Raw genomic sequence first — 126,351 nt, forward strand, 5'->3', positions numbered from 1 at the left:
ATCATGATTGGGTGGACAAACAAAGTAACAAACAAATAACGTAACAAACAAACAACGTAACAAACAAACAAAGTAACACTTACCATGTATTATAATATTTAGCTTCAGCTAAAAATGTCGAACCTGTACCTATAAAGTATGGTAAATGCAACACTTCAGCAAGTGGTCACGGATCTTTACAGCGGATCTTACATGGATGGTCATGTAATGCTGAATCTATAAGTTCAATAACTTGATAACCAAAGTCACAATAGTGTTATAACACATAACACATATATCTGATGTCTATCACTTTGTCGTATGGTAAAACTGACCAGTCATGTGATAAGCTCCTGTCTTATTTTTCAGATTTGACCTCACATCGACGACAATTTTAGACGATCAAAGTTTGGCAACTTACCCTACAACATCCTAAAGTTAATTCCAAGATGTCACTCAAGTCCTGCTCTGTTCTCCTGGTGATAGCGATTCAGCTGTGTTCCGCGAATCTCGTCATCACAGCAGACGAACAGAAAACAAGCGGTAAGATGATGATGATGATGATGATGATGATAATAGGGCTTAGATGATGATGATGATGATGATGATGATGATGATGATGATAATGATGATGATGATAATGATGATGATGATGATGATAATAGGGCTATGATGATGATGATGATGATGATGATGATGATGATGATAATAGGGCTATGATGATGATGATGATGATGATGATGATGATAATAGGGCTTAGATGATGATGATGATGATGATGATGATGATAATAGGGCTTAGATGATGATGATGATGATGATGTTGATGATAATAGGGCTTAGATGATGATGATGATGATGATGATGATGATGATGATGATGATGATGATGATGATAATAGGGCTTAGATGATGATGATGATGATGATGATGATGATGATGATGATGATGATGATGATGATAATAGGGCTTAGATGATGATGATGATGATGTGATGATGATGATGATGATGATGGCTTAGATGATGATGATGATGATGATGATGATGATGATGATGATGATGATGATGATGATGATGATGATGATGATGATAATAGATGATTATGATTGATGATGATGATGATGATGATGATGTTGATGATAATAGGGCTTAGATGATGATGATGATGATGATGATGATGATGATGATGATGATGATGATGATGATGATGATGATGATGAAGTCAGTGCTATAAAGATGTCTTTTTATTAGAGATATATGACTCGCTCCACCAAAACCGCATGCGCAATCGAAACATCGCAAAAATATAAATAGTTACAAGAAAAATTCACATTTACTAAAATATTGGGGTTTACTTTCGTTTTTTTATTACCAGAATCCAGGGCCCCTTGCCAGGAGTCTACTCACGCGGTATAAGTTATGGAACTCAAAGTTATTTTAAACTAACCACGTGACGAAATAACTTAAAGATTCAAGTACACGCTTTATTTATTTACTCACACAATTATAATCATTTTCTTACAGATATCACGTGCTGGACTTGTCCTATCAAGAAGAACAACGACGCGTGCAACGATTGGGCCCCGGATGTGAGATGTCCTATAAGTAAGTATTAACGACGTAGATATCAATATCTGAGTGTACAGAATATTTCTTTAATCAGTTAAAGGTGACATACCTCGCGTCCATATGCACTTGTGCTTCATACTGCTGCACGTCTGTTAAATTATTTGAATTCTATCTTTTATGTAAATTCGATTATTTTTCAGACAACACCGTTTGTAAGACGACCCACGTACTGGACAAGACCACAGGACAAAGTGTGTCCGTAGTCAAGCAGTGTGCCCCTCCCTCCGAATGTGACCCGGAAACAGTCGGCTGTAACACTGTCCCAGATACTGACCTCATTGTAAGTAGACCATTTTCCTCCTTAAGCAATTCCTACCTGTGGCGGTTTGAATTTCTTTGGAAGTTAAGACACGTTGTGTCCTTGTGGAAGTCTCTTTACCCTTATTGCTCTGAATGTCATGTGGTGGGCCTTCCGTATAATGTTCAGTGAGGTGGTCATCAACTACTGCCTCGCCTGAAAATGCCCCGAGCTGTGGATGCAGAGATAATTTGTTTACAAACAAACAAAACACTGAAAGACAAACTGTCCTTGATATCGCTTTCATCGTATGAAAATATCGAGTGAAAATTACTAAATTTACATTGTATGTGACATTTACCAAGGAGATATCATTACATCTTTCTACTGTTATGATAAGTCCCCGATTAAGTTAATTTTGTTCATATGGAGTAAAGAAAAATGTTCACATCAGATAACCAATTACACGTGATTTCACGTGTAATCGTCGTGTTATAATACCTTCTGTACCTTGGTTTGTTTCACGTGATCTTTCCTATGTTGCTTCGTATTGTGACCTACGTTATCCCGATTTTTAATGGTGGAACTATCTGTACCTTGTATGTACATGCACTGCATGGTATTTTCTTGTTATTGTGTAACCTACTTTATTGTTTATATTACACAATATGACCGACTTTGTCAATTATATGTATTTCAATGCCTCCCCTTGGATTCGAACCCGGGACCCCGGACTTACTAGTCTAATGTCGAAGCAATATATCGAGGTAAAGATGTGTCCTACTTTACCGTAAATATTTTCATTGTGTGACCTACTTGTACAATATGACATACTTTAACATGTATCGGCCATGATATGACCTACTTTCTATATTACAGGAGTGCGTCTCGTGCTGTGACCAACCCTACTGTAATGTTGCCGTTCCTGTCAACACAACCACTGCCATCAAGTTGTCATCCTATTTTAACGGCGCGACCAGCCTACATTTCGGCCTGCACGTGCTGACCTCCATCATCGTCATTGGTTACCTCTTCACAAGTGTTCTGAACGGCCAGGGTTGATCATGGTCGGATTCGTATGCATGACATATTAAAGTATGTAGAAGCGCTGGGCCATTTCTAAATGACTATGAAATAGGCGTCTCCGAAAGAGATTGCTGTCCAAAAGGAACAATTCTAAGGAGTCCGCGTAGTTGATATACCAACTCAAGTTGCAGTTCCCATGGGAACACAGTCACACGTGAATTCGATTGTAAAGCATCGCGTTCGCACTTGCAGAAGTTCCTTCCGTTTGTGAACTTCACTTCAGTGGTAAATTACTCACTATTCAGACAGGAAAGACGGCAGTGTCACAAAAAGTGGACCAGTCTTATGTGTAGATCATACGTTTCAATAGTTTGTCACTGGAACTGAAAGTAAGTTTCTTCAAACTATGCTCAGCTCTTCCACAGAGTTTCTGTGCAATGCGACATTTGAGGGACAGAATGACTAGGTGTTTAGTGTTAATTCCTCAGAATAGACAATGGAATAAATCCGGATATTGCCAAAGATTTCCGAACGCTGTCAATTTGAGATGTTGATGGTGCTGATCAGTGAGCAACTTGTCAAATCGTTCAGAATGGTGTTCGAGTGTGTACCCCAAGTTACAATAGATGATTTGATTCGTTACCTTGGCTGCTGACATCTAATGTGTTCGGTTTACAGTATCTGGTCATAATTCTCTAAGACTTGATGATTACACGCCAAAACATTTTTTCAAATCGTCGATCTTGCTTTCTAGTTTAAACACCAACAGGACTCGGAATCCTGTTACAGATTCTGGTCACAATTTATTTTCTCCAAACCTTGGGAAAATAATATAAAATGAGTTATAATGAGAGTCTCGAGACAGTTTCTGATTCAGCTTTGTGAAGACATTAACGATGTGTATTGGTACGATAATGGATTCCCGTAGTAACACTCGCCTTAAATCCGTTTTGGACAACTGCTACCAGACGATAATAGTGCCAAGTGTCATGTACTGTATAATGGTGGTAATACCTGGTATCGATACACGTCATAATCATTCATTGATTTGATTGATTTTGTTGTAAATAACATATTTTATGTACATATTTGTATATACACGATAATTTATAATTAACTCCTGCTGCTAACATTAATCAAAATCATTTACCAGTGAATTATAATACTCGTTAATCATGACGTCACATTTTTAAATACTCAGTTCTCTCTAACGAGGAAGTACGTTCACAGAATTTATCGAGGTTGTCTTTATTACTGAGACAAACACGTGCAATAAATATTTAAAATAAAAACCATGTTGTCGTTTCTACAGCGTTAATGATGATAATCGATATGAGACAATATTGTTATTTTAAGAAGTAACAGGGCATTGGGGAAAAGAACATCAAAACGATGACAGGACAAGTAGACATGAGATGTACATAACGTCACTTGCGTAACATTTAAAGTCTCTGGGCCAGGGAGAATTCATTTCAAGTCATGGGATCGGGGAGAATTCATTTCAAGTCATGGGATCGGGGACAATTCATTTCAAGTCACGAGGCCGGGAACAATTAAATTCAAGTCACGGGGCCAGGGGCAATTCATTTCAAGTCACGAGGCCGGGGGCATAAATTTCATGTCACGAGGTCGTGGATAAATCATCTGAAGTCACGGGATCGGGGATCATTCATTTCAGGTCACGAGGCCGGGGGCATTCATTTCAAGTCACGAGGCCGGGGGCATTCATTTCAAGTCACGAGGGAGGCCGAGAACAATTAAATTCAAGCCACGGGGCCGTGAACAATTCATCTCAAGTCACGGGACCGGGGAATATTAATTTCATGTCACAGAGCGGGGACATTCTTTTCATGTTACGGGTCCGGGAACAATTCAAGCCACAGTTTCCGAGCTGGGAATATATTAGATTCGACATATAAGAACAATCCTCGTCATCATCATATATGATTTACCTCTTTGATGCATTGCAGCCATCTATTTAAGAGTTGTAACAGTATGACAAACATTGGCCGTGGTGAAATGTACAACAAATAAACGACGAAACACTCATTACCAGCGATGAAGCAACAACCTTTCTATGTAACAAAATACACGCCTTTTCATCAGAATTTTATAAGTACCGTTGTCATCCTATAAGCTATTGGTCAGGTTTGAACCAGTCAATGGCTAAGAAACAGCCTTCATTTTGTCATAGTTCAAGATGGCCGACAAAGATATGATCAGGGGAATCTTATTGAAAAGCAAAGATGAAAATATTATGATACTATTCATCCAGGTACAATGTTCAAGCGTATAAGCGGATGCTTGTTAAACGTAAGCTGTCACCCATGTCAGATAGATATACTTAAATATCTGTTCTTAGATCAAATAAACTTGATTTCAATCAAAATGTTATCTCACAAAGTTTTTGATACTGTTAAATAAATTATTTATACACAACCAGTTTTTTGTTTTTTATTCACGCCAAATGAAGTCAATCGTGATACCATAACCAACAATAGTCAGGTAATAATGGCGGCTGTGGACGGCCACGTGATTCCGAATGAAACTTCGAAACAATTAAAAAAAGTTAAAACTGTAATGCTTACAATGCATTTACAGAACATCGGATAAACTTGTCAACCTGAAACATAGAACGACAGAAAATTTGTATGAACTACAGATAACTTAATGTGTATTTATCTAGATCTGTATGGACTTACTGTGTATTTATCTAGATCTGTATGGACAACAGATAACTTACTGTGTATTTATCTAGATCTGTATGAACTACAGAGAACTTAATATGTATTTATCTAGATCAGTATGGACTAGAGAATTTAATATGTATTTATCTAGATCTGTATGGACAACAGATAACTTAATATGTATTTATCTAGATCTGTATGAACTACAGAGAACTTAATGTGTATTTATCTAGATCTGTATGGACTATAGAGAACTTACTGTGTATTTATCTAGATCTGTATGGACAACAGAGAACTTAATATGTATTTATCTAGATCTGTATGGACTACAGAGAACTTACTGTGTATTTATCTAGATCTGTATGGACTACAGATAACTTAATATGTATTTATCTAGATCTGTATGGACAACAGATAACTTAATATGTATTTATCTAGATCTGTATGGACAACAGAGAACTTACTGTGTATTTATCTAGATCTGTATGGACAACAGAGAACTTACTGTGTATTTATCTAGATCTGTATGGACTAGAGAATTTAATATGTATTTATCTAGATCTGTATGGACAACAGAGAACTTAATATGTATTTATCTAGATCTGTATGGACAACAGATAACTTAATATGTATTTATCTAGATCAGTATGGACTAGAGAATTTAATATGTATTTATCTAGATCTGTATGGACAACAGAGAACTTAATATGTATTTATCTAGATCTGTATGGACAACAGATAACTTAATATGTATTTATCTAGATCTGTATGGACAACAGAGAACTTACTGTGTATTTATCTAGATCTGTATGGACTAGAGAATTTAATATGTATTTATCTAGATCTGTATGGACAACAGAGAACTTAATATGTATTTATCTAGATCTGTATGGACTACAGAGAACTTACTGTGTATTTATCTAGATCTGTATGGACAACAGAGAACTTACTGTGTATTTATCTAGATCTGTATGGACTATAGAGAACTTACTGTGTATTTATCTAGATCTGTATGGACAACAGAGAACTTACTGTGTATTTATCTAGATCTGTATGGACAACAGAGAACTTACTGTGTATTTATCTAGATCTGTATGGACTATAGAGAACTTAATGTGTATTTATCTAGATCTGTATGGACAACAGAGAACTTACTGTGTATTTATCTAGATCTGTATGGACAACAGAGAACTTACTGTGTATTTATCTAGATCTGTATGGACTATAGAGAACTTAATGTGTATTTATCTAGATCTGTATGGACTATAGAGAACTTACTGTGTATTTATCTAGATCTGTATGGACAACAGAGAACTTACTGTGTATTTATCTAGATCTGTATGGACTACAGAGAACTTACTGTGTATTTATCTAGATCTGCATGGACTAGAGAATTTAATGTGTATTTATCTAGATCTGTATGGACTACAGAGAACTTAATATGTATTTATCTAGATCTGTATGGACTAGAGAATTTAATATGTATTTATCTAGATCTGTATGGACTACAGATAACTTAATATGTATTTATCTAGATCTGCATGGACTAGAGAATTTAATGTGTATTTATCTAGATCTGTATGGACTACAGATAACTTACTGTGTATTTATCTAGATCTGCATGGACAACAGATAACTTACTGTGTATTTATCTAGATCAGCATGGACTAGAGAATTTAATGTGTATTTATCTAGATCTGCATGGACTAGAGAATTTAATGTGTATTTATCTAGATCTGTATGGACTACAGACAACTTACTGTGTATTTATCTAGATCAGTATGGACAACAGATAACTTACTGTGTATTTATCTAGATCTGCATGGACAACAGAGAACTTACTGTGTATTTATCTAGATCTGTATGGACTACAGATAACTTAATGTGTATTTATCTAGATCTGTATGGACTACAGAGAACTTACCGTGTATTTATCTAGATCTGTATGGACTACAGATAACTTACTGTGTATTTATCTAGATCTGTATGGACAACAGAGAACTTACTGTGTATTTATCTAGATCTGCATGGACAACAGATAACTTACTGTGTATTTATCTAGATCTGCATGGACAACAGATGACTTACTGTGTATTTATCTAGATCTGTATGGACAACAGAGAACTTACTGTGTATTTATCTAGATCTGTATGGACTACAGATAACTTAATGTGTATTTATCTAGATCTGTATGGACTACAGAGAACTTACTGTGTATTTATCTAGATCTGTATGGACAACAGAGAACTTAATGTGTATTTATCTAGATCTGCATGGACTAGAGAATTTAATGTGTATTTATCTAGATCTGCATGGACTAGAGAATTTAATGTGAATTTATCTAGATCTGTATGGACTACAGAGAACTTAATATGTATTTATCTAGATCTGCATGGACTAGAGAATTTAATATGTATTTATCTAGATCTGTATGGACTACAGAGAACTTACTGTGTATTTATCTAGATCTGCATGGACAACAGAGAATTTAATGTGTATTTATCTAGATCTGCATGGACTAGAGAATTTAATGTGTATTTATCTAGATCTGCATGGACTAGAGAATTTAATGTGTATTTATCTAGATCTGCATGGACTAGAGAATTTAATGTGTATTTATCTAGATCTGTATGGACTACAGAGAACTTACTGTGTATTTATCTAGATCTGTATGGACAACAGAGAACTTAATGTGTATTTATCTAGATCTGTATGGACAACAGATAACTTACTGTGTATTTATCTAGATCTGTATGGACAACAGATAACTTACTGTGTATTTATCTAGATCAGCATGGACAACAGAGAACTTACTGTGTATTTATCTAGATCTGTATGGACTACAGATAACTTAATGTGTATTTATCTAGATCTGCATGGACAACAGATAACTTACTGTGTTTTTATCTAGATCTGCATGGACAACAGATAACTTACTGTGTATTTATCTAGATCAGCATGGACTAGAGAATTTAATGTGTATTTATCTAGATCTGCATGGACAACAGAGAACTTAATGTGTATTTATCTAGATCTGTATGGACTATATAGAACTTACTGTGTATTTATCTAGATCTGTATGGACAACAGAGAACTTACTGTGTATTTATCTAGATCTGTATGGACTAGAGAATTTAATGTGTATTTATCTAGATCTGTATGGACAACAGAGAACTTACTGTGTATTTATCTAGATCTGTATGGACAACAGAGAACTTACTGTGTATTTATCTAGATCTGTATGGACTATACTTACTGTGTATTTATCTAGATCTGTATGGACAACAGAGAACTTACTGTGTATTTATCTAGATCTGTATGGACAACAGAGAACTTACTGTGTATTTATCTAGATCTGTATGGACTACAGAGAACTTACTGTGTATTTATCTAGATCTGTATGGACTACAGAGAACTTAATATGTATTTATCTAGATCTGTATGGACTACAGAGAACTTACTGTGTATTTATCTAGATCAGCATGGACTAGAGAATTTAATGTGTATTTATCTAGATCTGCATGGACAACAGAGAACTTAATGTGTATTTATCTAGATCTGTATGGACTACAGAAAACTTACTGTGTATTTATCTAGATCTGTATGGACTACAGATAACTTAATATGTATTTATCTAGATCTGTATGGACTAGAGAATTTAATGTGAATTTATCTAGATCAGCATGGACTAGAGAATTTAATGTGAATTTATCTAGATCAGCATGGACTAGAGAATTTAATGTGTATTTATCTAGATCTGCATGGACTAGAGAATTTAATGTGTATTTATCTAGATCTGTATGGACTACAGAGAACTTACTGTGTATTTATCTAGATCTGTATGGACTACAGATAACTTAATGTGTATTTATCTAGATCTGTATGGACTACAGAGAACTTAATATGTATTTATCTAGATCTGCATGGACTAGAGAATTTAATGTGTATTTATCTAGATCTGCATGGACTAGAGAATTTAATGTGTATTTATCTAGATCTGTATGGACTAGAGAATTTAATGTGTATTTATCTAGATCTGTATGGACTACAGAGAACTTACTGTGTATTTATCTAGATCTGTATGGACAACAGATAACTTACTGTGTATTTATCTAGATCAGCATGGACAACAGAGAACTTACTGTGTATTTATCTAGATCTGCATGGACAACAGATAACTTACTGTGTATTTATCTAGATCAGCATGGACTAGAGAATTTAATGTGTATTTATCTAGATCTGCATGGACTAGAGAATTTAATGTGTATTTATCTAGATCTGTATGGACTACAGAGAACTTACTGTGTATTTATCTAGATCTGCATGGACTAGAGAATTTAATGTGTATTTATCTAGATCTGCATGGACTAGAGAATTTAATGTGTATTTATCTAGATCTGCATGGACTAGAGAATTTAATGTGTATTTATCTAGATCTGTATGGACAACAGAGAACTTAATATGTATTTATCTAGATCTGTATGGACAACAGAGAACTTAATACAATACCAGGAAAGGCGAACGCACCTCCTCCATAGATTCTGAATGATTGTATCTCCAGAATGAATAGGTTGGTTCTAAAGGCTTGTTTTAATTTTGTTTAAAGAGAAAACTGGATATATGTGATCAGTATTATGTATTTTGGGTTTTTGGCATAATGCTTAAACTGGAAGGGGTATTTTATACATAAACGACGAAACACTAAACTAGTTCTGTTAAAATTTATTCGCTGACAGTTCCGTATACTCGGCTTAAATACAGGATAAGGTAAATTTTCGTTTTGTACCCTCCTTGTAAAAATGTCAAACTTGCCATAAAGAAATTTTACCTTATGTATGTTTATTCCAAATGTGTAAGCAGCTTTTACTAATACGCCCTGAACATATTGCTTTTCAGGAACACGCAACTTATATAAATCTGGGTGGGGGAGGGGGTCAAAAGGAATTCTATCCCAGGAGAAATTATATATATTTCTTGGAATCTAAGACCAGGAAATAAAGGGACGGTACTAATACCTACAGCTGATGAAATCACAGCTAACATTTATTTGTTTACTGACCTCACGGTGTTTCTATAACATAAGATTAGGATCCCACACAAATAAGCTGAGTGTCTTCACGTTTAAACATTATAAGATATATAAGATATTTTTCATCAGGCAGGGCATACAATGTTGTATAACAAATATAACACTGCTACAATATGGGAAGCATACGAACATCACATACAAGTCATGTGTTCCATCAAAGAAATATTCAAAGGTAGATAACTCTCAGTGACAAAAATACAGTATATGTTAATATATATACACATACGTAGTTAATAGTTAACAATTGGAGTGGTATACTTAATCAAGGAAGATTTACTATCACAGTACCACATATACATCAAACTGTAGAGTTTTTTTGTGCCCAGTTAATCACACGTGATCATCTTATATCCAGCCCCTTAACTATAACAGCTATCATTCTTCTACATCATCCGCTTTTTCACATATGAATTTACATACAGAGTTATGTTAAGACTTATGTATAATTCAGCAAAGGGATACAGCTTGCGATATCAGACATAAAGTCAAGCTTTTCACAAATACAGGGGCCTGGGACATCAGAAATTATGTCTGGCTCTATACAAACACAGGGGCCTGGGACATCAGAAATTATGTCTGGCTCTATACAAACACAGGGGCCTGGGACATCAGAAATTATGTCTGGCTCTATACAAACACAGGGGCCTGGGACATCAGAAATTATGTCTGGCTCTATACAAACACAGGGGCTTGGGACATCAGAAATTATGTCTGGCTCTATACAAACACAGGGGCCTGGGACATCAGAAATTATGTCTGGCTCTATACAAACACAGGGGCCTGGGACATCAGAAATTATGTCTGGCTCTATACAAACACAGGGGCTTGGGACATCAGAAATAATGTCTGGCTTTACACAAACACACGGCTTGTGATTAATTTATTAATGATGATGGGGCACCACAGACATTTATAAACAGCATCATGTACCATCAGCTTGTAACTAAGGATCTACAAACAACAGAAAACATAAACAATATCAAACTGACCTAATACAAAAATATAACTTTCCATAACATTAAACACAAAAGGTTTATGAAATCAAACTATAAACAAGTAAACACCAGCAGGATATTTTTTCAATTTGGAGTAATAAACAATTAATTAAGCACCAGATTATATAATTGATAAGTTATAGATGTTACAGGTGTATTTGGACCTTCCCTGACATGTTTATATATCAATTTAGATTTTTTTTGGTGGGGTGAGTCATGCCATCAATATTTGATAAAACTGATACCCCTCTAAGGCGTATACAGAACATGATAAATGTCACACACATATCAAGGTAGGTCTGAATACACTAGTAACATGTTTTCAAATCAATGTGGATGAACACAGAAAACATTTATGCATATATACTAACGTAAGGAACAAAAATAACAAACATTTTTATATGACTGAGAAAATCTATGATTGGCCAAGAGGTCTCCAACAGGTTTCACCAAAATGTAGATCTGAAACTGGTGAATGATCACAAACCTAGACTATAAATAGCAACAGGGATTTCCATGAAACAAGGTTAGCATCATACATAGGTAACCATGGCTAAGAATAGTAACACAGAATAAATTCTAACTTATTTTTAGTTATAAACTGTTATCAGTTATAATACAAACAATCTTAAATGCTGTTTCATATAACAAAAAAAGTTAGCACAAGGATTTGTCAACCTTCAAAATGTGTTAATGCCTTTGGCTAATTTCTCCTTTCTCAGGTTAAAAAATTCGCAAAATTCACCTCAACGAATTGCATTATTGTAATACATTAGATCTGTAATCCATGGTTATAATACACACACAACATCATCACTGTATTACTGTAGAATCAGAATACCACCTTTCAGGATATTTTCTTTTGATTGTCAAAAATTACAACATATGTTACTGAACTGGTATATTCACATTGGGGATGCATGACAGGGTTTTTCATTCGCTTTTTGTGCGTGGATTCTGCCCGTTTGTTGTAACATAACAATAAATTAAGACCTATAAATAATGTTTTGAGCAATCAGCATGTAGGATAAATGACAGTGATGATAATTTTTATATTACAGGGACGCAAACTTAACAAGTGAAAAAAAATGAAATATATAATCAATGGAGGCAGCTCAGTATTTTTTTTTAAATCATTAGGTACATTTTTAAGTTGAAATATATTTGTATTCTGTAATAACATTATAAACATGTAGATGATATATCTATTCTGCCAGAAGGAAATTAATTAACCATACTTTACTGTCTACTTTAGCATATATAAGTAAACTATACTACAAAATCATAGATTTTTTGTGAAGCTCAAATTTCGTGGTTTTCTGAAAATATCTATTTTCATGGGTACTTGATTATACTCCTACTACTGTCCGCCTAATTTTATCTGTTGAAACTTATATGCTCAGATTTAAATGTAGAGCACCCAAGAATGCAAGGAAGATAAATCCCTCACAAAAATAACTGTTTTCCTTCAATAAGCCAAACATCCTGGATATGACCTGGGCTTATTGACAGACAACATCACAACAGATAGTTTGATAAGGCATAGCTCATTTGTTTTGCACCAATAAGCTGATGTTTAAATGACATCCTAACACATCAACAAGTTTAATTAACCTGACTGGACCAAGCTAGTTATTTGGCTAATACATTGACGCTCTGACAGTGACATTAAATCTAACAATGGGAAGGCTTATTGAGATGGAAAATTAGGTTAGCCGACAGACACTAGTTTATCGAACGCATGTCATGCATAATATTCTGGTACATGGGAATATATTGCACATTTTGTTTTATCATTTAATTTATAAAACATAACACATTACTTTGCTTGAATTGTAAAATATAACAGAATGACCTAGATTACTCTTGGCTACGTATTAATATCATAATTGAAGTATACACGAAATATACATGTATATATATATAGGTAAAATACAAACAAGGGAAAGAATAATGGCATCAACATCAGTTACATTTCAATTTATAAGTGAGATTCATATATCATGAAAGTAAACACATTCAAAACCAAGGGAGATAATTCATAAGTTTCTAGTAATGAGTGCTGGTTATGGTTGATTTCATGTAAGCAGTTGAAAGTGTTGGACAGGTTGAAATCGCAAAAAAATCACCCGGTACAGATCAGTACCGAGGTTTGACTGCGAAATATGCGAAATATACACATAGAGATTGAGGGATCAAGCCATACTTGCTGAATATCAGCATTAAGTAGGGGCAGTGCAAGTATATAACTCAAGCAGCATTATTCTTTTAATGTTGAGATAAAGTGGCAGCATTATTCTATTAATGTTGAGATAAAGTGGATGGCATTTTTTTTTGGGACTTCGTTTTATGGTTAACAGGAAATTCTATAACTGCATTTTGAGCTTTATATTTATCAGTTTCAACATCTGGAACATGTATGATGGTGTATCCTGGAATAATTTCAGACTCTATGAATTGTTTAAACCAGGTTACATCAAAACTAATATTAGTACACCATCCAAACAAAGGGAGATAATGCATTAGTTTCTAGTGATGACTACAGATTATGTAATCCATCACAACAAAGGGAGATAATTCATTAGTTTCAAGTTATGAATACAGAATATTTTAAACATCCAACAAAGGCAGATAATTCATTAGTTTCTGGTAATAAATACAGAATATGTCAACTATCCAAACAAAGGGAGATAATTCATTAGTTTCTGGTAATTAATACAGAATATGTCAACTACCCAAACAAAGGGAGATAATTCACCACTTTCTAGTTTTAACAACCAAGTGACAGTAAAGATCATGCAATATCACATGGCAAGAGTAAAACAAAATAAAATGTGATTTCAGGATTACTTTTTAGTAAAGAGGTGATAATTAAAATAAAATATATCAGTGAAAGCAGTTGTACATGAATTTATGTTGATTTAGCAAGTAGCTAACTCAGGATATGTGTAAAACCCACTGTTTTCTAAGCTTTATAGACCATTAAGTGAATGTGTTACAAACAGAATACTTTGATACAGTTATCACAAACTTTATAGTATACTTCTGATAATATCAAGACAAAATAATAACTCATATCCTCATATTATCACCATCCTACAGACATAACCAAACATAATATGTCAGATTACAAAACTCACAAAGAAATATCACATCAAAGTCAACATATAGATATGATTCAATGTTGTTATTTGGTCCCTTTGTCTAATCTGATTCATTAGATCTGTGAACAACAGTCACTCTGATTTAACCTCAGCCTCACGATAAATAAGAAATATTCGGAATAAATCTCTGATGATCCGAGTTCACTCCCTTGACAATCTGTGACAATCTAAAAAATACATTGTTCATGTACATAAAATATTTTCACAAAGAACAAAACTCAGGAAGTCCTGGTATGATACTCATTTTGTTGAACATTACAGGTGTATATTCTACACTAATGGAGAGAAGATCTCTCACAAAAACACTGTCAATCTTGGTTGATTAAAAATATACCCAAATCTGTCACAGATTAGTCTAAATAATTGAAAAATCTCTGTTACATCAGACTTTTTTATTTTCATGTTTAAAGATTGTGATTATTGCTTTTTAAATCTGAATATGGTTTTTATGTTGTACATTTTCCAGAGTAGTGCCACTAACTTTCATAGACCTTGACCTAGGACTCTTGAAATCTTATCTAATCTTATGTATTATCAAAGTTGAACTTGGAAGAAATTAGAATAAAATCCATTAAGATATGTAGGGGTTAGAGTGACAAAGTAGATTGAAATTGGATGCAATGCTACAGGACACAACATAATGGATATGTCAGAACATCTTCTCATCAAATGTTTAGATATAAATTTTGATTGAAAGCAATTTCAGAAATAAGATACATTTATTATTTGTTCATTTCACAACCTCTTGAAAGTAAATCATTTCCATGGAAACCAACTGTCGTTCGATTTGTCTTGTGTCTCAGACAAGTCTGGCATGGAGTTGGACTTTTTACCACTCAGATTCTGGAGTTCAGTATCTGCAATTTTCCTTTGTCTTCTCTCAAATATTTTGGCTCCAGAAAAACCTTAAACAATAGAGAAGAAGATGTGAGGATGTGAACCTAAGTCTGAATATGTGCATTTCATTTAACAGATATAATTTATCATGATAATAAAACGAGAGGCCCACTGGCCTTAATGGTCATCTGACCTATAAACACCTACCTTGATACATATGAAAGAGGCCATATAGGCCTTAATTGCCCAACTACTCTACAACTTACAAAGAAGACATTGCTTGTTCATAAAAAACATTTTCCACAAACTTGAAATCCTATTTCCCATACATACTGCTACATAAATACCATGATGTTGACCCAACTGCTTGTTGAAAAATAAATTTTGAAATCTCAACTCATTGAGAAACTGAAAGTAGGTCAAGGTCAATCATTTAAAGAAGTTTGGTAGCCTTCCATCCAATTACGTTAAAGAACCAATATCAACAGTCTAGACCTTTGTATTATTGAGGAGAAGTCATCTGAAGATTTTAGCTCATTTGACGCCTGTCAGTTTTTAAAGAGACAAGGTAAATCACAAACAAAATAGACAGGTTTTACAGCTGTTATAAACAGGTGGTCTTTAATACAGGTTTTACAGCTGTTATAGACAGGTGGTCTTTAATACAGGTTTTACAGCTGTTATAGACAGGTGGTCTTTAATACAGGTTTTACAGCTGTTATAAACAGGTGGTCTTTAATACAGGTTTTACAGCTGTTATAGACAGGTGGTCTTTAATACAGGTTTTACAGCTGTTATAGACAGGTGGTCTTTAATACAGGTTTTACAGCTGTTATAGACAGGTGGTCTATAATACAGGTTTTACAGCTGTTATAGACAGGTGGTCTTTAATACAGGTTTTACAGCTGTTATAGACAGGTGGTCTTTAATACAGGTTTTACAGCTGTTATAGACAGGTGGTCTATAAGACAGGTTTTACAGCTGTTATAGACAGGTGGTCTTTAATACAGGTTTTACAGCTGTTATAGACAGGTGGTCTATAAGACAGGTTTGACAGCTGTTATAGACAGGTGGTCTTTAATACAGGTTTTACAGCTGTTATAAACAGGTGGTCTATAAGACAGGTTTTACAGCTGTTATAGACAGGTGGTCTATAAGACAGGTTTTACAGCTGTTATAGACAGGTGGTCTATAAGACAGGTTTTACAGCTGTTATAAACAGGTGGTCTATAAGACAGGTTTGACAGCTGTTATAAACAGGTGGTCTATAAGACAGGTTTGACAGCTGTTATAAACAGGTGGTCTATAAGACAGGTTTGACAGCTGTTATAAACAGGTGGTCTATAAGACAGGTTTGACAGCTGTTATAAACAGACAGCTGTTATAGACAGGTGGTCTATACAAAATGTTTTACAGCTGTTATAGACAGGTAGTCTTTAAGACAGGTTTGACAGCTGTTATAGACAGGTGGTCTATAAGACGGTCTATAAGACAGGCTTGACAGCTGTTATAAACAGGTGGTCTATAAGACAGGTTTGACAGCTGTTATAAACAGGTGGTCTATAAGACAGGCTTGACAGCTGTTATAAACAGGTGGTCTATAAGACAGGCTTGACAGCTGTTATAGACAGGTGGTCTATACAAAATGTTTTACAGCTGTTATAGACAGGTGGTCTTTACAAAATGTTGTACAGCTGTTATAAACAGGTAGTCTATACAAAATGTTTTACAGCTGTTATAGACAGGTGGTCTATACAAAATGTTTTACAGCTGTTATAGACAGGTGGTCTTTAAGACAGATTTGACAGCTGTTATAGACAGGTGGTCTATACAAAATGTTTTACAGCTGTTATAAACAGGTAGTCTATAAGACGGGCTTGACAGCTGCTATAAACAGGTAGTCTATTAGACAGATTTGACAGCTGTTATAGACAAGTGGTCTATACAAAATGTTTTACAGCTGTTATAAACAGGTAGTCTATAAGACAGGCTTGACAGCTGTTATAAACAGGTAGTCTATAAGACAGGTTTGACAGCTGTTATAAACAGGTAGTCTATAAGACAGGCTTGACAGCTGTTATAAACAGGTAGTCTATAAGACAGGCTTGACAGCTGTTATAGACAGGTGGTCTATACAAAATGTTTTACAGCTGTTATAAACAGGTAGTCTATAAGACAGGCTTGACAGCTGTTATAAACAGGTGGTCTATACAAAATGTTTTACAGCTGTTATAAACAGGTGGTCTATAAGACAGGCTTGACAGCTGTTATAAACAGGTGGTCTATAAGACAGATTTGACAGCTGTTATAAACAGGTAGTCTATAAGACAGGTTTGACAGCTGTTATAAACAGGTGGTCTATAAGACAGATTTGACAGCTGTTATAAACAGGTAGTCTATAAGACAGGTTTGACAGCTGTTATAAACAGGTGGTCTATAAGACGGGCTTGACAGCTGCTATAAACAGGTAGTCTATAAGACAGATTTGACAGCTGTTATAAACAGGTAGTCTATAAGACAGGTTTGACAGCTGTTATAAACAGGTGGTCTATAAGACGGGCTTGACAGCTGCTATAAACAGGTGGTCTATAAGACAGGTTTGACAGCTGCTATAAACAGGTGGTCTATAAGACAGGTTTGACAGCTGTTATAAACAGGTAGTCTATAAGACAGGTTTGACAGCTGTTATAAACAGGTGGTCTATAAGACGGGCTTGACAGCTGCTATAAACAGGTGGTCTATAAGACAGGTTTGACAGCTGCTATAAACAGGTGGTCTATAAGACAGGTTTGACAGCTGTTATAAACAGGTGGTCTATAAGACAGGCTTGACAGCTGTTATAAACAGGTGGTCTATACAAAATGTTTTACAGCTGTTATAGACAGGTGGTCTTTAATACAGGTTTGACAGCTGTTAAAGACAGGTGGACAGTAAGACAGGTTTTACAGTAGTTATAGATAGGTGTTCTACTGAAGGTTTATGACTGATTTCATAAGTATACATAAGATATTATATACAAGAGTTACCTACCTACAAGTCCCCCAGCAACTCCTGCAAATCCTCCGATTTTGAATCCTGCCATTAATCCTACAGGTCCAGCTACAACACCACCTATCACTGCTCCAGCTATCGGCAAAACAGCACTCTTCAGCTTACTGGCCTGTAAAATCAATAAAATTAAAAACATCCCACCAAAGCAAAACAAAATTACAAACAAATCGTGAAAAAAAATTGTTTTAATGTTGATGTCCCATTTAGTTTTTAACAGGTTTTACTTCCACTATTATGGTCTTTCTACCAAGCAGGTTTATGTACTAAGTATATCCTCTCAGTTCAGCCAAGCAGGTTTCTGTTCTAGGTGAAACCTCTCAGTTCAACCGAGCAGGTTTATGTACTAAGTATATCCTCTCAGTTCAGCCAAGCAGGTTTCTGTTCTAGGTGAAACTTCTCAGTTAAATCAAGCAGGTTTCTGTTCTAAGTATATCTTCTCAGTTCAGCCAAGCAGGTTTCTGTTCTAGGTAATATGATACCACAAGATTGAGTCATCAAAGTTTAATTCATAGAAGTTTGACTGTATCTCTAAACTAAGAACTGAACAAATAAATGTGCACTGAAGCACAATGTAAAAAATACATGTAGAAGTAAAATGTTTGTTGAGTAATCAGCTGAAAAGTTAATTTATCAAAACTTATAATAGATAAGAAGAATGTTATCTTGAATGTGAATTCTTGAAATGATTGCCGACAAAACCTGGACAGAAATTGGTGCAATACTTTCTGCTGATATGCAGACATACTGGTATGAAACATCTACTATGTTTATTATAATGTTTTAAAACTAACAGAGAAAACAAAAATTAGCAAATATGAGAATACATACTGTGTATTTGAGGTTTCTTCAAAATTGGAAAATGTAACATTTCTACAACCATGTGAATATGTAGGAGATGTTTGTGACTATAATTAGATTCTAGATTAATGACATTGCCAAGGATAGTTGTTACAAGGGAACCAATGAGAAAATAGAACATTGTATAAAGTATCAAATCATAAATAAGGCCTCAGTCCTGGTACACCGAATCTCACTCCTATCCATTAGGCCTCTCACCACAATATATATATATATGTTGTGGCAATATTTGTTTGCATAAAAAAAATCTTGGAAGAACAATTATTGGTGAGACTAATAACAGGAGTCGATGATGAAAATCTGGAGATAAGATAATTAATGATATTTTAATAAAGTCAAAATAAGCATTGGATGTCAGACAAGAGGCAGAGCGGCCTTGTAGGTCACCTGAGATCAGCAACATATTGAACATAAAGGTTAAAGGGTAGTTATCAAGTGTCATGAAACAGAAATTGTGACATTGATGATAGTAAGCCAGTGTCAATACATGCATACCATCAAACCTGTCATCCTATACTAACAATTCTTATAAAGTTGTTTCATGTGAGAAATAACAAATGTTATACTAAAAAAACGCATTTTTTTTTTAGAAAAATTACAGTAAAGTCTAAAAACAAAATTCCTACCCAGGAAGAAATGTGAGACCCATTTTGGTAATCATAGCACCCCAAGATACTTCCATTTATACAGAGTATTTGATTCTACCATATATGGGTGTTAAGAAGATTTAAGTCAATTTAACCCTTTTTGGCCCCACCTATCAACCCCTGGGGTCAGTCAGGATCAATATGGGCATACTGTCAAGCTGTCATCCTTCACTCATACATCTAAGTTTGAAACATTTTCAATAGAAATAAAACAAATTATGCTCAAAAATCTAGTTTTCCTATATAAATTATAGTAAACTTTACTCCCTCCCCAAGGGGAAATGTGAGACCCTGTGGCTATGAAATTCACAAATTTTGGTAAAGAACCTTAAGATGCTTCCGTTCATGAAGAGTATTTGATTCTACCATATCTGGGTGTTGAGAACAAGATTGTTTGAAATCTTAGTCAATTTGACCTGTTTGGCCCTGCCCCTCTGGCCCCTGTGGGGGATAGGGACTGTTTAATTCACAACTTTGGTTCATATTAGCCAAGGAAAGAACTCTGCAAAATTTCATTGAAATCAGATCTTGAGTGAATAAGTAAGCTGTTAACAGATGCTCGTTGCTGGATGAAGGTAATCGCAATAGGTCAAAATGAGATTTTGTTTCAAGTGACCTGATAAAAAGTGTTGGATTAATGTACCCAGTAGAATGGACCAGGAGACAACCTACCTTTCCTATCTGTTGTGTTCCTTGTCTGTACCCAGCAGAATGGACCAGGAGACAACCTACCTTTCCTATCTGTTGTGTTCCTTGGTACCCAGCAGAATGGACCAGGAGACAACCTACCTTTCCTATCTGTTGTGTTCCTTGTCTGTACCCAGCAGAATGGACCAGGAGACAACCTACCTTTCCTATCTGTTGTGTTCCTTGTCTGTACCCAGCAGAATGGACCAGGAGACAACCTATATCTGTTGTGTTCCTTGTCTGTACCCAGCAGAATGGCAGAATGGACCAGGAGACAACCTACCTTTCCTATCTGTTGTGTTCCTTGTCTGTACCCAGCAGAATGGACCAGGAGACAACCTACCTTTCCTATCTGTTGTGTTCCTTGTCTATACCCAGCAGAATGGACCAGGAGACAACCTACCTTTCCTATCTGTTGTGTTCCTTGTCTGTACCCAGCAGAATGGACCAGGAGACAACCTACCTTTCCTATCTGTTGTGTTCCTTGTCTGTACCCAGCAGAATGGACCAGGAGACAACCTACCTTTCCTATCTGTTGTGTTCCTTGTCTGTACCCAGCAGAATGGACCAGGAGACAACCTACCTTTCCTATCTGTTGTGTTCCTTGTACCAGGAGACAACCTACCTTTCCTATCTGTTGTGTTCCTTGTCTGTACCCAGCAGAATGGACCAGGAGACAACCTACCTTTCCTATCTGTTGTGTTCCTTGTCTCACATTTTCGTGGGTAGTTTCTATATTGTCCTGTATATTGTCTAGCTTCTCCTGCTGACTCTGAAACAAAATTAAGTTGTGACTTCACAGAAAGCATGATTGTGTCATTTTTTGTATAATATTATCAAGTTGATTGAATTCTGGGGCCAACTCTTGAATGAAGAAAGTATACAGTACGGAATATCTTCTATTTGTACACCATCTCAGCAATATTTGATTTTCAGTTTGTCTGACATCTGTTTTATCGAGTCAATTTTAAAGTTCATGTGCTTTAACAAATGTTGTTGGAAACAAGTTTCTTTATGATAACTTATAATGGTAAAATTTTTCAACCACGTAAATAAATTATCAAAACTTAGAAAAATCTTGTTTACGATTGGGATTCCAAAATAATTAGATTTTGTTTTGATTTGAATAAAGAAATAGCCTGTAAGAGAGATATTTTCATAAATACACACAATCCACTCAAAGCATTCACATGTCATGTTTACATTTGGTTTCCATTTTCCTCTGAGCATAATTACTTGCATGCTGGATGATGTTTCATGAAGAGAAGGAATTGACATAGCCGGATTTCATCATTTCCAGTATAAAAAATGCTGGTAACTTAAGTCCTAATGGCTTCCTTAGTGACACAAGTGATGAAGGATTTATTCAAAACTTCATACATTAAAGGTACGTCAATTGTCATTGGTCGGAAATTTGAATGTTTCTCTGTTATATAAAGATGTTTTATCTTACAGCTGTTTGATCACATGATAAGGATCAGGAAGTACAGACATTCAAAATGGTGTCCAGAAAAGCTTGCATGGAGACTGTGTGTGAGTGGTCAGTGTTGCTAGAAACACTTTCATGTTGCAGGAGGTAAAGCTGTCCAACAGCACTAACAAAGGTCAAATGGTTAGCTACAAATTTATGTAATGCTAGTTACCATGATCATGTAGATCTGAAATATGTAAACAGTAGTGATGTTGTCATATCTGTACCTGTTATCTGTTAACACAAAATGTTTAATGATAAATTACATGTAATATGGTCATGAATCAAGCCCATGATCATCTGTCATGGCTCAGTGGAGATGCAAGGATTTCTGAAATGGATGCCATATTTATTTATATTTATCGATACTATGTAAACTTCCTTCTTCAACAAACATCCCACTCCGCTCTCAAAATACAGTGTAAATATATACAAACATCTCACTCAGCTCTCAAAATACAGTGTAAATATATACAAACATCTCACTCATCTCTCAACATACAGTGTAAATATATACAAACATCCCACTCAGCTCTCAACATACAGTGTAAATATATACAAATATCTCACTTAGCTCTCAAAATACAGTGTAAATATATATAAACATCTCACTCATCTCTCAAAATACAGTGTAAATATATATAAACATCTCACTCAGCTCTCAAAATACAGTGTAAATATATATAAACATCCCACTCAGCTCTCAAAATACAGTGTAAATACATACAAACATCTCACTCATCTCTCAAAATACAGTGTAAATATATACAAACATCTCACTCATCTCTCAAAATACAGTGTAGATATATACAAACATCCCACTCATCTCTCAAAATACAGTGTAAATATATATAAACATCTCACTCAGCTCTCACAATACAGTGTAAATATATATAAACATCTCACTCAGCTCTCAACATACAGTGTAAATACATACAAACATCTCACTCATCTCTCAAAATACAGTGTAAATATATACAAACATCCCACTCAGCTCTCACAATACAGTGTAAATATATATAAACATCTCACTCAGCTCTCACAATACAGTGTAAATATATATAAACATCTCACTCAGCTCTCAACATACAGTGTAAATACATACAAACATCTCACTCATCTCTCAAAATACAGTGTAAATATATACAAACATCCCACTCAGCTCTCAACATACAGTGTAAATACATACAAACATCCCACTCAGCTCTCACAATACAGTGTAAATACATACAAACATCTCACTCATCTCTCAAAATACAGTGTAAATATATATAAACATCTCATTCATCTCTCAAAATACAGTGTAAATATACACAAACATCTCACTCAGCTCTCACAATACAGTGTGAATATATACAAACATCTCACTCAGCTCTCACAATACAGCGTAAATATATACAAACATCCCACTCAGCTCTCACAATACAGTGTAAATATATACAAACATCTCACTCAGCTCTCACAATACAGTGTAAATATATACAAACATCTCACTCAGCTCTCACAATACAGTGTAAATATATACAAACATCCCACTCAGCTCTCACAATACAGTGTAAATATATATAAACATCTCACTCAGCTCTCACAATACAGTGTAAATATATATAAACATCCCACTCAGCTCTCAAAATACAGTGTAAATACATACAAACATCTCACTCATCTCTCAAAATACAGTGTAAATATATACAAACATCTCACTCATCTCTCAAAATACAGTGTAAATACATACAAACATCTCACTCAGCTCTCAACATACAGTGTAAATATATACAAACATCTCACTCATCTCTCACAATACAGTGTAAATACATACAAACATCTCATTCAGCTCTCAAAATACAGTGTAAATATATACAAACATCTCACTCATCTCTCAAAATACAGTGTAAATATATACAAACATCTCACTCATCTCTCAAAATACAGTGTAAATACATACAAACATCTCACTCAGCTCTCAACATACAGTGTAAATATATACAAACATCTCACTCAGCTCTCAAAATACAGTGTAAATATATATAAACATCTCACTCAGCTCTCACAATACAGTGTAAATACATACAAACATCTCATTCAGCTCTCAAAATACAGTGTAAATATATACAAACATCTCACTCATCTCTCAAAATACAGTGTAAATATATATAAACATCTCACTCATCTCTCAAAATACAGTGTAAATATATACAAACATCTCACTCAGCTCTCAAAATACAGTGTAAATATATACAAACATCTCACTCATCTCTCAAAATACAGTGTAAATATATACAAACATCTCACTCAGCTCTCAAAATACAGTGTAAATATATATAAACATCTCACTCAGCTCTCACAATACAGTGTAAATACATACAAACATCTCATTCAGCTCTCAAAATACAGTGTAAATATATACAAACATCTCACTCATCTCTCAAAATACAGTGTAAATATATATAAACATATCATCTCTCAAAATACAGTGTAAATATATACAAACATCTCACTCAGCTCTCAAAATACAGTGTAAATATATACAAACATCTCACTCATCTCTCAAAATACAGTGTAAATATATACAAACATCCCACTCAGCTCTCAAAATACAGTGTAAATATATACAAACATCCCACTCAGCTCTCAAAATACAGTGTAAATATATACAAATATCTCACTCAGCTCTCACAATACAGTGTAAATATATACAAACATCTCACTCATCTCTCAAAATGCAGTGTAAATATATATAAACATCTCACTCAACTCTCAAAATACAGTGTAAATATATACAAACATCCCACTCAGCTCTCAACATACAGTGTAAATACATACAAAACATAAAGTAGGTAATATATTGTCAATGCCAAATTCAAATATTGTGTAATGAAGCATTGCTTGCACTACTACATAAACAAACATGAGAAACTAACATGTAACCCAGCCAAAAGTTCAGGAGGCAACATGAAATCTCTAACACAAAGCTGGAGTTCAGCCTATTACAATAAGCCCAGTGCAATCAACACATAATCTCTAACACAAAGTAAGAGTTGGGCCTATTACAATAATCCCAGTGCAATCAACACATAATCTCTAACACAAAGTAGGAGTTGGGTCTATTACAATAAGCCCAGTGCCATCAGCACATAATCTCTAACACAAAGTAAGGATTGGGTTTATTGCAAGATACTAAGCAAAGGGGAATCAACATTTATTTTCGAACATAAAATAAAATTTGGGCTTATTACAAGACAATGATCCCGTGGGGTCTATTACAGGGGGGTCATGATGTAGTCTCTAACATAAATTAGGAGATGGAATTATTACAGGATGATACGCTCCAGGAACTTACCAAAGTAAGATGGTAGGATTAACACAGGATGATACGCTCCAGGGACTTACCAAAGTAAGATGGTAGGATTAACACAGGATGATACGCTCCAGGGACTTACCAAAGTAAGATGGTAGGATTATTACAGGATGATACGCTCCAGGGACTTACCAAAGTAAGATGGTAGGATTATTACAGGATGATACGCTCCAGGGACTTACCAAAGTAAGATGGTAGGATTATTACAGGATGATACGCTCCAGGGACTTACCAAAGTAAGATGGTAGGATTATTACAGGATGATACGCTCCAGGGACTTACCAAAGTAAGATGGTAGGATTATTACAGGATGATACGCTCCAGGGACTTACCAAAGTAAGATGGTAGGATTATTACAGGATGATACGCTCCAGGGACTTACCAAAGTAAGATGGTAGGATTAACACAGGATGATACGCTCCAGGGACTTACCAAAGTAAGATAGTAGGATTAACACAGGATGATACGCTCCAGGGACTTACCAAAGTAAGATGGTAGGATTATTACAGGATGATACGCTCCAGGGACTTACCAAAGTAAGATGGTAGGATTAACACAGGATGATACGCTCCAGGGACTTACCAAAGTAAGATGGTAGGATTAACACAGGATGATACGCTCCAGGGACTTACCAAAGTAAGATGGTAGGATTAACACAGGATGATACGCTCCAGGGACTTACCAAAGTAAGATGGTAGGATTAACACAGGATGATACGCTCCAGGGACTTACAGTAAGATGGTAGGATTAACACAGGATGATACGCTCCAGGGACTTACCAAAGTAAGATAGTAGGATTAACACAGGATGATACGCTCCAGGGACTTACCAAAGTAAGATGGTAGGATTAACACAGGATGATACGCTCCAGGGACTTACCAAAGTAAGATGGTAGGATTATTACAGGATGATACGCTCCAGGGACTTACCAAAGTAAGATGGTAGGATTATTACAGGATGATACGCTCCAGGGACTTACCAAAGTAAGATGGTAGGATTACACAGAAGTAAGATGGTAGGGATTAACACAGGATGATACGCTCCAGGGACTTACCAAAGTAAGATGGTAGGATTAACACAGGATGATACGCTCCAGGGACTTACCAAAGTAAGATGGTAGGATTAACACAGGATGATACGCTCCAGGGAGTAAGATGGTAGGATTAACACAGGATGATACGCTCCAGGGACTTACCAAAGTAAGATGGTAGGATTAACTTACAGGATGATACGCTCCAGGGACTTACCAAAGTAAGATGGTAGGATTAACACAGGATGATACGCTCCAGGGACTTACCAAAGTAAGATGGTAGGATTAACACAGGATGATACGCTCCAGGGACTTACCAAAGTAAGATGGTAGGATTAACACAGGATGATACGCTCCAGGGACTTACCAAAGTAAGATGGTAGGATTAACACAGGATGATACGCTCCAGGGACTTACCAAAGTAAGATGGTAGGATTAACACAGGATGATACGCTCCAGGGACTTACCAAAGTAAGATGGTAGGATTATCACAGGATGATACGCTCCAGGGACTTACCAAAGTAAGATGGTAGGATTAACACAGGATGATACGCTCCAGGGACTTACCAAAGTAAGATGGTAGGATTAACACAGGATGATACGCTCCAGGGACTTACCAAAGTAAGATGGTAGGATTAACACAGGATGATACGCTCCAGGGACTTACCAAAGTAAGATGGTAGGATTATTACAGGATGATACGCTCCAGGGACTTACCAAAGTAAGATGGTAGGACTTACGCTCCAGGGACTTACCAAAGTAAGATGGTAGGATTAACACAGGATGATACGCTCCAGGGACTTACCAAAGTAAGATGGTAGGATTAACACAGGATGATACGCTCCAGGGACTTACCAAAGTAAGATGGTAGGATTAACACAGGATGATACGCTCCAGGGACTTACCAAAGTAAGATGGTAGGATTATTACAGGATGATACGCTCCAGGGACTTACCAAAGTAAGATGGTAGGATTAAAGTAAGATGGTAGGATTATTACAGGATGATACGCTCCAGGGACTTACCAAAGTAAGATGGTAGGATTATTACAGGATGATACGCTCCAGGGACTTACCAAAGTAAGATGGTAGGATTATTACAGGATGATACGCTCCAGGGACTTACCAAAGTAAGATGGTAGGATTAACACAGGATGATACGCTCCAGGGACTTACCAAAGTAAGATGGTAGGATTATTACAGGATGATACGCTCCAGGGACTTACCAAAGTAAGATGGTAGGTACAGGATGATACGCTCCAGGGACTTACCAAAGTAAGATGGTAGGATTATTACAGGATGATACGCTCCAGGGACTTACCAAAGTAAGATGGTAGGATTATTACAGGATGATACGCTCACAGATGATACGCTCCAGGGACTTACCAAAGTAAGATGGTAGGATTATTACAGGATGATACGCTCCAGGGACTTACCAAAGTAAGATGGTAGGATTATTACAGGATGATACGCTCCAGGGACTTACCAAAGTAAGATGGTAGGATTATTACAGGATGATACGCTCCAGGGACTTACCAAAGTAAGATGGTAGGATTAACACAGGATGATACGCTCCAGGGACTTACCAAAGTAAGATGGTAGGATTATTACAGGATGATACGCTCCAGGGACTTACCAAAGTAAGATGGTAGGATTAACACAGGATGATACGCTCCAGGGACTTACCAAAGTAAGATGGTAGGATTATTACAGGATGATACGCTCCAGGGACTTACCAAAGTAAGATGGTAGGATTATTACAGGATGATACGCTCCAGGGACTTACCAAAGTAAGATGGTAGGATTATTACAGGATGAAGAGGGACTTAGTAAGATGGTAGGATTATTACAGGATGATACGCTCCAGGGACTTACCAAAGTAAGATGGTAGGATTATTACAGGATGATACGCTCCAGGGACAGGATAACACAGGATGATACGCTCCAGGGACTTACCAAAGTAAGATGGTAGGATTATTACAGGATGATACGCTCCAGGGACTTACCAAAGTAAGATGGTAGGATTATTACAGGATGATACGCTCCAGGGACTTACCAAAGTAAGATGGTAGGATTATTACAGGATGATACGCTCCAGGGACTTACCAAAGTAAGATGGTAGGATTAACACAGGATGATACGCTCCAGGGACTTACCAAAGTAAGATGGTAGGATTATTACAGGATGATACGCTCCAGGGACTTACCAAAGTAAGATGGTAGGATTAACACAGGATGATACGCTCCAGGGACTTACCAAAGTAAGATGGTAGGATTAACACAGGATGATACGCTCCAGGGACTTACCAAAGTAAGATGGTAGGATTATTACAGGATGATACGCTCCAGGGACTTACCAAAGTAAGATGGGATTATTACAGGATGATACGCTCAAGGGACTTACCAAAGTAAGATGGTAGGATTATTACAGGATGATACGCTCCAGGGACTTACCAAAGTAAGATGGTAGGATTAACACAGGATGATAAAGAGAAACATAGTCAAGAACTTACCTGTACTACTGTTGCAAACTCATGTATCATGGAATTCAAGTCTACCAGACTCTGCAGGTAAGAATGACAACAGTAAATGAAAATGGCAATCAATCAATATATAGCTTTCAAGTTAAACAATCAACATAGGCTTTATAGAGCTTTTATTACTACATCGCTATGGGAACAAATGTTTTGGCTGGTGGAGGAATCTGAAGGAGGAAAACTGGCTTATCATCGGGGAACTGATCCGTCATCCTCCACCACCATTGTGTCTCGAATCTATGTTCCCAGGGAAAGTGGTTTGAAGCTCATGTTTGATTGCGCATGTTGGCGATCTTGGCTAACGTAATATACCTACATTATAGATAACGGGTGGGTTCAGTACATGTACCCTCCTGCTGCACTGTGTTCATGCTATTGTTGGTAATAACTTCTGATCTTACAATGATTTTATTCAGCTATATCAATTAATACCTAGACACAACTTCCTGCATGTTAAGCATTTCTAATTTTAAAATCTTGATCCTTGATGTGCTCTGATTTTCAAGTTTTCTAGTTTTTAACTGACAACAAATTTTGAATTAGACCTTGGGGTGGTGAAATGCAGCCATTGTGCTACATCAATTGAAATTCTGATACAAGCTCCCATAACTCATCCCTGGAATGTTGACAGTAGTCAAGTTAATGAGATGCTCAGTTGCTGCTATATAAATCAAGCACACATACGGTCCTGGTGGAATATTGCAATCAATTTGCTTCAGACTGAGCAAATTATGTATATATTACAGGCTATAGACATGGCTAAAGTAAATGAAATGTACAGTTCAAAATGTCATCAATTTAAGGTGAATCCTTAATTGGATATCTATGATTATTTACAAATGTTTGACAGTGGTTCACTGGACCACCCCCACTACACCGTCAGGTAGACCAGAAATATTATAGGTAAACATTCCAGCAGACAAGCTTTATATCAAACACCACATATAAAATACTCTAAAATGCCTTGATGTTAAGATCACTTTTCTGTTCACAGACCTCGTGCAGGTTGTCCCAAGACTCCTGGGCAGCTGAGTCCTTTGGGGGCGAGTTGAGCTGGACTTGTGATTTGCCTAAATCAATAGGTAGACTCTGTGGTACTAGAGTATATTCCTTCTGAGGCGTTACTGGGGCTGAGGAACTTGGTGAACTGAGTAGAAACTGGGCTTCCCCGGAGTCAGTGAACCCTGTAGATATAACAAATATTTTATATATACCATTATTCTCCAGCAATCAGCTCAGATCTGTTAATAAGCCCATTCATTGCCTTTACTCTACAAAATTTTTTTGACAAATTTTACTTCTTTGTCTTGTAATAAGTCGACCTCCTGACATTTGATAAAGAGGCAATTCCTTGGCTCTATGAGCTCAGTACAACATCCATGCAGTGATAACCTATTGAAACTAAAATTCAATAAAATCTGGACTCTCCTGAAGTTGAATTAACTGTATACCTTCTAAAACTCATCATCGACATAACGTAATACTGATCTGAAATTCAGATTTTGTGAACAACGCAGTGATTTTAAAAGGGACCGCGTTGTATAATATTGGAAATGTTAAAACCACCACAGTATTACCTGTTTCATCCTCATTGTTTTGAAGGGTAGCCTTCCCCTGACCAAGATCTAAAAATTCCATAATAGAGGCAATGGCTGCTTGTCTCATTTGTGACGTCTTCCCATCAAATGCTTCTATTTCCTCATCCCTAATCTGCTTTCTCATCTTCTCCATTTCCCTAATATTTGCCATGATCTGTTGGACAGTCCTGGAAGCGTTCACTTGTTCCTTATCTAAGTTTGTCCAATCCTCCAGTCTGTTGTACTGGTAAATGAAATTCACATTATCTCATTAAAAACCACTTTCCCAATAAACATATTTTGTAAAAATAAAAATACAAATAAAAAAAAGGGTGGAGGGGTCCAACGTCCCGTGGGTGGTACTAATCGATAGATATGTCAGAGCAGGAATCCTAGGTGGATACAGGAGTATTCTAGCAGACCTCCATAGACGATATGTACTAACAACAAGATGAAGGATGGAGCGTCAACGTTCTAAAGACGGTTGGCCTAGCCAACCGAAAAATGTAAACCAATAAAATCTAAATCCACGGAATCCCAGACGTTGATGGTCCATCCTTCATCTTGTTGTTAGTACATATATTTTGGTTCATTTAACTTCAATTTAGGTAAGATTTGATTTCTTGTTAAATGTATAAAATTCTACATGATGTTGTCTTGGTATCGTAAATGGGACAGGATCATAACAATCATTTTAACTAGCCTGTTATGAAAACAGTTAACCTAAGTGAAAAATTTAAGGCTTTCCTCGGGGCTCTGTGAGACCAAATATAGACTTCATTCCCAATTAGATTGATTTCATAATATGGCCAAACTACAGAAATATATAGTTAATTCCTTAAAATTCCCTTCCCTACTTATATTTTTTTCCAACATGAGATAAAAAGCCCAAATGAGTGGAAAAAGGCTCTAAAAGTATCTATTAATAACAATATTGTTATACAATGTTACATATTACACACAATCTTATCATATCATTGCCTTGTTTAACCATTACATATCTGTCAGACGATATTCATTGTTAATATGAATGCAATCCTGGTGCCAGATACATAACTGATGTCCTGATTATTTATCTGTCGCCCAGATTGCATTCATATTGACAATAAGTTTAGTAGGGTGACAATCGCAACAAGCTTGGAGTAAAATAATATTAATTATCTTTGTATCGTCGACTGGTTTGGCCCCAAAACTGTGGGCTTTATCTGACAATAAATTCAATCTGACCGACGTTTAATGGTTATATTTACATTTTTTATTTAAAACATTATCCTGGTTTTTTTTAAATTTAAAATTGTTTTCCCTGCTGTATTGTTATATACTGGTAAAGTTTTTTGAAAACCATAATCAGCTGAAAGATTAACATAAAGTTATCATCAGTCGTTATTATCTGATGCAACATGCAAAGCATTGAAGAAACGCTGTTCAACATGGTGCCAAAATGACATAATGTTCTTGTACAGAATGCATCTATACCCCAGTGAGTACAATCCAGATTAACAATGACTTAATGGGAGGCCAACTGGTAAAGTGTAACTATCATTCGGTGAATATAACTGTTGAAATTTTATGAATTACACATGACTGATGAAGCATTAAGTTACCTCACTTGAGATAATGAAATGACGTCACACATTCATAGATTGCATTGTGTTGTTTCAAATGAGACCACAGATACAGAGTGGACATGACATTAAGTTTGACGTAGAAATGACCGTTTTCTTTAATATTTGCTAAAAAAATTTATCATGTGACAAAAAGGATCTTAAATATATTTCCATTTTATATGTGCTTTATAAAAATCATCACAATTTTTTTCATTTCAGCTTCCCAAGCTTGCCTTAGATTCGCTAAAATGAGAAATTTGCAAATGAAAGCGCATGTAAGACCTAAATACAAAACAATGAAGAAAACCTAACGAGAAATAAAAGAAATAATCAGTATTTACTATCTTTAAGAACAATCATAAAACTTTTTATATCTGTTTGCCTCAATTACACTTGCTGCCATGGATGAAAGAACACTTGAGGCTTAATGTGGGAAGAGAGGCTGGGAACCATGGTATCTGAGGAAACCCAATGTGGTGAGACCTTTCCAGGCCCTGTCTGATCCAGTTGTCTAGGCCTAAGATGAGCACAACATTGTTGCACTTTCAAACCACTAAACAGTAACTTACCTTCTCAATGTTGAGTCTGTGTTTATGTAGTCTATCTAAATCAATCTCCAACACCTTCAGGAATTTTTGTATGGAAGGTTGTAACCGCCGCAAGGGAAACTTCTGTACATCCCCCGTGGACTCATTCTTACTGGGATTCTCAAACGACATCTTTAATTAGATAAAAATCAATACACAATTTTATATAAGTGTAAAAAGGTTAAAACATTTAATTAAATAATTACTTCTTTTAAGTGATTCAGGATCTCAGCATTATATGTTATCAGATATTTCTTTAATTCTAACGCCCATCTACCATCAGATTCAGGTTTAGGAGTGGCTGTATGAGTTTGTATGTAGTAAGCTCCAGCCTTAACCCCCATCTACCATCACATTCAGGTTTAGGAGTGGCTGTATCAGTTTGTATGTAGTAAGCTCCAGCCTTAACCCCCATCTACCATCAGATTCAGGTTTAGGAGTGGCTGTATCAGTTTGTATGTAGTAAGCTCCAGCCTTAACCCCCATCTACCATCAGATTCAGGTTTAGGAGTGGCTGTATCAGTTTGTATGTAGTAAGCTCCAGCCTTAACCCCCATCTACCATCAGATTCAGGTTTAGGAGTGGCTGTATCAGTTTGTATGTAGTAAGCTCCAGCCTTAACCCCCATCTACCATCAGATTCAGGTTTAGGAGTGGCTGTATCAGTTTGTATGTAGTAAGCTCCAGCCTCAACCCCCATCTACCATCACATTCAGGTTTAGGAGTGGCTGTATCAATTTGTATGTAGTAAGCTCCAGCCTCAACCCCCATCTACCATCACATTCAGGTTTAGGAGTGGCTGTATGAGTTTGTATGTAGTAAGCTCCAGCCTTAACCCCCATCTACCATCAGATTCAGGTTTAGGAGTGGCTGTATCAATTTGTATGTAGTAAGCTCCAGCCTTAACCCCCATCTACCATCAGATTCAGGTTTAGGAGTGGCTGTATGAGTTTGTATGTAGTAAGCTCCAGCCTCAACCCCCATCTACCATCACATTCAGGTTTAGGAGTGGCTGTATGAGTTTGTATGTAGTAAGCTCCAGCCTTAACCCCCATCTACCATCACATTCAGGTTTAGGAGTGGCTGTATCAGTTTGTATGTAGTAAGCTCCAGCCTTAACCCCCATCTACCATCAGATTCAGGTTTAGGAGTGGCTGTATCAGTTTGTATGTAGTAAGCTCCAGCCTTAACCCCCATCTACCATCACATTCAGGTTTAGGAGTGGCTGTATGAGTTTGTATGTAGTAAGCTCCAGCCTTAACCCCCATCTACCATCACATTCAGGTTTAGGAGTGGCTGTATCAGTTTGTATGTAGTAAGCTCCAGCCTTAACCCCCATCTACCATCACATTCAGGTTTAGGAGTGGCTGTATCAGTTTGTATGTAGTAAGCTCCAGCCTATCACACTCAGCTTCCATGTTTCCTTCTTGTGGAAGATACCGTCAGTAATATGTTGATTGTAATGTGCAAAACTGACAATTAAGAAATTATACATTAAGATATTATAATTCATTACATACTTTATGATACAAACTTTATTCACTTTACAACATTTGTGAAACAAGCCATCAACTTATATCAATCACTCTTGTTGTCCTGGATGTAAGCGCGCTAGGGGTCGACGCCGTTCTGGGAATTGAGCCCTGGACAGCTAGGTGGAAGGCAAGTGTACTACCACTATGCCACCCGACCACTCATTACATACTTAAAACAATCACTAAACTGGTTTGTTATCTTCAAAGTAAAAGAGGTAAAAATCCAAATAAAAATGAAATTATTTCAAAAAAAAGATTTCATGAACTTTTTGTATGTTCTAATATGTTCTAAAAGTGTTTGAAGCACCTTTACTTTCAAAGTTCAACCTATCAGCCAATCAAAGAATGCTTAAGGGTTATAACACATGTGGTATAACATGTTTACACAACAGTTGAAATGATTAATTCATTCCTTGTGAGTTGAATAACACTCACCTATTGTGATAGAATACTGAGATTATGATCCAATATGACAGTTTGTTTTTTTATAATGTTTTGCTGTGTAACACTATTACAAAAATTTAACAGACTTCTTAACTGATCTTCCCTCCTTTACAGACATGTTTGCTGATTTATCTTTCTAGGTCTCTTACAGAGTAATATTACACAAGATTATGTTTACCAGAAATTCTTTTCAAACAAATCAAATTACAATGTAACAGGTTTGTACTATTGTTGCCCGACATCCTATCAACAGCCAGGGTCATTTAAGGACATGCCTGATTTGGGTGGAGGAGAAAAGCTGAGGTTCCCAGAGGAAAACCACCAACCTGTAGCCAGTACTGCCCCATGTGGTGACTCAGAGGTGAAGAGCTAGTGATAAAGACAGCCAAATACCTTAACCACTCAGCCACTGTACAACCTAAGTACCCTTAAATCACAACATATAACCTATAAAATGTCATTCAGGGCCATTTTGTGATAGTTTTAAAAATGGTCCAGAGGCATAAGATGATTGAAAATAAACACATGCATTCCTTAAATACAGTGGTAAGAAATGATGAATTAATAAACAAAGTGTAAAATAGGTTGTACGCTCATAAAGCAAAGGAGACAAAAAACTTTGACATACACTGACAAAGTATGAGTCAGGAGAATTCAGAGTGCAAATCAAATATGCAATCATAAGGTTTAAAATGTAGTTATCAGTAATCTGTTATACAGGTGTATATAACTTAGTAGCATGCAAACATTCATTACACTAGGTACATTAAAAGCACTTTAAAACCAAAACATCACAGTTGTAGACTTTAATACCAGTATTTGAAGCATTTTGTACATTGGAGAAAATGCACCAACAAGATTATCACAATAAATCATTATAACATTTCATTAAAAACTCCATGTTATGCATACATATAAAATAATATGTACCTGCCAGTGTGATTCTAGAAAACATTATCAAACATGGAAAAACTAAAACCAAAGTGAAAGTGGAGTGTTGACACAACATCAGTGTTTTGATGTAATAAGTAGAGGAAAAATAAATGATATAATAGAATAAAACCATCAAACATTTGAGTCAGTCTACTTATTTCTGAAACAATTGTCAAACTTTAATACAAAGTCTATTTCAACATTTAGATGTTACTATATAACACATTTATCATTCTTCGTAAACCAAATTGGTGTCATTTCATGTAATGATATTCAAACCTCTATCACACAAACTCATAAAAAACCCATTTCTAAGTCAATATTGAGGTAAAAATATGCAAGAAAAATGGATTCAATTTTTGCTTATTTGATTGGCCTCCAAAGTCACGGATCAAAATGCATTTCTTAGTGGAAAATGTAGACAAAGATTTTGGTCTGTACTGTATTTTGTATAATATGTCAAATCCACTTCTGATGCAATACTTTTACTTGAAGCAATATATTTTCAGAATAAACAAAACACTGCTGAAGTATGCAAACTTTTCAGGAACCAATATTTATTTTGACAGTCATATGAATTCAGATTGCCGTGGTCTTGTTGGAGAGCTTTTCTAATTAGAGGTAGAAAAGTGCCATATCACATATGCATATGCATCACGGGCATCAGTCATTGTGTGGAATGAGAAGTGAAAATGAAATAAGTATTCAAGAACTGGTCAGGTTACAAAACCTTTTGTAACACTGAGAAGTTACTACATCACAACTGTTTTGAAGTTTACAACAAAACTTACACCTGTACCCTTTGTTTTTCCACAACATGACATTACTTGAATTTCTTCAAAGTAAGCCTTAAAATACTGCTGATGTTAAATCATTTCTTCTTCAAATATTTAAAGTTGTATATATCTATATACTACATGTACTTATAGTGAGTGCAGTGAGTGCTTTACGGTACTGTGTGTGGTAATTCAACCCCAACAAGCTGCTCATATGATCAACTTTAAACAGAAGTGTGGCTGGAACTTCATTACCCACAATACACTTACTGCAGCACACAATAAGAACTGTCAATCCATTGAATGGATTAAAAAATATCTTGACAGATAAAATATTGTTTTCAGCTTTCATGTGGAAATGAAATCATACTAAAAGTCTTCAATGACTCTAATGTATTTAGCAAACTTTAATGGTTTGAAATGCATACAACACATATCTCATTAGAAAATTACAATTTTAACAATTCAAGATTTGAGCATGATTGTGCTTCGATGTACCTGATTTCTGGCTCAACCTTCTGGAACTTTCGTAACTTTCCGTGAACGAGAAACACATCGTCTCTTACACGGAAGCAGCCGAAAGGTCCCGATTTGGCATAAAACCTGTCCCGTCTCCTAACTAAATTCAAACTGCAAGATGTGAATGTTCTTTCCATAACTGTTTGAAATCAATTATGATCAAGTATTTGAAATTTTTTAATTGGAAATTTTCCAGCAAACACTTATAAGACACAATGATAAGATAACTAATAGTGGTAAGTTTTTTTTTCAGAAAAAGGAAGTTTGTGTAATATTGGTGACTTTGGTAAGAATTTGATTTAAACACATATTTATATTGATTTTCTGAATTACAATGTATAACAGAATAGTCTCTGCAGTGTACAACTTTACCCTCTTTTTTATACCAGGAAAAGTCAACATTGCTTAAAAAAAAACCTTTTAAAGCATTTTATGATTTGTTAATTAACAGAACAAAAAAACTCTACTAAATAGCAAAGAGAAAAGAAAATGGTGTGTGAGAGCAATCTGATTTTAATAATGAAAACTGGTTAAACATATAACATTGCCTATACGAGTCCTACTAAAACTATATGGTCTTTCACCATATTTTGACTACAAACTCATTTACTTTTTAAAGCAAAGATGATAGATAGTCCTCTCTGCCATCTCTAAAATTCTGAAAGGGAAACACTTGTACATTTATTGTGAAGATTTTTTTTCATCAATTTTTGTAGTCCAGATATGTTGTCAAAGACTTTAATTATACATTTTCTGTTACTATGGAAACAGATAACCCTCATCACAAAGTTCAGTTTTTCTGACCCAATGCTCTGAAACGTTCAAGGTAATTGTTCAAAACATTTTACACTGATTAAACTAGTATTATCTTTTGCTATGGGGCAGTACTCAATTTAAATACTTTTTCTGTTACCATGGAAACATCGACTAAATCACAAAGTTCATTTTTTTCAGGCCAGTCCTCTTGCACCGTTCAAGGTAATTACCTGTTACTCAAAACTTTGTAAAGGCATCAAGGTAGTACTCTAGCAGAAGTTCTCAATTACAATACTTTATATGGAACAATTAAAAGATGACAAATAGAAATTAAGTTTTTTGTAATATTAACACACACACACACACACACACACACACACACACACACACACACACACACACATATATATGATTGTGTGTCTTCCTTTTAAACGACGGAATAATGTCAAACTTTGCGTTATCTTGTCGTCTTTTGTTTTGTTCTTCTTTGACTGTCTTCATGTTGTATGATTGTATGTGCATGACTTATTTACATATGGACACTTTATTATTTCAATCCTGGATGGCTAAGTGAAAGAAAATGTGTTACAACTGTGCCATCAACCAACCACCTGATCATGATGATGCATTGTTTTCTAGAAGAAGAACTTGTGCTCGCGTTTTGTCAATGGATATTTCATATTGATAGCAAAAATGTGTTGCCTACCATTTTCTGGAAGTGATGATATCCATAAACATTCGCTAAATAATCTTCAAATTGTAAAAATTTTCGTTATAGCCAAAAACCAACTGAACATCTAAAATGGGAATTTCCAAAGGCACATTCACTCGTAAAAAGAATGGCGTCGCTATATTCAAATGTACTTTTCATCCCAGTCTCTGTACGCGAAAAATGAACAGGTTAGATATAATATTCGCTTTATCTCAGAATCTGCATACGTCCTTGGCCTTATAAATGTCACTCATGATTATCGAGCAAAAAAAATGCTTGCACCTTGTCACTGCTCAGGCTGGCCGATCTCAAAATGTGATGATCATCATTTGAACGATATTCTAATTGTAGCTATAATTTCGATAATTGAACTGCGACTCATTATGGAAATAGATATACTGAAAATCACACAACAGCTATCAGAAGAGACATCACCTCACCTTTATGACAAGATAACAGTACGGTAGCTGGCACAAACAGAAAGTAGTTTTACCCAACGAAAACAGGAAGTGATGTACTAATAGTCAAGTTCCGGTTCCGGTCTCCGGTCATTGCGGAAACGAAATCCGGATTAGTTAGTGTACATGTAAGAAGTTCTGGACACCTCGCGCCAAATTTTATCTTTGTGAATTTTAAACAGTCTCTGTTTCAGTTTTTATCTGTTGTCATTTGGAGAAGGAAAGAAAGATAGTTTGAAAGAGAGAGAAATAAAGAAAAACCATGTTGAATGTTTTGAAATAACCATATCTTGTATGACCAGTACTATGTTTTATGTAATTATAATTTTGATAGTTATTAATCATATATGTTTGGTGGTCAAACATATCAAGTCCGTGACCAGGTACGTTTTTTAAATTTTAAATTAGAATATTACTTCAAATCTGTTCTTAAGATACCCAGTTTCCATATTTCCAGATATATTGAAATTAAAATCTTCCCTCTTTCCTCTGTGGAGTTAACAGGGTAAACTAGGAGCATGTGCAGCTTATCATGTGTTTGTCTAGTCCTGGTATTCTATATGTTTGAACCTCAAAACAACAGAATTCATTTTGGTATTTATATTGTAACAACAAAAAATTACAGAAATCAATCTTTATTATATTTTTTTGAAATAGGAAAAATAATAATAATAATAATAAAAAAAAAAACAACTTACTGGACCAATTTTTAAGGTTTCAAACATCTGGTGTAGATTGAATCGACTGAGAAATTAACTGTATAAAAAGAATTGCAAAAAGATACCACACCATGATATCATTGCTAAAAAGCAATTAAGAAGCAATCAAATGTCGAACATCAGTCAGGATAGGAATTATCATCAATACCAAAACCAGCTTTGTAGATTAAGGTCCAGATCTTATACATCCAAACATAAGAATTTATGACTGTTGGTCTATATATGTTTGTGTTTTGCAAGGTGTCAAAAACAGACTGGTCTGTGCTGACATGTTTGTTTCTTTGGCCAAGACACTTACTTTTAATTTTTCTCAATGGTATACAACAGGCCTCCCATATGTTGTTCACTGCGGTTGCCTACAGGTAGACCACAGCATAAAATGACCTAGCTGTTCATGTGGAGTTAAATCCAGCAAACAAGTTTGTAAATTTTTTAGGATGAAACCAAACAAAATTTGCGAAAAGTAAAAACCAACATATGTTAAAGTTCAAATATGTTAAAACACTTTTATAACTTCTTCTGATCGTCCAAATATACATGTTTTCAGTTGATATGCGCTGGAGATATGAATTAAGCCCAGCAAAGTTTGCGAAAAGAATAGTTCACATAGGTCACACACATTAAAACACTTGAGCAACTTATGATTAAATGTTGATATTTGACTGGTAGGTTTCTTGGAAGAAGCCGGCCATAGAAATCTGCAAATAATTAAAAATCTACATCCATATTTAAGTAGTGATGGTCAAATAAGTGTTATAAGCTTTCTAGTTTGTATTTCTGGTTGCATTGAACTTTTGTATAATCACATTTTATCAATGATATGATGATCAATGACTAGAACAATTTTTCTTGCATTTTTGCTTTATTGACCTCTGACTCATTTATTCCTGTCAGGATTAATTTTAATGCAGCACTGTTTGTGTGTACATCAGTCATACTAAAACAATGTGCAGTGTACCAAATTCAGGGCCAGCAACCCCTAAAATACAGAGTTATTGCCCTTTGATACTATTTTGTGTCCAGAACATAACTTTGTATACAGTTCCACAACCAGAAGAAGATTAGAGCGTGACATTTCAATGAAATGACCAGTGTGTGGAGCAGACTAGCACTGACGTGTATACAGCTATGAGATGGTAAGGAATCAACCAACTTGTTTGGCTGTACTATAATCCTAAGGTCAAAAATAGTGTGACGAGATGGTAAACAGATTACAGACTAAAACATTACACCAGATAGTAACAATGTAATGGAGTCAATTCATCTACTCTTTGTTTAACACTTGGTCATAGATATGTGAGAGTTTATTTATTACCTCAAGGTAACAGTTTCCACTTGTTTTCAGAAAAATCAACACAAAGACTGTTAAACTTGCATAACATTTTGTTTTATTCAGTGAGTCAGTCATAATGCATATACTACTAATGATTGCTGTGTTGTGACTATACAAGGCTTCATCGCCTCATGACTAAAGATTGCCCCATGACTACAATGTAAAATGTAGGTAAAGTGAAAGTAAATATTTTACTTCCTATGAAACAATGATTTACATTACATGCAAAGTGGAAGCAAGATTCCAGTTATATTAATTCACATCTAGAGTGAACTGACTATGAAGTGAAATCTCACTGGTAACATCGAAATAAATTGTCATCGTAAAATAAAAAATTCAACTCAGATCTTAAGATTGAATGGAAATGCATTTCCTGTCCTTCAGTAACAGGTTAAAGTTTACCTGTGTCAAAATTACCATTTTAGAAACAAATATTCTCATACTCATTAAGAATTCAATATATAGGATTTAAACATATTCTACTAGTGCAGCTATCTATTTCACAAAGACTTGGGTACATGATGTGCATTTGCTGGTCAAACAGAAACTGGAGATAATGAAATTAATATCATATCCAAGCAAACTATGTAATGAGAATTTTAAATATTGAAGTTGAAATATTTTTTCAGAATTGAAATGAATTTTGAAATTCCTTACAAGGTGAAATTTGAAAATTATTCATCAGCTGTGTTGACAAGTGGTTGTTTGTAGTAACAAGAGAAATTTATAAAAATTCTAAAAAGTGAAATATACTTGTATTAACAATGGACATAAAAAAAATCATGCCCAAATGCAGTTACTCTCACCCTCTAGAGATGTACGGTATCAAATAGGCGTATGTTTTCCTTCATTCATGAAACAGATTTGATTTCCTCAGTTAATTATGCACAAACATAAATTTATCAAGTTCTTTTAAGAACTTTAAAAGCTGAAGAGTTTCAAAGATTTAACACTAAATCACTGCATCAAGCCAAAACTATTCAAAATTATATACAATATATGGACTGTGATCACATTTACATAAGGTGCATAAATGGTATATCTTCAATGAAAAGCACAAAATATCAAAATCAAAATTTTCAAGCTGCTCAATTGCAACAAAAGTGACAAGCAAATGATGATTGATAAATATATTTTGTTTTGCCAAAATAAAACATAGATAAAATATACGGACAAATAACACATCAATGGGCATTTTTCAGCATTACAATCACAGGATGCAAATTGGGACAAAGAGGAATATCAGTATTTTGCAGTTTTTGTGTGTAACATAGCTACAATGAAACAATACATACTGTATCATTTTATTTTGCATACTTAAGGATGTCAGAGGCACTTGTGTTCAATTTACACAGTCCTTTCAATAGCGACAGGTTCATATGGTACATCAGTTGAGGATTGTACCCAATATGAGACACCTCATCATAAATGTCTGTTTATAAAGATGAATGTCAACACTTTATATTTTTCTTCATTTTAAAAACGTTTTTATTCAATGGAATAATTTTAAGTCACCTGACCATTCAAAATTCATTTTAATTATCTATTTAAATTTCTGACAAATGACAAAATTTTTGCACAATTCTACTTTTTGTAATTTTTACATGGTTTTTTTTTTTGCCTTTTTAAATGTAGTTTATAAACAAAATATAAGTGGTAGGTGTATGAAATTGGTCCCATTGCTTAGAAGTACACTCTGTTTTACCTTTACAACAGTTAAAATTCACTTGAGAAGTATCCCAATTTGGGTACTGTCACAATTTGCATCCTGTGACGTTAGACTTAACAATGGTGTCGGCACAAAAGTAGTAAAAAGTAAGGATTTCAGAAACAAGGTTAATTAGCTCGAAACCCTCTAACTTGTTCTATGTAATATATTCATTTTCCTTTCAAGTACTTATCATGAAAATACATCTGATGTTGGATGTTGTATTCATATCATAAAACTCATGACTAAGATTGAGGACTTTATTTGCAAATGACTTCAAACAATACTGTAAACAGGTCACATGACAAAAGGTCTCTTCACTGAAATTGTTAATACACTCAAAGATCTCGGTATCTCCACTCAAACATCACGACTTACAGTCAATGGAAAACAAATCTGATCTTTCAGGCAATGAACCTGTTCTAGTGGCTTTATTTCGTATGACTTAATTAACTTCAAAGTAGAATCAACAATATTTAAGTCTATTTTAAAATCACCCCATGGACTTGAGATATTAAATATGATAAAACACAAGGAAAAAAGTTCACCATCAGTTTAAAAACAAAACTAAAAACAAAACAGAAATTGCATCAATATCAAGACGTACAACAAGTCTATCTATACAGAGATGGGATCCTGTTCCGACACCTTATCACTTTACAACAAGTCTATCTACAGAGATACAGACACCCTAGACTTTACAACAAGTGATCCTGTTCTGACACCCTATCACTTTACAACAAGTCTATCTATACAGAGATGGGATCCTGTTCTGACACCCTATCACTTTACAACAAGTCTATCTATACAGAGATGGGATCCTGTTCTGACACCCTATCACTTTACAACAAGTCTATCTATACAGAGATGGGATCCTGTTCTGACACCCTATCACTTTACAGCAAGTCTATCTATACAGAGATGGGATCCTGTTTTGACACCTTATCACTTAACAAGTAATGCTTCTAAACTCAGACATAATTATCAAATTTCATTACGTATTTTCTATCACTTTACAGCAAGTCTATCTTCAAAGATTCCCTTGAATCCATTAACAAGTAATGCTTTTAAAAATATCAAATTTCCTTTTAAAAATTAATCCATGGACATAAAGTTTAAAAATTCAAAGCTAAATTAGAACTTCTGTAGTCCTGTAACATGAAACAAAGGTTTGATTATAAAAACAGGTTTGGCATAAGTGGAAATGATATAAGATAACTTAAGTACCCAGGTACATGTATACATGAACTATCTAAAGGAGTGTTGAAATGTCACTCTCAGCCATGTATTATGACGTCATGGTATGGCCAGCAGAGGTATGCTGCCATGTTGCAGTGACTTATAACTGAAACAGACTGAATTATAGGTACACATATACTTATGTTATATAATGTGGCGGGGCTACCAGTGCAACTAATGTTCGAAATTTTACCCATGAAGATTTGATAAATTTACGTGCAAGAATTCATTTCACTGATCTACCAATAAGTGACATTTAATTTAAAATCTATGTTTTTTTTTTATAAACTAAATGATACAGACTTTATGTGATTGATAAGTTTCAGTTGCATGAAACAAAAATCCATCATGGCAAATGAAATCCTGAATTTCAATTGATCTTTTATCATTAAAGTTTAGAAGCTAATATTTTCAAAGAAAATTCAAAATTAATATAGAAAATACTGAAATAAGTAAGGTCACAGAAAGTCTATAAAACTTACATTAAAAATATGTGAACAACGATACAAAATCAACAAGCCATTGCATTCAAAAAAAATGTCCTGATATTTTGATAATCATTCTAGCATGAACAAGTTTGAAGTCAAGCAAGGAATAAATAACTCGATGGAAACCACAGCAAGACTTCAATAAGCAAACTAAACAAGATATACAAATATACAGGTTCTCTAACTTTATGATTTCTATACATCCAATTGCCAAAAAAATTAATTCATTTTTAATCCTCATAACATCTGAGAAATGGGTCTCACTGTAACGTTTTCAAGTACATATAATACAAATTTTGCATGAAGTTCAATATCACTTTAAACTTGTACTAAATAAGAATGTATCTCTATTGAAATTTAATTCTTATTCTATGAACCTAAATGACTTTTTGTACATTAATTGGTGTACTATAAAACAATATATATATATACCTGACTGTAATTACATAACAATATATAGAAATCAACCACTGCTATATTTCTCAAACAGCATATCAGTAAAATTTAATAATAGTAGCAACATATGAAAGCCCAAGCATATTTATAAATATGGTACAAATTCGGTACTCGTTGAAGCGTTCTCTTTATCTTATCATTCAGACAAGAGCAACATGACTTTTGTTTGAATTCCTAGAAGGATCTTGGCATCTACTATCATATGGTTTCTACTGAACACTGGTACTGTCTATCTGTCCTAACATCAAAACAAGTTGCCTTTTCCTCCAAATCAATCTCAGTCATAAACAAATCTTAAAAGTCAAAACCCAAGATGGCCTCCTGTTAGGCATTTTGTTTTCTTGATCAGTCTTGAAATGAAACAAACACAATTAAGAATCAAGAATTTAAATATCTGATATGGTAAGAGAAATACATGTAGTTATTATAAGATATATAATTTGTCTGACGGATGACCAACAATGAGTGATTGGAATGGTCCATTGTCATAAGATAGTGGGCTAGAAATTTAAATACATACCTTTGAATATATCTCTTCTCCCACGGATATCTACTGGATTCAAAGTGAATATGTCTTTTGTCAAATACTTTCTAATCAACATGACACCTTATATACAGCACAGAACATTGAGATACAGAATTGTCTCCCTTTCATATGACATATTTAAAAGAACAAAACACAATTCAATGATTCAGTAGTCCAGCTTCCCTCACTTAACTATACAATGTAGCAAAATTCTATTAAAAGATGTCTTACTTATTGTTTTACTGAAACAGATATCAGAGGTTGTATGTCCTGGATTAAACACTCTTCAGCATCAATTCAGAAATTAAAATGGGGAAAAAGCACAATTACCATCCTTCTCTACATGTGGTATAAGGGCAATGTTTTAATAAGGAAAAAGCTTTATGACATATTTAATATGGGTTATCTTTAAAACTTAGAAGAAGAATATTTCAAACTTTTTCTTGAATTGAAAATTCATATAGAGATGACAAGGGATCAAATCTAATGCAGTTTCATCATCTTCATTAGTAATACTCGGGTCAGAAATCAGTTTTGTTTGCAAATAAATTACAAATAAAAATCAAAATGAAAGAAAACAATAAACAAAATAAGGTGAATCCAGGAACATATCACATATCTTTTCTATAATAAAGACACAATACCACTGCTCATCTACATATCTATACATTACTTTTGTACAGTAGTAAATTCCCTAAGAATGATCTTCCAACGATGTTTATGTACTATATTGTACTAACCTGACAGTCAATGTTGTTATTACAACACATTTTAGGTTATCTATTTATCTATTTACAAATATGTTCTTCTCCAGTCATTCATAAGAAGAATTATAGACAATTGTTTTGAATGCTACTAATGAGAGCAACTTACCACTAAATAAGCCCTCTATGGATATAATTAGGTCAGTTTTTGTTGATCCTTCTAAAAAAGTGAATTTTACAGTAAAATTTTAACATATTTGTGCATAGTTACCGTAAAAAATACATTCATTACACTCAATATTTTTCCTAGCACTTTCTTTATTTTAATTGGAAGAAAATCTAAAAAAGTGTTTAAAAATATTTACAGTGTATGAAAAATCAACATAGCCTCAGCAATCTTCACGGGTTTATAGGTCAAACTGCCCCACTTTTTATGGGTGGTTTTCTCTAAGACATGTGTGTCACTTCATCTTTATCTATCAGATATAAAAACAAAAATTCTAAACCAAATGTATAAATTTGTTTGGTATTATCCGTGCCATGGAGGTGGCTTGGAGTTTTGCTTTGTTTGTTACAACATGACGCACAAAACAAGAGACTTAGACACAGAATCTATTCTAAGTCCTTGGTAAAACGTTGACTAGGGTTTTCTCCTATTCCAGCCATAAGGTACATATCCTTTATGGTCTGGTAAGTTAGATTCAAAGTAAAATAACAAAACATCAGCATACATACATAAAAACTCCTAAAATCAGCAAAAAAAACCCACAAAAATTTCAGCATTATATACAAAAACAAAATCTGCATTATATTTCTGCCCTGTGTGATTCTGTCACTACCTATCAAATAATTCCTTCATTGCTCTTAGTGTATTATAACAGTCAGTTTTCAGAATTAGAATATTTTCTCAAGGACAAAAATTTGGATGAATAAATTTATTATTCTATTAATAGTGTTCAAAGATGTTAATCATGAGATTGAGAATGACTAGTGCTTTTATTGCTCTGAGTACCTGGTGCAGTGACAATGGTCTGTGGGATTTGATTGACAGAAATAAAAGCAACTTTTATTGGACTATAATGTTCTTAAACATCAGTGATGTCAAAAAATATTTGTAACACCCTACTGTAAGTGATGAAGATAGACAAGTTTACATATCACAGAATAGCACTTGTGTTGGCTTCAAACAGACAGAAGGCAACAAATTCTTCATGCAGTTGTCTCCCTTAGATATCAGCTACTTCGTTGGACTGGCTTATCACAAGTAAAAGCCAGCAGTGTTAAGGAATGTAATGATACAAGTCACGATAACAGAAAAGTATGTACACTTTCTCTTAGAATCACATTAATATTTCTTACAATGAAAGAATATCATTTCAAACTTAAAAAGTCTTTTAAATGTAAAATTTAAACAGTCAAATATGTAAATACTTAAATATCATAATATACATGAGGTGTAGATATCATCTATGAATACAGAAAACACCACACAGATATTTTATTCTCATCTATATACACATAGATCTAATGTGATAATGCCCAAAATCGACCACTTTTCATATTGAATGATAACCATACTTTTATGACTAAGTACTTGCTTACTGGTAACAACCAGTATCTTTACTGTAAATTAACAGTTGTAAACACAATGGTTTAATATCTATCATTTTGCATCTTCCAGACTACTTATCAATTCCATTTGAAAATGCCAAAAATGAAATGAAAACCTTGCATAGTGCTACAGCACAATACCTGTTGTGAAACTGGCAAGTATATAACATGCTTTTATTTTATAATATATAAACTAATTGATGTGACGAGGCACATCTTTTTATTCCTTCATCTGCTCAAAGTCAAATTCTGACTAGGGTAGCAAATTTAGCTGAAATGCTTGATATCTCACTTTAAAGAAAATTGTAAAAACAAAACTAGAGATTTGTTTATTTGAAAACCATAAAATCTTTGATGCTCAGTAAACTAATTCCAAAACTCTGTTATTGATTTTTCAAATAAATGTTCCATTTTGGGAAGTGTCACATTATCTGTTTGTCATCTCCAGAATATATCATCCATATTTATTTCATATGATTTAAGAATATCTAAAAACAGATTAAAATAGCAATTAATATCCACTTAAATTTGTTTTTCTCGTGTCAGATGTACACAAATATTAAAATAGAATGCACACCAAAGCAAAAGCAAACAATATTCAAGCTACGAGTACTAGTTATGTGGATGAGTTCTAAACCAGCTGATTTACTTCATATGTCAGACGGCGAAGTTTGGCAGGTATAATATTGCAGTTACCATAATTCTGGTTCAGTGATATGAAAGTTATTGTCTCCGGTTTTTTATATGTTGTAGTTCAATGTTTCTCAATCATACCAAGAATATGATCATTACACATAGATACAAACAATATGATATAATCATGGCAGAAAAAAATAACATCACAATCAGCTTTTAATTGGCGACGTTAAAAGAAAATCTGACAAAAACAGATTTGAAATGCTGATAATTATATAGATTAAAAATGTAGACTGATAGGATGGTCCTCTACAGCATTAATGAGAAATCTCAACTATGTGGAGGAGAAATTTAACAGCCTCTAACTCTAAATTAGATTAAACGGTCAACGTTATGACATTGTTGATCAGTATATCAACACAGTACCTATGTAGTACAGGATGTTTCTATTAAGTACACTGATATAGTATCAGCAAACAAACCAGGAATATAACTGGATGTTTTTAATATCATATAACAGCACAGAACCATTAGGAAATCAACGTTTCACAACAAGGATGATTCTGTGGATGGTAACCAAGGACAGTTGACCAATCAATGACCTTTGTTCACAAAATTAAACACGTTGTGATAAATATATGCCTCTGAAACCATATGCCTTTGTTAAAATACTAGCTGCTTTTTTCTGCTTGAGAAAATCTTCATGTCAAATAATGGACCCCGATATAAATGTATTTAAGTCTGTGGTCAAAACTAGTAAACCTTAGGTCTCAAGTTCAATTCCAGGTATTCAAATTAAGGACCACTGTTATGTGTAAAATCAATGAAAAATAGGCAAATTATCAAGAAATCTAAACTTCAAAAACAGCATAACGATAATTTGGTAAAAATTATTTCTTATTTCAATTATGGTCCTATTCATATGTTTATTTTCTTACTTCTTCACAGAATATTGACGACTGAAAGAATAAAAATGACAGTAAAACTCCAGTTTAAACTACAGAATTTTTCTTGTTTTTACTTCTGAACAGTATTTAACTGTAGTATTAATTAGTTACAGATATAAAATGCTCCAGAAATTGACTTGTTTTTAGTCTCCAGTAAAATAAACTTAAAACATAGATTTATATCATACATACAGGAGATCATGTCATTATTTAGTCTCCCTTTTTTTCTTAATCATTCAGATGTTTGGAAATGTAAGGCAAAATGATCTGGTCCACATGTATGTTTGACAGGCACATAGGTAAAAGATGGCTCAGGCCTCCCATCATAATGAAAACAGTTTTTTTCTAACATCAATTTAAACAGATAAAAGACACTACAAGCATGATGACATTACTCTGAACATATGACTTTAAAAACCATTTCAAAATCAACTTTCAGAAATGTAGACATTAAAAAAATCCAAAAAAAATTTCACAAATTATAAATAGAATATTTTGTAATATTCATGGAAGATAAGTTTAACTTATTAAAAATCTTAACAAATCCTGAGGATCATATGACACATGAATTAATCTCAAAATTAAATATCAATGTATTCATATTTCACTCTTAAAATAACTTGGAGAAAATCAAATATGAAAGCTGTTTGGTATTCATGAAAAACAAAAAACCATTATAATTTTATTTCATTCACCTACTAAAATAACAGCTGTATTTAAAACTGTCCTTGTCTAGAGGCAACAGGTAGTGTGTTACAGATGTTGGGTCATCATCTCACCATCACCACAGCTGTGGAAAGGTCAGTTTTGAGAAACCCGGATCCTTTCTCATTTCCCAATACTTGCCCAAGTACTCATAATAATCCTTCCCAGAAACAGTGTACTTCCTGTAAAATAGACAGTTAAACCTTGTGTCTGTAACGCCTTACACCAACATGTTAATTCTAATGGAATAGGATTGCTAAACATCTGAATTAATGAGAAAGTATAGATTAACTCAGCTAATTATTCTTTAGGAAAAGTATTGCAATTTCTTTGTATATCATTGAGGACCAAGTGAACTGAAAATTAAAACATTTTCCCTACTTCAATCAGTAACATTAATGTTGGATCTTAATATAAAGAGCCTCTATGCATCAGCAGCCTGACACCACCATCAAAAGAGTGGTTACCAATTAAAAACCTTTAACTAAAACTTTTAACAGATTGACAGACAGATGCAGACAAAAAATGCATAGGTATGTATTTTTTAAAGATGATGATTTGGAAATGAATTATTCAAAGATCATTTTCAAATAATGAACAGATCATGGCTTGATTGATTTTTCTCTGGTTAAACAAATTGTGAAGACACGATACAAGATCTGTACTGGTAGTATTTCCACAGTATTATACAACTAACCTGAACCACTTAGGGAGGGCTTCTGTCTTAGAGCCATTTTGCTTTTTCCTTTTTTCTCGTTGCATTTGCTCGACTCGTGATTTTTCTTTTTCAGCATCTGCTATTTTACCTTCTTCTAGTAACCTGTCAACACAAAACATATCACATGTACTACCAACATACAGTCTTCTGTCAACACAAAATATATCACATGTACTACCAACATACAGTCTTCTGTCAACACAAAATATATCACATGTACTACCAACACACAGTCTTCTGTCAACACAAAATATATCACATGTACTACCAACATACAGTCTTCTGTCAACACAAAATATATCACATGTACTACCAACATACAGTCTTCTGTCAACACAAAATATATCACATGTACTACCAACATACAGTCTTCTGTCAACACAAAATATATCACATGTACTACCAACATACAGTCTTCTGTCAACACAAAATATATCACATGTACTACCAACATACAGTCTTCTGTCAACACAAAATATATCACATGTACTACCAACATACAGTCTTCTGTCAACACAAAATATATCACATGTACTACCAACATACAGTCTTCTGTCAACACAAAATATATCACATGTACTACCAACATACAGTCTTCTGTCAACACAAAATATATCACATGTACTACCAACATACAGAAAAACAGACGCAAAGAACAAGCAACAAGAGAGAATCCACACACAAAAAGAGTAGTTGGGTGCCACAGTGGTAACACACTAGCTTCTGACATAGGGGAAAGGTGTTCAAATTCATGTAGATTTTCCTTGGGTACTCTGATTTCCTTCCACAGTAAAACCCTTTATGCACTTTGATTTCGGCCAAAAGAAGTGATTGACACTTATAGCTTGTTTTGCAAAAGTTACCATTTATACAGGGAAAGCAAAAAAAAACAAAAACCTTCAATATTTCTTTACCACATACAGAAAAAAGTAATACAAAAGAATAACTTGACATAAAAGTGAAATTCATTCTCAAAATAGACTGGTACAGCTGTGACTAGAAATACATTTGATCAGTTAAACAGTATCATCAGGTGTACCTTTGATCCGGGCGGAAACGTGAATCTGTAGGTGGCAGTACCTTCTCCAATTCAGACTCAGGCTCATTAAGTTCAATAGCGAACCTTGTAAAACCGTAATACAGCTCAAAGTCTTCTGGCATCGCACCTATAGGGAAAGCAACATTAAATAAGATGATAAGGAATGAAGATACAATCAGAAATAAATAATGACCAGAAATGGTAATCCGACATTGATTCTATATGTTTATCTTGTTAACAGAGGCACGGTGGTTCACTGATTATTTACAAGACAGATGATTAAAAACTCGGAAGATTTATTCATACTACTGGTACATAAATACACAGCAGAGGGGGAGTGGTTCTCACACTCACCTTGTTCCCAAATTGCGCTTACCTGGTCGCCAAATACACCTGGTAGAGGGTGCATGTCCACAGTACAATGCTTCATTCCACTTGCCAAACAAGTTGTGAATGACTTTGCCATCTGGATTCAGAATTTGTCCATACACCTCATGACGTTTTCCAGACCAATGGTTGGCCTAAAATACAGGAAGTAAAACTCAGTCATCATGAGAATTGATGAAACATCAGACTATGGAAAAACAGGTCATTGTGTAGCTCAGTGATAGACTCAGGACCGACTTGACCTTTGTGAAGGACAGTTCACAGACTAAGGACAGACTGACCTTTGTGGAAATCAGTTTCAGACTAGGGACTTTTGTGTAGACTGAGAAGGACTGATCTTTGTGGAAATCAGTTTTAAGACTAGGGACAAGCTGACTTTTGTATAGACTAAGAAGGACTGACCTTTGTGAAGGTTAATTTGCAGACTATATCTCCATTGCGTATCTGCATTTCTCCATACTGGTCCACCCACCGCTGGCCACCCAGTAGGTTGTGGACACAGGTCGTAACCTTGTTCCATTTGTAATGGTCTTTGTATCTGTTAAGTAAAGATAAAACTACAATGAGGAAACACATGTGACAACAATATAAATTTCTTTCCTTCAGAAGGATTCAAAATAGTAGGAAGAGCACAACAGCTGAGGCCAGGTGTAGTAATACTGTGACTGCCAACATGTTTCAGCCTGCTAGGCAGGCCGTCATCAGGGCACACTTTATTGGTCTGTCTGTTACATGGTGATACAAGATGTATAGTGAATAACAATAGAAGTCATGTGACTTAACAATGGACAATATTGTGACGTCAGAAGGATTGTTTAATCTGTTAACTACGGATATCACATTACAAATAGATCTACAGCTTTACACTTCGCTTTTCCTTACACATCCAACACTGATCAGATAGACATTTTCATTTATTGATTTCACTAATTAGGTCATTGTCATTTAACAACGAAGTACAGATGTCCGTCCTAATTGTATTTTGCTTTCTGATTGGTCTTAATGAAGTTTTATTATGCCTGTATCAATATCTTCCTAGTTTTATTCCTAAAATGCTACCTAAAATTTATTCAAACCTATTTGTGGACTTGAACGAAACCAGCTCTATAACGTTGTTAAACAGTTGGAGAAGAGCTTTAGCCTTTGATTTCAAAATGAATCATCGACTTCGTTTCATTAAGTTTTGGCTATCAACTATTAGCATTGTGAGTCATACTATCCTTGATGAGCAGCAAACAAAACAGACCAAGAGACATAACCACAGAATTTGGGAATAAGACAAAACTGATATGAATACATGAATTAGCAAGGATTCTAAATAAGATAGTGATAATACTTACTTTGGCAGGAAGAGGTTTACAATTCCAAGAGGCTGGATCTCCATTGATTTGCCCCAGAACTTTGTTTTTATTCTTACATCTAGAAATTTGAAACACAAAGACTAATATTTTACAACAAAAACACAAACTTGCATAACTACACATTACAAGTTTGTAAAACATTGAAAAGCAACCCTTTTGTAATCAAGTACAATTGAATCACATTTTTTAAATCTGTGCAAGTACATAATTACAAAGTATGCTGAAGAGTTTTTTCCCAGAAACTTGGACCTGATATATAGTATTGTAATATAATGTGCTGATGAATCTTGTAGACAAATATGGATCAACTTTATCATGTCAAAAGTGTAACTTGGTATACAGACAAATTATTCTTTTACTCTGTGTTATCAACTAAGTATTCTACCTGGCCAAGAGTTCTATTCTTCTGTCCAACCAAGTATATTTTTTCTTCTGTTTAACCACGTATTCTATTCATCTGTCTGACCAAGTATTCTATTATCTTGTCTGACCAAGTAATTTTTTCTTTTGTCTGACAAAGTAATTTTTTCTTTAGTCCAACCAAATCTTCTGTTCATCTGTTTGATTAAGTCTTCTATTCTTTCGCCTGACTAAGTATTCTATTCTTTCGTCTTACCAAATATTCTATTCTTTCGTCTGACCGATATATTCTATTCTTTCGTCTGATCAAATATTCTATTCTTTTGTCTGACCAAATATTCTATTCTTTTGTCTGACCAAATATTCTATTTTTTCATCTGACCAAATATTCTATTCTTTCGTCTGACCAAATATTCTATTCTTTCGTCTGACCAAATATTCTAAGTTTAACATTCTGATTTATATTGAGTATCATACAGTCAAGCTTGTCTAAAATGATTGCCCAGGGAACCTGATCACTATAGACAACAGGTCGTCATAGACAGGTGTGATTTAGTCGTCATACTTTAATAACACTGATCAAAACACATATAGTATATCATGTTTATGTTAATTAACATCAAGTCAATGGCATTTATGAAGCAATAAATGTATTGTGTATGTCATTGTAAAATGAAATAAAAAAACAGATAAATTATTTCACATAAGTATTATAGAATGATTTTGTACCAAAATAAAAAAATGATAAAAATAATTTGTCCTGACTATGGAGCTAACTAATGTGAATCTTTTGAATTGTCGTTACCTATCAATTTTGGGACCTGAATGAGTGGTTGTGTTGTATAGGTGGTCATTAGATAAAATGTCATTTCATAGAAAAAAATGCTTGAGACCTTTTTAAATGGGGTTATTATAGACAGGGGGTTACGATACAAAAGTGGTTGGTAGATGAAAGGTTTCACTGTATTCTTCTGCTTTGTAAATTTACACTACACTAATTAGATAGACTACGTGGTCAATGTTGACAAACTTGTGACCATAAATTTCTGAGGACTGACCTTGCCAAAACGTGAAGTTTTTCGATTCACAGTAACAGGCAGAGATAGGAGGATGATGGCTGACCTGAAAAAAACAAAAAACCCAAATGTATATTGTTCTATATACTATCAACAACAGAGATAAAAAACAAATATATATTTATCTATTTATTGGTTCTGATAATGAAACATGTAAACCAATTCCGACACATGTTGTCTGGTCATCTCTACTGTTAAGTTTGATTATTGTTCTGGAACTGGACTCTGTATTTCATTAGGAAACCATCTCTAAAAGACTACCAACACTTTTAGAAGATTTCCTGCCAGACCTTGAATCTCGTTTTCTTTCTAATGTATAACATTCTTGAATATATGTATCTTTGTCTGTGAATACAAATGTAACTAAATGTGTGGTAACCATTTTTATCATATATTTTGACAAGTCCGTATGAGGTGAAATTTTGTTTCTTAAGTCCAACTCACATCTTCTATTCAATCTTCTAGAACTTTCAAAGACTGCAGATTTATTTATTTTTTATTTCAAAAATATCTGAAGGTGTTGTTTGGAGTATTTCATGGGTCAGAACAGCTCATACTAATGCAAGGGTTATTTTAAAGTCTGCTTTTAAAAATTCTTTCATTTACTTTCTCGAACATGTCTCACAGTCTGTAGAATCACCAATCACTTTTTGTTAATATCACTTAAATCAATTAGTCATTTTTAATCAACAGAATTTATTTTCCATTATTAGCTTCACCTGTTCTGCAATAAACTTCCAGCCCTTGTCCTCGCGGATACATTCATAAGTTTCTCCGAGAAGTGGGTTAAATGGCTTGTGGCCGGCACGGTATCCAGAACTAGCATAACTACTCACAGTGAACGCTGCAATGTACAACTGCAAGAGAAAGGGAGATAATCAAAAGCTACAGAAATAAAGAAATTAAATCATACTATTTTAAACTCAGGAGATATAAACATGCTACGTTCACTGTTTATGTTTAGTATTATGAAATAATGACATTTCTGCCATTCAACCGTCACACAATACCGCATAAAAAGAACAACATCATTAACACCAGTAAGAACAAGGACTTTTACATATACATGTCTTCAGTTCAGCTTATCTCATCATTTTATCTAGGTTTTATTTTTTCCCCATCCCATCACTATTTCTCAAACCTTTCATTCCTTCAAGATATCTCTATAACTCTCCACCCGGTCATTCCTTCATTTTTGCATCCTACCCCCATCTCTACCTATTTATTCCTTCATCAATACTGCAATCCTTCATTTTTCATTCCTTCATCATTTTCATTTCCTTTATTCCATCACCCTAACCCTGAATCTTCATTTCACCATTTCACCAGTCACATGACAGCAATTGGTTACCATGTGTTTGTAACAAAACCAGTCACATGACAGCTATTGGTTACCATGTGTTTGTAACAAAACCAGTCACATGACAGGTATTGGTTACCATGGGTTTGTAACAAAACCAGTTACATGACAGCTATTGGTTACCATGTGTTTGTAACAAAACCAGTCACATGACAGCTATTGGTTACCATGGGTTTGTAACAAAACCAGTCACATGACAGGTATTACTTACCATGGGTTTGAAACAAAACCAGTCACATGACAGGTATTGGTTACCATGGGTTTGTAACAAAACCAGTCACATGACAGGTATTGGTTACCATGGGTTTGTAACAAAACCAGTCACATGACAGGTATTACTTACCATGGGTTTGTAACAAAACCAGTCACATGACAGCTATTGGTTAACATGGGTTTGAAACACAACCAGCTACATGACAGGTATTGGTTACCATGGGTTTGAAACACAACCAGTCACATGACAGGTATTGGTTACCATGGGTTTGTAACAAAACCAGTTACATGACAGCTATTGGTTACCATGTGTTTGCAACAAAACCAGTCACATGACAGGTATTGGTTACCATGGGTTTGAAACACAACCAGCTACATGACAGGTATTGGTTACCATGGGTTTGTAACAAAACCAGTCACATGACAGGTATTGGTTACCATGGGTTTGTAACAAAACCAGTCACATGACAGGTATTGGTTACCATGGGTTTGAAACAAAACCAGTCACATGACAGGTATTGGTTACCATGGGTTTGAAACAAAACCAGTCACATGACAGGTATTGGTTACCATGGGTTTGAAACACAACCAGTCACATGACAGGTATTGGTTACCATGGGTTTGAAACACAACCAGTCACATGACAGGTATTGGTTACCATGAGTTTGTAACAAAACCAGTCACATGACAGGTATTGGTTATCATGGGTTTGTAACAAAACCAGTCACATGACAGGTATTGGTTACCATGGGTTTGTAACAAAACCAGTCACATGACAGGTATTGGTTACCATGGGTTTGTAACAAAACCAGTCACATGACAGGTATTACTTACCATGGGTTTGTAACAAAACCAGTCACATGACAGCTATTGGTTACCATGGGTTTGCAACAAAACCAGTCACATGACAGGTGTTACTTACCATGCGTTCATAAGGGTCATCAATTTCCACTGCTTTGTCTACCAGTTCAGAGTACTCCATCTCCTCACAAAGTCTCTGAAAAATTAATAACAATATCATTTCAACACTTTAAAATAACCTTACGAAGGTTAAGGAAGGGAAATGAAACACTAAACAAGACCTTGTTAAGGCTTTCAATAATATCTCCTGTTGGAGAGAAGGGAACAGGTAGTCATAATGGACAATGAAAATGGACAGCAGAAAGTGATAGTTTTATAAGAAACATTCGAATCCAGTCTGGATGATAGAGAATGAAGCTAGTGTGGATGTTTCACTACCAGTTTGTAAAAAATCTGGGATACAGAGAGAAATATTTTACCAAATACATAGCAATTAGATATGTTGATAGTTGTGAACATTTTATCTAGAGTACACCTGGTGATTAATTAACATGAAATTTTTACCTGAAGCATACATATATTGAGTAAATAACTTATTTATAAAACTTTTACTTAAAGTCCACTTATCATGAGTAACAAATTAATTGAAAAATTTTACCTGAAACATACTGTTTGACTAATTAATTTTACCAGAAATATTGAAGGCCTATTAACTAAATCAATTTGACATTTATACCTGGAGCATACTAAGCGGCTCATTAAGGGTAACTGGCATAGAGATTTTGGTGAGATCCTTTCCCAGATTTTTGTACAGAAGATTCCACAGACTCACATCTCCTGTGTCCGGTTTTGGGACGGGAAGTTTGGATCGATGGCCGGTTTGAAATGTCTCGGATAATTGGTCTTCTGACACTGAAATGACAAGCAGTCTGATGATCCAGTTACCACCAAAAACAAGCTGTATAAACGCTTAAGCTGTAACAGCTTAAAAAAACCATTAACTAAATCAAGCCAAATTAAACAGAATTCGTTGACAACAAATGTATATTTTTGAAAATATCTTCTCAAAGTTATTCCGGGATGAAATATGTGAACTTTTATTTCTAAGAATATAGAGGCATTCATGAAGTTACTGTACATTTTCATCACTTTATTACATAATCCTTACCACTTATGGCAGCATTGTAATCTGTGTCATTTTCTTCTGATATTTCACTAGATATCTCCTCATCATCAGATGGCTGTAAACACAAATCAGACATCGTCATGTACTCATTTTGATAAAGAACAAGGCTGTTTATCTTTTGACTACTTGGACCAAGGTTTATAAAATAAGGACAAAATTTCTTATCATATTTTACTTCCTGATGAGCCTTAGCATATACTTCTGGGATCTGTGCTAATATTTCTGGTCTATCTTGGTTTATTCCTGATATCTTACATTAATAGTGCTGCTCAACCACCATAAATGAACAGACTCCATCTGTCTACTTAAAGGGGGTAAGAGATCAGCTATTTCAGGTGGCCTGAGCAAACCAAGCCATCCTTTATATGACAATATTGAAATATCAGAGCAATTAATACCTATAACTGAAAGACAGTAACTCTCCCAACACATTTAGTAACAGGTGCTGGATGCTTAATGGGTCATGTGACTAATTTCAGCCAATCAGACCAAGTGGGTCATGTGACTAATTTCAGCCAATCAGACCCAATTACACTAAGGCTAGATGTAGAAGATACAAACCTCTGAAGATGATTCACTGCCACTCTCTTTGTATTCCTCGGCATCATAGTACTCAGACATGGAGCAGCTCTCGGCAGACAATGACTGAGACAAACCGTGAGATCTTGGCTCCTGTAATTACCAATATGTATAAAATATCTTTCTGGAAATATCTTAGTGCCAAGAAAAAACTTATAAAACAGGCTCATAGCTTTCAGTTCTTTAAGATTCAGAGGCTGAAGTTGTATAGTCTTGTTTCCGTTTCCTAGAAAAAGTTGATTGACAGCTGTCCAGAGACATTTAACTGATAACAGGTGTCCTACTAAATAATACGCTTACAGTTACAACGTGACAGATGAACTAAAATATCCTTTTCAAGTTTAATCAGGTGAGAAAAGAATCTTAAAATCTGCACGTCACACAGAGAAATGATCTGTTCCAAAATAAATCCAGTAAAATCTGTTAGGTCAAAGATCCTCAGGTCCTATACATCAAATCTGTCAGAGAGTGTTACTTAATCCAGTGGTGACAGGAGATTTCTGGGAGAGTGTTACTTACTCCAGTGGTGACAGGAGATTTCTGGGAGAGTGTTACTTACTTACTCCATTTAGTGGTGACAGGAGATTTCTGGGAGGGTGTTACTTACTCCAGTGGTGACAGGAGATTTCTGGGAGAGTGTTACTTACTCCATCCAGTGGTGACAGGAGATTTCTGGGAGAGTGTTACTTACTCCATCCAGTGGTGACAGGAGATTTCTGGGAGAGTGTTACTTACTCACTCCAGTGGTGACAGGAGATTTTTGGGAGAGTGTTACTTACTCACTCCAGTGGTGACAGGAGATTTTTGGGAGAGTGTTACTTACTCACTCCAGTGGTGACAGGAGATTTTTGGGAGAGTGTTACTTACTCACTCCAGTGGTGACAGGAGATTTTTGGGAGAGTGTTACTTACTCATTCCAGTGGTGACAGGAGATTTTTGGGAGAGTGTTACTTACTCCATTCAGTGGTGACAGGAGATTTTTGGGAGAGTGTTACTTACTCACTCCAGTGGTGACAGGAGATTTTTGGGAGAGTGTTACTTACTCACTCCAGTGGTGACAGGAGATTTTTGGGAGAGTGTTACTTACTCCATTCAGTGGTGACAGGAGATTTTTGGGAGAGTGTTACTTACTCCATCCAGTGGTGACAGGAGATTTCTGGGAGAGTGTTACTTACTCCAGTGGTGACAGGAGATTTCTGGGAGAGTGTTACTCCATTCAGTGGTGACAGGAGATTTCTGGGAGAGTGTTACTTACTCACTCCAGTGGTGACAGGAGATTTTTGGGAGAGTGTTACTTACTCCATTCAGTGGTGACAGGAGATTTTTGGGAGAGTGTTACTTACTCAATTCAGTGGTGACAGGAGATTTCACTCCAGTGGTGACAGGAGATTTTGTGAGTGTGTTACTTACTCAATCCAGTGGTGACAGGAGATTTCTGGGAGAGTGTTACTTACTCCATTCAGTGGTGACAGGAGATTTTTGGGAGGGTGTTACTTACTCCATTCAGTGGTGACAGGAGATTTCTGGGAGAGTGTTACTTAGTCCATTCAGTGGTGACAGGAGATTTTTGGGAGAGTGTTACTTACTCACTCCAGTGGTGACAGGAGATTTTTGGGAGAGTGTTACTTACTCCATTCAGTGGTGACAGGAGATTTCTGGGAGAGTGTTACTTACTCCATTCAGTGGTGACAGGAGATTTTTGTGAGGGTGTTACTTACTCCATTCAGTGGTGACAGGAGATTTTTGGGAGAGTGTTACTTACTCCATCCAGTGGTGACAGGAGATTTTTGGGAGAGTGTTACTTACTCCATTCAGTGGTGACAGGAGGTTTTTGGGAGAGTGTTACTTACTCACTCCAGTGGTGACAGGAGATTTTTGGGAGAGTGTTAATTACTCATTCCAGATGACAGGAGATTTTTGGGAGAGTGTTACTTAATCACTCCAGTGGTGACAGGAGATTTTTGGGAGAGTGTTACTTACTCATTCCAGATGACAGGAGATTTTTGGGAGAGTGTTACTTAATCACTCCAGTGGTGACAGGAGATTTTTGGGAGAGTGTTACTTACTCATTCCAGATGACAGGAGATTTTTGGGAGAGTGTTACAGGAGATTTTTGGGAATCACTCCAGTGGTGACAGGAGATTTTTGGGAGAGTGTTACTTAATCACTCCAGTGGTGACAGGAGATTTTTGGGAGAGTGTTACTTAATCACTCCAGTGGTGACAGGAGATTTTTGGGAGAGTGTTACTTACTCGTTCAAGTGGTGACAAAAGTGGAGATGCTGGAGTGGTTGTTGTTTTTGTCTCATCTAAAGATGACTCAATATTAATCCTGGTCATACGAGCTTTTAACTCTGCTATTGTACGGTGAGCCTGGAAATAGAAAATAGAGTTATCTCCCTTCCTCTAGTCTATTCCCCTCTCACTACTCATTGATCAATACTATTACATGAGCAAATTTCCACAGAGTATATATAACAAATCATTTTACAAGGTTTTTGTTTTTTATCCTTTTTAAGTCTGATACAAGACAATAGTGAAGATCACCTCTATGAGATTTTGCCTCAGAAGCAGGGAATTAGCCGAGCCAGCAGTCATCATGCCATTATCTAGGTCTATTGCACTCTTAAGTCGGTCTCTCTCCGTCCCCATCATATGGAACAGCGACATCAGAGAGGAATATACTGAAACAAATGTATCACAAAAACATCATGGCGAGTTTGTTCTGTTGTAAATTGTTGGATTATTAAATCAAATACAGCTAGAGACTCCAACAGATATACCATCCATCCCCAACCTTGTAAATCTTTTACTTGCAAAGTGGTCAGGGCTGACCTTTGATCTTAAAACTTGACCAATAATCACTTAATCTAATCAGGTGTAGGTTGTGGTGTCATGGTCAAGGCTGACCTTTGACCTTAAACCATAATCAATGATCACTAAATCTAATCTGGTGTAGGCCGTGGTGTTATGGTCAAGGCTGACCTTTGACCTTAAGCCATAACCAATGATCACTAAATCTAATCAGGTGTAGGTTGTGGTGTTATGGTCAAGGCTGACCTTTGATCTTTAACTTAACCAATGATCACAAAATCTAATCAGGTGTGGGTTGTGGTGTTATGGTCAAGGCTGACCTTTGACCTTAAACCATAACCAATGATCACCAAATCTAATCTGGTGTAGGCCGTGGTGTTATGGTCAAGGCTGACCTTTGACCTTAAACCATAACCAATGATCACCAAATCTAATCTGGTGTAGGCCGTGGTGTTATGGTCAAGGCTGACCTTTGACCTTAAACCATAACCAATGATCACTAAATCTAATCTGGTGTAGGCAGTGGTGTTATGGTCAAGGCTGACCTTTGACCTTAAACTGATGTATACTTCTATACAGTTTGATGTAATTCATTTAACAACACAATCCTCACCAGTATCTGACTTCATCACAAAATCTTCCCGCAGTTTCAGTTCCTTAATGCGTTGTTCGTGATTTGACACTGTTTGGTAGTCGGGGACACTGCGAGGTCGTGACTTTTCCAGCTCATATTGCATAAGATTAGGATTAGAACAACTAGTTCTGATATTATCAGCATTGATCTGGAGGTTGTTACTGACCTGTAACAAAAAAAAAACCATGTATGGTACATCCTAGTATTTACATCTTCCGATTAATTTCCAGCGATATCAATGTTCGTGTATGAAATAAGCAGTAATTTTTTTATAGAATACACAATTACCAGAAAGTTTAAAGTACGAAACTCTAACACAAACCAGATTGGCTTTCCAGTGTGGAGTGTGAAACATGGCAGGTTTTCGCAATTAATTTCCGTTTAACATGTCAAGATATCAACCACGTATATAACATTAGTAAGAAATACTTCAGAGTCTGAAGTAAAATAAACATCAAATAGATAGCTCTATGATAAGGTGGGTGACCTTCAGACCTGGTCAAATAGCTCTATGATAAGGTGGGTGACCTTCAGACCAGGTCAAATAGCTCTATGGTAAGGTGGGTGACCTTCAGACCTGGTCAAATAGCTCTATGATAAGGTGGGTGACCTTCAGACCTGGTCAAATAGCTCTATGTTAAGGTGAGTGACCTTCAGACCTGGTCAAATAGCTCTATGGTAAGGTGAGTGACCTTCAGACCTGGTCAAATAGCTCTATGATAAGGTGGGTGACCTTCAGACCTGGTCAAATAGCTCTATGATAAGGTGGGTGACCTTCAGACCTGGTCAAATAGCTCTATGATAAGGTAGGTGACCTTCAGACCAGGTCAAATAACTCTATGATTAGGTAGGTGACCTTCAGACCAGGTCAAATAACTCTATGATAAGGTAGGTGACCTTCAGACCAGGTCAAATAACTCTATGATTAGGTAGGTGACCTTCAGACCAGTTCTACTGATTGAAAATCAATCTAAATTACTTTCATTTTTTGTAATTGTACCAGCTTCTGTTTTTAGGGTGAGTAATATGACTATCTTACAAGGAATGTCGTGTTGTGTAGCAGATTGTTGTTACTTTACCTCGTTGTTATCATGGTGGTTGTTACAAGCTTCTATTTTCTTATCCTTTTTTCTACTTGTTCGGAGAGCTAAACCTTTCAGCTTTTTTCTGGCGTCTGGGGATTCTAATTCCGCAACCTGTAGATAAATGTAAAGATACTGTTACCAATCCAGCGACAAATTAACTGATGTTTCAAAACCCTAAAAAATGTTAACACCCATAAGATATGTTTCAGGGTCTAAATACCACTGGGAATTTTTTCCAATGCAATTTAAATGTTTAAGTAGATACACTGCCTATTTCAAATTTATCTCAATGGAACATTTCCATCTTTAAACACAGACAATAAATTTTATCACCAGCAAAACAATAAGTAGAAATATGAAGATAAACTGTCTAAAACACTGAGTGAGCTTCCATCTTGTCTATGATGTTAGCCCTGCGTAAGTCTGTGATGTTGGATCAAAATCCTTTAAGATGTGAAGCTTCTAGAGCACTGACAGACTTTTCCTAAAAATAGTAACAGTGACCTTGACCCAACAACACTGAAATTCAAAGTAATCTGAGGTATAATAATTTGTTGTGTGTGAAGTTTGAGTAAAATCCCTCAAAGAATAGAACTACTGAAATATAGACAAAAATAAAAGTTACATCATAATGTAATTATAAGGGAGCTTTCTTATATTACCTCCCCGAGGGCTTAATCCTAAACACATAATCAGACCAGGTGTAGACTATGAAAAATGTCTTATTTAATTTGTTCCAGGTGTAGGCCATGTCTGTGTTAAATATAAATGTTACCTCTAACACAGTATTGGAATCCATTGATAATGGCAGGTTTTTTATTTGTTCCAGGTCCTCTCTCAAGTCATTCAGGAGCTTCCTGGTGTCATGTAACTCTGTAAATAAATTTATCGTATGATCAGGTTACAAACAAAATCAAGTAGAAATGAAAATGCATGTTATTGCAAAACCATGAAATTTGAGTCTCTCCAACATATATGGTTGTACAGTATCTGAAGATTTATTAGTCCACAAAATTTGAGATGAGTTTGTATATATTTGACATTATCTCATTAAATGTTAGTTTTCATTCTGTTTAGAAGTCAGAATATAGGTCACAGTGACCTCCTAATATTTAGAAACAATTCAGAGAAATTGTGTACCTTTATTACAATGCTCAAAGCCTGCTGTGTCTAGAAGCCATGTAGCAACACGACTTTGTGATGATTCTCGTCCCTTAAAACTAGACTGGCGGATAACCTCAGAACTTAGTTTTTGTTCACGAGCTTTTCCTGGGAAATTTAAAGCTGCAAAAAGAAAATTGATAGGATACATAAAAGTTCCTTAAACTATCTAATCAATAAAAACAAAGCAAAATGGAAACTTTGGAAAATCAAGGATTTTAAACTTTCATGACTTTCAATTTAAATAGGAAGATATATATGTTCTTTTACACACAAATTTTGAAAAAACCACACAATAGTGAGACATTATAGAAGTTAACCCTATCTTTGTTAGTCACTTTGATGTTCTTGTAGCTGTCTATTTCTTATTGTATATATACATCTACTTTAAATCACTTCAATTTTGTGAATACTTTATTTTGTGAACTTACCTCTTCAGAAATATTCGCGAATACATGATTTCATGCATGGCATTATAGAAATGACATTAAATTTGCAAATGACTGCCTATTAGATATATTGGCTCTGATATTGGTAACCAAGTCCTCATGGATGTCACAAAAAAATCATCAAGAATTATTTTCATATAATTGTGTAGGATCTGAATACATGATTGTCCTGTGTATTAATATGAAAATGAATCCTACGCAAACTATTAAAATTGACGGTATCCTGTAGTAACTTCACACCTGATAATACACCCATGTCCATAAAGCTTACAAACACTTCTTGTCCCAAAATAAGCCCATTTCTTTTCTGAGCCAAAGTTAGCCTACTGGGCTTATTACAGGATATTAGAAGAAAAAATTTTTCCAGATATTTGACTTACATGCAGTAAGGGGAGGCAACTCTTCGGTAGGAGAAGTAATTTCTGTTAGCCTTGGAGAGTCCTTGGTTCCGTAAGCTAATTCATGTTGACGGTATAACCTGTGATGTTTCAATCGCTTCAGCCATTCATCAAATAAACGATTATCTTTAACCTAAAGCATGAAACAAGCACACAAATCACTCATTAATGTCATCAGGAGTACAAGTTTAAAGGAATATTCCTCATGGTTAGGAATTCATGTGATACTTGATCAGGAGTACCAGTTTAAAGAAATATTCTACATAGGAATTCATGTGATACTTGATCAGGAGTACCAGTTTAAAGAAATATTCTACATAGGAATTCATGTGATACTTTAAAAAAAACTGTACAAAATCACAAACTTGTTCTCATAGAAATTGTACACCTCAATATAGCATTTAAACAAACAAATTCTTCATAAATATAGCTAGCTTAGATCAACACGCCCTTATTGCATCATAACAGGTTTCCATCACCATATCAAAACAGGTTTGCATTGCCATATCATTACAGGTTTGTGTTGACATATCATTACAGGTTTGCGTTGACATATCATTACAGGTTTGCGTTGACATATCATTACAGGTTTGTGTTGACATATCATTACAGGTTTGTGTTGACATATCATTACAGGTTTGCGTTGACATATCATTACAGGTTTGCGTTGACATATCATTACAGGTTTGCGTTGACATATCATTACAGGTTTGCGTTGACATATCATTACAGGTTTGCGTTGACATATCATTACAGGTTTGCATTGCCATATCATTACAGGTTTGCGTTGACATAAGGTAAACAGAATGAAATAATTGTGTGAATTATAAAATCAACAGAAAAATGGCCTCTACGGTATAACATTGTAACAGAATATTAAGTGAATGGCATTCACAGTTGTATACCCTATAAACACTATGATACTTGAATGGCCTTTCTGTTCTGGATTTCACAATGTACTAGATTTAGACTGTTTGGCTAAGAGCATTCCCACTAATTTTGCCTGTCCAAACCGACTACAGGAGAGATATTTTGACATTTATATTAGTTCATCAAGTCACCAGATTGAGTTTTTAAGAGATAAATCACAGCCAGAAGTTTTACAAATTGGCAGAACATCCCCTTAAAGCAATCAAGATTTCATGATAAACAAATAGCTACGTATATTTCAAAATTTTAACATCAATTTTTTATATAAACTTTTTTGTTTATATTTCAAATGAATCTTAATAACCTCAGAATAAACAAGGAGAAATTATCATTTAACGTTTCATATGCCATAAAAACAATACTTACAGAAAATGTATCTTTCTTAAATCAATTAATGGATATCTGAGGATATCTAGTTTAAAGATATGTGATTTTCAATCTAACTTTAATAGTGTTGATGAATGTTCTTCCCTTTCAATAAAAAGACCAAGAATACATGACACATACTTTTTCTTTTCAGACGAGTTTCACTGTCAGAATAACAATTTAATTTTTTTTTTTATTAATTTACAATTTTAAACAAGCAGTTCCTTGTCTTTCCACTATGCCAATCCATATGCTCTATACAAATTTTAATATTTGTAGGTGATGTGAAGCATAACTTTAAGACAGTTATACAATATTTTGAAATGACATGATATGTAGAAACAAGAGATCCCAACCAAAGTTGGAAACCTGTCTGCTTTTTTGTTTTTTTTTGTGATCAGTCCGGAAATCAAATGAACACAACTGAGGACCAAGAAGAACCTTCAGATAAAATTTGAGAAAGGTTCACAAAGCACCTCTCGAAAAACAGCAACGGCAAGAATTATTAATGACAAATCACAGACGAAGATAAACTTAAATACCGCAACATCACCATATGGAGGGTTGGCTATTCAAATTGTCCTTCAATCATGTGGAATTATTTTCAATTATATTTCAAAGGGAGATAACTGTAACCCCAGAAATAAGCAGTGAGATAACTCTACTTTACAGATATAGAAGTATACAAAGAAGAATTCATTTTCAACTGACCTAGAACTGTCAACATCACAATGAATTACAGATAAACTTTATTTAGGGTACAATCATCCTGTGGTTTCATTACCATCTTAAAAACTTTTTGTTTTTGCCTGGTGTTTATTTTACTCTAAAACACCATAAAACACCTGTTTTATCTCATTGTAAAACGGGCAAAATGGGCAAATGCTAAAGTGTCCTCATATACTATAGATATACACATCATCTAAAACTGTCCTGGAACCTGTCAGTTTTGGCTTACCTTTATATGGTACACAATATCCTCAGCATCAATGTATATCCTATGTTGGTGTTTTTTGAACGCCACTACAGAAAGGCCGACATCTATCACACCATGGTATTTACACTTCTGCATCTGTAACAGAAACAAAAATACATTTAGAATTCTGAAATATTAAAATCATCTCCGTATCTTTTATTATTGTAGATAAAGAATACTTAAATATTGATATAATTTTGTGTTATATCAAGTTAAAATGTGACTCTCTTTATTTCTCCTAGTCAAGTACCATAAACAGGGCGTTTTTATTATTTTATTTTTTCCATAAGAATTCATAGCAAATATAAAACTAGCCAATCTTAATAGAGCGAGGGTTACGCAATATAATTTCAATTTCATTGACTAAAATAAAACTAATCAAGATCTGAAACGAAGTGGAAACATTTGAGCATGGCGTATTAACCCCTTTATAGGGAACATATTAAGATTTGATTTAGATTGAGTAGATTGAGAGACAGTATTAGAATCAAACAAACTTTATTAAGAGGTTGATTTTTTTTATTCCACAAATAGTTTATTTCTTGTGTTAAAGTTGTGTCAGGAGATCAATAAGGATGTTGTAGACTGGCTAGGAATTATCTCTAAGGCTGGGCAAGTCTCAATCAAATTCAACAAAACAGATTCTTTACCTAAAATTACTGATAATGGACAAGTTTTTCGTCATTCAATCTTATTTAATAATGATAATCAAGCAATTTCAGTTAATGAAAGTCATTAAGGAGAAAATAAAATTTAAAGAAGTTTAAATAAATTAATTTTCAGTTGCGCCTCATCTTATGATCTTAGATGTGGGAGGCATGTTATCGTACATGCGTGATTGTCATATTAATTAGTGAATATCATACCATGAAGATATAAATTAAAAGAGAAAAGTTAACAGAAACAGATTATTTCTTATTGACAAAATTTAGATCAAAAGCAAAAACTGTGTCTCAAAAAACTACCATGGTAAATATTGTGACTCAAACAACTGGTAAAACCTGTGTTTCAAAACATCAGCAAAACCTAGGACTCAAATGAACTAGAAAATCCTGTTTCTTAGTTAGCTAGAAAAATCTGTGATTTAAAACAACAAGAAAATTCTGTGCCTCAAATATTTATGTAAGTGAATGATTCAGATCACTAGTAAAACTTGTAGATGAAATAGCTAGAAAAGCTGTGGTTCAAAACAACCAGAAAAATCTAAACAAAATCAATTCCTTGTATATCATTATGAAATCCATCACAAGAGCATCAGTAAAACTGATCAATGTTCTCCAATAACAACTTAATTTAACATAGAATTTAAAAAAAGGGCAATAACTCTTAAATTAAGGGGTTTCAGGTCCTGAATTTTGGTATAAAGCGCATTCTCTTTGTATAACCGAGATATACACCCAGGTTTCATTATCCTAGTCCAAATGAAAGCAAAGTTATGCTCTGAACATCAAATGTTGATGAAGGGCAATAACTCTGTAATTTAGGAGTTGAAGGAACAAAAGGATGAAAGAACAGTTGAACAGACAAAACAACTACTATATGCTCTGTTCGATAACTTTCTGGAGCATAAAAATCTGAGGAAGAGCAACTGGATAAAGTTTTTTTTTTGTTTCAACGATACTCCAGAGAAAGAATTATTCAAAATGTCTCAGCCAATCAGGGAACTGATATATACTGTAAATCACTTAGATTTCGTGAATACTTTATTTCATGAATTTACATCTTCAGACCTATTCATGAATACATGATTTCGTTAATACTAATCTATTAATGACAAGCTGTTAGAGGTATGGACTCTTCAGGATTCAGATACCTGTAACCAACTCATCATGGATGCCATCGAGAGTTATTTTTGGGAAAAACAATCAAATAGATCCAAATTTGTGGCCGATTCTCTTTGTGCATTAATGCAGTATGATAATATTATCATGAAAACATAGGCTATATACTGACCAGCTAAGAATGATGGGGGAAAGTTTGATACAGAAATAGAAATTCTATACCATTTATCATGTAAAATAAATTCCACTTCAGTTCAATGATGTTTTAATGATAAAAGAGTGGGAGATGTAGTCCACAACAAGCTGGAATGGTAGTTTCAAAATTTATTGAGGATTTCTGGCCTACATGTTTCGCCTGTGACGGCTTCTATGGGAATTTTGAAACTACCATTCCAGCTTGTTGTGGACTACCTCTCCCACTCTACTACTACTTCTGTATTTGGGTAGGACACCCATCATACCGTTAGGTATCCAAGCTGGGGATGAATGGACACTAAACCAATTAGAACTTTACCGGCTCTCTCTTTACCTTACATATCAATGATAAATGTAATACAATGTATAAAAAATCAACTAAACAGAAAACATCAGAACGAACACTTCATTACTTAAATATAACTACAAAACACTATCCCAAATAAAATTCAACAGTTAGATTAAATGTGGTTCCTTAAACCTGAACAGGTATACCTTCACACAGAATAGCTGTATATTCTAAACCTTAACAGGTATACCTTCACACAGAATAGCTGTATATTCTAAACATTAACAGGTATACCATCACAAAGAATAGCTGTATATTCTAAACATTAACAGGTATACCTTCACACAGAATAGCTGTATATTCTAAACCTTATCAGGTATACCTTCACACAGAATAGCTGTATATTCTAAACATTAACAGGTATACCTTCACACAGAATAGCTGTATATTCTAAACCTTAACAGGTATACCTTCACACAGAATAGCTGTATATTCTAAACATTAACAGGTATACCTTCACACAGAATAGCTGTATATTCTAAACCTTATCAGGTATACCTTCACACAGAATAGCTGTATATTCTAAACATTAACAGGTATACCTTCACACAGAATAGCTGTATATTCTAAACCTTAACAGGTATACCTTCACACAGAATAGCTGTATATTCTAAACCTTAACAGGTATACCTTCACACAGAATAGCTGTATATTCTAAACCTTAACAGGTATACCATCACACAGAATAGCTGTATATTCTAAACCTTATCAGGTATACCTTCACACAGAATAGCTGTATATTCTAAACATTAACAGGTATACCATCACAAAGAATAGCTGTATATTCTAAACATTAACAGGTATACCATCACACAGAATAGCTGTATATTCTAAACATTAGCAGGTATACCATCACACAGAATAGCTGTATATTCTAAACATTAACAGGTATACCTTCACAAAGAATAGCTGTATATTCTAAACATTAACAGGTATACCTTCACACAGAATAGCTGTATATTCTAAACATTAACAGGTATACCATCACAAAGAATAGCTGTATATTCTAAACATTAACAGGTATACCTTCACACAGAATAGCTGTATATTCTAAACCTTATCAGGTATACCTTCACACAGAATAGCTGTATATTCTAAACATTAACAGGTATACCTTCACACAGAATAGCTGTATATTCTAAACCTTATCAGGTATACCTTCACACAGAATAGCTGTATATTCTAAACCTTATCAGGTATACCTTCACACAGAATAGCTGTATATTCTAAACCTTATCAGGTATACCTTCACACAGAATAGCTGTATATTCTATGTCCTACAGAATTAAACGTCACGGCATCTCTCTTTAGACTATTTAATATCAGTTATATCATTACATCTATGATGTTACACAAAAAACTGTTTTAAAGCATACTTTTAAACAATATTCTGTGGCTCTGTTTATCTATCTGCAAATGAGTTATTCAAAAAGTAAACAATCTTGAATGCTCCAGCACTGATTGATAAGGTATAAAACTTTTTATATTAAGCCAAAAAACAATCTTTCACTGCTAAAGATTGTAAACCATATGTTTGTTAGAAATATTTCTCAGTTCAAACTGAGTAAGTGATGTATCAAAAACAAGCATATACATTCTTCTGTAACAAGTCTGGTGGTATAGATGTACACAATGTTAGTACTTTAAAAACCCACAATTACATGTAACCAGAAAACTGCTCAACTTGTTCCAAGTAACGCTGAGTTAACACTTTACTTGAAAACACAACATATAAAGGGTTAGATAAAATTTCTGATTAAATTGCTTTAACGATTATTTCACCGTAACAACATCCTGAAGTTTGCTCTTCTCTATCTGAAAGAGATAAACAATTTTATTGAGGAGATTTGACATGCTAATGAATTTATTCAAGGTAAGAAAAATACGACCAATATTTATAATTCACATTCATATTGTTGAAGAGTTCCATTGGTTGTGGCGCAACAACCATTTTTCAAACCAAGGTGAAGGACAAGACAATATCGTAATTTTATACCAAGGTGAAGGTCAAAATGTCAACATAATCTTAGACCACGGACAGACGTGGCATCATAAATTTAGATCAAGGTGAAGGTCAGTGGATGAAATCTTCATGATATCAAACAAAGATGAAGGTAAGAGAAAAGACATTGGAAGTAAAGACCTGGAAATGGTCGAGCAAAGTCAAGTTGGTGATGGTACAATCCAACGCTAAAGTCATCATCAAGAAGATGGTAGTATCACAACCTAAGGCCAAGGTGAAGGCTGACTAAAACAATAACACCAGAACAGCTGCCAATGCGTCGAGACCATATTCATTTCAAAACATCATTTGAATTGTCTGAACAAAATAAGCATTTGATAATTAAACAGAAAACACTAAATAGACAAAACAGCTAAGAATCAACTGACATATCAAAATGTAACAAAGTCCAAATTCATAGCTTTTCTTATTAATTTTCATTTCTTTTTTTTAGGAACGTGAAGAAAACTGTTGTTCCAGTTGTATAATTCCATTAAGTATCGTATTCATTTGATTATAACCGAGATATCTGTACACACTAGGTACAATAATGAATGATCTGTTGATGGATGATGAACACTACTGTCTACTGTAAAATCACTTTCCAACAAGAGGCCCATGGGCCTGAACAGTCATCTGACATAAAATACAAGATTTCAAATTTGTAACTTAAGAAGTCGAAAATGTGTTTTCAAGATGGCGGCCATGTTGGATTTCGGACCAACTCGAAATTAACAAACTTTGGTCAGGATCATGTCACGATCATTTCAGGTAAGTTTCAGATCAATGAGACATGTAGAACTTGAGAAGAAGTTGAAAATGTTTACAACAGACATAAGACAGACGATACTGGACAAAAGGCGATCGCAATAGGTCATCAGACCCTCTGGTCAGATGACTTAAAAATATACCTTGTTAATGGCACTTGATTTTCGTGGATAAATCTTGCCCCTGAAAACCACAAATACCATAATCGATGTCCATTTTTATTTGTTTATCATTTCATGGACATTAATTTGTGGATTAAAGCACCCACAAATTTAACAAAAATAAATTCCCGATGAAAATTAATGATTTTGCAGTATAATACATCAGTTAATCAGTTGATACCCAAATATAATATTCTAGAGTTGCTCTGTGATAAATCATCTATAGTATATAAATACACTTCCTCCAAAATATAAATGTGTTTCAAGTCATTATCCAGTCTACAAAGCTCTGTTGGACTCACACAAGCCCAATTGTTTTAAAAAGAGTAAAGCTGAGATACCTTAAGAGTAGCACATTAACAGATGCTGTGACAGTGTTACTGTACATCTCAAACACCAGTCCACATGTTCATCAATTTCACTGGATTTGGTGCTACAAACAAACCCCCAGCGACAGGTTGCACATTGAATCCTCGATTAGATATTGATCTTGATCAGGCGATTACTATACAATAGCCACACAATAACACTATTGTCTACTCTGTACAGACAGTTTCGCTCAAGCCACACTCATCTTGTTCCATCAAGTAACCTCAAGCATGTTATTACTTCACTATCTGAGATACTTTTGTTATATCTAAATAAGTCTATCTAACACTGGGAATTCACCCTAAAAACAATTCATATCTACAGTTTTCACGACTCTGACAGACACAGTCAATGAATTCTACCCTGACAACACAACCAGACACAGTCAATGAATTCTACTTTGACAACACAACCAGTCACAGTCAATGAATTCTACCTTGACAACACAACCAGACACAGTCAATGAATTCTACCTTGACAACACAACCAGACACAGTCAATGAATTCTACCTTGACAACACAACCAGACACAGTCAATGAATTCTACTTTGACAACACAACCAGACACAGTCAATGAATTCTACTTTGACAACACAACCAGACACAGTCAATGAATTCTACCTTGACAACACAACCAGACACAGTCAATGAATTCTACTTTGACAACACAACCAGACATTGTCAATGAATTCTACCTTGACAGCACAATCAGACACAGTCAATGAATTCTACTTTGACAACACAACCAGACACAGTCAATGAATTCTACTTTGACAACACAACCAGACACAGTCAATGAATTCTACTTTGACAACACAACCAGACACAGTCAATGAATTCTACCTTGACAACACAACCAGACACAGTCAATGAATTCTACCTTGACAACACAACCAGACAGTCAATGAATTCTACCTTGACAACACAACCAGACACAGTCAATGAATTCTACCTTGACAACACAAATCAGACACAGTCAATGAATTCTACTTTGACAACACAACCAGACACAGTCAATGAATTCTACCTTGACAACACAACCAGACACAGTCAATGAATTCTACTTTGACAACACAACCAGACACAGTCAATGAATTCTACCTTGACAACACAACCAGACACAGTCAATGAATTCTACTTTGACAACACAACCAGACACAGTCAATGAATTCTACCTTGACAACACAACCAGACACAGTCAATGAATTCTACCTTGACAACACAACCAGACACAGTCAATGAATTCTACTTTGACAACACAACCAGACATTGTCAATGAATTCTACCTTGACAACACAACCAGACACAGTCAATGAATTGTATTTTGACAATAAGAGGCCCAAGGGCCTTAATAGTCATCATAGTCACCATGCTTCTTGTAAATGACATAGAAATGATTTTGTTAAAAAAAGTAAATTAACTTTAACCATATTGTACACATAATGCAAACGTAAACTGTGCATAACATCAACTGCTGCTCCATGCTAAGGCGTCTAACCAAATTTGAATTAAAAGAAATTACACTCAAAAATTGGTTTATTCTATATAAAATCTTCCATTCAGGAACAGTAGTACATTTTTGAAATTTCAATTTGACCCCTTTTTGGTCCTGTCTATCAGCCCTTGGGGGTCAGCCATGGTCAGTTTGTGCTTCTCATCAAAATGTCAGCTAATAGTAATGATTCAAACCAAGTTTGAACTGTTTCTAAAAGAAAATAAACAAATTATGCTCAAAAATGTTCAGCACCATAAGAAACTTTCATCCAAGAAGAGTGTTTGGTTCTACTTTGTCTGGGTACTGAGAAGAAGATTTTTGAAATTTCAGTCAATCTGACCCATTTAAGAGATAAGAATTCTGCAGTTTATGCATATGTGTTCATCCCTGTCAGTTAGAAATTCTCAAATGTCAAAGTTCCAAAACTCATCAAAATTCAAAAGTACTAAATATACATTCTGCAAAAATTATCTATTGCAGACATTATGGACAGTTAAGACTTCAAGTCATACTTGTCGTCTTCAGTTACAGCAAGACAAGAATACTGAAAAACTTCAAGTGATTAGGCATTGCAAAGCAGGACCATCTAAACAGTGTGAATCTGTTTAACTACAAAATAACAGTTTACTTACAATAAAAATCTAATGTAAATGACTGCTGTGGAAAGATTCAGATCAGAAATCAGTGAATATGATAATTTATAAAGCTTCGACCAGGATAAGGCCAACTCCTTCAGACTTGTGGTAAATCAAATCTGACTTGTGATAAATCAAATGAATTCAACTATTGAAGATTGACTTAATTCCCTTTGTAGCTTATTATGAAGTTATTTATGAAGAGAATTCAACTACTGACCACAAAGTGGCCTTGGATCCCTCAAACCTGAAACTGTCCCGTCAATGATTCCATTTTACTTCATTTTTACGTAGGGTAGCCTGCCTTATTTTTGAGAGTGATTAAGAAGAAAGACATGTTAATAAACGCTCATCTGACTATACAGATTTCCTATGAAACACTGGTGACAATAGTAGTTGTCATGGGAACAGTTCATCGAGTAAAACAGTTTAGAATATTTTAGTAGTTAAAGCAAAACCACACAATTCAGTTTTTCAACATTCCCAGAAAATTTCTGACCAATGGCATCAGTGGAACTAGGGAAGAGTTTGAATTTTCTTTTTAAGATTGCTGACCAAGCTGCCATTTGGATATTGGACCAACATGAAAACAATCACACATTTGTTGTTTAGGACCATCTCAGGATTATTTCCGGAAAATCCCATGGGTAAAACTTAAAATCTAAAATTGGTGTCATAAAGAGACAACATGATTGGGCAGTCATGTTATAAATATGGTCTCTACAGCAGCCATGTAAAACTTCTGTTTCCCTTCCTTAACATTATCACTAATTTTACACCAATAGTCAACAGTGGAATTTGAGAAGTAGGTTCAAATGTGTTTTCTTAAATGGTGGGAATGGCCATATTGGATTTAGACTACCAAAGAATAACAACATTTGGTCAGGACTATCTCAGAATCATTTAAGGTGAGTTTCAATTCAATCCCTCTAAGAAAACTGCAGAAAAAGTTTAAAATAGATATGGTTCAAGGAAACATGAGTGTGATTAGACTGGGACAATTTGTCAACTGCCCTTCCTAAACATTCCCAACAGATATTGAAAAATGACATTTTGTCAACTTCCCTTCCTTAACATTTCCAAAAGAGACTGAAAAAAGGACATTTTGTCAACTTCCCTTCCTGAACATTCCCAACAGAGATTGAAAAATGACATTTTGTCAACTGCCCTTCCTTAACATTCCCAACAGAGACTGAAAAAGGACATTTTGTCAACTGCCCTTCCTTAACATTCCCAACAGAGAATGAAAAAAGGACATTGTGTCAACTTCCCTTCCTTAACATTCCCAACAGAGATTGAAAAAGGACATTGTGTCAACATCCCTTCCTTAACATTCCCAACAGAGACTGAAAAATTACATTTTGTCAACTTCCTTTCCTTAACATTCCCAACAGAGATTGAATAATGACATTGTGTCAACTTCCCTTCCTTAACATTCCCAACAGAGATTGAAAAAGGACATTTTGTCAACTTCCCTTCCTTAACATTCCCAACAGAGATTGAAAAAGGACATTTTGTCAACTTCCCTTCCTTAACATTCCCAACAGAGATTGAAAAAGGACATTTTGTCAACTTCCCTTCCTTAACATTCCCAACAGAGATTGAAAAATGACATTTTGTTAACTGCCCTTCCTTAACATTCCCAACAGAGACTGAAAAAGGACATTTTGTCAACTGCCCTTCCTTAACATTCCCAACAGAGAATGAAAAAAGGACATTGTGTCAACTTCCCTTCCTTAACATTTCCAACAGAGATTGAAAAATGACATTGTGTCAACTTCCCTTCCTTAACATTCCCAACAGAGATTGAAAAAGGACATTTTGTCAACTTCCCTTCCTTAACATTCCCAACAGAGATTGAAAAATGACATTTTGTCAACTGCCCTTCCTTAACATTCCCAACAGAGATTGAAAAATGACATTTTGTTAACTTCCCTTCCTTAACATTCCCAACAGAGATTGAAAAAGGACATTTTGTCAACTGCCCTTCCTTAACATTCCCAACAGAGACTGAAAAAGGACATTTTGTCAACTGCCCTTCCTGAACATTCCCAACAGATATTGAAAAAAGGACATTGTGTCAACTTCCCTTCCTTAACATTCCCAACAGAGATTGAAAAAGGACATTTTGTCAACTTCCCTTCCTTAACATTCCCAACAGAAATTGAAAAATGACATCGTGTCAACTTCCCTTCCTTAACATTCCCAACAGAGATTGAAAAAGGACATTTTGTCAACTTCCCTTCCTTAACATTTCCAACAGAGATTGAAAAATGACATTTTGTTAACTGCCCTTCCTTAACATTCCCAACAGAGACTGAAAAAGGACATTTTGTCAACTGCCCTTCCTTAACATTCCCAACAGAGAATGAAAAAAGGACATTGTGTCAACTTCCCTTCCTTAACATTTCCAACAGAGATTGAAAAATGACATTGTGTCAACTTCCCTTCCTTAACATTCCCAACAGAGATTGAAAAAGGACATTTTGTCAACTTCCCTTCCTTAACATTCCCAACAGAGACTGAAAAAGGACATTTTGTCAACTGCCCTTCCTGAACATTCCCAACAGAGAATGAAAAAAATGACATTTTGTCAACTGCCCTTCCTTAACATTCCCAACAGAGACTGAAAAATGACATTTTGTTAACTTCCCTTCCTTAACATTCCCAACAGAGATTGAAAAATGACATTTTGTCAACTGCCCTTCCTTAACATTCCCAACAGAGACTGAAAAAGGACATTTTGTCAACTGCCCTTCCTGAACATTCCCAACAGAGAATGAAAAAAAGGACATTGTGTCAACTTCCCTTCCTTAACATTCCCAACAGAGATTGAAAAAGGACATTGTGTCAACATCCCTTCCTTAACATTCCCAACAGAGACTGAAAAAGGACATTTTGTCAACTGCCCTTCCTTAACATTCCCAACAGAGAATGAAAAAAGGACATTGTGTCAACTTCCCTTCCTTAACATTCCCAACAGAGATTGAAAAAGGACATTGTGTCAACATCCCTTCCTTAACATTCCCAACAGAGACTGAAAAATTACATTTTGTCAACTTCCTTTCCTTAACATTCCCAACAGAGATTGAAAAATGACATTTTGTCAACTTCCCTTCCTTAACATTCCCAACAGAGATTGAAAAAGGACATTTTGTCAACTTCCCTTCCTTAACATTCCCAACAGAGATTGAAAAATGACATTTTGTCAACTTCCCTTCCTTAACATTCCCAACAGAGATTGAAAAAGGACATTTTGTCAACTTCCCTTCCTTAACATTCCCAACAGAAATTGAAAAATGACATTGTGTCAACTTCCCTTCCTTAACATTCCCAACAGAGATTGAAAAAGGACATTTTGTCAACTTCCCTTCCTTAACATTCCCAACAGAGATTGAAAAATGACATTTTGTTAACTGCCCTTCCTTAACATTCCCAACAGAGACTGAAAAAGGACATTTTGTCAACTGCCCTTCCTTAACATTCCCAACAGAGAATGAAAAAAGGACATTGTGTCAACTTCCCTTCCTTAACATTTCCAACAGAGATTGAAAAATGACATTGTGTCAACTTCCCTTCCTTAACATTCCCAACAGAGATTGAAAAAGGACATTTTGTCAACTTCCCTTCCTTAACATTCCCAACAGAGATTGAAAAATGACATTTTGTCAACTGCCCTTCCTTAACATTCCCAACAGAGATCAAAAAGGACATTTTGTCAACTTCCCTTCCTTAACATTCCCAACAGAGATTGAAAAATGACATTGTGTCCACTTCCCTTCCTTAATATTCCCAATGTAAATTTAATTACTATTGATTAGGGGGACATAACTAAACTGAAGTATATGTTATCTAAAATACAATATTGTAAAAAAAAAAAAAAAAAAAAATTGGAAAGAAAACTTGAAATATGAAAATGTAGTTGATGAAACCATCACTGACATCAAGAAGGAATTTTTCTACTGTAAATGATCCAAACTGTGTAAACTAGGTGTTGTGTAATTGACTAAGTATTTAACAAGCAAGCTTTGTAATGTGAAGTGATATGTTAGGCTAACAGAAACGTAACAAGTAGAACAACTGTAGCCATGCTGCGTCTTGTACTTACCGAAGAAACAGTTCGTGCTAATTCCCAATTCTAAACACATAACAGAGGTGTTTCAGTCATTTTTAACTTGACATTGAAGACAACATGAGGTTTGCCATTTGCATATTTCCATTTCTTAGCTCATTAACAATTAAACTGTGTGTTGTTCTCATCTTTGTAACACTCACTTAACCTGACAACACAAAATAGGTTTCTTCAACTGTTCCTTCCAAAAAACCAAAGAGCTAAATGTCATGAAAGGATTTGCAAAAGACACAAAAGTAAATAACACTCATTTGTCAAATACACATGGGCCTTCAGTTGTAGATTTGAACTTTGGAATACAGGAAGAGTTGATAGAGCATTACATAATATTGATGTCTGTCGGGATGTTTTCTCTACAAATACTTGTCTTGTTACAGCAGTGACAGACTGAGGATGTATGAACATATATATATGTAGATACAGTCAGTTTAAGATCTATTGTAAATGACTGAGAATTAACTATGTAACTTAGGTAAAATACTAGCTGCACTATATCGCTTGGCAAGAGAGAACTTCTCTTTAGCTGGATCGGTTGAATGTCAGACTAGTAAACCAGAGGTCCGGAGTTCAAATCCTAGTGGAGGCATTGAAATAAATAATGACCTCTGTTACATGATTTGGTGTCCACTTAGGCAATGATATATAGTGTTACTTTCACAAGCATCACTGTAATCCCTGGAAACTCGAGGACGACTTTTTCCCTGGAGGAGAGTATGTAACCCGAGCAAAATACTAGCTAAGATATACCGGTCGGCTAGCTCGATCAGTTGAACTTTAAACTAGTAAACTAGAGGTCCTGGGTTGGAATCCTCGTCGAGGCATTACACTCTCCACTTACGGTGGAGTGGGTGATAACAGAGAGTTTGTTTACTGTACATCATGTTAGCAGATTTTCTATCAGTTAGGTGGATGCAAATTTAACAGTAACAAGTGCCTTAGATATATATTGGTTACAATGGCTATGAGTTAGTTTACTCCTGGAAGATTTCGACAGATTTCATTGATAGGATGCCAGCTTGTGAACTAATTCTGTGATGGTGTAGTTGATTTGGTTATCAGTGTCAACAATGTCAACATTCTTCTGTTACTAAGGAAATTCTCTTTAGTATAATTATTCCTGAAGCCTTTGACAGATTTCAATAAAATTTTGTATGAAATTTTACAACATAACAAACATTTGAAGAAACATGTGATTCACTTTCTGAGATTTTTAATTTTCCACTTTATTCCTTGATTATGGCAAAATAGGGTTTAGGGTGGAAAAAAACTAAGCACAAAGACCCCCTTTTCATTTTCAGACCACTGTCCAATAGTATTTTTCAAAATCATCATGTTTTTGGTGCTGTGCAGTTTTGCAAAGCTCACAAAATCAAATGATATTTAAGCATTTTCATATCAATATTTTTCTTATTATCTCAGTACCTTCCTAGCAAATTTTGATGAAAAGTCTTAAAAAATAAAAATACTTCCACAAAAATAAGAAAGAATGTCTCTCATTATTGGAAAATATGAGGATCATTTGAAAATGAATAATATGAATTCACCACATTCTGATGTCTATAGCAAAATAGGAACACACTAATACATTTCAGCTTTGCTTTGAAATTACTTCCTAAAATCAACTTTTCAAAACATTATTGCTAAAACAAAGGTTAAATTTTAGAAACTTTGACCTCTTGACCTTATCCTTATGCCCATAGGTTTTCATAAATGCTTCAACTGCTCCGATAACGACTGACAAAATACCAAATATCAAAAGATATGGCACTACATGCTTACATCCATTTTAGGGAGGGGAGATAAGAATATCAACTTCTCTGAATAGTCCATTAATAACACAGTACAAAATTAGCATGTGATTGTTTCCTATACTGACAAGGCATTATATACTTGGTTGTAGGAATTTCAAGGCAACTCATAGTTTGAACACAACTTACTTATATAGCTGAACAGACTCAAATAGTGGATTGGATAACATTGTAACTCATTAAATAGACTCAGATACTCGATTGGATAACATTGTAACTCACTAAATTGACTCAGATACTAGACATGATAACATTGTCACTCATTAAATAAACTCAGATACTCGATTGGATAACATTGTAACTGATTAAATAGACTCAATTACTTGACAGAATAACATTGTAAAATGACTCAGATACTAGGCTGGATAACATCGAACTCATTAATAGACTCAGATACTCGATTGGATAACATTGTAACTCATTAATAGACTTAGATACTAGACTGGATAACATTGTCACTCATTAAATAGACTCAGATACTAGACTGAATAACATTGTTACTCATTAAATAGACTCAGATACTAGACTGGATAACATTGTAACTCATTAATAGACTCAGATACTAGACTGGATAACATTGTAACTGAATATAACATGGCCAGACCCAAATAACTGTTATGTTTTTCCATTGGAAGAATGAAAGATAATAAAATTCTTTAAGCTGAGGAAATTGTTGCCATAGTGTTGTATATCATAAAGGTACCAGATACATGCATATCTGCCATGTAAGTAGGGTCATACTCACATCTAACGGGGACTTTGAATACAGAAGGAATCCCTTGTCCAGGTTAAAAAACCGCTGCAAAAAACAAATATAATGTTTTGAAATAAACAAATTTTGAAGTGTTTACAAATGGAACACACCACAGGTAAAACAAGAAACAAAGAAGACATTCAAATGCAATTTTTGTTTACAAAAAATACATTTAGATGGCAATACAAGAGGCCCACTGGGCCTCTCACATGATATTAAATGTTCCTAATAATTACAATAAATATTCAGCACAATTATATTAACACGTATGTCACTGAAATTCTAAGTGGGCACATTCAATGAATTTTAACCAATTTCCACAACAAACCGAAGCTTCTAACATTCCATTCTAAACAATGACAGTTATCACCTGAATTTTAAATAAATGTCAGCCTCTTTTTTTCTGTTTTCCTTAAAATTTGTCGGGATTCGATATAAATCACCTTTCCACCAGATATTCTGCTTCTCATACTTTTGGTTGACCAAAAGAAGTCTTTTACAGGTTTTGACAAAGTTGACCCCTGTGAACTTGAATAAGGTTCAATGTAATTTCTTTTCCCAAAACTTTATCAAGGTTCATCGCCGCCAAATATCATGTTTCTGGGCCTTTTGGTTGGTGAAGAGAAGATGTTTAAAAGTTTTACAAATTCTACTTGTGACCTTAAAGTATTTTCTTTTCTCAAACTGTTTGGCTTTATTCTAAGCACTGAACAGCCATATTAAATATCATGCTTCTGTATCTTAGCATTTTAAGGTTTTAGCAAATTTGATTTTTTTTTTTTTTTTTTTTTTTTTTTTTATTTTTTTTTTATTTTTTAATTGATGACCACAAAACTTGTAACAACAATGGAAAAATTAGTATGTCTGCTGAATTTTCCCTGAGACATCCTGAATTTTTTTAATGGAAATATGGATTTAGAATTTTTTTTTTTAAGAACATAGGACTGGTTATCAGCCGGAAACAACCATATTTAGCAAGAATGAATGCGATCAGAGGAAAAGCCTTGTTCTTTGACCAAAGCTGGCTCGAAGAACTCTTACTGTTAATGATAAATTGAATTTTTCAACGGAGTTCTAACTTTAACATACTTTATTAGCCAACAAAAAGGTCTTTAATCATCAATTAAAAAAGGCCAAAAATAGATTATTGGTTAATCATCATGCTTGAAATCCTTGAAATAACTCCACCTGTCGTGGTGAATTTTTGTGATTCTGCAGCCAAGCAAACAGAATCAATGTTGTTTATCTGTGGTGGTAGTTATATGACCATCAAGGGAGAACAAGCAAGAAAACTGGACTTTTTTGTCGACTGAAGAGCATGCAGATCCAATCCCATCTATAAACCAGAGTACACCTGATTCACAGACAGTTCATCAAGGACCCAGAAGCATTACTGAAATAACAACTGAAGAAAAACAAAACTCTACTGTCTGTGAGTCACTTCGTACAGAATTAAAGTTCTGAAAGCCACATCAACTTTGTTAGTCTCTATATGCTTTCATGGTCAAACAGCCCAAACAAAAGGCCCAAATGGCTTGCTTCACTCACCTCGATATTCAGTAATCATGACAAACCCTTTTTTTTCTCAAAATTAAGGTAGTATAAAGTTAAAAGAATGCTCAAGGAAAAAGGATTAAAATCTCCTCATCTGATTTAACCTGTATTTCCCCTATTGGCCCCAAACCCTCTGTCCTATCCAAATCTTATTTCCCCTATTGGGCCCCAAACCTCAACCCATCCGTTAAACAGAACTGTATCTCCATTACCCAATGATGGTCTTGACCAAATACGGTCAAAATCTATATTAAGGTGTACTTGATAAGAAACATTTTATAACAAGTGATCCCAGAGGGATCTTGGTGCCCACCATTGTTTGATCTTTATATGCTCTTTGAAAGTTGGATATTTCCCTTCTTTTCTCTTCTGTGGTTTTGCTATTGATGATAAAACATTTAAACATTGCTTTGCAGAAATACCCATGAAAATCTTCACTTGCCATATCCAAAATGGCCACCTGGAAGCCATTTTGTTTCTTCTCATGAGTACAAAAATCAAAGGAGCACAAGGAGAGACCAAAGGGAACATATGTATGAGATTTGAGAGATATCCATTCAGTACTTAAGAATTTGCAATAACAATCTTTACCAGGCAAAATCCAACATGGCGGCCTGTCGGCCATTTTGTTTTTTATGATCAGTCCCATACTCAAACAGGATCAACTAGGGACCTAAAGTAATGTATACACTAAATTTGAGAAAGATCTAAAGAGCAGTTCTCAAGAAATAGAATAACAAGCTTGACCAGGCAAAATCCAACATGGCGGCCTGTCTTCCATTTTGTATTTCAGATCAGTCCCACACTCAAACAGGCACAACTAGGGACCTAAAGGAATGTATACATGAAATTTGAGAAAGATCTAATGAGTAGTTCTCAAGAAATAGAAATAACAAACTTCCAAAGTCAAAATCCAAGATGGCCCCCTTTTGGCCACCTTTTTTTCTGACCAGTCCCAAAATTATACTGGCAAAATTTGAGACCAAGGGGAATCTACATATGAAATTTGAGAGAGATCCATCTCTTACTTTTCAAGAATTAGCAATATCAATCTTCATTGAAAAAATTCAAGATGGCTGCCTGACATCTATTTTGTTTTCATTCGAATGAGCACAAGTAGGAACCAAACGGAAAATAAATATGCAATTTGAGAAAGATCCAATTAGTACTTCTCAAGAAATAGCGATAACAAATATTGTTTACTGACGGTGGGATGGACGACAATCCATGGACACAGAGCGATTTGAAAAGCCCACCATCTGATAATGGTGGGCTAAAAATTTGACAGATGAACTGACAGACAACACTGGTGACACACAACAAAAACACAACAGTCCATTTGAAAAGATGACCTAACAATAATAAGCAGCGAAAAGACTTTTTTGGAAAATTCGAAACTTAGTGAATGGTTGTTATGAAGCTTTACCATTAACTGGCCTGAAGCATGATTGTTTGATCAAGAGAGGAAATCTTGATCAGAATCAACAGGAGATGTGGAAATGTAATAAGGACGAAATCAATTTACCTTATGCCAGCCCTTCATTGGCCATCGCCTACGCTTTAGCATGAAGCCTTGGTACTTTTCTGGTTTTTCCTCACAACGGTGACCGTCCCGTAAGCCCTCTACAATCTCCCAGTCATGTCGTTGTTTACGACGTTTACGACCTTTGGCAGGTGTTGATTTGGTAGATGATTGTGTTTTCTCCAGGTCCTTTTTAGAACTTGTTTCCATTTGGGAGTTAGCCAGTGATATTTCATCGTCGCTGTTATCCTGGAAAGAGTGAGGCATACTTTAGGAGTGTGTACCATATCAAGTTATTGTGGTTTATGGTTTTACAGGCAGACATAACATTGAATAACTGTCACAGTTTTTCATTGCACCTTTCTTTTTATTATCGAAGAGCGACACAAAAAGCTTTCTTTTTCTCACATTCTTCTTACAAAATAAAATTACATGTGTTTTTTTAAAGACATCTAATCGGCAATTTCATTCTTTTTTTTATTATTTTGTTTTGACTTTTCTTATTTCTAAGATTGGGGCCAGATTCTGATAACGGTAATCCTCTTTTAATGCTAGCAGCTATTTCAAAATTTATCTGTAAATCTAATTCAACTACAGCTTATTCTTTGATGCTTAACAACTGCCAAATACGTCTTTAAGCCAAAATGTTTTTGTATATTTAGATCACATTACAGTGTGAAGCATATCTACAAAATTATGCAGACAAAAGACTTCAGTGTTTGTGATATCTTATCAATATATTCTACAGGATGACCTTCCAATTATACATGTCAGAAAAGACAGATATTGTATGACAAACTTAGCTGATTGTTATATAAACTGTTTAATGTTAAGGTTGATTTGTTAACCATGCTTGGTGCTTAAATTTGTAAAAGGTTGTAAATCATCAATAAACTTCAGAATCCATATGTTGGTATTCCAACCTTTAAATTACTGGGTCATTTGTTTTACTGTATCTAATACCCTAACAACAACAAGGGTCGTATAACACCAACCCAGTAATAACAGGAACACCACAAATGGAAAACAAAGCACAGGAGAAAAGAGACGACAGGAAAGAAAGTATAAAATAAAGATCCCTAGAGTTGAACTGTGGAAGCAGGTCTATTTTGGTCTCCACAATGTCTCTCAGAGTTGAAAACATAAAAGACAATCCCCTATTCTGCAATGTATGCACTGTAAGTAGCCTTCAATTATCATAGAACACAAGATCTAAATTTCTATTCAGGAATAACAAAGAAATTACCAACATGTCAGCATCGTTATAATCCAAACACAAATCCAATAAAACTAGGGCAAAATATGAATAAGAGAAAAGATTTACATGGTGACTCCTGAAAGTACAATAAGAAAAAGACCCTTATTCATGAAACCGTTCTCATGCTCAAGCATTGATTTTGTGCTCAAGCAAATTTTTGATGATTCACCTAAATTATATAAAATAATACAAATGTCAAATATAAACATTGAATATAACTTTGACTTGAAGTCCTTTGAAATTTTTTAAAATCTTTTGTCAAAATCAGTCTCATTTATTAATTTTTAACTTAAACAAGGCATAAGGCTTGAGCACAAAATTCATGCTTGAGCATGAGAACGGTTTCATGAATACGGGCCCAGATGTTCCAGAAGAGTAAGCATATTCTATTTTAATCTCAGGTAACCAAAGTAAATAATGTCACATTCCCTTATGACCATAGTAAACATCAATGGAATCAATAGATATACTAATAAGCCACAAACACATCCAACTTCGTGTTACATAAGGACATAGAAGTCATTATGTCAACTATAAAACTTCATAATCATTCTCATCGACCTGCATCTCTCAAAACCCTGTGTTGTATGCTTATCACTTACTGTCATCTTGCATTAAAATTGTTACACTGAGAACAAGATTTTTAATATCAAATTATTTATGACATGTCAACGTTATATGTTGGGGTTTATAGTACTGTATAACAGACATGCTTTGTTAAAGCAGAGTTACTTCATCTGCCATAACCGTACATCTTTTTTTGTTCCTTCTTTTTTTCTTTTTTAGCACTAATAGGATTTCAGTTCTGAAAAATTAAGGAGAAAAGCGGTATTCCTGTGTAATAGAGATAGAAATCAAGTCACTCCAGGACAAACACTGTGGTGGAGTGACAGAAATCAAGTTCCTCTAGGACAAATACTGTGGTGGAGTGACATGAATCAAGTTCCTCTAGGACAAACACTGTGGTGGAGTGACAGAAATCAAGTTTCTCTAGGACAAATTCTGTGGTGGAGTGACATGAATCAAGTTTCTCTAGGACAAATTCTGTGGTGGAGTGACATGAATCAAGTTTCTCTAGGACAAACACTGTGGTGGAGTGACAGAAATCAAGTTCCTCTAGGACACACAATGTGGTTGAGTGACATGAATCAAGTTTCTCTAGGACAAACACTGTGGTGGAGTGACAGAAATCAAGTTCCACCAGGACAAACACTTTGGATGAGTGACAGAAATCAAGTTCCTCCAAGACAAACACTGTGGTGGAGTGACAGAAATCAAGTTCCTCTAGGACACACAATGTGGTTGAGTGACATGAATCAAGTTCCTCTAGGACAAATACTGTGGTGGAGTGACAGAAATCAAGTTTCTCTAGGACAAACACTGTGGTGGAGTGACAGAAATCAAGTTCCTCTAGGACACACAATGTGGTTGAGTGACATGAATCAAGTTTCTCTAGGACAAACACTGTGGTGGAGTGACAGAAATCAAGTTCCTCTAGGACAAACACTGTGGTGGAGTGACAGAAATCAAGTTTCTCTAGGACAAATTCTGTGGTGGAGTGACATGAATCAAGTTCCTCTAGGACAAACACTGTGGTGGAGTGACAGAAATCAAGTTCCTCCAAGACAAACACTGTGGTGGAGCGCCACAAAAACACTATTTAGAACAATAACTTAGACCAGGAAGCATGTAGGTATAGGAACTGGAACAGATAGCAATGTACACAGATCATCACCCAGAATTACATTAATTAACATCATTAATAATCGAGGAGAATTTATTTTCATTGATTTGGACCGCTTCATCCAGAAATTCATACGACAACAAAGTGTTAAAATTAACGTAAAAAGATTTATCAAGCGATAATAATCCATGACATCAAGTGTCCAGGAGATAGTGATTTATTGGAAAATTGCAAAAATTGATCGTCACGGAAGCGTATGTTTTACATTGCTGATTGTTGATTTGCTTTTAAATTTCGACCAATCACATCGCCAATATATCCTTAACCTGCCTTTGAACAACCAAGGCCAAAATATTCAATGACAAGATATCAAAAAGAACAAAAAGACAAGACAGGTGAGAAAAGTGTTTGTTAGATAAAGAGTCTGTACATTTAATCCTATAAAAGTTTCCTGAACTACCAGCATTCTGATGATACACAGGAAATTAGATCTTCTACAAATATCTTACCTTCATGACAAAAAACAAGAGTGCCGTGGACACAGTTTTCGCCACCACAAAATATAAAGATCAAGAAAAACCGTAAAATCGCCACTTCCAGCACATCCATCCATTGTAGTAGTGACATTGAGCAAGTTTTTTGAAAATCTGATCATTAGTTTAGGAGAAGTTGCGTTCACAAAGCTCCACTAAAAGCAAGCTACAGATACAAAGTTGAAAATGGCATAAATCTTACAAAAATCAAAGAACCGAAAAATCGCCCCTTCACGCGCATCAAACCATTGTAGAAGTGACATTGAGCAAGTTTCAGGAAAATCTGATGAATAGTTTAGGAGGAGTTGTGTTCACAAGAAATGGACGTTCAGACGGACGTATGGACGGACGGCGGAGAAGATGACGCCAATATACCACCGCCTACAGCGGCATATAAAAAGTGTATTTTCTATCTCTAAAAACCAGAATGTTTCTTCAAAATGAATTTACTTGCACAGGTCCTGTTTAAGTTTCTGAATTTCTTATTGTTTTCTATAAACTACAAAGACTACGTTATTTACATCATTTTCCAAATAAAGAATAACATTAGCAGACATTAAAAAACTGTCATACGAGGGTTGATTGATAAGTTGTGAACCTTTTTTGAAGAAGCTGAGCAGGGTTGTCCTTTTTCAGCTCAACTATTCCTTAACAATTTAAGGCTGTGTACCTGAAGACTGGTGTCATCTGGTCAGTTTATATTGTAGAGGTAGCACTCTCAAGCAAACAAGGTAAGTGACTTTTGCAAAATGGACAAAATCACTGAAAGAGCAGTGATTCAATATTTGCATCAGAAAGGCTTAGCACCTACTGAAATCCAGGTGGTGGAATTTAAGTGTGGCAGGCAGAGCCTTGGGGATGACGCCTGTCCTGGAAGAGTACATTCCATTCTTACAGACGACCTGGCAATGACAGGTTTTTGACAGTTGATCAGAAGTACACACGGCAGACTAAATTGTCACAGACTAATCTGAACCTTTTAGCCTGTCAACTTTCTGCAGAGGTTTGTGACTATGGACGAAACATGGGTCTATCTTTTCACCCCAGAGGCCAAACAACATTCTAAACAATGGAAACACCCTGGTTCACTGCCGCCAAAGAAGACAAACACTGTTCCATCACCTGGAAAGGTTATGGCCTCAGTTTTCTGGGATGCTAATGGTATTCTGATGGTAGATTATCTTCAAAAGGGACAAACAATCAATGGCACATATTACACATCACTTTTCAGGCAGTTAAGAGAAAATATTAAACTCAGTAAAGGTGTGTTGTTCAATTACACAATGCCCCTGTTCACAAATCTGTCATTGCCATGGCTGCCATTAATGACGGTGCTTTGTGACCGCCAAAGTCCCACACTTGAAAATGAGGCTCACAACTGATAAATCAGCCCTAGTATCATCAAAAGCAACATCCTTTACATATAAAATGCACACAATATAAAAACCCTCACAATCCAGGAGATCCAGAAAGGCTGACCACATTGAATCTGTATATCAATCCATACTGATGGTCTGTGCACAGAATGTCTGATAACCTATATATAGCTGTATTTGAATTGTCAACGACTGGGTTTCATTTTCTGATAGGTGAATGGACCAGATGTTACCAATACGTGTGTACTCATCATGATCATCTCATATACAAACACAAAGATCAATAATAAGTTCTTCTTTAAAAATAAACCAAGATCATAATCATGCATGTGTGATTTAATATTATAATGGAGATGGTGATATACTTATCAGATCTTTCCCTTTTCCTAAAGAAGAGGCCCAATGGACCTGTTCACTCACCATAGTATTCAATACTCATTAAACATAGAATCAGTGTTAATATCACAAAGATATTGCTATATACACCATCAGATACATCTAATCAATTTTAACAAATTTCCAAAACAAAGATCTAATCCTCAAGTCATAACAATGACAGTTATGACCTGCATTTTAATCAAATGTCAGTTCTGTTTTTCTCCAAATTTGTTGGACTTTGACCTACAAACACCTTTCCACCAAATCTTATTTTCATACTTTTGGTTTACCAGAAGAAATCTTTTACAGGTTTAAAAAATCTGATCCATGTCACCTTTAATAAGGGTCAAGGTAATTTCTTTTCACAAATTGTTATGGTTCATTCTAGGAACCTCTCACCTCATTATCATGCTTCTGTGTCTTTTGGTTAGTAAGAAGAAGTTAATTTAAGGTTTTAACAAATTTGACCCCTGTGACCTTAAATAAGGGCCAAGGCTATTTCTTTTAAAAAACTTTGTTGGGATTTTAAGAACCTATCAGCCAAATACCATGCTTCTGTGCCTTTTGATTAGTAAGAAGAAGTTGTTAAAATATTTAAACAAATTTGACCCCTGTGACCTTGAATAAGGGTCAAGCTCATTGCTTTTCATCAAATTTGTTAGACTTCATCCCAGCAACCCACCTGCCAAATATCATGACATTTGGCAAGCTGGTTATTGAGAAGAAGTCGTTTAAATTGGAAAGTTGACACTGCACCACAACATAAGCTCACTTGCCTCTTCAGGCCAGGTAAGCTAAATTGTCTATACAAATTTTCAATATTTCCATTCAATAATAAATCCCCCAGACTAAGCGTTGTCAACAAGACCCTTAACAGTCATCTGACAATAGATGAATGGATGGACAAATCAAAGAATTCACTGATGGTGGTCAGACAAATCAAACTCAAAAATGGTCAGTTCTGTTGATGGAAAACAGTTGCACATCCATGTTACAAAATGGCTATGGTGGTAACCATGTTGAAATTTTGATCAGGCTGACAAATAGCAACATATGGTCAGGATCATTTCAGAGCTCAATCCCATCGGTGTATTTTGAGAAGTTTGAAATACGTGTTGCAAAGGAAAACCATGATTGTGCAATCATGTTACAAAACGGCCTAACTGACTGCCATGTCAAAGTGTTAACAAGGTCAAAAAATAACAAATTTGTAAACTACCTTTTCTTAACATTCCTACCTATCTTTAGCTCAATGGCACCAGTGGAACTTGAGAAATTTAAGATATATTTTTCAACATGGCGACCATCTTGGATTTCAGACTGACCCAAAAAATAACAACACTTGGCTAGGACCATCTCGGGATCATTTCATGCAATTCGAGCTCAATCCCACTGGAGAAACTTTACAAGAAGTTTAAAATGTTTACGCACAGCCCATGGCACACAGTGGATGACAATAGACAACGCACAATGGGTATAAGTCATCATGACCCTTCAGGTCAGATGACCTAGAAATATCTATGCAAGCTACCCTACAAGATTACAGATGGATGAGTGACAGGGGGTGGATGCTGAGTATTGTGCCCTAGAGTAAGCCTGGAAATGACAAAGAAAGCTAGTTTGTGACCTAGAATAATTCTGGTTATGACAAAGTTGCTAGTGTTGTGATCTAGAATAATTCTGGTAATGACAAAGAAAGCTAGTTTGTGACCTAGAATAATTCTCGAAATGACAAAGGTTGCAAGTTTGTAACCTAGAATAATTCTGGCAATGACAAAGGTTGCTAGTTTGTGACCTAGAATAATTCTGGTTATGACAAAGTTGCTAGTGTTGTGATCTAGAATAATTCTGGTAATGACAAAGTTGCTAGTGTTGTGATGAATAATTCTGGTAATAGAATAATTCTAATTCTGGTTATGACAAAGTTGCTAGTGTTGTGATCTAGAATAATTCTGGTAATGACAAAGAATGCTAGTTTGTGACCTAGAATAATTCTGGTTATGACAAAGTTGCTAGTGTTGTGATCTAGAATAATTCTGGTAATGACAAAGAATGCTAGTTTGTGACCTAGAATAATTCTGGTTATGACAAAGTTGCTAGTGTTGTTCAATAGAATAATTCTGGTTGATGACAATGGATACTAGTTTGTGACCTAGAATAATTCTGGTGATGACAAAAGTTGCTAGTTTGTGACCAAGAATAATTCTGGATATGACACAGAATGCTAGTGTTGTGACCTAGACTAATTCTGGCAATGCCAAAGGATGCTAAGTACTTTGCCATGGAATAAGCCTGGCAATGACAAAGGATACTGCGCCAAAGTATAAGTCTGGCATTATAATAACAATGAATGCAAAGTGTTGCAGCATAAGCTGAATTTTTCATGGATTCAAGCTGATCTATGGGATAAGGCTGCTTGCCCTTTAGACCAAATGACCTTTATATCACTCAGAATTCTAGATCAGCATAACGTTTACCAGTGTACTGTAAAAGAAAATCATGTTTACACAATCCTGAACAACACACTTAACTATAAACCATTAGTGGCTGTAATTTCCTCTTCCTCATCCTCTCGAGTCCACAACTACAAGCTAAGTGAATAAATTGACATAAAATGAACAACCAGATTCACGATACATCAGCAAGACATTTTCCATTTACAAAGTCACTACAGAATCCTGATCTACACCAGTAGTTTTAAGTGAATTAATCGGCATAGAATGAACATCCCGATTCACACAGTACATCAGCGAGTCATACTCCATATCTAGTCACTGCCAAAATACCGACATATTATTTCCGGAGATAAAAAAATCAATTCACTGTCAGCCTTAAGTCATATATGAATCAAACGTTACTATGATCTTTATAATCCATTAAACTAATGAAAAAATCTAATAGATATCTGTCAATGTTTTTTAAATAATGTATATATTTTTTATGGAGTTTTCAAACAAAAATATTTCAAGAGCAGAATGAAAAGGCAATAAAATGGTATTTTGTTTATGGTACAAATTAATCTAGCTATGTTGGTGATAAACAATGTATTACATAAAGAAAACATTCGACGAAGGTTAAATTATTTAGGATATTGTCTTATATCATAGAAATAAGATACAAAATTGAGCAAACACTTACAATAAATGCTCCATAGAATAAAATATTGTAATGAAAAAATTCACAACATATACAATGAAATTTATAAGATTAAAATGAAAATATTAATTTACATACAGAGTAATAATTATAATGTGAGATAATTCACAAAATAATGAAATCAAATTAAATTTTAAAAGATCAAAATTTTGTGATCAGGTTGTAAAAAGAACATCTTCTACACATGTGTCTAATTTTTTCTGAGATCACTAAATGTACTCTGAACATATAATCATCATCGGCTGTGTGATATGTAACCAGAAAACATGATGACAGATCATTCTGGGATATAATTTCACATGCTTCAGTTCCATAAAAATATTTGTTACATTCACCATTAAGTCATATCAGTCATGTGTACAATGATAATACATCTTTATGACTACAGCATATTAAACTCACACCATCATAAAACACCACAGAACTTTCAGAAATCTGTCAAACAAAAAAGACATAAAAATCCATGAATGGAGAGTAATCGCATTTTTATTCTTTGTGAATTTTCAACTTGCAAATTAAACTAAACGAATGTTCCTTGCTTGTAATACAGATATGTTATGAATTTGAGTACGGTGTATAGCATCTTAAAAGATCCTGAACTGGTGAATTAACTTACATCATAATTAAGAGATAATTAATTAATTCCCAGAATGCATTTAGGATATTTGTCAACTAACACATCAAGCTATTTAGTTATCTCCCTTGAAGTTGCTCTGTTGGTTATACCTTATATATTTGATTAACAAAAAATTTTATCAGTAGGATCTTGTGCAACTGAAACTTCCAAACCAATCAGTTATTTTATCAAATAAATCATGTTTGAAATCTATTTGTAACATAAGTCATAATAAGTCAGAAGATAAATTGACAATTATTCGATTTTTTTTTTTTTTTGGAGTGTATTCCTTTTTATCAAGTTATATACCTCATCTGAGTAGCATATATATCTTAAAAGCGAAGGGAAAATTTTACATCAGTAGACTCTGTGAAGAGTTCTTTTTTTCAAATTAAATGAAGAAAAAAAAATCCACTTAAAATTTTCTTGATCATAAACATAAAATTTTAAGTCATTTCAGTGTACAGAATGTAACATACTAGTAAACTACATTTGGCTCAAAACCAAAAGTAAAATTTCCTTTGACCAAAGTCATGAAACGATCACAATTAATCATCAATATTCACAAGTAGAAATCAAGTATAGACAGTATCAAAGTATACAGTGAAAATTTCCTTAAATATTCTCTCAATAATTAACCCATATAATACCCTCTCATTAAACAATATACAACCCCTGAAGTACCTATCAAAAACAATACTAAATTAATCCTTTTTTTTGTCTTACGACTATATATGGTAGATACTTAATTGAATTTATCAATGAAATTATTACAAGGTGAAACAATATGTCTTATTGATTTTACTTTGAAGAAAACTAGCATTGAGTAGTATAGAAACTCAGGGTCCAGTGTCTAAAGGAATTGGATTCTTTGCCTCATTCTGAAAAACTCATAGTCCTATTCTGAAGGACTCACGGTCCTGTGTCCTACTCTGAAGGACATGGGTCCTGTGTCATATTCTGAAGGACTCAGGGTCCTGTGTCCTATTGTGAAGGACTTGGGGTCCTGTGTCCTATTCTGAAGGACTCTGGGTCCTGTGTCCTATTCTGAAGGACTTGGGTCCTGTGTCCTATTGTGAAGGACTTGGGGTCCTGTGTCCTATTCTGAAGGATTCAGGGTCCTATGTCCTATTCTGAAGGACTCAGTGTCCTGTGTCCTATTCTGAAGGACTCAGGGTCCTGTGTCCTATTCTGAAGGACTCAGGGTCCTGTGTCGTATTCTGGAGGACATTCATACAAACTCACCGATTCGCTATCACTGTCACTGTGCCGGAACTGTTTTCGCTTCTCTTCTGCTGTAGAGAGTTTCTTCCGTATAACCACTGGTGAATACTCCATTGATGGATTCCGCCCTCCTGGGATCTCACCCGACATATTGGTCACTGTTACAGGAACATTTTACACTGTCCTAAAGGAAAAAAAATATATAGTAGCATTGTGACATATTAAAAAAAAATTGCATTTAACATTTACCAATGTTCTAATGCTTCAAAGCTTTCATCTCCCAGTTACTGTTAGTGAAATATAATCATAAATCTCTTAAAAATCATTGGACTAATTCAAAATTGTTTATGAGTTACCTCCCTTCAACTGTGTATTAATTAATCAAGATCTGTAACTATATACAAACATTAATATAAACTTTGATCAGAATGAACCATTTTTATAATAGTATAAAGACTGTATAGTACATACAGTATGTACAATATCTTGTGGCCAAGAGTGGAAATGATCCCCCCACTTCCACCCTCCTCCTATCCTCAAAAAAAGTGGATTTTACAGTACAATATGTACAATATCTCAAGGCCAAAAGGAAATGACTAAAAATGAAATCTCACCCCCACCCCTACTCCTTCTCCTCTCCCAAACAATTAGGTTTTAGAGTAAATTGTATACCACGTCTCAAGATACCATGAGTGGGAATGAGTCCACAAACACAATGAACATCAAAAGATATTTATGATATAACTAGCCTGTTGTATCATGTCATACCACTATCACAGATAATGCCAAACGTGTGTAATAACACTATTGTGACATCAGTCATAAGTCACATTTAATGACATCACATGATTGCCTCTGTAGTGAAAAATGATCTATTTCCATCAAAGTGAGTCTGCCTATTACAGATTTTTTTCAGATTCAAATCATATGACAAAACAAGAGTCCCACTGGATGTTTTTTGTTCTGGTAAAATTGATTCCTCTTCATACAACAATGCTTCTGACTAAATTTTATAATCATCATGTTATTCCTGCAGCAGGAGTAGGATTTTAAAGAATTTGCTCTATTTCCCCTATTGGGCCGCACTCCAGAAGGCATACATTTATAAATCCAAATTTGATTCTCCTTTACCTATGAATGCTTTAGACTGAATTTGGGTCCAATCCAATCATTTCTACAAGAATGGTAGGATTTTTAAGAATTTGCTATATTTTTCCTAATGGCCACCGCCCCTCCTACACTAGGGGCAGAGACATACCATTAACACAAAATTTGTTCGAATCTCCCTAAGCATGCTTCTGACAAAACTTGGTAAAATTCCTGAAAGTAGTTTATGACTAGTAGTGTTTTTTTGGGGGGAAATTGACATACGGACCGAAGGACAATAAACACCGCGGTATGCCATAAGATCACTTGGCCTTTCCGGCTAAATGGCTAATGGCTAAATGAGCTTTTGGCTAAAAATCTTTCCTTTCTGTGGATGTCATATGGAATTTATCAAACTCATGAAATCATTTGATATGTCACTTGTTTAAAAGCTAATGACATACCTCATTATTAGACTTATTCAATAAATTACACTAACACTCATATAAAGTTCTCTACTTTGCACTTTGAGAATAGGTATGTCCTATTCTTGTATCAATGAAAATGTATTAAAAAATAACTTTTTGGAAAAATACATCACAAACATTTTTTATTTTGGTTTCAAACAGCAACATTGCTTCTTGAATATCTTTAGGTGGACAACAGCGTATTGATTCTTTTTAGTAAATATCCGGGCTACAGCATGATTGAGACATTCATTATATATGATATATTAAACGCTAAGCCAAGAATTCAACAGAACTATTGATCTTACTGTTCCCAGTTCAACTCTCTAAATAGACTACAATGAAAAAAAACACATAAGAACTATATAAAATTAAATACCTGCTTAAAACTTCAAAAATTTTATTAACCAAATGAGTTTTAAAAAATTCCAGTGTTGAAGCCATTGTTTATGTAAAATACAAGATAAGACGTACATTTTATGTTACGGAAGGACTCTTACATCACCTCAAGTCACCTCTAAATGCAATGCAATTAGATTTACGTCCTTGACCCACAAAATGGACGTCGTTCTAGGGAATTGTACACTCTTCATAATCGTTCCATGTCATGTTTGTGTCCTTTGACTAGACAAATTACCCCAATAGTTACTCTGGACAGGATTTGATGGGCATCCTATGTTCAGTGACTACTAGCTACTATATAAGGGGACCTAAAATTGACACTGACTGTTGATGAGGTGATTAACCCAACAAATAATGAAGAAATTCTGTCGTCTTTAATGGAAAAAGTATCATAATTATCACAATGTCATCATTCTTAACTAAATAATAGATTTGCTTTAAGAATCATACAAATTTCACTTCCAATCATATTACGTCATGCACATTTAAAAATTTTTTTTTTACATCAAATCATTTTGAACATGACATGACATATTGTTCAGTCGAAACAAACAGCCACAATGTTACCTGTATGACAAACAACACACTTGGAGAGTAACATAAAGATGCTTCTTCCAACTCTTTGGTCGTCATCTCTTATTTCAGATCAGGAAATCATTGATGGCCAAATTATTTTGAGACAATCAGATGAAAACTTTATGGAGATTAAAGCATCTCTTTAACAGTGACAGAATTGAAAGCATTTATAGTTTAAAAGTTGATGCTAGAGTGTCATGAATATTAAAATATATTTAGGTATTAAGAAATTATTGAATTCGAAGCACTTATTCACACAAAACATGATTTACTATCTAAAATAACAATGACTTTGACCTTCAACTTTTGGCCTAGTAAAGCAATCCCTCGCAAGCACTTTCTGAAAAGAAGTATGAGTTTGATGGGCTGAAGAAAACTCCCATTATAAGATCTGAAGTTATAGCCTCCTTTATCATTGATTATCAAACAAAAAAAGATATAAATCATCCTACAGAATTTCAGGACTGAAAGAAATATAAGTTACTGCAATTAGAAACTATGTTTTTGGATAATGAAGATGGACAGCTGACATCAATATGATCATCCTTATTATTTGTATGTTGCCTTTTGTCTGATAAGTAACAGTAAAGATGTCCAATAGTGAGATCAAAGTTACTGTTCCCGGCTATATATACAACTAAATGGCATCTAAATCAGTCATTTTCACCGAGTGTTTTAATGTGATGATTAAAAACTATCGTTGAGTAAAGGCAGATATACCTGGCAAAGTATAAACATTACAAAAAGTCCATGAGGACAAGAAATCTGCTAAATGTATTGAAGCCAAGTTCTCACCCTGTTAAGTGCATTGTTATGGATCACACTCATGCATTTAATCAGATCTGTGAGACAAAACTGTTTTTAACAATTATCTAAATCAAACAGAAATTCTAATCAAGAATGACAGAAACAGAATTTCAAATTTAATTATGATATTTGCTTTGAACTTGATTGAATAATATAATTAAACCACCTTCCTCTTTCAAACATTCACCATTTTCAATGTAATAAGGAAATCACAGACGAGTGATCTCAATATCGACCAGCTTAAGCAAACTGGTAGATGTTGTGATCACTAGTCTATGATATCCCTATCACGTTAACAGCAACATTGGGGGACTCCCTGCATACCTTGGGGTATCTGTTCTCAGCCACTGTACCAACTAAGAAATCTACCCATATTCCATACCAGTGTTGGCTCTTTTTCCTCTTTTCATTTTCAAATGTAGTTACCATATCTGATGGTACACATATTCTCTGTTTCCAATGAGGAGATATTTACAAGCCATGCATTAACTGCTGTCCTCATATTTACACTGTTGTTTTGGACTAATGTTAGTCTAACTGTTGATTTTAAACTAATTAATGTGAATAACGTTACCAAATATAATCTAGTTTCATTTAACTTAAAATATTTGTCAGGAAATCAATTTTTCCCATTAACAAACTCCAGGATTTTGATGTTTCAGCACTAACAAGGTTTAACGTTCAGCTTTTCACAGCAAGGTTTCAAAACTTACAAAGTGAAATGAAGTGAATCGATTTCACCAAATATTTGAGAAAAACACAAAACAAAACAAAAACAAAAATTAAAAAAAATGTGATCATGCAATACAAACCAAGGGAAATAGATTTATCCATTTTCCATCGTAGATCTATATCTAACTCATGATACTGATCACTAAATTGAAGATTTTGAAGGCCAAAAAAGACCCTTCACATCTATTTACCAGACATTATCCACCCTGAATGATTTGGCCGAAAAAGACCCTTCACATCTATTTTTCCAGACATTATCCACCCGTGCCGATTAAGTAAGACAAACCATGTTATTGAACACCTTAACATCACTATAGGATTTCTTCATTATCTTTATATACGTGGCGTAATCTCATCATCCCTAGTCCGAACCAGACACAACAATATATCTACATGACAGGACAGGACACTAGAATGACCAGACCACTATGACAAATGACACTTATGTCCTAATGGTGCTTATAGTCTTACGCAAGTGGGTGGGCTGTGTTTTTACTTTTTTTTGAAGTAAAAAGGATCACCCAATATGTCATGATACTTACAAGACAGAGTACTTTCCCATCCCTTTGTGCTACATCTGCAGCAGCTGGTCTCAAGCAGCCAACATGTTTTACAGCCAACATGTTTTACAGCCAACATGTTTTACACCAAACCCAGTTCAAGTTAGATTACCTTGTTGAATACAAAAGGTAACATGGAGCACAAACCACCTGCTCAATCAACTGGATTTTCCCCCCAATGCTCTTATTTCCATCCAAATTAAGACCTTCTGCACATTTTGTCAGGGCCATTACAATTCTATTCCTAGACTGTAAATTAACAAACTGACCTCCTCTTAAAATGGTTCAGACCAAATATAGTGAATACCTGCCAAGGCGTTCCTGATCAGGAGGAGTAGGATTTTAAATAACAAGATAGCAGATTGATGACGGAAAGGAACCTCTCTTCATGATGTTCTGTTATATGAGCCACCGGAGAGCTTAGTCCTATGTAGTTGTTCAAGAGAGATTAGATGTATGGATCTTACAGCTCGTAAATTCACTATACTATGATTGACTGAAGTAGCGGCTATAGTAAAGAAAATCAACACCAATACTGGGAATAATCATATTCTCTAAATAAAAGTAATGTGCTAGTAAAAAAAAAAGTCAACATGTCTATCTAGGCTATCTGTGTGACCAACTCTCAGAAGTCTACCCAGGCTATCTGTGTGACCAACTCTCAGAAGTCTACCCAGGCTATCTGTGTGACCAACTCTCAGAAGTCTACCCAGGCTATCTGTGTGACCAACTCTCAGAAGTCCACACAGGCTATCTGTGTGACCAACTCTCAGAAGTCTACACAGGCTATCTGTGTGACCAACTCTCAGAAGTCTACACAGGCTATCTGTGTGACCAACTCTCAGAAGTCTACACAGGCTATCTGTGTGACCAACTCTCAGAAGTCTACACAGGCTATCTGTGTGACCAACTCTCTGAAGTCTACCCAGGCTATCTGTGTGACCAACTCTCAGAAGTCTACACAGGCTATCTGTGTGACCAACTCTCAGAAGTCTACCCAGGCTATCTGTGTGACCAACTCTCAGAAGTCTACACAGGCTATCTGTGTGACCAACTCTCAGAAGTCAACCCAGGCTATCTGTGTGACCAACTCTCAGAAGTCTATCCAGGCTATCTGTGTGACCAGCTCTCAGAAGTCTATCTAGGCTATCTGTGTGACCAACTCTCAGAAGTCTATCTAGGCTATCTGTGTGACCAACTCTCAGAAGTCTATCCAGGCTATCTGTGTGACCAACTCTCAGAAGTCTATCTAGGCTATCTGTGTGACCAACTCTCAGAAGTCTACACAGGCTATCTGTGTGACCAACTCTCAGAAGTCCACACAGGCTATCTGTGTGACCAACTCTCAGAAGTCTACACAGGCTATCTGTGTGACCAACTCTCAGAAGTTTATCCAGGCTATCTGTGTGACCAACTCTCAGAAGTCTACCCAGGCTATCTGTGTGACCAACTCTCAGAAGTCAACCCAGGCTATCTGTGTGACCAACTCTCAGAAGTCTACGCAGGCTATCTGTGTGAACAACTCTCAGAAGTCTACGCAGCCTATCTGTGTGACCAACTCTCAGAAGTCTACCCAGGCTATCTGTGTGACCAACTTTCAGAAGTCTATCTAGGCTATCTGTGTGACCAACTCACAGAAGTCTATCCAGGCTATCTGTGTGACCAACTCTCAGAAGTCTACGCAGGCTATCTGTGTGACCAACTCTCAGAAGTCTATCCAGGCTATCTGGTTGACCAACTCTCAGAAGTCTATCCAGGCTATCTGTGTGACCAACTCTCAGAAGTCTATCCAGGCTATCTGTGTGACCAACTCTCAGAAGTCTATCTAGGCTATCTGTGTGACCAACTCACAGAAGTCTACCCAGGCTATCTGTGTGACCAACTCTCAGAAGTCTATCTAGGCTATCTGTGTGACCAACTCTCAGAAGTCTACCCAGGCTATCTGTGTGACCAACTCTCAGAAGTCTATCTAGGCTATCTGTGTGACCAACTCTCAGAAGTCTATTCAGGCTATCTGTGTGATCGACTCTCAGCAGTCTACCCAGGTTATCTGAATGACTAACTCTCAGCTAGGATACAGATGGACCATGTCCCACTCCTGTCTGACTGGCTAGGATATTGATGGACCAAGTCCCATTCCTGTTTGACTGACTAGGATATTGATGGACCATGTCCCACTCCTGTTTGACTGGCTAGGATATTGATGGACCATGTCCCACTCCTGTTTGACTGGCTAGGATATTGATGGACCATGTCCCACTCCTGTTTGACTGACTAGGATATTGATGGACCAAGTCCCACTCCTGTTTTGACTGGCTAGGATATTGATGGACCATGTCCCACTTCTGTTTGACTGGCAGGGATGGACCATGTCCCATTGCTGTCTGACTGGCTAGGATATTGATGGACCATGTCCCACTCCTGTTTGACTGGCTAGGATATTGATGGACCATGTCCCACTCCTGTTTGACTAGGATATTAGGATATTGATAGGATATTGATGGAGCATGTCCCACTCCTGTTTGACTGACTAGGATACTGATGGACCATGTCCCACTCCTGTTTGACTGGCAGGGATGGACCATGTCCCATTCCTGTCTTACTGTCTAGGATACTGATGGACCATGTCCCACTCCTGTTTGACTGGCAGGGATGGATCATGTCCCATTCCTGTCTTACTGGCTAGGATATTGATGGACCATGTCCCACTCCTGTCTGACTGGCTAGGATACTGATGGACCATGTCCCACTCCTGTCTGACTGGCAGGGATGGACCATGTCCCACTCCTGTTTGACTGACTAGGATATTAATGGACCAAGTCCTAACCCTGTCTGACTGACTAGGATATTGATGGACCATGTCCCACTTCTGTTTGCCTGGCAGGGATGGACCATGTCCCATTCCTGTCTGACTGGCTAGGATATTGATGGACCATGTCCCACTCCTGTCTGACTGGCAGGGATGGACCATGTCCCACTCCTGTTTGACTGGCTAGGATATTGATGGACCATGTCCCACTCCTGTTTGACTGGCAGGGATGGACCATGTCCCATTCCTGTCTGACTGGCTAGGATATTGATGGACCATGTCCCACTCCTGTCTGACTGGCTAGGATATTGATGGACCATGTCCCACTCCTGTCTGACTGACTAGGATATTGATGGACCATGTCCCATTCCTGTCTGACTGGCTAGGATATTGACGGACCATGTCCCACTCCTGTTTGACTGGCAGGGATGGACCATGTCCCACTCCTGTCTGACTGGCAGGAATGGATCATGTTCATACCTTGTTTGACAAGTTAGCTAACACTTGACATTTGGTAACAATAATGCTAAGCCATATTATCTAACATTAGTTGAGATCGTGCACCTGTACAATCGATTGAAACAGAATATGCCAATAAAAATATCTGGAATATCACCAGAGTACTTAAAATAAAATAAAAAGGCTTATCTACTCCAACAGGTAAAGAGTTTCTAGAAGAGTGTTAGAGAAGTCTTATAGGATGTGTATCTTGCTTCAGCACAGATGTACACATGGTACAAACCAAGAAAATTCTAATTAGTTACCACCAATTCCTCATCAGTGTTTACATTCATTGCATGCGCTGTTGCATCAAGAGCTCTCCCCAGAGATTAATCATTGTCAGCCTGCCAGGTCTACCTGTACACAAATTAAGCTGTTACCATGACAACATGACATTAGATATTTTTGTTATATCACAAAATCATCTACTCAATCACATGGACTTAACTTTGTGACAAATCTGAATTCTTTTGGCTTCAGGCTTCAGGTATCAAATCATCCTAGACTATTATACAACAAGATGGTTACCATGGCTAGTACTGATCACAGTATCTGTTTTAAACTTTGAATACAATAATTTAACATCAAATCCAGGAATCATCTGGACATATTTTGTCTAGGTTATCTCCCCTTTCTTCAAACAATATGGAAATAAACATATATATCCAAATGATCAATGATTGACATATTCATCACATAAAATCAGATATCAAAACTGTTACCATGACTACAGGGCATCTTCAATAACCATTACAAAGAATGAATACAGTACATTTTACAGTTGAACAGAGTTTGTTGGGAATACAAGTGACTGTTTATGTTCTACCTGCAAAAACAAAACTATAACTTTAACAGTCTTCTAATCATTGACATAAGTTTGTAGCAACGATCTTAAAGGGCCAATAGTACAGTAAAAACAATCTTAAACTTCTTCACTAAATCAATATTAAATGTCTGCAACAGGTACAGTTCAACTCCAAATTGGCCATGCAATGAGTCATGAACATTTGGACAGCTTAGAAAAGGTTCCAATTGTAGACACCAATGAGGAGTCCCAATCCTGATACAATCAATAAAATACTGTTCTACATATATATATTCATGCCTATCACACTGCACAAATAAAAGTTACAGAATGCAAAAAGAAATGTTAAGGAATAAAAATACATAAATTTATGAAATGATAAATGATTTGATAAACTGCTTGTTATTTCTAGTTCTACATGAGTACATATTTTCACAATGTTTACCGATAATTGTAACAGGCTTTGATAAAATATTTATATATACAGTCACATATAGAAAAAAATGTATTTGTTCCACATGATTGATGATGGCAACACTGATACCTATATAAACTGGTGTAACATATTTTGGTACCTCCTGAAATGTTAATTCTAAACCAACGCGAAATACTATCAACCGTATATTCCAGACCATTAGCAGCAGCTTTTTTCCTTGGCCGTCACGCGTAAGGTTTTATACTATTGCGGTTTATATGTGGATGAAACAAGATTGCCGTGGACACAATATACGCCGCCACAAAATATAAAGATCAAGATTGGTCCTTTTAATTATCGCTTTTACCATGTCTGAATACATAAGCTCAAAATGACCAGTTAGCTTAGCTGGAAGAGACAAGGACCTGAGATCGTAAATGTCATAAATCTTACAAAAATCAAAGAACCGTAAAATCACCCCTTCATGCACATCTACCCATTGTAGTAGTGACATTGAGCAAGTTTCGTGAAAATCTGATGATTGGTTTAGGAGGAGTTGCATTCACAAAAAATGGACATGTGGTCGGACGGACATACAGATGGACAGACCGCCTCCGACGATGTATAAAAAAATCGGTAGGAAGAAAAAAATTGAAGCCTACCTGTTATATCAGTAAGAGACAGTCACAAGTTTGTCATGAGTAACTGTCCATCATGTGTTTGTGACTGAAACAGATCGTCTAGAACTGTCATTTGCAATCCTATATTGGATGATTTTAAGATTGAAATAAAAATAACGTTCTCATGGATTTCATTAATCATACCTTTTGATATGAATAACAATCATATCTTTTGAACTTTTGTGGTTGCTTCTGAAGCCATAGCGAAAGATAATAATAGCCTGTTGCATCCTGGGATCGATAGGTCATCAGGTTATAGGTCAAATTCTAGAATGACTGCCATGCTTGTTTACAATAAGAATGGCTTCGTGTAACTTACAAGAAATAATATGAGACAATAACAGCACAGACACCAATGGAGATATTTTAAGTAAACCATTTGTAACACTAGGCCCTTTATCTGTGTGTAAACAATCTTTGAAGGGTCCCGATCCCAGGCCAGAAGAGGTGGATAATTGCTATTTTACATTATTGAAACACAACAATAAAATAAAGGATTATCTGTGTAGATAATTCATTTGCAAATTATACTAAATAATTCTCTGACAATCTTGATAAATTGCCTTCTGTTTTGTCAACAAATTTTGGTCAACCTAGCGGTTATCACATCATGAAGCGTGCCCTTATATTCCAGTGTGGCTAATATGTGGATCAAATAAAAAAAATTGATAAGAATCTTCTACGCAGCTTATATACTGGTGAAGCTTACAACCTGGAAAATATGGTAAATAACTTTGCTAGATGAATTTAATAAATATCAATCGCAACAGTGATTTTAGTCATCTTGGTCATGAAATCATACAACTACAAAAAGCCTTAAAAATAACAATGGAATGCTATATGCAAAGAAAACATGCAGTTGAAATGAAAACTTGAATGGAGATGAATTAATCCTACATAGACTCCATTCAACAACAATGAATATATAGTATAAAATTTACTTCAAATTCTCATGATTCCTAATTTTGTATCAAGTCTGACAAAATTTTCTCCAATCTGGAAGTTTCCATATTTACAAATATAGCTAGAAATACTAATCAGCGAGTTTCTTCTGTCTAGAAATTTAGATATACTGCATGAAAAACACTGAATGGAACATCATCATTTGATATAGTTATATGTGAAAGCAATTTCCATCTATCATGTACATTCTGGTATTGTGAATAGAAATGGGTGCAGACTTTAGTGTCTCCCATCCGTCACCCACCATAACCCCAACTCCACTGCTATGTCACCCTCCAGAACCCCAACTCCACTGCTATGTCATCCTCCAGAACCAACTCCACGGCTATGTCATCCTCCAGAACCCCAACTCCACGGCTATGTCATCCTCCAGAACCAACTCCACGGCTATGTCATCCCAAATATTTCATATCATTTACAGGTATATCACCATTCTATTGAACTTTAACTTGAGATGGACTCATGGGCACAGTTTAAATCTCAACATAATACAAGATATAGGGGCATGAATATGGGAATATAATATCAGGTTCTTTTTTTTTTGGTACTTTTTTAAAAAGGTAGAAAATGACAAAAATCATTCCTAACAAGATATAGTTTGATCGAACAAGAAAATTAGGTGTTTATGACATCAAGCAATCTTGATTCAGAAAATCTTTTTTATTTTCCATTTTAGTTGGTTGTATATAGGGATAAGTTTCAAGTTATTAAAAATATTACTGGATTGTATCAATGTTTCAATAATTTTACAGGATGCTATATCAGCAATTCTCTACTGGCAAAATATAACAGTCAATGCTTGTTAGAACAGAGAGTACACTCCCATCTATACAGCATGTTACATACCCATCAAAACCTGTCTCTGTTACCCACTAGAACACTGTTCAATCAATAATAGTATTGGCCAGACAATTATACTGAATGTCCTTGCACTTAACTACCGTATCTATACCACAAATCCTCTTATACTGCCCTATAACATCTTATATCAGAAATCTTCTTTACAGATTATCCTGTCAAAACCCGAAAATAGAAATTTTGACAGGGGCGTGTATGTCCATCATCTTTTGCTCAACTCCTAAATAAGTTAGTCATAACAGAAATTTTCCTGCCTTTTTGCCTTTGAAATATAAAAGGACAAAAAAAATAGAAATTTTACATAAGCAATTTTAATTTAATATTTCATAATTGGATTTCATAAGATACAAACTGCTGAGTAAGTACTACGGCTAAGAAAAGTTTTAATTGACTAAAAATAAAATTTCATCTCAGAACTTGGTGTTCAACAGATTTTTTTGAAATCTACCATATTTCAAATTTATGAAAATCAGGAATCTTAATTCCAAGATCCTGAGCCCTATATTAGAGAAGTATGACATGATCAATCTTATATAGTACTGTATTGTATATAAACCACTGTGTTCAATGAAACTTCTTTATGGTTATTCATAAATCAAAATTCATTCATAAGATAAAATTGATAAATAAATAGTGTTTTACCAAAGAGTTAGTTTGTCACAATAAGGATATGAGGTATAATAATGTACTTTTCTGATGCTTCAAACTTAAAAATGCAAAGACTTAACTTATCTTTAAAACCATAGTATGGTCAGGCTGAGCTTAACAAGACAAAACTAATCCAATTACTTAAATACACCCATATATTCCTGAAGTCTTATGAAAAAAAATAATGCATTGCCATTATATTTACTTGACCTTTGACACCAACTTTGACCTTGACCCAAAGGCCAGTTCAATGGTGATCCAGCTCCATTCACATCTTGTTATACAGCACTCAGCGCTAATCATCAGTTGAAAACTTTGTTACAGTATGCAGATTGCTAGTTTCCTAGTGATAAACTGTACTCTGCTTCTCACAGCCTTCTAACATTTACATTTCCTGAAAACGTTTTTTCATGCTTTAACCACAAATGTTCATGAATATATGTTTCTTTTTAATGTCTATTTATATCTCAAGTTATATATCATTTGCTGCCAGCAACTAGACTAAAATTTGTTTTAAGAACCAGTAATTCACAAGCATTCAGTTATTCTGCTATCTTTTCCTGGGTAAAGATCTATGGCAAATCAATAGAATGTTCAACAATTCAGATCCATGATATGGTAGCTAGGCTGTTTTGGTCACCAGTAAAATGATGTTGTATCAACAGTTGACAGAAAATTGAAGTCCACAAGGTCCATCAGCTGTGTATTCTGCCTGGTTACTGAGGTCAATCGCGCCAGTATTCTGCCTGGTTACTGAGGTCAATCATGCCAGTATTCTGCCTGGTCACTGAGGTCCACTGGGCCTGTAATCTGCCTGGTTACTGAGGTCAATCGTGCCAGTATTCTGCCTGGTTACTGAGGTCCACTGGGCCTGTATTCTGCCTGGTTACTGAGGTCCACTGGGCCTGTATTCTGCCTGGTTACTAAGGTCTATCGTACCAGTATTCTGTCTAGTTACTGAGGTCCACTGAGCCTGTATTTTGCCTGGTTACTGAGGTCAATCATGCCAGTATTCTGCCTGGTTACTGAGGTCCACTGAGCCTGTATTTTGCCTGGTTACTGAGGTCAATCGTGCCAGTATTCTGCCTGGTTAATGAGGTCCACTGGGCCTGTATTCTGCCTGGTTACTGAGGTCAATCGCGCCAGTATTCTCCCTGGTTAATGAGGTCAATCGCGCCAGTATTCTGCCTGGTTACTGAGGTCCATTGGATCTGTATTCTGCCTGGTTACTGAGGTCAATCGCGCCAGTATTCTGCCTGGTTACTGAGGTCCACTGGGCCTGTATTCTGCCTGGTTACTGAGGTCAATCGTGCCAGTATTCTGCCTGGTTACTGAGGTCCACTGGGCCTGTATTCTTCCTGGTTACTGAGGTCAATTGTGCCAGTATTCTGCCTGGTTACTGAGGTCCACAGGGCCTGTATTCTGCCTGGTTACTGAGGTCTATCGTGCCAGTATTCTGTCTAGTTACTGAGGTCCACTGAGCCTGTATTCTGCCTGGTTAATGAGGTCAATCGCGCCAGTATTCTGCCTGGTTACTGAGGTCCATTGGATCTGTATTCTGCCTGGTTACTGAGGTCAATCGTGCCAGTATTCTGCCTGGTTACTGAGGTCCATTGGGTTTGTATTCTGCCTGGTTACTGAGGTCCACTAGGCCTGTATCATCACATGATTAGATAGTAGATACTGAGGTACACTGAGTCTAAACCATCATGTGACTGGATACTGAGGTCCACTGGGCCTGTATCATCACAGGATTAGATAGTAGATACTGAGGTACACTGAGCCTAAACCATCATGTGACTGGATACTGAGGTCCACTAGGCCTGTATCATCACATGATTAGATAGTAGATACTGAGGTACACTGAGCCTAAACCATCATGTGACTGGATACTGAGGTCCACTGGGCCTGTATCATCACAGGATCAGAGAGAAGATACAGAGGTACACTGAGCCTATGCCATCATGTGACTGGATACTGAGGTCCACTAGGCCTGTATCATCACAGGATCAGAGAGTAGATACTGAGGTACACTGAGCCTAAACCATCATGTGACTGGATACTGAGGTCCACTAGGCCTGTATCATCACAGGATCAGAGAGTAGATACTGAGGTACACTGAGCCTAAACCATCATGTGACTGGATACTGAGGTCCACTAGACCAGTATCATCACATGCTTAGATAGTAGATACTGAGGTACACTGAGCCTAAACCATCATGTGACTGGATACTGAGGTCCACTGGGCCTGTATCATCACAGGATTAGATAGTAGATACTGAGGTACACTGAGCCTAAACCATCATGTGACTGGATACTGAGGTCCACTAGGCCTGTATCATCACATGATTAGATAGTAGATACTGAGGTACACTGAGCCTAAACCATCATGTGACTGGATACTGAGGTCCACTGGGCCTGTATCATCACAGGATCAGAGAGAAGATACAGAGGTACACTGAGCCTATGCCATCATGTGACTGGATACTGAGGTCCACTAGGCCTGTATCATCACAGGATCAGAGAGTAGATACTGAGGTACACTGAGCCTAAACCATCATGTGACTGGATACTGAGGTCCACTAGGCCTGTATCATCACAGGATCAGAGAGTAGATACTGAGGTACACTGAGCCTAAACCATCATGTGACTGGATACTGAGGTCCACTAGACCAGTATCATCACATGCTTAGATAGTAGATACTGAGGTACACTGAGCCTAAACCATCATGTGACTGGATACTGAGGTCCACTGGGCCTGTATCATCACATGATTTGATAGTAGATACTGAGGTACACTGAGCCTAAACCATCATGTGACTGGATACTGAGGTCCACTAGGCCTTTATCAAATTTAGCCTATACCGTGAGTTTGTTTAATCGCATGTAGACTTGACCCTCGGGAAACTCGTGATCAGGCAATATTGTCTGATGATAACCATCACATTACACATCTATAGAACATGTATATAAGAATAACTTATCCTGTAATTTGCCTTGAGCCCTTTACAGTCTAGTTACTTAATCAATTGGGGATTTTTTTTTTACAGATTGTATTATGTAATAATGTCTATCTGACAATTATCCAAACCATCAGTTCTTATTTAGCTAATCAATAACACTGAAGCATGTCTAGAAACAATTTCTTCATGCTAATTCAGACAGCACAAAGACTGAACTTCATCTAACCCTGTACTTCCAGTACAAGATCAGCTTTTTCGCTCAGTGAATTCAGAATTTCTAGCTTATCAAAATTAATTGATAAGATTACAAGTGTTAATTAATTATTCAGGAGAAGTTTGAATTACCTTGAGTCTGTACATAACAATCTCCATGATCTAAGTTTTAAAGCTGTAGTTGACATGAAAAATCCCAGAAAATCCCGAGGCCTCTGACAGTATGAAATACAAACTTGTGCAAATTTACCATTTAACAAGTTTTCCAGGGAATGCCAAGTCATAAAATGCTCATCTCACACACAACTCAGCATACAATAAGTTATAATGATATACTGCAGTTAAAATGAATCACATCCACCAATAAACGATATTCTAAAAAGTTCAGACTTTAACACATGCACAACATCCCAGTGACATGTACAAATGTTATGCAGCATATCATACATGCCTCACTGACTTGATGTGAGTTTTGTTTACACTGTGATCAATAGGCGCTTCAGACTCAGGAGCAGAAATACTAACAGTACACTGTATTGAAGGTTTCAGTCAGTTTCAGACTGCTCTGTTGATACAATCTGGCCTTCACTAAACACCACAGGCTAACCACAATACAATTCATGTCCATCAGAAGAAAATATAAGTTGGTAATACTACATGAAAGTTTTGATAAAACCTTTGAGGTTACATCAACACATAGACACACTACTTCACCACAAACCACATACTTATTACACATTACATCCTGCTGCTTCTCGTAAAATTTTTAGACAGTACAGTGTTAAGTTTCGATGTGATGTGATTTGCAAATAAAAATGACAAGACCACTTGATATTTTTTGAAAAGCTGAAGATGACTCATAACTAGAAAACATCTCATGTAAATTTATAACAAGAGGCCCATAAGGTCTTCATCGCTTACCTTATTTAGTTTGCTGAAATTGATTTATCTTAACTTAGGGAAAAAATATTTTAAAACTTTGCTCTGTGTCCACTATTTGACCCTGGCCCTCTGGTCCCAATGGACCAAAACCTACTGTTCATACAAAACTGCTCCTTTTTTCTCAAACATGCCTCACACCAAATCTGGACAGAATCCAGGCATTCCTACATAACAACAAGAACAATTTTAAAGAAATTGATAATTTTCCCTACTGGGCCCCGCTCATCTGGCCCCAGGGGGCTGAGACCCACTGTTTATAAAAAAATGAATTTCCTTTTAACCAAGCATGCTTCAGACCAAATTTGGACAATATCCTGCAATTCCTGAAGAACAAGACAGACTTTAAAGAATTTTATAGATTTTTCCTATTGGGCCCCACTCGTCTAGTCTCAAAGGGCCGAGACCCACTCTTTATACAAAACTAACTTTTGTTAACCTAAGCATGCTTCAAATCAGATTTGGTCAATATTCTGCAATTCGTCAAAAACAAAATAGATTTTAAAGAATTTGATTGGGCCAGTTGAGTTAATTATAGCATCTACACTGTATCCCAGTTACTTGATGATTTCCTGTAAATAGTTACAAATGACCTCAACCTTGAAACCCTAAATAATACCACTAGATTTGATTTTCATCCATCTCTGTCCACAAATACAATGCATGGTGGTGACATAAAGACACATTGTATCCAAGTTTGGTTATCATATATATCAGTATTAATAGTGACCATGACCTTGAAATCTTGGAAGCAACCTTATCTAAGATTTTCAAGGGTTACATGTACTTTGTAAAAGGTTTTAATTTGTTAAAATCTTTTAAGAAATTACAAGTTACAAATAAGATGACATTGATTCAGAACACGTCACAGTGTCAAATGAGATAGCATGGGGATAATAGATAACACTGTCTGCCCTTAACAATTCTTCTTCAGACAAACCAATTACAGAAAGATCTAATGAATGAATGAATGAATGACAAAATTATCATAGAAATATCTGAGGAATGAATGACAAAATTATCACGATAAAGGTCTGATGAATGAATGAATGAATGAATGACAAAATAATCACGGAATGATTTGATGAATGAATGAATGAATGTCTTCACAGTGTTGAGTGAGAGCCCTCTTGAATGAGGACATATTTGTACAGATACTGAATCCAAGGTCCTAACCCTGGCAGTAGTCTATATGTTTTAATGTTCTGATGCAATAAAATATTGACTAAAAAAATTCTTCTTCAGAGAAGTATTCTATATTTCTCTAAAAACTGTCATTGATTATACATGAATATTAAAATTAATCAAAAAGCTATCCAATTGAATGCAAAGTCAAAATTTCGTCAGAGATAAAATCTTAATTTTTGGCTTAGTTTTTTTTCATTCCCACTGTGTGGGTTAGATTAACAGCTATGATAATTGCATAACTATTATTCATAATGTAATCAATTACTTCATAGTTTGAATCCAAAGTTATCAGTGCATGTACATATCTAATATATACACATGTTTTATACACAAAAACAGTTATTCAATTTGGAAATGTCAGACTATTTAATCTATTCAAATGTGTTAATCTTTTAATTTGAATCATGATTTTTAGAACTTGTAAGAGAAGGTAAATATGATATATAATGTATTAATAATCTACAAATTTTCTTTACAAGATCTCTGAGAAAATTTTATCCTTTTGTTTTCTCAGTTAAGATGACTATGCACTAAATGACTAGTGGGGATATCAAGCACTTTGTACTTTGAATTACTTAATGAGATAATTCTGGTGTTATTTTCTCTGTTAAGCTGACATTGCACTACATGACTCAGGACAGAGACTTACAGTGTACTTAGAATTACTTAATGAGATAATTCTGGTGTTATTTTCTCTGTTAAGCTGACAATGCACTACATGACTCAGGACAGAGACTTACAGTGTACTTTGAATTACTTAATGAGATAATTCTGGTGTTATTTTCTCTGTTAAGCTGACAATGCACTAAATGACTCAGGACAGAGACTTACAGTGTACTTAGAATTACTTAATGAGATAATTCTGGTGTTATTTTCTCTGTTAAGCTGACAATGCACTACATGACTCAGGACAGAGACTTACAGTGTACTTTGAATTACTTAATGAGATAATTCTGGTGTTATTTTCTCTGTTAAGCTGACAATGCACTAAATGACTCTGGACAGAGACTTACAGTGTACTTCGAATTACTTAATGAGATAATTACTGGTGTTATTTTCTCTGTTAAGCTGACAATGCACTACATGACTCAGGACTGAGACTTATAGTGTACTTTGAATTACTTAATGAGATAATTACTGGTTTGTAGAACAACACACATATCAATAGTTGTATTTTTAAACTAATATTAAATCACAACCCTACCAATGTTTCTTGGAATGTGTTTTTCTTTGACAAATGAGGAAAGGAGAACCCTCTGATGAAATAATAGCAATACGATTTATAGCCAAATCTGGATCCATTGTAGATTTATTTCCAGCACATTGATGCAAATCAATACAAGTATTAAATATGTTGTATCATGGGAAATTGGCTTAAGGCTCAACTACAAGTATCATCACATGTATCTTGTACAATGAGGAATTTGCTATGAGAACTTGGCTGGGAGGGAGGGGAGGGAGAGGGAGGTAGGGGTTGATGGACTTTGTACTATACACTTATACAATAAGAGGTCCTGATACATGCGTCAATAATAAGCATACACAAGTTCCTGGTACAAGATATTGCTAACACTTTGATACATTCATAGAACATTTCATGCAATGAAAGATTTGCTAGACTTGACACAATTCTGACTATGGAGCCAGACACCGGAAAAAATTTAGCCAAAGAATTTTCAACATGACCATCTAGATCACCCAAACAAACCTATTCAAAAGGAAGTAAACATGCTAATCTTAAGAGAATATTGCATGTTCTTTGAATAATCTTTGAAAATGGAAGAGATGTACATGCCCGATTCAAAATTTTCATTAAATAGGGACATATATAACCCACACAAAAATCTAACGTGTATTTCTAACGGAAAACAACCAATCAAACCGGAATCATGGGATGTTGTTTACTTCACCAGAATGTGATTTTCTTTTAAACACTGAAGAGTTAATAACTATCAATGAGTGTGGAGAATACATTATAAATTTACAATACTTTCTTTTCATTTCAAAGCACAGAAGAAGTAGGTCACCACCAAATTTCTATACAACGTTCCAATCCCTTTTACCATAGAAAATAAAGTGAGCAGGACTCACATAGATATTCTGGATGAAGAAGTACCATAAACAGCCGCTTATTGTCGACTGTTAAAATTTTTGTGATTCTCATTTAAATCAAGAAAATGAAATTTCAACAAATTTTATTTTCACAATCTGATTATAAGAGGATATAAACAATTTTCATGAGATTTTTTCAATCATGCTATCAAATGTCTGCAAAATAGCAAAAATATCATCGCCACTAATATTACTGGTTATACAGTAAGTGACCAATTTAAATCTTGACCAATGACCACCAAAATTGTTTCAGGTGTAGAACTTTCTGGTATGATGCCGTGGTGTTAAGATGAGATATCGTGTACATGAGGTTATCATGGATGCATGCATGGACGTGTAGACGCCAACTCTCACACACGGAGTGATTATCTCCTCCTTACCTAATTAGGCAGTATATTGTTCAACTCTATAAAATTTTGATGACATATAATAAAACACCCTTATTGTAATTGTTATTGTGATTCTGTAAAATTCATGAAATCTGAGGTTATCATGATTTATTTAAGATATACTAATATAGATTTTTATCATAAGAAACCTAAAAAATACATATGAATTTCTCACTATTTTCATTGCCTCCCACTCTAAATCACGACAGAGATTTACATAATGACATCCCTAAAGGTATTGTTACCGTGACAGTAGTGTTAAAGGAAGAGATTAACATCCTTTTGTGTCACTCTTTTATAAGATGTTACAGTGTATACAAATCAAAGTGAGCAAATTCTAAACAGGTTCACAACGAAAACATTTTAATACTGTGAATGTATTCCTACTAACAAACTAACCACTACTGTAACAGTGGTATCACAACATTGAGATCTAGTGCCAAGTCTCTATTTTAGCCTTCTGTGATGTAACAGCTTTTGATCAATGAATTGTCTGATACATAAGCCGAGTAAAGCCATAAATATCTCAGCTCATTGATGTAATCATGGCCATGAGCTCTACGGGTCTTTTAACAGCTTCATTCCGCAACTCTAAACTCTGTATTTGTTTGTGGAGACCTAGAACACTGTACTTGTTTGTGGAGACCTAGAACACTGTACTGTACTTGTTTGTGGAGACCTAGAACACTGTACTGTACTTGTTTGTGGAGACCTAGAACACTGTACTGTACTTGTTTGTGTAGACCTAGAACACTGTACTGTACTTGTTTGTAGAGACCTAGAACACTGTACTGTACTTGTTTGTGGAGACCTAGAACACTGTACTGTACTTGTTTGTGGAGACCTAGAACACTGTACTGTACTTGTTTGTGGAGACCTAGAACACTGTACTTGTTTGTGGAGACCTAGAACACTGTACTGTATTTGTTTGTGGAGACCTAGAACACTGTACTGTACTTGTTTGTGGAGACCTAGAACACTGTACTTGTTTGTGGAGACCTAGAACACTGTACTGTACTTGTTTGTAGAAACCTAGAACACTGTACTGTACTTGTTTGTAGAGACCTAGAACACTGTACTTGTTTGTGGAGATCTAGAACACTGTATTGTACTTGTTTGTGGAGACCTAGAACACTGTACTTGTTTGTGGAGATCTAGAACACTGTACTGTATTTGTTTGTAGAGGCCTAGAACACTGTACTGTATTTGTTTGTAGAGGCCTAGAACACTGTACTGTACTTGTTTGTGGAGAACTAGAACACTATACTGTATTTGTTTGTGGAGACCTAGAACACTGTACTGTATTTGTTTGTGGAGACCTAGAACACTGTACTTGTTTGTAGAAACCTAGAACACTGCACTGTACTCGTTTGTAGAGACCTAGAACACTGTATTTGTTTGTGGAGACCTAGAACACTGTACTTGTTTGTAGAAACCTAGAACACTGTACTGTACTTGTTTGTGGAGACCTAGAACACTGTACTGTACTTGTTTGTGGAGATCTAGAACACTGTATTGTACTTGTTTGTGGAGACCTAGAACACTGTACTTGTTTGTGGAGACCTAGAACACTGTACTGTACTTGTTTGTGGAGACCTAGAACACTGTACTGTACTTGTTTGTGGAGAACTAGAACACTGTACTGTATTTGTTTGTAGAGACCTAGAACACTGTACTGTATTTGTTTGTAGAGACCTAGAACACTGTACTTGTTTATAAAGACCTAGAACACTGTACTTGTTTGTGGAGACCTAGAACCCTGTACTGTATTTGTTTGTGTAGACCTAGAACACTGTACTGTACTTGTTTGTGGAAACCTAGAACACTGTACTGTACTTGTTTGTGGAGACCTAGAACACTGTACTGTACTTGTTTGTGGAGACCTAGAACACTGTACTGTACTTGTTTGTGGAGACCTAGAACACTGTACTGTACTTGTTTGTGGAGACCTAGAACACTGGACTGTACTTGTTTGGTCAGATCTAGAGAGAAAATGTGTGATAGATATTCATACTTCAGTCATATTTCAACACATAACATACCTATATTTCTCATACATTCAAAGGAAGTATGGACACACTGAAACTGACATTATCTTGACTTGTGACAGCACGGACACACTGAAACTGACATTATCTTGACTAGTGACAGCATCAACACATTGAAACTGACATTATCTTGACTAGTGACAGCATGGACACATTGAAACTGACATTATCTTGACTTGTGACAGCATGGACACATTGAAACTGACATTATCCTGACTAGTGACAGCATGGACACATTGAAACTGACATTATCTTGACTTGTGACAGCACGGACACACTGAAACTGACATTATCTTGACTTGTGACAGCATGGACACACTGAAACTGACATTATCTTGACTTGTGACAGCATGGACACACTGAAACTGACATTATCTTGACTAGTGACAGCACGGACATACTGAAACTGACATCATCTTGACTAGTGACAGCATGGACACACTGAAACTGACATTATCTTGACTAGTGACAGCATCGACACATTGAAACTGACATTATCTTGACTTGTGACAGCATGGACACATTGAAACTGACATTATCTTGACTTGTGAAAGCATGGACACATTGAAACTGACATTATCTTGACTTGTGACAGCATGGACACACTGAAACTGACATTATCTTGACTTGTGACAGCACGGACACACTGAAACTGACATTATCTTGACTAGTGACAGCACGGACATACTGAAACTGACATCATCTTGACTAGTGACAGCATGGACACACTGAAACTGACATTATCTTGACTAGTGACAGCATCGACACATTGAAACTGACATTATCTTGACTTGTGACAGCATGGACACATTGAAACTGACATTATCTTGACTTGTGAAAGCATGGACACATTGAAACTGACATTATCTTGACTAGTGACAGCATGGACACATTGAAACTGACATTATCTTGACTTGTGACAGCATGGACACATTGAAACTGACATTATCTTGACTAGTGGATAATATTTTTTCACACTGAATGACACCATAATCACTCCACTAAGCATTTTTAAGCTCTGTCTGTATGTCTCCCCATTATCTGTGTTTCTTTCATAGAAACCTGCTGATCTGAATACCACACACTGACATAGAATATTCTTTGCTATTGAAGATAATTTGATCCCAAAATTTTTATTCTTTATATATACTGTTAGTTTTTATTTCAATTATTTCTTGAACATTTCGATGAAGGTTCAGCCCAAGCTATGTCTGTACGATAAGATAAATGTGCAACAAATGTACATACCTTAATAAAACCTGACCTCAATCCACTTTGATGACAATTTCACCACTGGATACACTTTTTTTTCTGTATGATGTTATCAAACTCTTTATGTCCTGTAGTTTAATATACTCTGACATCAAAATACAGCCAAGGGAATTTGTCCTATTTTCACTTTCAATACAATTTATTTCTTACCTTGCATTTTATTTAAACACCAACTGTTATGTCCATCTTTTTAAGTTAACTATATTGATATTTGACCACAGCTAGATAAAATTCTCTCAAAACTCAACAAACAACAGTGACACTCTTCCTATAAATATCAAAATTATTCAATAACCTTTTTAATTATCTAACTCTCTAAAAACAAATTTCATTTGTGTTTTATTGTTAAAAATAAAAAAGTATTCTCTGAATATATTAAGTGGTGATTACAATGCAGAACTCAAGTACTACATCTGTACTATCATATCCTGTGCATTCATTTTGTAGATGTATGTACAGCTAGATAAGCACAAAAGGACTTTTCTATCTTACTGTAAATCCTATATTTTCTAGGGAAAATTTTCATGTTTATCAAAAAAAAATACATATATATATATATAATACAGCTCAAGAAATCAATTTATGTTAGTTTTTAACAAATTTTCGATATATGAATTTATGGATTAAGATTGTTCATAAAATCAATGGAAATTAATGATTTTTCAGTAACTGAAAGATGTAAAAATATAATTACTGCATTTAGATAACACATTTGCAATATGATGTCACTTCATGTATAAATTATATATGCATAATTTTTCATATGAAGTTTAAGTGATTGAGTTTTTTACAGTTTGTCTTTCAATGGCCATGAAAATGTTGAAAGTTTCTACATTACAAACATTTCACGTTATAAAGTACTATATATAGCTCGGAGCTACCACCTAGTAATCTCTAGCTACATCCATATCTATACTATCCCTATGAAATATATGTATAATGATTAATCACAAACTCCAGGATCCCGTGTCACTGAACTCCACAACGTTCATACACAAAGATAATTGAATTTTTGTAACAAATTCCCTACAACTAGTTGATGGTAGACATGACAGCCAATAAATCTTACATCAAACACTCCAGAGTCTGTGTTTAAACCATCCCTAGATACAGCCTTTTTGAAGCATAGAATTTAAAAAAAGAACCCCAGCTCTGTTCAGGAATCCCATTTAAACTATACAGAAGGACCTGGGTTTATCAGAAATGCACCCACTAACAAATAACACTTACTTTGTAGATACCAAACAAATTTGTATTATCCTACAGCTTAACTATAGCACTCCATACAATCCATGGATAAGTCTTTACTCACATCACAACAGTGTACCCCATTACCACTCAATGAGGTTACAAAATCCTCAAATTGATGAAATTCAAGACTGTACCCTCAGATTAAAGAGGCAAGGAAAAAACTACATAAATCTATATGTTTTATAAAACAAATATTTCACATTAGTCATTTCCAAAAATAGAAGTTACAATATAATGTAGAATTTTTTTTTAAATGTTTCATTTATTTTCTTAACAATTTCAAACCTTAATCTATTGCTGGGCTAATACTTCATGGTTGTCCCAGTTTGAACCAGTTCATGTTTATTAAATTGTGCACACCTCCATGAACTGGTAACCATGTATAAAGATATAACAGACATTTTGTGAGGTTTCCATTCACTGTAAAAATGTTCACTTGGTATTTATTGATGCTGAAGATAGCAACGGTAAATCTCCCAACAAACTATACAGTGTAAGAAGAACACAAAATGTTTGACAAGATTTAGCAAAAGGTCCAAGGGGCCTGCATTACTCACTTGGCTAATTTAGCCATTCAAGAAAGAATTTCAAAAACAACAAAAAATTTCTGATATAACTTCCCTATTGGGTCCCAGTCTTATCGTCATACAAAAGAAGACAGATTCTTAAGAACTGACATTTCCCCAATTGAGCCCACCCCCACTGCCCTAGGGAGCCAGGAAGAACTGTATATACAGAACTAATTTACTTTCAAGTAAGAATACTTCAGACCAAATTCAGGCAATATCCATTCATTCCTACAGTAGGAGTAGGATTTCAAAGAGCTTAACAATTCCCCTTTTGGGCCCCAACCTTCAGCCCCTGAGGTCCAAGAACCAATATTTATACAAACTTGGTTCCCTATATCACCAAGCATGCTTCTGTCTTTCCCCAAGGATGCTTCTGATTAAATTTCATCAAAAATTGTTATGTCATTCATGACTGGTAGCAAATTTTATTTAAAAGTTGACATACACCAGATGCTGCGCTATGACATAAGCACACCGATCCATTGGACAGGTGAGCTAAACACTTTATCTGTTCTGATGTCATAGCATCAGTGTTGATATCAGCTTTTATCCAAGTTACAGTTCCCAATGCTGTCAGTGTAAAACACATCAGCTATTTGATGTAAGATTCACAGTAACACATCTCCTATGGGATCATCAAAAGTGTTGAGAGCACTTCAAGTGGCTGTGCTTGATGGACTGATCGCATGAAATGACTTTAGTAATATAGAAAGTGGTAAATCACTATTGAATAGAATAGAATGGCATCCAATACTACGAACTTCAGCAGAAGTCAAAATACCCTGTTCCTTGTCTGGACATGTAAACAAGTAAAAGTTATTTGATGTCATAGAGAGCATCATCTTAACCTTTCTGATACAGCTAACTCTCATAAAAAGTTGTCAAGATAAGTTTATTTTTGCTTTCCATCCTATTAACTTCCAGTGCCAGGTTTGGGAGACAGAGGAAAGCCAGTTCCTAGAGAAACCACTGACCAGTCACACCTGCAGCTAATACCTGGTGACTGCCCCAGGTAGGCCTCAAACCTGCAACCCTGAGGTGGAAGACCAGTGATAAAAGACGTGCCAGGTTTGGGGTGATGGAGGAAAGCCAGCGTTCTTGGAGAAATTACTGACCTGCTGCCAGAACCTGGCCTCAATCCTGTGATGCAGCGGTGGAAAGCTAGTGATAAAGATGGTTAGACACCTTAGTCGCTCAGTCAAGAATGCGGACTGCTACCACTTAACGACAAAATTTAAGACTAAAATTTCAGTGACAGCAAGTCTGTAGCCTTAAAATACTTTCTGAAAATAGACACCAAAAATTCCAAATACTTCTGTAATCTCATGGCCAGAATCAAACCCATGTCACTCTACACTGAAGGCAGGGCATTCAGTTGGGTAAAATTCTCTCAGCTCTGGAATCCTGAGAGTTTTATTAAAAATAGATCCAAGAATTAGCAGTAGTCAGAGTAAAAATAGTTCAAAATGCTTGTTGACGTGACATTGTTGATTTTTTTCTCTTTGGTTGTTTGATCTCATATAGATGTAAACACTGACTGAATTAGACATATAATGAGAAAATTCAAAACCAATTTAATTCCTTGTGAAAAAAAATGTGATGTTGGATTATTTGTAAAGAAACTTTTTGTTCCAGGTTAGGGCTCATTCATAAAAAGAGTATAGAGGCCACAGCTTCTAAATATATCCACATTCACTTCCATATTAATTGATAATGTCACACAACAATGATGATCATGCAGAAAACCATTATAAACCAATAAACCAGTAAACAGGTTCCCACCATGTCAGTACCTTGGTGGTTACTGCTCTCCAAGCTAAACCACTATATCAAGCAATATCTATATCATCAAAACTCTGGCATTCTGACAAATTACCATCGGTATATTATAATAACCGCAACATATTTTTCAAATCCCCCAAAAAACAAAACACCAAATTTCACGTCCGCAAATGGATTTAGATCGATATGAACATGTAAGCTGTGGTAAAATATGAGCAGATATAATAACTGCATACAAGATCAATATAGTTATATATATTTACATAAACACTGTACAAAACCAGACAGACATGTCTTCTATATAAAACCTACACCACTTGGAAGTATGTATAATGTTCTTGATCCAAGTCCATCGCAAATTATGTTAACAACAATAACTCCTGATATTTCTAGTGCTATTTACAGGTCCAATGGGGTTCAGTCAATATCGAAGGTTAGTTTACAAACAGGACATATGGGATCACTACATCGCCATGGCCCATTGATTACAAATACATATGGAATAAAATCAATTACTGGTAATATATACACCACCATGACACTATTGGACACCAGTTCCCTGTAGAATCAAGTCCATCAATTTAATCAACCTGTATAGGGGCAACCTACCTAAATAACAGTACACGAATACATAGCTCCTGTATTACTGTAATACAATACAAAATACATCTTAATGATACATGTAGATCAAAGTTGAAAGTATATTTCATGAAAAGTTGACAATTATGTAATGCATGTGATACTGCAATGTTCAGGAAATAGAAAATCAAATACCCATTGTACTTCTCCTTCGGTGTCTGACCTCACAATCCCCCATATACATAAAACTGTATTGTGGGTTCTGATGAGGGTTGGCCTAGCCATTCGAAACGTGTGAACCAATACAATCTACAAACTCACAGAATATTGGGGTTGATGCTCCATCCTTTATCTACTTGATAAAGCTATTTATTCAACTTTCCATGATTGCGGATAGTGAATTAAAGAAACTAGACAGAAAATGCAAAAGCCCCCTTTGCTTTCACTCATTTAGATAAACTAGAAAATGTTTATCTTCTCTAAGTATCATTGTTTAATAATTTTTCATTAGTTATCAAATGTTACATTTGACCTTTTTACCTTGACCTTCATGTTCGGATATATTGGGGTATATATGAACTAAACTAGTTCATAGGTTTTAAAGATCTGACATTGATTCAGAACGGAATATGACACAACATTACTCAGAGGACAGATGGATGGATATGGGTAAAGTTCATCACCTCTCCTCCCTTAACCACCAATAAGATGGTGGGAGATTTGAAAATAGAAAACCCAATAATGAGATATTATGACTTATAAAGCTTAATCCAATAGTATTCAATGTGAACAGCATCAAGTTGGATTGCTTCCAAGAATTTGCCTTCTCTTGGTAAAGTTGGTTTCATATAGCATATTGAAGAAGAAGTCAGATGAATTTGTAATTCTAAATAATTATATGAAAATTTTTACTTTTTACTATTAAGTCTGTATCACAACTTAAGTTTTATCACACAGGAATCTTATATGTTCATAAAACTTGGCATGAAGAATGATACAAAAACAAAAAAACTGTCAGATGAAATCTTGGGTTTTATTACATGAAAAACATTTGAACTGTTTAAGTAGGGTAAGGTTGACTATTATCTTCTGACCCCCCTCCCCCTCTTTCCCAAATACCATAACAGTGAATAGCAAATAAAGTAATAGAACTGCTAAGAAAGAACACATTCCTGTATAGCACCCTGAAAGAAATCAAACCTCACACCTCAGCCCTACCAGCTGAATGACACAGACCATGCAAGCCACACTGACCTGTTCTTTTCACAGGTAATTAAATTCTAGTCTGGCCCCTGTGTCAGAATCCACATAAATATCTATATGCATTCTGACACATACACACCATGGCATTACGCACACCTCCCCTCCCTCTATCATAGTCTAACAGTAATCAACCATCTCATTTTACTATGAAGAAGAATTTTCATGTTCACTTCCCCACTTGTTTCATTTCCATCTCAAAGGTCAAAATGTGTCTACTAGACAACTGGAAGGTATACAAATGAAAAGTTACATTTGTACATTACACAAACAACCAAGCTACATGACTGTACTCAATATCTTAAGAAAGACCTTTGAAATACAATATGATATATAAAGGCATATGCACATACGTTTAATATCACGTTCTGCTATATATTCCAACATGCAGTCTTTACATTACAGCAGACTTACTAAGACTGTGCGTGATAGAGATGATTAATTTGACCTTACTTAGAAAATAAGCTATTTTCAATAACTACTTACACAGATAGGATTTAAGAACGTCCGTTACAGTACACACATAAATGTCATCCTTGATTTGTTCCATATATATCGATCAGTCAATATTATGTCTTGCCAACTGTTGATAATGAAACTTTGTGTCGTGTACATTTTTCCTCCTCATTCAACGCACATATGAATACAAGATAATCATGACTCATCGCTGTGTCGTTTATAAAACTATCCACAAAGAGATAACGTCATTTTCATCACAGGTAAGATCTGTATCACGGAGCAGTAACTGAGAGAGACTGAATCTAGTATATATACTGTCTGTCCCGTCACCCAATTGCAACGAGTCACACAACTTCCGAGAAGTTTACATTCTATCAACGTTATTTCGTTCTTTCACAAAACAACAAACTTTCCATGAAAAATATGTACTTACAAATTCTCCTCATCTAGTATCACGGGTAAAGATTGTTGATCCGTCAGCTGCAAAATCCGACTGCCAGCTGTAAACTCGCTGTCAAAGATAGCGAATGGCAGCCATGTTTTTTTTCAACGGTAGGAACGGAGAAAGAGTTATCTCCCATCTCACTAGAAAGCATCTTGCTATAAAATAAAATGTAATTGTGTTGGTTTTCTCTCTGAAATGGGTTTGCAAATTACACAAACGGTTTTGACAATTCGTTATAAAACAAGATAAAAAAAATAAAGGGGAAGAATTATTCATAAATATCAATATGTGTGTTATCGCTATATGCAATAAATTTGTTGAAATGAAATGGTTGGAATGGATAGTTTCACTAAAATGCTATTTTGTGTGCAATATATTGTGAACAAAGAATTATAAACTTTCTCATGGGTGCATTACATTACATTTCTTTCAGATATTTATTTATGCAGTTTATTTATTATTTTTTTTTCTTGTAAATAATTTTCAATAGATAAAATCAGGGACGTCCCTGATAAAATCGATTATTTTAATGTAAAAAAAATATTGGAGATTATATTTTGATCATAGAATAAATCACCTCGGCATTAGATATGTTCACCTAATACAAACAAATTCAATGGAAATAATTTTATAATGGTTGCTCAAGATCGTCCTCTGATTCCTATCAATAATACAAC

At 35.3% G+C, this 126,351-nt stretch overlaps 3 protein-coding genes and 1 long non-coding RNA gene across 4 annotated transcripts in view; 1 reads left to right on the forward strand and 3 right to left on the reverse strand.

Moving 5' to 3' along the window:
* LOC132565243 (ly6/PLAUR domain-containing protein 6B-like) overlaps positions 1 to 5,287 on the forward strand; it is an 18,113-nt gene extending 12,826 nt beyond the window's left edge. Inside the window, exons 2-5 of the mRNA XM_060229879.1 lie at positions 349 to 522; positions 1,503 to 1,583; positions 1,748 to 1,887; positions 2,725 to 5,287. Coding sequence (XP_060085862.1) covers positions 429 to 522; positions 1,503 to 1,583; positions 1,748 to 1,887; positions 2,725 to 2,907 — 498 coding nt within the window. The 5' untranslated portion in view covers positions 349 to 428 and the 3' untranslated portion in view covers positions 2,908 to 5,287. The remainder of the gene's footprint in view (positions 1 to 348; positions 523 to 1,502; positions 1,584 to 1,747; positions 1,888 to 2,724) is intronic.
* A 10,100-nt stretch (positions 5,288 to 15,387) lies between these two features.
* On the reverse strand, positions 15,388 to 39,212 carry LOC132565245 (syntaxin-17-like). The gene is made up of 8 exons (XM_060229880.1): positions 39,165 to 39,212; positions 33,033 to 33,182; positions 30,857 to 31,100; positions 30,276 to 30,463; positions 29,256 to 29,306; positions 21,572 to 21,658; positions 18,674 to 18,803; positions 15,388 to 15,711 (listed from the first exon to the last, which is right to left on the reverse strand). Exons 2-8 carry the CDS (start codon positions 33,180 to 33,182, stop codon positions 15,563 to 15,565), a joined length of 999 nt encoding a protein of 332 aa, XP_060085863.1. The 5' UTR covers positions 39,165 to 39,212; the 3' UTR covers positions 15,388 to 15,562.
* A 2,054-nt stretch (positions 39,213 to 41,266) lies between these two features.
* On the reverse strand, positions 41,267 to 43,946 carry LOC132565244 (uncharacterized). Its single transcript, XR_009554920.1, has 2 exons — positions 43,668 to 43,946; positions 41,267 to 43,590 (listed from the first exon to the last, which is right to left on the reverse strand). It is a non-coding gene; the product is annotated as an uncharacterized LOC132565244 (long non-coding RNA).
* A 6,384-nt stretch (positions 43,947 to 50,330) lies between these two features.
* Positions 50,331 to 96,046, reverse strand: LOC132565248 (oxysterol-binding protein-related protein 6-like). Its single transcript, XM_060229887.1, has 24 exons — positions 95,918 to 96,046; positions 85,675 to 85,920; positions 82,587 to 82,640; positions 80,010 to 80,039; positions 68,129 to 68,242; positions 65,857 to 66,007; positions 65,007 to 65,150; positions 64,642 to 64,739; positions 63,861 to 63,977; positions 62,761 to 62,947; positions 61,881 to 62,017; positions 61,587 to 61,706; positions 59,317 to 59,427; positions 58,738 to 58,810; positions 58,306 to 58,481; positions 57,691 to 57,765; positions 55,915 to 56,052; positions 55,178 to 55,241; positions 53,739 to 53,817; positions 52,801 to 52,936; positions 52,388 to 52,532; positions 52,012 to 52,138; positions 50,952 to 51,074; positions 50,331 to 50,436 (listed from the first exon to the last, which is right to left on the reverse strand). Exons 1-24 carry the CDS (start codon positions 96,044 to 96,046, stop codon positions 50,331 to 50,333), a joined length of 2,880 nt encoding a protein of 959 aa, XP_060085870.1.
* Between the last annotated feature and the right edge of the window lie 30,305 nt (positions 96,047 to 126,351).

The sequence above is a fragment of the Ylistrum balloti genome, unplaced genomic scaffold (genome assembly GCF_031769215.1).
Source record: "Ylistrum balloti isolate Yb309-2 unplaced genomic scaffold, AGI_CSIRO_Ybal_v1 Utg369706, whole genome shotgun sequence".
NCBI lineage: Eukaryota > Metazoa > Mollusca > Bivalvia > Pectinida > Pectinidae > Ylistrum > Ylistrum balloti.

Bases quoted from the DNA above. Each gene is read 5' to 3' on its own strand.
- LOC132565245 (XM_060229880.1), bottom strand. From the start codon at position 33,182: ATGTCGTTTGAGAATCCCAGTAAGAATGAGTCCACGGGGGATGTACAG. The intron at 31,101-33,032 runs GTAAGTTACTGT...TTCATTTACCAG, and splicing joins ACAGACTCAACATTGAGAAG to TACAACAGACTGGAGGATTG. The intron at 21,659-29,255 runs GTAAGTTCTTGA...ATTTTGTTTCAG, and splicing joins AGTTTGCAACAGTAGTACAG to AGTCAGCAGGAGAAGCTAGA.
- LOC132565248 (XM_060229887.1), bottom strand. From the start codon at position 96,046: ATGTCGGGTGAGATCCCAGGAGGGCGGAATCCATCAATGGAGTATTCA. The intron at 66,008-68,128 runs GTAAGCCAAAAC...TTCATGCTTTAG, and splicing joins ATATTGTGTACCATATAAAG to GTTAAAGATAATCGTTTATT. The intron at 59,428-61,586 runs GTAAGTAACACT...TGGTAATTACAG, and splicing joins TTTTGTCACCACTTGAACGA to GAGCCAAGATCTCACGGTTT.